Genomic DNA, 144,179 nt, shown 5'->3' with positions numbered 1-144,179 from the left:
GACTCAGGCACTAAAAAACGGCTCTGGTTGCAATGGAGCAAAGCCCCAGATAGGCAGAGCATCACCCCGTAGTGGGCATGCCGGGTGGATCCTGGTCGGGCGCATATAGGAGTCTGTCTCAGCCTCCCCCTCATCTCACCTAATAATTCAAAAGATTATAAAAATAAAAAATTCTGAACACTGCCTGCATTTTTTTTAGACCAATTTAAGTGAATAGGTGACTCTAATAACAGATTAAATATGCAGGTGAATGTCTATGTATGTTGTTCCATGGTTTGTTTTATCCAATATTTTCTTTTCTTCCCTGATCACACACAAGACCCAAAATATAGACTATTTCCCCTGAAAAGCATTCCCACCATAGCACTGATTATCAAACTTCTTTGATCTCTTACAATATTTTATATATTACCTAGCACTTATTCATGTATTATTTCAAACGCTTTGCTAATAGCTTCATGTTTGCCAGTCTGAATGCATCTGGGTTAGGATTCAATGTTTTCTATTTTACCTGAGTCAGAAATATGGGGCCTTAGGTCTACAAAAATCCTAAGGTCATCATGTGACCATATCTCATTTTATAAGTGTTGAGACAATAGAGATTCAGAGAAGACTATAAACAAGATGAGAACGCAGAAATATAGACTTCCAATCCCCTCCTCTTATCCCTGCAGGAGTTCTGCTCTCAGTTCTCCTTAGTACCCAGTGAACTCCTAGGGTCCCTGAAAGCTATGGAAGAACCTTGTGCAGATGAAGCTAATATCAAGTGCCTTTAAGCTACAATTATTGCGACTGACTTCAAATATTGCCAAGTTTTGTGCTCAGCTATGAATGCTTCATAATTTGAATCAATAATTCTGTGAAGAAAAAGAAATCAGATGTCACTCATCATTTATATTTCCATTTTCCTTCTTTGTTTTCTTAAATGCTATTCAAGATATTCCAGTGATCTCATAAATGTACACATATGTATATACATTATATTACAAGCATAGACCTATGTGTGGATTATTTTAACATGGAAATTTGAGGGAAACATGGCTTGAATTAAATTGTTGTTTTAACAGTGGGATGAATCCCTCAGAATTTTCTCACCAGGTAGCCCAGGGGGAAAGAGAAGAAATGCTACAAATTCCTAAGCAAATCTGCTCTTACCTCTCTGGCTTTCTTGCAAAGGCCTTCAGGGAGCTTGGGTTCATCTTTTCTATACAAATAAATCTCTACAGCAAGTGGTCAAGAATTAATGGATTTTTACGAATACAGTAGGATGTGTATCTTCTGAAAGGAACTGAAACAATTGATCTTTGCAAGGAGCTTTTGCCATTGCTCACAAAGGCCCCTCCTGCCTCACAAAAACATGTTAGTGGTGTTTGCATTAAATTAGAACGCAGTAGCCAGTTAAGGATAAAATAGTAACAGCCACCACTACCACCACAAAACCTGCTGAGGACTGGGTATCTGAATAGTAATGTAGTTGAAAGCACAGGGCAATATACTAGCTAGAGTGAATGAATTTCTATTGGTGTTCAGCCAAACTGAAAATTACATCCTCACTATTCAATCTCAAGTCTAGTCGAATGCAAAGCTGGTTAAATGGTCCTTCGTTTAGGAAAGTTAAGTGACTAGGCAGGGGTTGAGGGGAATCCAGATATCAAAGCATTTTTGAAGTACCTACCATATAGATTTTCTAATCAAAATGATTGATGACTCTAGGCATGCTGGCAGTTTTACGCATCCTTGAAATAAAGCTGCTATCCGTGGTTTTCACTTTCTAACCTCTGCTGTGGCTGCTAAGCCATGTGGGCATAACAGATGCATCAGGTAGCTTAGTCTGCCTCAACAGTTTTTTGTTTATTTGTTTTGTCATCTTCTTCTTTTCCAAGTGAGAGAAGGAGAGATAGACAGACTCCTCCTGCATTCGTCCCAACTGGGGCCATGCTCACAACCAAGCTATTTTTAGCACCTGAGACGTGGCTCCATGGAGCCATCCTCAGCACTAGGAGCCAATGAGCTGGAACCAATAGAGTCATGGAAGTGGTAGGAAAAGATAGATAGAGAAAGAGAGAGAGAAGGGGGAGGGATAGAGAAGCACATGATATCTTCTCCTGTGTGAACTGACTGGGAATCGAAATGGAAACATCTACACGCCAGGCCGACGCTCTATCACTGAGCCAACTGGCCAGGGTGTCTTCCTCAATATTAATGAAAATTCCTAAACACTATTTAAGAACTAGGTATAAGTATTTCTTTTCAAATTGAAAGAAACACAGAGTGGACTATTAGGAAGTAAAACAGGGTCACACAACCCATCTGTATAAATGTGCCTTCAATTATAGCTTTCAAATGCTGCTATATCTCTAGGATCAACGGCAGAACTGTAACAAGGCAGGTGACTTATTTTTCATTATTTGTTTCAGTCAAACTGAAAGTTGCAATGATCTTAGAAATTGGAGCAGCCTCTGGATCGAATATGATCAGTTGGAAGGGATTCTGAATAAGAATAATACTCCATATAACTCCTACATCCCAGAAAATAAGAAGCTTTTGAAATGGTTTAGCTTATTAAGTCTGGGTATTTTGAAGTCTAGTGTATTTGGCCAATTAAAGTAATTAAAGAGAGAGAATCACCAGAATTCTAAGATGCTTCCTATTAATGGCCTAAATAGAATTTTACTATAATTGCTTGTTTGGGTTTTTTTACATTAACTGAATCACAACACCTTCAGGAATGAGTATTGTCCGGTTAATCATCACAACCCGGGTGTGCAGACAATCCCTAGGACATAATAAATACTGGAATTGAATTAGCTCTTCAATATCATCAGGTCATTTACAAACAACACTGACAAAGCACCATTTCCACAGGGTAACAGGTAGCCCAGGGTGTTTTATGGATTACCATTTAAACGTTTACTATACAAAATAAAATGACTAAGTCATTTTGAACACAGTAGGTATTCAATACTACTATATTTTAAAATAAATAAATATTGTTAACTAATATTGGAAAAACATACAACTGACTGGGGTATTAGCAATCTTGAAGCTCACTCAAAATGCCTGTGGATTATTTTGTGAGTTACCTGTAACTGGAAACCTGTCACCATTATTTTTTTTTTTTGCAAAGATTGTCACTAAGATATATAAAAATGGAATACTTATATGGTCACTGCTAGAAAGCACAGTATTTCTCTATATGCTCAATTTGTTTTGCATTCCCTTGAATCCCTTGTCATATTCTATTTCTAAACCTTATATTGAATTACACATTCTCACAACATTCAATTACTAGCCAAAGAGAAAAATCAGGAGGAACAGTTACATAGTAAAAATAAATAAATAAGCAGATTAGATTAATATAATTGCATTAAAATGGACTTCATCAGCTTTTTCCTATCACTGGGAACTAAGATAAAAACAACAACAACAGCAGCAAAATAAATAAATAAAACAACCCACACTATCTGGCGTCTCAACCACTTCCTTTAAGGACTTCCATCCAAATTGACCAAATTAATTCTGGGGGCTTTGGGAATCATATTGGTTTATTCTTATTTTGGTAATATTAGTTTATGCTTACTGTAGCATTTATAGGTTACTTATATACCTCCAATATTTATTTCATGTCTATTGAATAATGAATATCTTGCTATAGTATGTTAGAGCAAGAAAATAAACTCTACCACTATCTTTACTACCTGTCAAATTGACCACGACCATTTAGAAAGGGTGAGAAAAATACAGTATCTTATACAAAGATATTTTAATACGACAGATGACGTATTAAGACACCCAGTGCTTGTATTACCATCGGGATTTAAGTTTTGTTTAGGAAGACTTCAAAAACGCTTGTCTATATACTTTTTAAAATGTGCATATTAGTCTCCTATCAACACAGAAATCCTGAATTTGACCTCTGCCCCAGGAACACAAACAAGCAAGAGTGCCAATAACAAAAACAATTCATTGGTGTGACTCCCCTATAAATATCAGGCATAAGATACAACTCTGGGGATGAATATTGGACTTTATGTCTCTAGAGTAATGTATTCATTTGGCAGGGTAAGTGAACACAGAAAATAAGTTCATAAAAAATGGGGGGAGCAGCTCTCCTATGTGTGCGCCTCACATCTTTCCGGCAAGATGATCCAGGCATCTTATTATGATGTTGGCAGGGGTCAGAGAGGAAACAAAACTTCACAAGTACTTTTAAAGTTTCTGCGAATCAACCAGCTTCTGGGAGTCAGAAACCAGATAGGACCTCTGTCATTTAAAAGGAATCCTTTGTATCAGCTCCAGTTTATACTGTCTGAAGCTAACAGAGGAAGAGCAGTTCTTCTGTCACTCACTGTCAACTGTTAGTTCTAATAATAAATGAAACATAATAAAAAAATATAGTCTCTGTTTGCATGAATCCTGATAATGTCCCATTGACTAAAAAGAGGCCCAAGACAATGACCAGATTAATTCTGGAACGATACCATCTAAATACCTGGCTACAGTCAGACATAACCACAAAAGGTAAAAAAAAGAAATCACCTTTCTCCTCAACCAAAAAAGTCCTTAAAGGGAAAGTACTGTGAAAGGAGATCTAACCCATATATTACGATAAACCCTACTTGACATCTGCCCATTTACCCTTATTTTATTTATAAAGCAAAAGTTTTAAGGGTGTAATAATAATATCAGTTGCCACTAATTTCCTAATATAACTTTGAGGCAAAAGTGTCCTGTATTTTATATATTCCCATGAGCCACAGCAAGGAGAACTATGCCACCTGGAAATGTTACACAAAACCAATTGCCTTAGAGAACTCACAGACATCACACAGATGGAACTGGTACAATATAAAAGAAGTGATTCCCAGTATTTCAAAATACAAAGCTAGCACTTATAAATTTAATTTCAATATAGCTCAGAAAGGCAGGGACTCTGGCTCTGGGCTATTTGTCAGTCTCACCACCTTCTGGCAGGCAGTATTTGAAACTTTCACCACAAAATTTTCTTGCACCTTCCTTACTTATTACTAACCCATCTGTACATTGATTCCATTTCCACTGGGCTTAAAATTCTAAGGTTTTTGATCATAAATTAAATTTCCATTTTCTGTATCCTGTGTCCTTATTATCCTGGTATTCATCAGTCAAAGCTTCCTTTAAGAAGTTTTCCCGCTAGACCAGATAGTGGCTCAGTGGATAGAGCGTTGGACTGGGATGCAGAGGACCCAGGTTCAAGACCCCGAGGTCATCAGCCTGAATGCGGGCTCATCTGGTTTGAGCAAAGCTCACCAGCTTGGACCCAAGGTCGCTGGCTCGAGCAAGGGGTTACTTGGTCTGCTGTAGCCCCACGGTCAAGGCACATAGGAGAAAGCAATCAGTGAACAACTAAGGTGTCGCAACGAAAAACTGATGATTGATGCTTCTCATCTCTCTCTGTTCCTGTCTGTCTGTCCCTATCTATCCCTCTCTCTGACTCTCTCTCTCTGTCTCTGTAAAAAAAAAAAAAAAACTTTTTCCCAGCCCTGGTCTGTTGGCTCAGATAGAACGTCGGCCTGGCGAGCAGATATCTCAGGTTTAATCCAAAGTCAGGGCACACAGGAGAGGTGACTATCTGCTTCTCTCCCCCTCCCCTTCCTCTTCCTGTTAAAGCCAGTGGCTCAACTGATTGGTAAAGCATTGCCCCAGGCACTGAGGATATTCAATTGGTTTCAGAGTGTCAGCCTCAGGTACTGAAAATAGCTCCATTGTTTCAAGCATTGGCCCAAGATGGGGGTTGTATGTTGGATTCCAGTTGGGGCACATGCAGGAGTCTGTTTCTCTATCTCCCCCTCCTCTCACTTAAAAAAAGAAAAGTTTTACCCATGTTAGGCTCATGCCCTTTGGAATCAATCAGGACTCATGGGAATTAGGCAACTGATTCCATAAGGCAAGGGGCATGGGCTGCAATGGGAGTCACAGCAGTGAACAGGATACTCATGGTGTGTATCCTAACCAGAGTCTATAATTTAGTGAGAACACAAGATTTAAATAGAACTGAACAAAGCTATCAAAACCTAAGAGAAACTCTTTTGTCATCACTTTTCTTCCAAGGTCTTACTCACTAAAAACAAAAGATTGCAAAAGGAAGTGAATGAGTGGTCAAAATTTATGAGACCTAAAAACATGGCTGAAATATCTAGCACATATGTGTCAACTATCTAATATCTGAGATCTTCTTCAATGAAAGGTACTGTGTTTGGTACAGTAGTAAAATAAGGTTCCCATATCTCTTTGTAAGGAACTTACATAATTCATAAGAAATAAATATGTAATCTACTGATAGTTCAGACTGACAGAGTCTAAAAACTTCAGAGTTCCCACATGAGGAAGATGGTAAAATAATGCTATTCATCACCAGGAAAATGGAGGTCATCAGTGCACATGCTGGTTTTGAAGAAAGGTTTCCTCCGACAAGGAAAAAAAGACCATCAGGTGGTGCTCAGTGGGAAAATAATTTACAGATGCCTCTAGTTGAATAACAATCTCTTTAAATCTCAAGAATCTGCCTTCAAGAGAAGAAAAAACTTACAGGGGCTGCAGAGAGAAATCATGAACAGAAAATAGAACTTTCGCATCTCTGACAGGTAGTTTGGTGAAATAAGTAGGTATGGTCTTTGTTCACCTCAAAATCACTGAAAAGTTTCTTAATGACAGAGAGAAAGTACTTTATGTTTACAACCTACTGCTCTGACAAGCATCCAAATCACAAATGCCCACAATAAATGCATGCTTTATAATATCTACCTGCATTTGACACCGTCTACATGGAGAAACACATTTCCACTGTTTAAATGACTCTGCCACAAACCTAGGGACTGCATTTCAGTTTCTGGAATGGGCCAAGTTCTCTACTGCCACTAGGTCTTTACATAGGCTGTTAATCTCGTCCTAAAAATCTTGAGGCATTGGTCCCATACCTTGAAATCCCAATGTCCAGTTTTATCTTTACCCTAGAAATCTCCTCTTAGATTTCACTTCCTTAAAGGGACAGTTCTCTTCTATTCTGTCTAAAACATGTTTACCTATGGCCTTCCCTCACTATGACATTATCCTGTAGTAAGTTCTCTAATTCCTCTCAAACTGCAATGAAATGTTTTCTTTATTTGGTTGCTCAACATCAGACTCTCCTACTAGATGGCAAGTTCTGTGGGAGTAGGGACCATGTCTATTGTCGCATACTCAGATCGTTGCAGTGTTGCACCCCAAATAGGTATTCAAAAACAGCTTTGGAAAAATGAATGTAAGCTTGAAACCAATATTAATGAATAAATAACATTTTTATTTCTATTTTGGTTTAATCTTAAATGAAAACAGATGAGTCTGCTTATCACTGCTGGGTTTCCATAATGTCTGATTAATTTATCTTCCAAATATTATGAAGCTGCCAGTTAACTATACATTAAGATGACCTAATGGCTCTTCTTCAGAACACTAAACCGATACCAACACCTGTCCTGTGGATGACCAAGTTGCATGACGTGTGCCGAACTGACACTAACCTTCTCCCTCCAAAGAACTGGTTTAGAGGAATGATCATTATTCCTCTAATGAAGAACATCATGTTAAATTATTTTCAAGATTCCTTCAGAAAAATCGTATTTGAAATCATCACTAAAGCAAGTTATTAATGGACAAAGGTATTCCCTATATTTGATCAACAGTGTTTCTTGTTCTTCAGCATTTGCTTATCTACTGGTAGCAATTTAGGCTTACCAGGATTTTTACTTTTAAATTTATTTATTTATTTATTTATTTATTTATTTATTTATTTATTTATTTGAGAGAGACAGAGGAAAGGAAAGAGAGAAAGAAATATCAATCTGTTCCTGTATGTGCCCTGACCTGGGATCGAACCCACAACCTTTGTTTATCAGGATGATTTTCCAACCAAAAGAGCTATCTGGCCAGGGCTGGAGTATTGACTCTTTCAAGCTATTCTACCAATTCAGTGAGTCATAACTAGTGAACATAAATATTCAGCTCTGAATTTATGGCACACTTCGCTAACACTATTTGTTGGAACAAATTAATTTCAAAGTTTATAGGTAATCAAACACAGGTGAACTAAACTCATCTGTTTTACAAGGATCAAATTGATAATTATGTCAGGTCACACTGAAGGGTATTCTTTCAAGTGCAGCATTTTCTAGGTATTGTTTTTATCAATGTTTTCTCAAACTTGAACGTACTCAAGACACTAGGCTTCTGCCTGAAGCGGCACAGTGGATACAGCATTGGACTGGGATGCGGAGGACTTGGGTTTGAAACCCCAAGATCACAAGCTTGAGCGCAGGCTTATCTGGTTTGAGCATGGGCTCATCGGCTTGAGCATAAAATCATAGACACAATCCCCATGGTCACTGGCTTGAGCAAAGGGTCACTCGGTCTGCTGTAGTCCCTGGTCAAGGCATATATGAGAAAGCAATTAATGAACTAAGGTGCTGCAAAGAAGAATTGATGCTTCTCATCTCTCTCCCTTTCTGACTGTCCCTATCTGTCCTCTCTCTGCCTCTCTGTCTCTGTCAACAAAAACAACAAAAAAGACACTAGGCTTCTAACAAAAGATCAAGTATGTATGTACCCTCTTCAACTAAGAAAGATCTTTCATATTGAAGAGAAAAATTTATCTTTAAGAAAACTTCCCTCACAAAAGACTCTGTAAATGGTTGGGTACATTGATAGTAGATAACTCCCACACTTTGAATCTGAAAATTCTTAAGCCTTAGTCTACACATAATCCTAGAATATTAGTGCTACAAGTATTAAACTATTGCAATCAATCAGAAGCCTTGTGAAAAGTAAATTCTTTAAAGATTTTTTTAAGCAACACGTAGGCTTGGGAATATGACCAAACCAATAAAGAAACCGGAAAAGAAATTTCTGATTCTGTGCATGTAATATTTATTTCCATAGCAAACTTCTGTTACTCAATATGACACATTTTCCTTTACTGCAGGGGTCCCCAAACTATGGCCCACAGGCCGCATGCAGCCCCCTGAGGCCATTTATCTGGCCCCCGCTGCACTTCTGGAAGGGGCACCTCTTTCATTGGTGGTCAATGAGAGGAGCATAGTTCCCACTGAAATACTGGTCAGTTTCTTGATTTAAATTTACTTGTTCTTTATTTTAAATACTGTATTTGTTCCCATTTTGTTTTTGTTTTTTACTTTAAAATAAGATATATGCAGTGTGCATAGGCATTTTTTCATAGTTTTTTTTTAGTTTGGCCCTACAACGGTCTGAGGGACAGTGAACTGGCCCCCTGTGTAAAAAGTTTGGGGACCTCTGCTTTACTACAATCATATTTTGGTGCCACAAAGGTACAGTTAGTCTTCTTCGCTCTTGTGTAACTATTTTTAGCTACTTAAAATCTAGTAATTTGATTTTTCTTCCATGTACATTTATTTACAAGTCAGACACACGTGGTATGTAGTAAAGTCATAACTCTTTCTCTTCTTGGACATTCCCTGCAAGCTTACATTTTAATAATATAATTAATCTCAAATAGGATGAAATTCAAAATCTCAGTTCTTTTTCAGTATTGAACAACAAATTGTCCCATCATCTCAGACCTTTCTTGCTTCATTTGACTGAACAAATACAATGTGCTATAGTAGGAACATCTACTTGTGAAAGAAAAGATTAATTCATCTTTTTAGGAACTCTCTGATATCAACTTCATAATCCCTATGTTGGGAAAACAAGTGTGTTACAAGTGTGTTAAGCTTGCTCACTTGTATTTTGCCCGATTGGTACATGAGCACGGGGCAGCGCCATGTGTGTATAGTCTATGGAAGGCTGCAGGTGCTTGCCCTCAGGGTGGCACATTGTAGATTGAGGATTGCCTGTCACCATTGGGGAAGTCACTTTTTGCTACTGTTTGCCAGAGAAGAGGTCCCCACCCCTGATCTGTTTGGCTCCTGAGTACTGAGAGAGAGAGAGAGAAGCAGTTTTCCCTGACTGCTTGTTTGTCCGCAGTTGCAAGACTCTAATAAACGATATAGCCCACTGTAATGCTGGTGGCCGAGGCCAAGCAGGTTCCCATTGAATTCGAGCAGACTGAAGAATAACTGTAGAGCCGGAATGTGTCGGGCCATACCTGTTTATTGGAGGCTTGCAAAGACAGGTGAGCAGATAAACAACAAACGGGAAAGAGCTGATACACAAAGGAAAATCTGCTATTCACAGTAAGGGCAAGGGAACAAGGAACACCACACCTCAAGGTGGCAGGAGAGCTATCTGGGAGAACTGCCGCTCAGGGGAAGCACCCATAGCCTTATATATGCGCTATGCTATGCGCACGTGCCTCTGCCAAGTGCTCACATGCTAATTGAGAAAAGTCACTGCAGCTGGTAAACCCTCTAGCAAGCCTAACAGAGTTGTCCCACACCCACCATCCTCCAGCTCCACAGTTCCTTTACAGTATGCCCGAATCCAATGAGAACCTGCCTGGCCATGGAACCACGTGCTTGTCTGCCCTTGTGAGACTTTATTAAAGAGAATGGCTCAACCATTTCTGGTTCTGCAGTTTCTCTGTCTGCTTGTCACCACCCAGAGAAAGTAGGAAATAGTCCTCTCTAGGCTGATGGTGCTATCACGGCACCTTAAATATCCACACATTTATAAAGCAAAACCACAGAGCATCGTCAACTTTCCTTTGCTGAGACCTACCAATTCTTTCAAAATATTTTAAGCAACCATTAAAAGGCTCTTTCATGTTCCACATCCCAGCTTGTGAATAAAAATGGCTAGTTCCTAGTAATAGTAATATCTGCTTCTTAAATTATTTTGGATTTCTTCATCTAAGAATTAAGAGACTCACAAAATACCTGATGTCTACTTTCAAATATAAATATTTTTCATTTGACCAAAAATGAATAAAGTCTCTGCTCTGTCTCATCTAACACAATTTCATTACTGTAACATTTGGCTTCAAGGGAATTTCAAAGAAACATTCCCGTTTAGTACCTGGGCCATCAGGTAGTTTTCAACCAGTGTTGTAGCAAATGGAATACTTTCCTGAAAATAATGCAGAAAAAATAAGCAACTTATAATGAAAGTAGGAAGACAAAATGTAGAAACATGTGTGGTCTGTGAGCCAGTCTCACCCTTTGCTGATGGCTAAACAGAAGGGTCAGAAGGTATGCTGTTTAGCATGTTTAAAATGGAATCCACCTGACTGAGTAAGGCACCATCAGATTTTTGGTTGATTAATAACAAAATTTTATCAGCTATCATCACACTTATTTAAAATTTCAAAATAAATTGTTACCATGCTGTAATGCTGGTGGCCAAGGCCAGGTAGGTCCACAGTGGATTCAAGCAGACAGTAGAGAACTGCAGAACCAGAAATGGTTGAGCCATTCTCTTTAATAAAGTCTCACAAGGGCAGACAAGCACACAGGCAGGGGAAACTGCCTACCAGGCAAACAAACAACAAAATGGCCCCTCACAGTGGCGGACAGGCAACCTGCCATCCACAATCCCCCTGAGCAAAAGCACCCTTAGCCTTACATAGACCACCCACAAGTGGAGCTGCCACGTGCTCACATATTAATTAGGCAAAGGGCTTGCAGCTGGTAAACCAGCAAGCAAGCCTAACACAGCTGCCCCACACATGCACAATTAATTTTTTTAATGAAACCATTTGATTCAAACCTATGATCTCACAGTTCTCCACATGATTCTGAACAGGATATAGCAGCTATAATCAATTAATCAGTCAATTTATTTAGGAGCAACTCTAAGCTCAGCATTTTCCTTTCATCTTCTTGTTCCCCTCATATTCTACCTAAATTATTATTAGTGTTTAATCTCTAAACTGAAGGCCGTGCTGGAACTAACAAGGTAAATTTGAGCAGCCCCATTTCTCATTAAAATGTGAAATGGAGATGCCTGAACATGCGTTTCACTGTAAAGCTGTGTTTCATTTAAAATTTATAAGGGTAAGAAATTAATTTACTCAATCTTGATTTTTCAAGTGGATCATGATAAAAGTATATTAAAACTAAAGTCAATGTAATTAATCAAAAGAATGGCATTAAAAAGGATAGGAACATTTAAATGTGCTACTGTATATCAGTGACAAAAGAGGTAAAACTGGAAGAAACTAAAATAAGGAAAATGTAAATTGCATATAAAAATAAAATAAGTAATGTTCTTGTATACAATGTTTAGAAGAACTTCCAGACATATTCCTAGACATGTGTGTGAATATCTATAAGGAAAGCTTGATTCTTTTTAGGAGACAAACTCTTCCAATAAGCCTTGAAATTTTAGGATCTCATCTAATGCAAATAAGCTTTATTACAGTTAAGATTTTCTGATAAAATTTTAGGTCAATTTTATATTAATTTCCACCAAGTTTCCATTTATGGCTTATTCCATCCCTGTTCCTACTGATGTATGACTTTTTACCTGTAGTTTGGTTCGCATAAATATACAACAGTTACCATTAACTTCAGATGTATATTTCTTCTATGGAACATGATCCCTATTATTCTGTTAGGATTCAATTTCTTTTCAGTTTGTTCTGACATGTACTCATAACTCCTTCTATTGTTAATGGAATTGTAGGAGAAGGAGAGAAACTGTGTTTCTTTCAGGAGGGGTAATGAAAGGAGACAGCATTAGGACTAAATATGAACAGAGCTGGTTGGGCAAAGGAAGAACCAAACTAGGTAGAAAACATACACATATCTAGAAACAGACTGTTATCTTTGAGCTCAAAAAAGGATTTAACATCTACACTACAGGTGTGTAGGGTAACATATGGCCTTTACGATGTTCATATTAGGAGTAGAACAGTTCAGCCATGGCCAGTTCCCCCAGTGGTAGAGCATCGGCCCCATGTATGGATGTCCCAGTTTGATATCCAGTTTGGACACGCAGGAGAAGCGCCCATCTTCTTCTCCACCCCTCCCCCTCCTGTCTCTCTTTCCCTCCTGCAGACATAGCTGGATTGATTTGAGCCCATTGGCCCAGAGCACTGAGGATGATGACTCCAAAGAGCCTCTACCTGAGGTGCTAAAAATAGCTCGGTTGCTAGCATGGTTGCAGACTGACAGAACATCAGCACAAGAGGGCTTGCCCAATGGATTCTGATAGGGGCACGTGCAGAAGTCTGTCTATTTCCCCTCATCTCACTTGGAAAAGAAGAAAAAAGGGGAAAAAAGGGGACTAGAACAGTCCTTTTTCATGATTTAAAAAATAATAACCAAGGTATTGGGGGTTCAGTTAATCTTCAATCGGAACTGAGAAGTAGTGAAAACAGAATACCACCACCTTGATAATGTATGGACACTTCCAGAGGTAAAGAACCTTGTTTACAATCTTTGTAGGACCTCAAGAGGGATTATGACCACCAAAGTATACAATGGTTTGAGAATCTGATTTTGTTTTAGGCTGATGAGGGGAATGGCACAGAGGCAGACAGCCAAAATTCCTACACATCACTTGTCCTGAGATGGAGAGGTTCAGAGAAAGATGGAAACATTGCTCGAGCCATTAAGTGAGGCCAAAAAGAGTAATAGCCATTTCAGAATATGCCAGCCTCTACCTTTTATGACATTCATAGTGCAGTAGTTACTAGTACTTGAAATTTTTTTCAAGGGGAACATTCCTATGCTTAACAAATACCTTGAATTTGAATTAACCTGTATTTTCAGTGCTTGGAAGTAATTTACATTACCATTTCAGGTCAATAATTAATTTTTTTTCCAGATCTTTTTTTTTGTCTTTTGCCCATTTTTTCCTTTATTATTAATTTTAATGGGGTGACATTGATAAATTAGGGTACATAGATTCAGAGAAAACATCTCCAGGTTATTTTGACATTTGTTTATGTTGTATACCCATCACCCAAAGTCAAATTGCATTCTGTCACCTTCTATCTGGGTTACTTTGTGCCCCTCCCCTTCCCTACCCCCGCCCTCTTCTCCCTTCCCAACCACCACACTCTTGTCCATGTCCCTGAGTCTTTTTTATGTCCCACCTATGTATGGAATCACATAGTTCTTAGTTTTTCCTAATTTATCTTTTAATATTAATATATTTTCCTTGGCTCTTAGAGGTTGAATGTTTATTACAGATCTCAAAACAGTAGGAAGCAGTATAATTTTAAAGAAATTTTTTTCATTTCCATACTGATTCTAGGCCGAATAATGGATACCCACAGAGAAATAGTCCTAATTGCTGGACTTGGTAAATGTTGTGTTAAAAGAAAAAATGAGTCTTAGCAGATGTGATTAAGTATCCTGAGATAAAGAGATTATTTCGAATTATCCATGGGGGCCATCAATCCAATGATAGCTGAGGTGGGCAGCAGGAGATCCCATATGTACAGAAGACAAGGTGGTGGAATGCTGGAGGCAGACGTTGGAGTGATGGAGTCACAAGGCATGCGTGTCAAGGAATGCCAACAGCCACCGGAAGCCAGAAAGGACAAGAAAGTAATTCTCCTCAACAGAGACCTCTTGGGTGATGCAGACCTGCTCACACCTGGATTTCAGCCCCGTGATACCAATTTCAGATTTCCAGCCTCCAGAACTGGGAGAGAATAAATTTCTATTCTTAGAGGCCACAAAGTCTGTAGTAGTTTTAACTACCTCACCACCAAAGATGCCCCCATGCTCCCATCTTGATTTCCAAGATCTATCATGCTGTTATGTTACATAATAATGGGGAACTAAGGCTGCACATAAAATTAGGCTAACCTTAAATTAAGGAGATTAGCCTTGATTAGTTGTATGAAATTGATGTAAACACAGGGGTACTTAAATGAAGAAAACGGAGACAGAGGAATCAGGACCAGATATACAGTCTCAATAAAAAGCCTTGAGCCCTGGCCGGTTGGCTCAGCGGTAGAGCGTCGGCCTAGCGTGCGGAGGACCCGGGTTCGATTCCCGGCCAGGGCACACGGGAGAAGCGCCCATTTGCTTCTCCACCCCTCCGCCGCACTTTCCTCTCTGTCTCTCTCTTCCCCTCCCGCAGCCAAGGCTCCATTGGAGCAAAGATGGCCCGGGCGCTGGGGATGGCTCTGTGGCCTCTGCCCCAGGCGCTAGAGTGGCTCTGGTCGCAATATGGCGACGCCCAGGATGGGCAGAGCATCGCCCCCTGGTGGGCAGAGCGTCGCCCCCTGGTGGGCGTGCCGGGTGGATCCCGGTCGGGCGCATGCGGGAGTCTGTCTGACTGTCTCTCCCCGTTTCCAGCTTCAGAAAAATGAAAAAAAAAAAAAAAAAAAAAAAAGCCTTGAGCAGCCACTGTAGACTCTGAAGATGGAAGCAGGGATGGAGAGATGAGGAAGCATGTGACCTCAGACAATGCAATACTTAAGAAAATGAATTATCTTCTAAACCAGCAGAAATTATTGCAGCGCCACTGTCAACATCCTGACTTTAGTTCAGTGAGACTTGTTTTACTTTCAGAACTGTAAAATCATAAACTGGGTTGTGTAAATTTTTTTTGGTTATTGATTTTAGAGAGGAGAAAGAAAGAGAAAAAGAGAAAGAGAGAAAGACAGGGAGGGAGGAATGTGAAGCATCACCTTGTAGTTGCTTCCTGTATGTGCCTTGACTGGACAAGCTGGGGTATCAAACCAATGACCTTAGCATTCCAGGTCGATGCTTTATCCACTGGGCCACCACAGGGCAGGTGAACTGTGCTGTTTGAAGTCCCTAAGACTGTGTTAATTTCTTATAGCAGCAATATATTTTCCCATAAGAAAAAAACTATGTTGAAAAGTAACCTGAAGACATGTGCATTTACATTGATATGTCTTCATTCAAAGTTTGCAACACATAAATACATACAAACTATTAATATTTTGACTATGATACCCCGTATCCACACCTGATAGCCTATACTTTCTCTTTTAAATCTAGTAATGGTGTGTGAGTGTGTGTATATATATATATACACTATTCAATAAGTATAACTTTCATGATCATGAAATTCTAAGAATGTCACTAGTTCAGAGGATATTAATTCAAAATCAAACATAAACACTATTAGTTATATAAACTGATTTAACCTAATAGGTGTGATGGCTAATTCTGTGTCAAACTTGATTGGATCACAAGGTGCTAAAACACTTGGCGATACATTTCTCTGTGTATCTGTGAGGGTATTTCCAGATGAAGCTAGCATCTGGAATGGTGAACTCAATAAAGCAGTGTGCCCTCCCCAATGTGGGTGGGCATGAACCAATCTGTTGAGAGCCCGAGTATCTCAAAAAGGCAAAGGAAGAAAGAAGTCAGCCTCAGTCAACCCTGTCTTATTGCTTGAGATGAGACATTGATCTTTCTCCTGACCTTGGTACTCTGGGGTTTCAGAAATAATGGATAAGCTGGACTTCATTAAAATTAAAAACCTCTGCACTGTGAAAGACAATAAAAAGAGAAATAGAAGACAAGCCACAGACTAGGGAAAAAATCTTGAAAAACACATCTGATAAAGCATTGTTCAAAAGGCACAAAAAACTCTTAAAACTCAATAGTAAGAACACAACAACTCCAGTAAAAACATTGCTACCCCAGCAGGTGGTACAGTGGATAGAGCCTCATCCTGGACCAGTGAAGTCCCTGGCTCCATCACCTGGGCACCAGCTGCAGTCTGGGCGTGAATCATAGGAGAAACAAGCAATGGCACAATTAAGTAGAAAAATGAGATGATACTTTTCTCTCTGTTTCTCTCAAAAATAACAGCCAAAGACCTTAACAGACACCACATCAAATAAGATATACAGATGTCAGTTAAGTATATGAAAAGAAGTCATAACATGAATCCTCAGGGAAATGCAACATAAAACAAGGAAAGACCACCAAACCCCTATATAAAAATGGCCAAAATCCAGAACACTGAAAACACCAAATGCCAGCACAGATGTAGCATTAGGAACTCTCATCATTGCTGCTCAGAATGCAAAATGGTACGACCACTTGTAAAAATAGTTGGGCAGATTCTTACAAAACTAAACATAATCTTAATCATATGATCAAGCAATAGAACACTAGATATTTAGCTGATAATCTGCACATAGGTGTTTATAACAGCTACATTACTACTTGCCAAAACTGGGGAAACAAGCAAAATGTCCTCAGGAGGCGAAGGAACAAATAAACTTTAGTACACTTAGACAATGACAGATTATTCAGCCCTATTAAGAAATGACCTATCAACTCATAAAACCACAAGCAGGAATCTTAAGAACATGCTACTCAGGGAAACAAGCCAACCTGAAAGGGCTACATACTATATGATTCTAACTATATTACACTTGAAAAGGGCATAACTCGGGGCACAATTACAATCTCAGCAGTAGCCAGAGGGGGTTACAGATGAAAAGTTAGACCACACAGAGGACTTTCATGGCAATAAAAATAATCTGTATGATTTCATAATAATAGATACATATCATTTTACACTTAACCAACATCTTAGCATGTACAACAAGAGTGAGACTGAAGATAAACTATGGATTTCGGGTGATTATGATGTGTCAATGTAAGTTCATTGTTAATAAAAAAATGTACCATTCTGGTCACTTATGTCACTAATAGGGGAGACTGTGTATGTGCAGGAGCAGAGGGTACATGGAAAACCCCTGTACCTTCCTGTCAATTTTTTTATAAACCTAAAGACACTCTAAAAAAATAAGATGTTTAAGAGAAAAAATGAGGAAATAGGCCCTAACCAGTTGGCACAGTGGATAGAGCATTGGCCCAGCCTGCAAACATCCCTGGGTCAATCCTCAGTCAGGGAACACAAGAAAAGCGACCATGTGCTTCTCTTACTCTTCTCTCCCTTCTTTCTTTCTTCTCCTCTCACAGCCAGTGACTCAATTGGTCTGAGCTTTAGCCCCAGGCCGTGAAAATAGCTTGGTTGATTCAGCATTGGCCGAAATCAGGGGTGTTGTGTGTATCCCAGTCAGAGCACATGGTAGAGTCTATCTCCCCTCCTCACAATCAAAGTAAAAAAAAAAAGATCAAATAAAAGTACAAGTTTTATTTATATAATTGGTTTTCAGAAATTAAAAGGAAAGACTATCTACTTGTGCCATGATTTAAAATTTGACATTTCTAGAGAATTAAGGTTGACCATTCAATTGAAATACACATTTAAACTTATACAGCCAACAAAAATATTAGCCATTACTCAAGGAACCACAATATAGATATAAATTTCATTATCAATATTCTGTCTCATAAGATCTTTAGTTTTCTTCTGGGAAACGGGGCCAGGCAATACAAAAACTTCACCCACAGATATTTGAATACTGCCATTACAATTGCCAGTTGTCTAACATTTCACAGTAATCCAACATGTAAAAAGCCAATACATAAAGTAAAACCCATAATAACCAAAAATTATTTTTTTCTGAAATTGTAACCATAGACACGGAGCTCGAGGAAGTCTTCATCATTGAGCAAAATGGCTGCAGGAGAAAGTTCTCACATGCATTGTGCCAAAAGCTAGAAACATGAATGAAAAGTGCCCAAGTGCGCCAGAAGCTAAAAATATAAATGCATAGGGCCCCAAGCACACAGAAAGCTAGCTAGGTAATGGGATAGGGAAAATAAAGGCCCTCCCCTCCTTACCCTTATAAGAACCAGGGTATTGAACAGGAAAACAAGGTCTTTGAGATGGAAGTCCACCCTTTTCCCAGGCCACAACAAGTGAATGCTAACCCTTTCCTTTTGCACCAACACCTAACTCATGACTTTGACTTTTCCTGTGACGGGCAGACAAACATGAGTTTATGTTTTTCAGATACAAAACTGCTTAGCCTTTCTTAATTGCAGCACCTTGCTTCAATATTTAAATAATGTGATCTTTTTCCAGCTAGCTTTACTGACAGAACTTGCCTAAAACTTATTCACTTATCTAAAATCCTTTTAAACTAATATAAGATACGTGGTTACTGGGGTAGTTTGACATCTGTTCCCTATAAATACAGAAAACGAATACTATCATTTCCTTTCATTGTGTTTTTTCTATATAATCATATAATTGAATATACCTTCAGATTTCCTGATTGTGATTTCTATTGTTATTCTTAGGTGACAGGACTCTACCCTATATTTCTCCTGTAGCTCTCTTCAAGTTTGCATTATGGATTTCTGTCATAATTCTATTCATGTCATCAAGTCACTGCATAACTTGCCTGCATTTTTGGAAGCCTTCTCAGGGAAGGCATACATTCATCATAGTCAACTACACTCTAATTTCTCAAGACATTGCCAAACATTTCATCAATCTGGGACATATTAAATACAACAGAACCAATCCTGTTTTACAAGAAGTTTATTTTTCTAGGTAAAGAGCCACCATGTAAGGTCAACTTTTCTGCTACTCAATTAGTAAGAATCAGAACATGCCTTTGAAATTTGTATTAAACTACTCAGTACTCTGATGACTTACTGGATGACATCACATCACAATAGATTGGAGTTTTCAATTCAGCAATTTGCTTAAATAGCACTGTCAAAAACTAGCAAGTTTGTATGAATGGTTTTACGTGGACTCTCAGGATGTCAACTGATGCAACCTATACCTGAAATGTCCTTTTTAGAAAGGATCACCAAGCACTACAATACACCTTTCATTTCTGGTCCTTTTTTCCATGGGCTATATAAATATGGCACTAAAGTCAAATAAAATTTTAATATTTGAGAGGTGTGAAAATGAATAAAAGAAAACCTCATTCTAAATGGAGTTAGAAAGCCATAAATGGTGGACTCTCATGCACATGCCATTCCTGGAAGCCTACTTGACACACCCCAGCAGGAATATTACTTTACATTGCCTCAGCAACAGGAAAGAAGATTTTTCTCCTGGCCTAGCAATATCTCAACCAATGAGGTGGCACAACTCAGGCCAATGAGAAGCTGCCACAATCCAGGCTTCTGTTTTCACTCCTCCAAGGAACATTCATTCAAAATCACCAGGCCAAACTGCCTCCCTAACTTTAGAAAAGAACACTTCTTTTTGTTCTCCAGAATTGCATATGGTTCACCATAGTTTGCATGTTCCAGATTGTACTTCCTCTGCTTACCCAATTACTTTCCTGTTATAAAGGTTGACAGTAGCCACATTCAGTTTCAAGTGTCATGAGCCAGAAAGGCACAGAAAATAAATTTGGCTAACAAACCATAATCCTAATAACAGTTCACACAGACCAAGGAATCCCACGATTTCATCATTTTAATATGATCAGCTCATTTAACACTAAAATGTATCTATCTGCAGGCTGAATGATAACATCTATGAAGCAGCGCCCAGCACCATTATAAAGTTTAAGAATATTTCATTGAAATACAAGATGAAATTATGGCTGTTAGAACTGACTCCTTAAGGAGCCAATGACATCTAATGGTTTACAAGCAGTACAATAGGGTAAGTTGACTCAAAAGAACATGACAAACTTTGATAGGTAAATTCCAAAGGATTGCAGTATAGGTAGGTACCCACGTATTTCAAAAGGTAGATTATTTGCCCTGGGCAGTTGGCTCATTCCTAGAGCATTGACCCGGCAAGTGGATGTCCCACATTTGATACCCAGGCAGGATACACAGGAGAAGTGACCATCTGCTTCTATACCTCTCCTCCACCCTTTCTCTCTCTTTCTCTCTCTCTCTTTCCACCTTCCAAAATCCATGGCTTCATTCCTTTCAGTGAATTGGCCCTGGGCCCTGAGGATGGCTCCCTGGAGCATTGGCTTCAGGCACTAAAAATAGCTCAGTTGCAAGCATGGCCCTAGTTGGGTACAGCATCAGCCTCAGATGGAGTTGCTGGGTGGATCCCGTTTGGTGTGCATGTGGGATTTTGTCTCTCTATGTCCCCTCCTCTCACTTGAAAAGAAAAGAAAAGAAAAAGGCTGATTTTCCAGAGGGAATACATTTATTTGGTAAGAGTATATATATAGTGATTGACACACCTAACGTTTGAATTCAAAATACTGGTCTAAAGAGGATGCATGATCTCTATACCTCTCAAATTCAAGAATAGTTCTTCATGAGACTGGCTTTTATGTGCCATTTGTTCAATCAGTAAACAAGGTTAATCTCTGAGGCCCCACCCATCCAAACCTAGCTCTGACGGGGGAAAAATGAAGCAAAAATACATTTGAAATTATTTCAACCATCTAATACAAACTGATTTATAGGAGGAGATCATATCTAACTCAAACATCAATGAAGTGATCAAATCAGTACTTTGGAGTTTAGGCATCTGGGCCCTTGGTACTTTCTACTTACTATCAATTTTGCAGCCTCTGTTGACAAGAATAGTCACCTAGACGGAGAATTAACTATTCAGCACTCCTTTTTCCATATACTATAAACTTTCCACTTTCCCCTGCACAAATCACATTAGCCTTTACTAAATGGGCATTTTTTAAAGCATAATTGAAATAATGGTTTAAAAATAGACACTGACATAGTTTAATCAATGGCACACTTACTGAAACCATGTAATAATATGGTTAGTAGAAAACATGACTTTTCCTCATCAATATTGTAAGTGTCTGGGCTCAGAACTCTTATGATAGACTTTCTATGGCTATTATAAAGATTGGGGTTTCTCTATATCATTGACAATCCGGGGGTGGGAGTAGAAAATACAATCTAGATAAATTACTTAGGTGCTAAAAATTACTGACTTCATGCAGAATTTATATAAGGAAATGCAAAGGTAGCAATTATAGGTAATTGGAGTATTAAGGACCAAAACAAGTAAAACTTGAATCTATTTCTTCAATGTAAGAGAGAAACAGCTGAAACGGTGTGAGAAGGAGGCTCAGACTCAGTAATCCCTGGCTACCTAGTTTACAACTAGAGCCAGTTTATAACACACAGAAAGACAAGAGCACATGAAACTATTTTGAGAAAAGAAGAAACCAAACACAAATAGTTGGGAATAATGAAACTGTTTAAAAACAAACAAACCATCATATAAAAAGCGGTAATCATCAACTTAAAAACATAAAAGGAAAATTAAGGTCATTGAGATTTTATGATACACTCACCCTATTTATGTAAATGGAATGGAGTAAGAACAAAAAACAAGAATCTAGAGCAGCGGTTCTCAACCTGTGGGTTGCGACCCTGGCGGGGGTCGAACGACCAAAACACAGGGGTCGCGACCCACAGGTTGAGAACCGCTGATCTAGAGCCTGGGTTAACAAACTCTAGAAACATATTCAGGATCATTACGGAAACAGGGATAATGATAAGAAATCAGAACATAAATGTTCAGTAGGTCAAGGCTTTCCTAGAGATAGGGGTAAAAAAGAGAAAGATTCACTTAAGAGGCTTATAACAGAAAGGGGGAAGGAATTTGCAAATACAACAGAAATTCTCACGAAAAAATATGAATATTTAAATGGCAAGGAAAAACTAAGCTGACTAATCTGCCTATTATAAATTGCCTACATCAAACTATAGATTAGCATTCTTAAATATTAAACACCCAAATCATAACTTTCAAAGTATTTAGATACAAACATTATTTATACATTGAAAACAAAAAAGTAATCTGAAATGACCCACCTGACCTGTGGTGGCACAGTGGATAAAGCATCGCCAATTTGAAACCCAGGGCTTGGCAGGTCATGGTGCATACAGGAAGAAGCTATTGCAAGTAGATGCTTCCTGCTTCTCCTCCCTCCTTCTCACTCTCCAGCTCTTTACTCCCTCCCCCCCTTTCCAAAAATCAATAAAGAATTTTTTTTAAATGACCTAAACCTTTTTTAAATAATAAAGAAGGAGGGGGGTGAGATTTTTTTACTAATGAACTTAAATGAAAAGTAACAATTTTAAGATACCAATGCAACCAACATAGAACTAAGCCAGAGATTTTCAACCTTTTTGATCTCATGGCACACATAAACTAAATACTAACTCTGCAGTATATGAAAAAATATATTTTTTGACAAAAAATTAGTATAATTTTGATTCATTCACACCAGACAGCTATTGTGTTGATTGTTGCCATTTTTTAATTTGACAATCTAAGAGAAAAAATGCAGTTCCCCTGACCAAAAAGGAATGACATGTTTTGAAAATTCTTGCAGCACACCAGTGTGCGATAGCAAAATGGCTGAAAATCTACTGAAGACTAATCCCAAATGTGGAAACATTTCATGGCAACTTATTTTACTATGATAGTTGCTTATCAAAATTATTACATTAGCAGTAAGTTTTCTTTAAAAAAAATCTTAGACAAGGAACAAGACAGACTTTATTGAGACTAAAATACTAGCCAAAAAGACTGGTCTTGGGCCATGGAGCCTACCTCGCCAGCAGCAAGGCTAGGTAGAAAAGACAGCATATCGACTATCCCAGCATTTTGCAATCAATTTTAAACATCAGCTAAGAGAAACAGGGAAGAGATGTCTGAAAGAAATTGACATTAGCTATAGGCTAAGGTGAAGTGGGACCTGCTATAGGAGAAGGTGAAGTGGGAACTGCTCTGAGATAGGCACAGAGTGAGCATAAAGAAATAGCTTTGTCCAGGAGTCCAGAAATCCCATGTGTAAACAACAAACAAAGGCTCCTGGAGGTACATGGCACCTGGGTAAAATCATCTACTGACTCAGCCACCTGGAAATTAATCTGAAGTTCGAACAGGCAGTGGAAGGAATGTGAGCAGTCCTTTTTTATCTGGCCAATGGCCATGAAGTTACTAACAGTACTGTCTCTCACTCTCCAGCTGCTGTAATTTAAATAACGACTCAGAAGTTTTTCCCTATCAGAAGCACCATCTGAATAACACCATCCATTAACAGTTTGTGATATGGCATTGTAGACTACAGTCTAGAAATGACTATAGTAATTTTTAAATTGCAAACAAAAGCTAAAGAATGAATATAATCCAATACTCAAAAAAAAAAAAAAACAAACTACATCAAAACACTTCTATAGAACATTCAGAAAGAAAAATAAGATATGAATAACTTTTTATACTGCCAGGGTTACTAGTTTGCCAGTTTATATAATTTGTTGCTATAGCAGGAATTTGAAAAGCTTAAGGAAACAGGGAGGGAACTTGGCTGATATTGAAGGCAATCAATAAATACTTGTTGAAGAACCATAGATCTCATGACATTGTACTCTCAGGCTAAAAGGGAATCTCTAGTCACCTGTAGTCATTGTCTTAATAAAAACTGTGCTGTCTTCATATGAAGATTAAAAAAATACTGCCTTAAGATCAAGGATGGCCTGACCAAGCAGTGGTGCAGTGGATAAAGCATCGGATTGGGACGCAGAGGACCCAGGTTCAAAACCTCAAGGTCGCCCACTTGAGTGTGGGCTCATCTGTCATCTGGTTTGAGCAAGGCTCACCAACTTGAGCCCAAGGTCGCTGGCTTGAGCAAGGGGTCACTCACTCTGCTATACTCTGCTGTAGCACCCCCCCAAGGCAAATATGAGAAAACAATCAATGAGAAACTAAGGTGCCGCAACAAAGAACTGATGTTTCTCATCTCTCTTTCAGTCTGTCTGTCCCTATCTGTGTCTCTCTCTGTCAAAAAAAAAATCAATTCAGGAATATTTTTTAAAGTGAGCAGAGAACACAGGTAGAAAAGCAAAATGAACTTTCTCAGCATCGTGTTTTAGAAAACATTAGGACCACATCCCTTTCCTCTGTTTCCACAGGAGTCACTGAAGATTTCTGGGTATAGATGAAAAGTGTTAGGCAAAGAAGATTTTGATCCAAGAGTAACACACACATGGCTATTTTCTGTGGGGTTATACTTATTCTTATGCTGACCTAACTGAGTATTCATTTGAATTATTTCAGGAAATGGCATTAATATTCTAATTATACTTTTAGCTATTGTAATCATGTAGAAACATTTTTTAATATGACTGTTTATTCTTTCATTCCTTCTGATCCATACTGGCCTCTTCTAACACCAGGATTCACCTACCTCTCTCCTTCCTTGCACACCTACACCCTTAATCATTAAGCTCTTGGTACACTTAGTTTATGGTCATCATCATAATTAGGAACAAAGCCTCGGGACTGCTGACAAGGGAAACAGAGTTTTAGTCAAAGTAAAGTTATCATCTAGGCTCCAGTATGTTTCAGCTCCAGACCCAGAAAAGCACAAGGACCCCACTGACCATACCCTTGCAAAGCCAGACAGGACAATGCCACCGCGGACATCAGGACCAGATGCAATGATCAACTACCCCCAACCCTGTGTCGGACCAATTATCAGAGATTGCGACTCTAAATACGTTATAGTCACCTTGAGTAATTATTTTTTTCTCCCACAAACACATCCCCCAGAAGCCATTAGGGGGCTAGGTCTCAGATCATTAGTACAGGTGTTAATCCAGGGCTTGGGGCCATTTCCTTAAATAAATTTTTACTTCCCTCTCTGAAAACTCCTGTTCTTGTTCCACAGGGCATGATGCACTCAAACAATACAATTTTATTCCTATGTTTGAAAAAAAAAACTGACTTTTAATCAAAAATAACAGCAAGGAGGCCCTGGCCAGTTGGCTCAGTGGTACAGCACCGACCTACATATGGATAAATCTGGTTTGATTCCCTATAAGGGCACACAGGAGAAGTTACCTTTGGCTTATCCACTCTTCTGTCTCCTCTCTCTCTCTCTCTCTCTCTCTCTCTCTGCCTCCTGCAGCCACAGCTAGGTTTCAGAAGTGAGGATGGCTCCTTGGCCTCTGCCTTAGGTGCTTAAAAAGCAAAATTGCTCAGTTGTTCAGCAATGAAGCAACAACCCAGATGGGCAGAGCATTGCCTCCTAGTGGGCATACCAGGTGGAACCCTGTCAGGCAAATGCAGGAGCCTGTCTCTCTGCCTCCCCTATTCTCACTAAAATAAATAATAATAATAATAATAATAATAATAATAAAGAAATCACAGCAAGGAAAAAAATAAGGTTCATATCTTTGCTATAATAAAAATTTTCACTTCTTCACTAGTCGAGAGAATACATACTTCTGTTTATGCTAGAGAACAATTATGGACTTATTACTATGCACCTTTAACAAAGCTTCCTATCAGATAACCAAAGTCTATCATTGAAATTCCAACAATATTTTGATATTTAAATATCATAGGGCACAAGCCACTTGTCTTGGGGGAAATCCAATGCTTCTAGAGCAGTATTTTACAACCACTGGTCCACGGACCTGTCCACCAGAGAATTCATGCAAGTAGGAAAAAGAATATTTATATCATCAGGGTGGTTAACTCCTTCCCAGTCATGAGATTTCTAGTGAACCGGTCCATGGACTAGTAGTTAAAAAACACTATTCTAAGGCCCTAGACAGTTGGCTCAATAGTAGAATGTCGGCCCAGCATGTGGAAGTTCTGGGTTTGAAACCCAGCCAGGGCACACAGGAGAAGCTCCCATCTGCTTCTACACCCTTCCCTCCTTCCCCCTCTCCTTCCTCTCTATCTCTCTCTTCCCCTCCCGCAGCCAAGGCTCCACTGGAGCAAAGTTGGCCCAGGCACTAACGATGGCTCCTTGGCCTCTGCCTTAGGTGCTTAAAAAGCAAAATTGTTTAGTTGTTCAGCAATGGAGCAACGCCCCCCCCCCCCCCCGTAGATGGGCAGAGCATCGCCCCCTGGTGGGCATGCCAGGTGGATCCCAGTCAGGTGCATGTAGGAGTCAGTCTGACTGCCTCCTGGCTTCTAACTTTGGAAAAATACAAAAAAAAAAAAAAAAAAAAAAAAAAAAAAAAAAAAAAAAAAAAAAAAACCAAAAAAACCCCACACACAATAAAACCAAGACACTAATATAGATGAAGCCAAGTATTTTTGTATCATCATTTCCTGTAACATATACAACTAAGCTGAAATAGGTCTGCTCTATTTCTTGACTGCCTAAATTTAAAGTAATTTGTGTTCAACTGTGATTCACGCCTTGCTAGAAACTAATCACTATACTGGTTAGCTTCAAACAAAAATTTAGAACAAAGACATTTAGGATAAATAACTGAAATGAAAGGACAAAGATTTCCACTATACCATATTATTTTAATTTGACCCTTTCTGACTGATTTTCAAGTGTAATAACTTGCAAATTAAGTTATCAGGAGTCTAGACTGTTGTGAATGAAATGATTAAGCCTTCAGAAGTTACAAAGAAAGCTCTGTTCTTAGGCTTCAGACTTTACTGCTTATGTCCAGGATAAAAATGCTTTTTTGCAGCCTTATCCAAAGAACAGCACTAATAAACATTGTCAGCCCTACCATTTTGTAGTTATTGAACAAGAGGTTAACATCCCTGCCTCAGAACTAATTACCTGGTTAAAGAGCTTGAGCAGGGAATTATTTCTTTACCTTTGCAGTGTCTTCTCAGTAAAACTGATTACTTCCTTTTTTTTTTTTTTTTTTTTTTTTTTTTTTGTATTTTTCCTGAAGCTGGAAACGGGGAGAGACAGTCAGACAGACTCCCGCATGCGCCCGACCGGGATCCACCCGGCACGCCCACCAGGGGGCGGCGCTCTGCCCACCAGGGGGCGATGCTTTGCCCCGCTCTGCCCACCAGGGGGCGATGCTTTGCCCCTCCGGGGCGTCGCTCTGTCGCGACCAGAGCCACTCTAGCGCCTGGAGCAGAGGCCAAGGAGCCATCCCCAGCGCCCAGGCCATCTTTGCTCCAATGGAGCCTCGGCTGCGGGAGGGGAAGAGAGAGACAGAGAGGAAGGAGGGGGGGAGTGGAGAAGCAACTGGGCGCTTCTCCTGTGTGCCCTGGCCGGGAATCGAACCCGGGTCCCCCGCACGCCAGGCCGACGCTCTACCGCTGAGCCAACCGGCCAGGGCCAAGCCCGCACTTCTTTACTGAACCTTTTTCTAATTGCAGGAGTTACTGAACAGGGAATTTATCATGTGTATGCTTCCTCTTGCAGGACTGCTCAACCATTCCTGTCAAAGTTCACATATAAAGAAAAGTGGAGCTGAAGAAAGGGAGATGGGATAGGAAAAATACCACTGGGAAGCATAATCAATTAAATGCATAGTTTTATATGCTTTACCTAATTCAATATTTACAAGAAACCTGCAAGTACAATTATTACTCACATACATTTTTCAGCTGATTTTGACGTTGTACAGCCGTGAAGTACTAATACCCCGGCCAAATCGAGCTCTGTTCCATTCAGCTTAATCATCACTTTTTTCAGAAACTCTTTCTTAACACCATCATGTCTGCTACTCTCCTGGTATTACAGAAATTCTCCTTGCTGTTAAAATACTTTGTGCATTTTCCTGTGTTTCCAAGTTGTTTCTTAATTGCCAGTTTCTACAGGGGTGGGCAAAAGTAGGTTTACAGTTGTCTGTATGCAGATTAATACAAAAATAAATAAACATTAATACAAGAATAAACTTCCACAAACACACAACTGTAAGCCTACTTTTGCCCACCCCTGTACATGTTGCTCCCACAAGACACTTTGAATTATGGGAAAGCAAGGCTGGCTTATGCTTATACCCCAGTGGGTCTAGAACATTGTCAGACACACAGCAGGTTCTCAAGTAATGTTTCTTAAATAATGACCAAATGACGCCAAAGTCTATAATATTTCAAACTATCTTCCAGTATCTCAATCTTTCAACCCCACCCAATCAGGAGCCATCTCTTCCATTTTTGATCTTATCAAAGAACTTGTGGTCTCCGACAGCCCTTACTGCTTCTGGTCTACTAGCATAGGCATTCCACATTCCTCATGTTTTCTCTATCTTACTATAAGCTCTTTCAGGGTGTATTATTCATATTCCCCTAACAGCCAACCTTAATAGCTCAATAATGACATCCTTGCTGTTCGATGTTTATTGAACACCTTTGCTGTCCTACCTACTTCCTTATTGACGGGGACCAAAAGTTGTGACCCCCAAAATGCCTTTTGGGATAGTGATTTTGAGCTGGTTCCTGTTTCTGGTATTTAGCCAAAGAAAACAAAAACAGTAACTTGAAACGATACATGCTCCCCAATGTTCACTGCAGCATTACTAGCAATAGTAAAGATATGGAAACAACCTAGATGTCCATCAATAGATGAATGGATAAAGAAGACGCGATACACATAGACAATGAGCTATTATTTATCAATATAAAAAGAATGAAATCATGCTATTTAAGACAACATGGATGGATGAAAAGACCTAGAGGGCATTATGTTCAGTGAAATAAATAAAAAAAGTACCATAAACTTTCACTTACATATACAACCTAAAAAACAAAAAACAAATGAATAAACAAAAGAAAAAATCAAATCTACATATATATTTTATATGTGTGTGTGTGTGTGTGTGTGTGTGTGTATAGAAAGAGCGATACACAGACAAATCTGACGGCTGCCAAAGGGCAGAAGGTGAGAGATAGGATTTTATTTTTATTTTTTTATTTTATTTTTTGTATTTTTCTGAAGTGAGTAAGAAGCAGGGAGGCAGAGAGACAGACTCCTGCTTGCGCCTGGCCAGGACCCACCCAGCTGGCCCACTAGGGGGCGATGCTCGGTTACAACCAGAGGCATTCTAGCTTCTGAGGCAGGGCCATGGAGCCATCCTCAGAGCCCTGACCAACTTTGCTACAATGGAGCCTTGGCTGTGAGAGAGGAAGAGAGAGATAGAGACAAAGGAGAGGGGGAGGGGTGGAGAAGCAGATGGGCACTTCTCCTGTGTGTCCTGACTGGGAATAGAACCCAAGACATACACATGCTGGGCAGATACTCTACCACTGAGCCAACCAGACAGGGCCGGATTTTAATTTTTTTTTAAATAACAAATTGAAACAATGCTGTAAAAATTGAAGAAAAGCTCACAATATTCCATTGCTACCCTTGTAATTAAAAAAATAAGCTGGTTATGTTTAGGAAAGGAAAGAATAAAATAACACTCCCCCTTTAACTGCAGAAAGGAATTCAAATAGAGAAAGTTGCTTCAGGAAGGGAATACTAGCATATTCTCCTGAGCACATATGAATGAAGCATGACAGAAGGGGAGAAACCTAGCTAAGCCATTTTATTGGTCTCCTATGTGTCCTATTGTTTCTTCCTGACCCAGCAATAACTTTTTCACCATAGGTTTGTTCTTCCTCCTCTATGAGTGAATTGCCTATTTTCCCTTTGAAATCCAAGGCCCTGCCTCCTCCTCCTATTTCCAGAAACACATGTTAAGTCTCAACTGCCCAGCGAGTCCTCAGGTCTCATATCCTTATGGAACCCCTGCGTACATGCCCATATTAAATTTTCTCATTTTGTCCTTTTAATCTGTCTCCTATTAGCCTGATGATCCATCCAGCTACAAGAACTTAAAAAACAAAAGGTGGAAAGAAACGAATTCTTCCGCCCAAACATTAGGTACAACGTAGGGGTAACTCAAAGTGTAATAATGCGTGGTTCTTCCTCTCAAAGAGACCATAGTTAACTCACGGTGATGGGCAAATTACTACGACTGAGGCATGAGCTAAGTGGTCCGGAAGCATACAGGAATGAATGTGTCTTCTTTTAAAGAAGAGGTAATATTTAAATAAAGGCTTGTCTGTGGCAGTGCAACAGGTGTTACAACTTAGAAATCCTCCTGTAACAATGAGCTTATAAAACACTTGAAAATGGACAAGAATTTACTGTTTACAACACCTCTACTCACAGCAAAATTGCAAGAGGCATTTCTCACAATTATTAATCAAAACTTGGGGGAGCACAAGATCTGCACACCTGCCAGTGCTCAGGTTTGGGTTCAAGTCTCATTCCAAGTACTAATTCTGTTTGACCTTGACATAAATTAGATCATCTGAGTTTCACTGTTATAATTGGTGTGAAATGAAGACAGTGAAGCTTGAAAATTAATACCCTCAGAAGGACTATGTCAAGTAAAATAAAACTTTTAATTTTCTAATTCTTAATTGACCGAACAGATAAGAGCTTATTAAAAATAATAGCAACAGTGTAATTCATTATGTATGTGGTTGTCTATATTTGATATGCACTAACAATCACTAGAAGGAAGTCCTACAGAACACCCTGTTAACCACCAAAGAAACTGCTGAGCCAAGGGCCGGTCAGCCTAGGAAAAATGAATGACAAAAACAGCAGAAATAATAATGACACACAAAGATGAAGAGTCACAAGATGTATACTTTCCAACTGTGTATATACATTGTAGTTTTTTGGTCCATAAAGTCAGCTACCACCCTGCCTTCTCTCAAAAACTAGACAAAAGGTCAAAAGGCAGTTCGATTTTTAATTTTTTGAGGAATCTCCATACTGTTTTCCACAGTGGCTGCACCAGTCTGCATTCCCACCAGCAGTGCAGGAGGGTTCCCTTTTCTCCACATCCTCGCCAGCACTTATTCTGTGTTGTTTTGTTGATGAGCGCAGTTCTGACTGGTGTGAGGTGATATCTTATTGTGGTTTTAATTTGCATTTCTCAGGTATCCCACTTTTAGGAATATACCCTAAGAACACCATAACACTGTTCCAAAAGGAGAAATGCACCCCCATGTTTATGGCAGCATTGTTCACAATAGCGAAGATCTGGAAACAGCCCAAGTGTCCGTCAGAGGACGAGTAGATTAAAAAGCTTTGGTATATTTTTACTATGGAATACTACTCAGTCATAAGAAATGATGACATCGGATCATTTACAATAACATGGATGGACCTTGATAACATTATACGGAGTGAAATAAGTAAATCAGAAAAAACTAAGAACTATATGATTCCATATATAGATGGGACATAAAAATGAGACTCAGAGACATGGACAAGAATGTGACGGTAATGGGGAGAGGAGTGGGGTGGGGAGGGGGAGAGGAAAGAGAGAGATGGGGTGGGGGGGGGAGGGGAGGAGCACAAAGAAAACCAGACAGAAGGTGACAGAAGACAATTTGACTTTGAGAGAGGGGTAGGCAACATAATCAAATATCAAAATAATCTGGAGATGTTTTCTCTGAACATATGTATCCTGATTTATCAATGTCACTGCATTAAAATTAATAAAAATAAGATTTAAAAAACTAGACAAAAGGAACCACTAGGACTGAAGCAATTGATTGGAAGCTTAAAATCAATAGCTTAACTAATCAAGGACACATCACCCATAAGTAGGCATGCTTTTTTCTCTGGAAAACTTCAGTTTTAAAAAAATTTATATTTATCGTATTAATTTTAGATAAAGAAAAGGAGAGATCAGGAGAAAGACAGAAACATCTGTTTCTGTATGTATCCTGACCAGGGATCGAACCAACATGCTCTGTGCTTTGGGACAATGATACAACTAACTGAGCTTTCCCAGCCAGGGCAAAAACCACTTGTCTATAAGGCATAGGGAAGATCTGGCTTTTTACCATTACTTTTCCTATACTCCTGGGTGCAACCATTCATAATACAATGGCCAAACTTTCTCCACTTGCAAAACACCATGTCAGCTCTCACTGACTCCCATCACTCACAGGTCTGTGGAGACAATTTTCAATAACAACTACCCATGATGTTGGAAATGTGCATAAAACCACTGAAATTGGGCATATGTTTACGGACTAACAGGTCCTCAATAAATATTAGTAACTGTAGTCATTTTAGAAGCAGGGGACATTCCTTTTTGGGGTAATTTTTTTTTATTTTCAATAATGGAAACTGGTTTTCCCACTTATTGTCCTGCTAATGTTCTAGCCTTGTATCAAAGATAGTAGTATTGCTTTTGCCTATAAACTCTCCAAGCTGGAAGATCTCTGCAGCATGCTAATGACCAATCCATATATTGTTTCACTCAGTCAGTAAATTACTTATTATTCACAGATTTATTCAGCATCCACTAACACACACATGAAAATGTTAAATGCTGAGGATGATACACGGATGTAAATGTCAGCCTCTCTACTTATAATTATCTCAGACAGCTCTAACATGATAAACAGATAACTTAGTGTAATTCAAAGGAGTGTGTAGCAAGTTATCTATGTGTGATATTAGGTCAATTTGAGTTATGAATAGTTGCCAAACAGGGAGAGAGTGACAGTAATGAGCTGTTCATGGAAGGCTTCTTGGAGGAGTTTGCATTTAACATAGACCTTAAAAAGTTTGAGTAGGTTTGAATATATGAGGCAGTAGGCACTAATTTTCAGAAGTTTTCCAGGTTGAATGAATGATATAAACTTTGCAAGGTTAAGAACAAGATTTTTGGAATCAGAAGGAACTGGGCTGGAAACCTGGTTCTACAAGTAATTAGCTGTGTGGCACTGAACAAATATTTAACCTTTCTGAACCTCTTCACTTTCATGTATTAAATGGGGATAAGAAGGGCATATACCTTACATGTACTTGTAGAGATTAAATACATTATTGTAAGAAAAACATTCTTCACATGCATGGTGCATGATAAGTACTTAATAAATAGTAGGTGCTATTATATTGTGAACAAATATGTAGCTATGAAATTCTATAAGCATGCCTGAAATGGGGTAAATGAATCATTTCTGTCTAAATTGAAGGCTCCCATCTAATTATAGAAGAAAAATATATAAAGCTAGTGAAAGCTAGTTATGTGAGTTTTGAATGTCAGGATAAGAAATCTGGATTGTGCCTGACCAGGAGGTGGCACAGTGGATAGAGCATCGTACTGAGACACAAAGGACCCAGGTTCAAAACCCCAAGGTCGCCGGATTGAGCACAGGCTCACCAGCTTGAAAGTGGGGTCACTGGCTTGGGCCCAAAGGTCGTTGGCTTTAACCCAAGGTCACTGGTTCGATCAAGGGGTCATTAAGTCAGCTGTAGCCCCCGGGTCAAGGCACATATGAGAAAGCAGTCAATGAACAACTAAGGAGCTGCAAAGAACAATTGATACTTCTCATCTCTCTCCCTCCCTGTCTCTCTGTCCCTGTCTGTCCCTCTCTCTGTCTCTGTCAAAAAAAAAATTTTAAAAAAAGAAATCTGGATGTATTAAGAAAAAATGTTTTTCCAAAATGTAAAATCACCAGGGCTTCTGTTTAAGATGGTGTCATATGTAAATACAGTACCAATGTCCTTCCACAACCAAATGAAAATAACAAACTGCAGAACAACCACTCAGAACCAACTGATTTCGAGATGAACAGAAGTCTTACAGCTACGGATACACACAAGAGGTCTGGCTGTTATGACAACAGACAGAGCATACTCCCAGAGTGCCGAGGTCACAGGAATAATTGCACAGTTGCTGGCTGGATTGTGAAGGTGCCAACTCGATCCCAAGGGTGACAGATTGAGCCCCAAAGTTGCAGGTTTAAGCCCCAATCAGGGCACATATGAGAAGCAATAAATGGCACAACTAAGTGGAACAATGAGTTGATGCCCCCCCTCTCTTCCCCATTCTTGTTTCCTCTGTCTCTCTCTCTTTCCCACCTTTTCTTGTCTCTCCCTACTTCCAAATAAATAATAAGTAAGTAAATAAATAAATAAATAACAGAAGGCACTTTAAGACTGGTCTTTTATGTGTTGAAAATAAACAGGGAAAAATTATCAGGAAAAAACAAAATGTTTCATCACCCATTAAATTCTACTTATTTGTGTTTAAGCCTCAGTGATAAAAAAGAGACACTCTGAATAAGGGGAAAGTGACATAAGAGACTTCCAATATTCAGAAATATTGCATATTACAGTGCAGTCCCACATGTTATTCTGATTACCTTATTCGAGTTATGTAAAATTAATCAATAGACACATTTTAGATTCTTTGCTGTGATACTCTACAAAATGTAAACTGCCCATTTTTATCTGCTTTGTGCTAAAATAAGAAATTTCTAGATCTGATTAATATTATACTGTAAACTGATGATCATTCTTTTTTAAGCGTTTAAACTATCAACACAACACTCATCTGTTTCTTCAGGCACCATTAAATTAAACCCTTAACAGTACTATAAAGTGTTAGTAGCACATATAATTATAAGTCTTTGTTATCACTGGGAAACTATCTTAAAAAGGCCAATACCCAAATGATGGCTTCACTACCTCATCTAATCAAGATAAGAAAATGATACAGGGATGTACAACCAAATATGTCACTTTCTCCACAGCTGAGACTGGAGGGAGAGGGTGCTACAGCGCCATTCAATACTCTGTATGCCAAAGAGACACGTGGTGGAGTGAAATCCAAGAGAACAAGGAATATGCTTTCAGATTTAAGCTGTTAAATTCTGATCAGTAAAGTATCAAGTTCAAATTTTCATTATCTTTATTTTTTTTTTATTTTGGAGAGAGTTAGAGAGAGGGACAGATAAGGACAGACAGAGAGGAAGGGAGAAAGATGAGAAACATCAATTCTTCGTTGCAGCACCTTAGTTGTTCATTGATTGCTTTCTCATATGTGCCTTGACTGTGGGGCTACAGCAGAGCAAGTGACCCCTTGCTCAAGCCAGCGACCTTGGGCTTCAAGCCAATGACCTTTGGGCTCAAGACAGCGACCGTGGGGTCATGTCTATGATCCCACGTTTGAACCAGCAACCCCATGCTCAAGTTGGAGAGCCTGGGCTCAAGCTGCTTACTGCGAGTTTAAAACTTGGGTCCTCCGTGTCTCCTTCCAACATATCATCCACTGTGCCATTGCTAGGTCAGGCACAAGTTTATCTTTTTAAAATCCCAGTACTTTCTGATCAATATTCATAAGGAGAAAAAAACTTTTTCAGAATTGTGTGATTTTATTTTTAAATTCCTTTGCTGACCAACTTAAAGCTTAGCTTATTTCTGATTCCACAACATGAGAGTATTTTGCTTATAAGACAATTGTAAATAGCTCTAATGTAAGTCATTTTACATAGTAATATATTAGGTTTGATAACTAGTATGCGTAGGTTCATCAGCAGTACTGATGTTTGGCAGTTATGTCAAATTTTAGACATCTCTGATTAGATTCACATTCATATATTCACTATATAAACTCTGAGCATGTGAAATGAATGGTTATAAAAATAAATGTGGTGATCAATGTGTAGAGGTTATTACTTGTATGTTTTCTATTTATATTCAATTAACCTGCATCTCACATAATATAATATGGCTGTCAAGATTTGAAAGAGAAGAATCATGTCTTTCAGTTTATTGTTCTGATATCAAGATATTGTCTAAACTCAGAGGTGGATTTAATGCTGGGCACACTGGGCATGCACCCTGGGCCCTGACTTCTGAAGGGCCCTGAAAACCCCACCTTTACACAGTTTTCTAATGACACCAAGTTTGGTTTCATATGTGCAATTTTAACATTAATAGTACATAATATTTTTTATTTATTTAAGAATATGGTTAACATGTATATTTTCCCTGTCTCTCTCTTTTAAGGGGCTCAATATTTTCTTTGAGCCACGGGCTTTAAATGACCTTAATCTGCCTCTGTCTAAACTGTTTTAATAATAAAAGAATTCAATATTGAATGATTTTTTATTGAATTAAAAATCTTCCAATTCTTTGAACTCTTGCCTTTTTACTGTAGTGACACTCATCTAAATATTTACTAGCATTAATTTACTGTCAATAACTAAAAGGTCAGATAATATACAATACGAATTATGACTGCTATCAGAAAAAAAATCAGTCAGCTGCTTTTCAAAATGAATTTAATGAAGACGAGCATGGATGAGAGTCATGTCAGATTGATTAGGAAGTAACTATATGGGGACCAGAAGTCACTTACCAAGTAAACGGAAATATAGTTTTAAAACCACCACCAACACCATGAAAGCTACACAACAACAGTAGAGGGAAGAAATAAAAAGAGGCATGCACAAGTACACATGTACATACAGAGAAGCATATACAAACACTTTCTATTCTTTCCTTCTGTTACAACAAGCAATGAGGTTAAGTATTTCTTCATGGCTTTAGAAAGAGCAGCAGACAATGAGGGTTAACTAGACAAGGTAGAATAATGAGTGCATTGGGAAAGACTGGACGTGATATCCACATCTGACTTCCAAGATGCAGGACATGTGAAGGAAGGTAGTGGAGGAAAGGATTCAAGGAAATATACTTCAACCACTGAAACAGACGTCTAGTGATGAGCACAAGGGTTATAAATAAACAATCAGGACTAAGAATCCAAGCTTTTCCATTCATTGGCTCAATTTCCATGCGTTATGTAAAGGCTCAATTTCTTCATCAGTACAATATTGGTATCTATTTTATACACTATCTAATCCACAGGAACTGATAAATAAGTAGAAGTTGAAAAAACTGAACAAATTGAAGGACATGCACAAATGAATTTGGCCTCCAGAAGAGATGTCTTAGGAACTGAGTAAAGTACCAATGACTTGTGGTAAGGATGCTAACAAGTATTACTGACTGTTGGAAGGAAAAATTCATGACCATTTCTCCATAATCTAATTACATGGGAAACTTATGGAAAGTGAGAAGAAAAACAACGTTTGAAGCTGATTTTTTTGGAATACTGTTTTAAACCTGCTATTAAGAAACAAGATACAGAAGGAACCTTTGATCCCCCCCCCCTTTCCTGCCAGAGAGATTCAGTCTAAGAAACCTGCATCAATAAGGGACTACAGGATGTTGCTTTTGCTTATTTTGAATAAATACGATAAATGGAGGGCTACAAGCAGGTACCTGTAGCCAGATAAGCCTCTGTCCCATTGATAACACTGGGGAATAAAATTTTTGTTGCATCCAAAAAAACACTTGTTCTTAACCTAATTCGAGTGTGCTAATCTCAAATGTAACATTAGTTTTTCTCTGTAAGCTACAGGGGTTTTTTTGTAATTCAAAATTTTAGGTTTTCATCTTAATGTAAAATTTTCAACATTTAGTTTAACATAATGAAGTAGAGTGTCTTCTTGGGCATCATCTATGTGAAAATATAATAATTTATATAATGCAGTAAATACACTAATACACTAAAAGATATGATTGCATCAGAATTTGTCTACAATTTTGAAATAGAACATATTAAAACACTTAATCATAAAATTTGCACAAAACTTATTTAAATTCTATTCAGGCAAAAAATTGCGTTTGTAGCTCTTGCGTTTGTGTACTTGTTGAGTACAATCTCATTTGATGCTCCAGCAGTAGTTTGCTCATTACTAACAGCTCCAAGATTTTTGGGAAACTTATCAAGTGACTGTTCAGGAAGTGAATCTTAACGCTCATGTTAACATCCAATGTCATGGAAAACCAACAGCATCCTTTGAACCAGAAGTTCATAGTTTTCTGCTTTTTTGTTGCCAAAGAAGTTCTTTGCAACTGCCACGCTGCTTTCTCCTCCTTATTCATCTTCCTGGCTAATTCTTTATCACGTATGAGGGTTCAGATTTGAGGTTCATTGAATACATCTGCTTGCTTTTTTTTTTTTTTTTTTTTTCTTTTGTATTTTTCTGAAGCTGGAAACGGGGAGAGACAGTCAGACAGACTCCCGCATGCCCCGACTGGGATCCACCTGGCACGCCCACCAGGGGGCGACACTCTGCCCATCAGGGGGCGATGCTCTGCCCCTCCGGGGCGTCGCTCTGTTGCAACCAGAGCCACTCCAGCGCCTGGGGCAGAGGCCAAGGAGCCATCCCCAGTGCCCGGGCCATCTTTGCTCCAATGGAGCCTCGCTGTGGGAGAGGAAGAGAGAGACAGAGAGGAAGGAGAGGGGGAGGGGTGGAGAAGCAGATGGGCGCTTCTCCTGTGTGCCCTGGCCGGGAATTGAACCCGGGATTTCTGCATGCCAGGCTGATGAATACACCTGCTTTTATCTTCCCTTCCCCCAACACCACTCAGCCACTTTAGTAAAGGCCTATTCTAGCAGTTTCTTATAACCTGTACATCACGTCCAACTATTAAGAAAAAAATCACAAAACAAAAGGGGGGACTTTTTTTTTTTTGAGAAGAGCAGGTACAGGGAGACATGAGAGGAATGTTGAAACTATCAGACCAGAAATTTGACACTCAACTATATATAATATTCTAAGGACTATAATAAATAAACAGCAGGCAAGAATACAAGAGCAATGTCAGCAGAGATGAAAATCCTAAAAAAAAGAACCAAAAAGAAATGCTAGAGACAAAAAAGCTGTAACAAAAATGAAGACTACATTTTATGGGCTTATTAGATAGAAACAGCTGAAGAAAGGAGTCTCGGAGCTACAAAATGTATCAATAGAATCCTAGCAAAGTGGAAAAGGGAGAACAAAGACTGAACACGACAGCACACCCAGGGACTTTGGGACAACTACAAAAGATGCCAGTGTTCATGATGGGAATACTACAAAAAGAAGAAGAAAAAAAAAGGAAAAAATATTTGAAACAATAGAGACTAAGAATTTCTGCCAGATTATTGTCAGAACAAACCTCAAATTCTAAAACTTCAGTCAGAGAATAACAAGAACAATAAAAGTGATAGATAGATAGATAGATAGATAGATAGATAGATAGATAGATAGATGATAGATAGATCTAGATATACTGTTTTCTTGTCATCTTTGCCAAGTGAGAGGAGGGTAGAAAGACACACACCCACATATACCCCAACTAAGATCCAAAATGTAACCCCCATCTGAGGTCTATGCTCCGCCCATCAGGGGCCTTGTTTGCAACTATAGGAAAACCACTAAAACAGGGGTGGGAGGGTGGGGGTAGGGGAGAATAAATAATATGATAAGAAAAAAGTGAAAACAATTATACGAAATGCTTTAATATCACAAAAGGCAAAAAAAAAAAAGACTAGAAGATAAAATTAGGAACAAAGAATAAGGGCAACATGTAGAAAAGAATAACAAATATGATATATTAATCCTATAATCACTTTGCATATCAGTGTTCTAAATCCACAAATAAAATGGCAACGGTTAACTGTAAAGAGAGGTCTTAAAAAGAGCAAGAGAAAAAGCATTAAGTTACCAAAAGAGAAAAACTAACAAAAAAGGACAGCAGTTGGGGCGTCCAGAAGGCAGGCACAGGAGGAATAAATGGTGATGATGAAGACTTGACTTGGGGAGGAGAGTGATGAACACTTATATAAGGATTACAGAGATGTGTTACAGAAGTGGGCACCTGAAACTTATATCAGTACGTCAGCCAGTGTCCCCCCAAATAAATTCAATTAATAAATTATATAGGTAAAACAAAAAATATAAGTGACCGGAATATAAATCATGTCAAACAAATACAAAATGAAAAATTCTTTGAAGAAACTCAATCTAAAAAATAAAGACATAAATTAAAAGAAAACGGGTAGAGAAAAATTTGCCATGCTCCTGCACTGCTGGTGGGAATGCAGACTGGTGCAGCCACTGTGGAAACAGTATGGAGATTCCTCAAAAAATTAAAAATCGAACTGCCTTTTGACCCAGCTATCCCACTGTTAGGAATATACCCCAAGAACACCATAGCACTGTATGAAAAGAAGAAATGCACCCCCATGTTTATGCCAGCATTGTTCACAATAGCGAAGATCTGGAAACAGCCCAAGTGTCCGTCAGAGGACGAGTGGATTAAAAAGCTTTGGTACATATATACTATGGAATACTACTCAGCCATAAGAAATGATGACATAGGATCTTTTACAACAACATGGATGGGCCTTGATAACATTATACGGAGTGAAATAAGTAAATCAGAAAAAACTAAGAACTATATGATTCCATACATAGGTGGGACATAAAAATGAGACTCAGAGACATGGACAAGAGTGTGGGGGTTATGGGATGGGGGGGGAGGAGAGGGAGGGGGATGGGGAAGGAGAGGGGCACAAAGAAAACCAGTTAGAAGGTGACAGAAGACAATTGGACTTTGGGTGATGGGAATGCAGCATAAGCAAATGGCAAAATAACCTAGAGCTGTTTTCTCTGAACATATGTACCCTGATTTATCAATGTCACCACATTAAAATTAATCAAAAAAAAAAAAAAAAGCAAAAGTGGCTAGATTCATTTCGGACAAAGCAGGTATCAAAGAAAGAATGTTACCAGGTATAGCAAATAGCATTACATAATGATAAAGGAGTCGATTTTCCAATGAAACATAACAATTTCTAATGAGAATGTGCCTAGCAACAGAGCATCAAACTATAGGAGGCAAAAATGGATAGAATGACAAGGAGAAACAGAGGATACCACTCTCTTGTTGTAGACTTGAAACCCCTCTGTCAGAAATAGACAGACTGGGCCCAACCAGGCAGTGGTGCAGTAAATAGAGCTTCAGACTGGGATGCAGAGGATCCAGGTTGGGAACCACGAGGTAATTGGCCGCAGGCTCACCAGCTTGAGTGCGGGGTCACTGGCTTGAGCTTGGGATCACAGGCATCACCTCATGGACGCTGGCTTGAAGCCCAAGGTCGCTGAACTGAGCAAGAGAGCTCACTAGCTCTGCTGTAGCTTTGCAGTCAAGGTACAAAGGAGAAAGCAATCAATGAACAACTAAGGAGACTAAGGAGCTGCAACAAAGAATTGATGCTTCTCATCTTTCTCCCTTCCTGTCTGTCCTTATCTGTCCCTCTTTCTGTCCCTCTCTCTGTCTCTATCATCCCCCCCCCCAAAAAAAAAGACAGATTGAACAGTCAGAACAGGGTGGGGCAAAGGAGGTGTACAGTTGTGCTTATACAAAGCAAAATATTTATTCTTGTATTACTATTTATTAATTACTGTATTATTTCTCATAAGAACAGATTAACCTAGTTATGCCCCACCCTGTCCACAGTGGAAGTGAAAAACTTCATCAACCAACTAGATATAATTGATATTCACAGACTACGTAGAGAAACTTTCAGTTCTTAATAGTTAAGGGGAGGAAATGAATGTACAATGGCAATTTATATGAAGGGAAACTGAGGATTAACAGACCCATGGGAACGCTTAAAGTAATAAATACTTTTAACTTTGACAATCTGGACATCCTATTGATTAAAATTCAAAACTTTCAGAAAAGGTTCTGCATGCCACATCTGCTTTGCCCAGACTACTCTGGCTCCCGGTCGGCCTTGGCTATCTCTCCCTCCCACTCTGCAGAAGCACCCTGTGTAGACTGCCCGAGTCCAGCCTTGCCTGCCATGTCACACATTCTGCCCGATCCCCAGAGCACAGTTTCTAAGACATAACATTGACAGCATCACCAATTTCCACTATCATCACCCTAAGCCTAAATGCTTTAATTTACTCCATTGTGAGCTTCAGGGTCAATTTCATAACCCAGTATGTTATATAATACCTGAATGAACTAAAAATGATTTCACCTCCAAAGTAAACCAGAATATTCTTTACTTTATATTTCATTATGTTGTGTTTTGGATTTTTGTTTGTTTGTTTGTTTTGAAAAACGGAAACCATATATTACTTTCATCAAGATATAGCAATACACAGTTTTAAAGCTAATAGTCCCACATGACTTATGATAAATTTGGCCTACCCTGCACCTTATTTCGACTTCAGCAGGATTGATGGGATCCAGAGACACTGCAGTATAGGGGAAAGATTGCTATCAGTAGGATACTAAGAATTCTCTTCCTCGTCTGTTTTTTAAACATGAAAACCAGCCGAAGAAAGGAGATAATAAAAATCAGAGCAGAAATAAATGAATTAGAGAACAGAAAAACTATAGAAAAAATTACTAGAACAAGGAGCTGGTTCTTTGAAAAGATCAACAAAATTGACAAACCCTTGGTAAGACTTACCAAGGAAAAAAGAGAAAGAACTCATATAAACAAAATCCAAAATGAAAGAGGAGAAATCACCACGGACACCGTAGATATACAAAGAATTATTGTAGAATACTATGAAAAACTTTATGCTACTAAATTCAACAACCTAGAAGAAATGGATAAATTCCTAGAAAAATACAACCTTCCTAGACTGAGTCAAGAAGAAGCAGAAAGCCTAAACAGACCTATCAGTAGAGAAGAAATAGAAAAAACCATTAAAAACCTCCCCAAAAATAAAAGTCCAGGCCCTAACGGCTATACCAGCGAATTTTATCAAACATTCAAAGAAGACTTGGTTCCTATTCTACTCAAAGTCTTCCAAAAAATTGAAGAAGAAGCAATACTTCCAAACACATTTTACGAAGCCAACATAACCCTCATACCAAAACCAGGCAAGGATAGCACAAAAAAAGAAAACTACAGACCAATATCTCTAATGAATACAGATGCTAAAATACTAAACAAAATACTAGCAAATCGAATATAACAACATATTAAAAAAATAATACATCATGATCAAGTGGGATTCATCCCAGAATCTCAAGGATGGTTCAACATACGTAAAACGGTTAATGTAATACACCATATCAACAAAACAAAGAACAAAAACCACATGATCTTATCAATAGACGCAGAAAAGGCTTTCGATAAAATACAACACAATTTTATGTTTAAGACTCAACAAAATGGGTATAGAAGGAAAATATCTCAACATGATAAAGGCCATATATGATAAACCATCAGCTAACATCATATTAAATGGCACTAAACTGAAGGCTTTCCCCCTTAAATCAGGAACAAGACAGGGTTGTCCACTCTCTCCACTCTTATTTAATGTGGTACTAGAGGTTCTAGCCAGAGCAATCAGACAAGACAAAGAAATAAAAGGCATCCATATCAGAAAAGAAGAAGTAAAGGTATCACTTTTTGCAGATGATATGATACTATACATCGAAAACCCCAAAGAATCCACAAAAAGACTACTAGAAACAATAAACCAATACAGTAAGGTCGCAGGATACAAAATTAACATACAGAAGTCAATAGCCTTTCTATATGCCAACAATGAAACAACTGAGAAGGAACTCAAAAGAATAATCCCCTTCACGATTGCAACAAAAAAAATAAAATACTTAGGAATAAACATAACAAAGAATGTAAAGGACTTATATAATGAAAACTATAAACCATTGTTAAGGGAAATCGAAAAAGATATAATGAGATGGAAGAATATACCTTGTTCTTGGCTAGGAAGAATAAATATAATCAAGATGGCTATATTACCCAAAGCAATATACAAATTTAATGCAATTCCCATCAAACTTCCAATGACATTTTTTAAAGAAATGGAGCAAAAAATCATCAGATTTATATGGAACTATAAAAAACCCCGAATAGCCAAAGCAATCCTAAAGAAAAAGAATGAAGCTGGGGGCATTTCAATACCTGACTTCAAACTCTATTATAGGGCCACGACAATCAAAACAGCATGGTATTGGCAGAAAAATAGACACTCAGACCAATGGAACAGAATAGAAAGTCCAGAAATAAAACCACATATATATAGTCAAATAATTTTTGATAAAGGGGCCAACAACACACAATGGAGAAAAGAAAGCCTCTTCAATAAATGGTGCTGGGAAAACTGGAAAGCCACATGCAAAAGAATGAAACTGGACTACAGTCTCTCCCCCTGTACAAAAATTAACTCAAAATGGATCAAAGATCTAAACATAAGACCTGAAACAATTAAGTACATAGAAGAAGACATAGGTACTCAACTCAGGGACCTGGGTTTTAAAGAGCATTTTATGAATTTGACTCCAATGGCAAGAGAAGTGAAGGCAAAAATTAATGAATGGGACTACATCAGACTAAGAAGTTTTTGCTCAGCAAGAGAAACTGATAACAAAATAAACAGAAAGCCAACTAAATGGGAAATGATTTTTTCAAACGACAGCTCAGATAAGGGCCTAATATCCAAAATATACAAAGAACTCATAAAACTCAACAACAAACAAACAAACAATCCAATAAAAAAATGGGAAGAGGATATGAATAGACACTTCTCCCAGGAAGAAATACAAATGGCCAACAGATATATGAGAAGATGCTCATGTTCTTTAGCTATTAGAGAAATGCAAATCAAAACGGCAATGAGATACCACCTCACACCTGTTCGATTAGCTGTTATTAGCAAGTCAGGTAACAGCAAATGTTGGAGAGGCTGTGGAGAAAAAGGAACCCTCATACACTTGGTGGGAATGTAAAGTAGTACAACCATTATGGAAGAAAGTATGGTGGTTCCTCAAAAAACTGAAAATAGAACTACCTTATGACCCAGCAATCCCTCTACTGGGTATATATCCCAAAAACTCAGAAACATTGATACGTAAAGACACATGCAGCCCCATGTTTATTGCAGCATTGTTCACAGTGGCCAGGACATGGAAACAACCAAAAAGCCCATCAATAGACGACTGGATAAAGAAGATGTGGCACATATACACTATGGAATACTACTCAGCCATAAGAAATGATGACATCGGAACATTTACAGCAAAATGGTGGGATCTTGATAACATGATACGAAGCGAAATAAGTAAATCAGAAAAAAACAGGAACTGTATTATTCCATACGTAGGTGGGACATAATAGTGAAACTAAGAGACATTTATAAGAGTGTGGTGGTTACAGGGGGGAGCGGGGAATGGGAGAGGGATAGGGGGTGGGGAGGGGCACAAAGAAAACAAGATAGAAGGTGACAGAGGACAATCTGACTTTGGGTGGTGGGTATGCAACATAATTGAACGACAAGATAACCTGGACTTGTTATCTTTGAATATATGTATCCTGATTTATTGATGTCACCCCATTAAAAAAATAAAATTATATATAAAAAAAAAAAAAACAAAAAAAAAAACAAAAAAAAAACATGAAAAACCTTGTTTGGGAAGGGAAGGGCCTGAATTTTGGCTTGAACTCTGAGTTTGAAGTATCTTCCACAAGTAGAGATGATCAGTGCTCATTTGAAAAGTATAGACCTAGAGCTCAGGAGAAAGATCTGGCTGAAGAGAACCACAAAACTGAAAACAGGGAGAGAGTCAGTTAGCCTCAGCCAGATACGCAGATGACGAAGTCTAAAGGTACATAAATCTGAGGCCCTGGCTGGATCTCTAATTGGTAGAGCATCAGACAGGCATGTGGAAGTCCCGGTTCAATTTCCCATCAGAGCACAGAGCAAAACTGACAGCTTGCTATTTCCCTTCCCCCTTCTTCCCTCCCCCTCACCCCCAGCCATGGCTCAACTGTTTCAAATGCATCAGCCCAGGACATTGAGGATGGCTCCATGGAGCATCTGCCTCAGGCACAAAAAATAGCTCAGTTGTGAGCATGGCCCCAGATGGGCAGAGCATCAACCCCAAATGGGGATTGCTGGTGGATCCTGGTTGGGGTTCATGTGAGAGTGAGAGTCTGTCTCTCTATCTCCCCTCTTCTCACTTGGAAAACACGGAGGGAAATGAGAAAAGGAAAGAAATCCAGAGAGACTGAATAGTATGTCACAGTGGATTACTCCAACCGAATTCTATGGTCACATCTATTAGGCCCTCATATACAATATTATTGAAATGAATGACTCCATCCATTAATTTCCTGAAAATTACTCAGTAAATCATGGGCCACTACATTGTGCCACCATCAAGAAAACAACCTATTGATTCTCTCAGCACACACAATATTACTACAAGTCTTGGGATATAGATTCAACATATTCCTCACTTACAACTTTTACTTAAGCGAATTTCAGTGTGGCTTGGAAATCACCCATCTGAAAGAGTGCCTCCTCCAATATAATCAAGCATTCAATTCAGTGCCCTCCAAGGCCACGGCAGAGGCTCCCTGTAAATGGAAAGCAACCTCCTGTCCTGTCTCAGGATTTGTTCCTTAGCTTCTGATGCTTAAAAGCATCTCCTCAGCCTTGCACTGGGAAGCAATCATGGGCTGTGGACTCAGCTCTCCTTAAAATACAGGATCTCATAGACCCCGACCCTGTGGCCCTCCATTATGCCTTCGGTCATGGAAGCAGCAACCTACAAGGTTTGTGGGGCTACCTAGGCCACTTTGGTACAGGATAAAGCCAATCCAGGGCCCTCTGGAATATCCCAATGGCAGCAAAGGTGGCCTACCCTGTTCTCAATGCCTTGAGAAGGTGCTGAAAAATTTACCTCACCTTCCAGGCTCCTTCCCTAACTCAGGTAAAATGAGTAAACAGTGATATGGCATGACCATCATTCTACAGGATGGAACTCAGTGGAGAATTGCTAGTTTTTGTTTAATTAATTGATTTTTTTAAGGCAGAAAAGGAGGACAGGGGAAGGGGACTACTCATTCATTTGCTGTTCTGCACACATTAGTTCCTTGCCCTATGTACCCTGACCTGGGATGGAACCCCCAACCTTAGTGTTTTGAGATGACTGTCTAACCGACTGAGATATTGCCCCACAACCATGGGTTTTCACCCTTTTTTTCATGACCACCTTACATTTTGGTCCTCTCTCTCCTACTCAAGTGCTTACTTAACTTTCTAGGGACATATTTATCTTACACCTCAAACTTTTATTTATCACCCAAGTTTAAATTGATGAAAACATCATCAATACATGAATTGAAGCAGAAGGCCCAAAATAAAGGACCAATATTGTTGGTCTGTCTTGACAGCTGGGTAAAATAGGAAGGTTCTCCAGTGCCCTCTCTACAAGTTTCCCTCCCACTAGGTTCACAAAATACTGTTCTTATTGAACGCACCAGGCACAGTACCTATGCACCTCTTATTTTACTTCTCTGCCAGTGTGCAGAATTATTTAAAAAGACGTTGTTATTTTCTTTATAATTAATATTCATTTAAAATTACCTTCTAATTTATACTTCATTGGTCTTTTTTTAACCTATTTTTTTAATCAGATCATTTTTATTACATCTAAAAAAATTATCTATGTATTTCTTTATGTGAGAGTCATTTGACAATGACTGATCTCAATTTTTTGTTTGTCTGAAACTGTTATTTTTTCTGGTATTTTAAGGATATATTTCCTGAATATAGGATAGTACCTTGGCCATTATTTACTTTAATACTGTAATAATGTCCTTTTACAGTATTCTGGCTTCCATTATTTCTTTTCAGTAACTTCCAGGGCTTGTCATTTAAAGATAATTCTTTCCTGTGTTTTTTCTTTCTCTTTTCTATTTAGCAATTTCACTCTGGTACATGTGTAAGTGTGGTCTGCTTTCTAATTCATTTTCTTGAGAACTGTAGAGCTTATTAAATTTGTTTATTGTTTTATTAATTTTGGAAAATTCTTAGCCAGTACTTCTTTAAATACTACTTCTGATTTGTCCTGGCTTTCACTCCCAGAATTTCACTTTCAAGTGTATTTTTTGCCATTTCTCATGCATCTGTGATGCTAATTTCTAAGTTTCATCTTTTTTGCCTGCAAATTTGTTATGATTCTGTCTTCTACTTCATTAATTCTATATGTGGATAAATCTAATCTGTTATTCAATCTACCTATTTATTTAGTTTACCTATTGCATTATTCAGATATGTAATTACAATTTTTTTATAATTCCTTTTTCTCTAACTGAGGAAAGCCTCCATTATCTTGTCATCTATATTCATTCATAAACAAATGAACTACCATTATTTGAAAACTCTAAAAAATGGGGACATTTATGAATCTCTCTCTCTTTTTTTATTCATTTCATCCTGTTCCTTGGCATACCTAGTAATTTTTGGTCCAATGTGAGCAAATGTAAATGAAAACATATAGAAGCTCTTGATGATCCTGTTTAATTTTTCCAGCAAAACTTCGTATTATATATCGGTAGTCAAATAAAGAAGGGGTAAATCATGTGGATCAAATTAGGAACTGGGCTGACTTGAAATCGGGTAGCATGTTTTATAAAGCTTAGACTAACTGTTTTATTTTCCTTACTAGAGAATAGTCCTCTAGTCACCTCAAGAGAAATTCAGGAGTTTTTACTAGGGCACTTCATTTTTGGCAAGTCCTAAACTACTTTGGTCACATTTATTCTCTAAAAACACCAAATAGTTCATTTTGCTTCTCAGAAGTTTCTTAGCCTTTGAATTTACATAGTGTAAGAATTTAGGCCTTGGCCAAATAAATAAATAATAAAGGCCCTGGCTGGTTGGCTCAGTGGTAGAGCGTCGGCCTGGCGTGCAGAAGTCCCGGGTTCGATTCCCAGCCAGGGCACACAGGAGAAGCGCCCATCTGCTTCTCCACCCCTCCCCCTCTCCTTCCTCTCTGTCTCTCTCTTCCCCTCCCGAAGCCAAGGCTCCATTGGAGCAAAGATGGCCCGGGCGCTGGGGATGGCTCCTTGGCCTCTGCCCCAGGCACTACAGTGGCTCTGGTCGCGACAGAGCGACACCCTGGAGGGGCAGAGCATCGCCCCCTGGTGGGCAGAGCCGGGTGGATCCCGGTCGGGCACATGCGGGAGTCTGTCTGACTGTCTCTCCCTGTTTCCAGCTTCAGGAAAAATAAAAAAATAAAAAAAATAATAATAATACTAATAATAAAGCGTCACCCTGGCACACTAAGGTAGAAGGTTCAGCTCTCAGTCGGGGCACAAGGGAGAGGCAATTAATAAGGACAAAACTACAAGTAACAACTAAGTGGAATAAAGAGTTGATGTTTTGGCCCTGGCTGGTTTGCTCAGTGGTAGAGCGTTGACCTGGCGTGCGGGAGTCCCGGGTTCGATTCCCAGCCAGGGCACACAGGAGAAGCGCCCATCTGCTTCTCCACCTCTCCCCCTCTCCCTCCTCTCTGTCTCTCTCTTCCACTCCCGCAGCCAAGGCTCCATTGGAGCAAAGATGGCCCGGGCGCTGGGGATGGCTCCTTGGCCTCTGCCTCAGGCGCTAGAGTGGCTCTGGTCGCGACAGAACGATGCCCTGGAGGGGCAGAAGATCGCCCCCTGGTGGGTGTGCCTGGTGGATCCCGGTCGGGTGCATGCGTGAGTCTGTCTGACTGCCTCCCTGTTTCCAGCTTCAGAAAAATACAAAAAAAAAAGGGGGGGCTAATGTTTCTCTCCACACTCTCTCACTCTCTCTCTCTCCCTTTCTCACTCCCTTCACCCCTACCCTCATAAGTAGGAAAAATTTAAGAAGAAAGAAAAAAGAATTCAACAAATACCTCAAAGGGAAACCTTAGAATATCAGACACAATTTTCTGTTGTTACCCTTCTATTAGGATTCTGAGACCCTCAAAAGTTCTGGCTTAATTAGGCAACCCAGGATTGTTGTCTTTCCAGCCCAGTGTGACTACCTGAAACGTTGTTCCTCCTTTTTGCTAAGCACCTCTGTTCAGATTCTCAGCCTTCTCTAAATAACAACATTTACAAAGGGCCCTGTGGAAAAAGTGTCTCCCACAATGTCTGTTTACCTCCCCAATGACCCTTTTCTCCCTCAAGTAACTCTAACAGCTCTGATGCTTTGAAACAGATGATTTAGTATTATCTCCAGTTTCCTTTGTGTGTGTGTGGCAGAGACAAAGATAGAAAAAGGGACAGAAAGGGACAGACAGAAAGGAAGGGAAAGATGAGAAGAATCAATTCGAAAGGTGCCATCGTTGTGGCACCTTAGTTGCTTATTGATTGCTTTTTCCTATGTGCCTTGACTGGGGGGGCTTCAGCAGACTGAGTGACCCCTTGCTCAAGCCAGTGACCTTCAGTTCAAGCTGGTGGGCTTTGCTCAAACCAGATGAGCCCACGCTCAAGCTGGCGCCCTTGGGGTTTTGAAACTGGGTCCTGCACCTCCCAGTCTCATTCTCTATCCAATGCGCCACGACCTAGTCAGGCTTATTTTTGCTTTCTAAAAATATGGTTACTAGAAAATGTTAAACTAAATATATGGTTTGTATTTATGGCTCACATTTTCATTTACAAAGAAGCTCAAGCCATTACCTTCCTCCTTTCCCTTATTTTCCACATGCACTTGATTTCCATCCTTAAACAGTTTATTGTCTTCCAAAAGCACATGTTAAATTCCTGCTTCAATACCTTTGCAGCTATGACATACTTACTCTATATAAGCACAGTCCATTGGCAGAGGCTAACCCACTGCACTCCACCTCATACCACTGTTTTAGATGCCCTATCTCTAAAACCACATCATCCTTACAAACCTTAAAAAGGCCCAGCCCGAGGTGGTGCAGCAAATAGAGTATCAAACTAGGACACTGAGGGTCCTGGTTCAAAATCTTGAGGTCTCTGGGTAGAGGGCAGGCTTCTAGGCTTAAGTGGGGCCGTGCTAACTTGAAGGCGCATGGATAATGAACATAATTCTAAGGTTGTAGGCTTAAAGCCCATGTTTTCTGACCGGGTTTGAGCCCTCCCCATCACGCCATGTATGAGGAGTAATCAATGAATAACTAAAGTGAGGCAACTACGAATTGATATTTCTCATTTGTCAAGGCACCCACGAGAAGCCACCATCTGTTTCTCCTCCCCTCTTTATCCCCCTTCTCTCCTTGTAGACAGGAGTTTGGTTGGTCTGACTGATGGTCTTGGACACTGAGGACTGCTCCACTGATTCAAACTTCAGCCCCAGACAGGGGTTGCTTGGTAGATCCTAGTCTGAGTCCAGATGCATACTGGAGTCTATCTCCTCTCCTCTCATTAAAAAAAGAAAAAGAAAAGGCTATGTAGATGTCACTACACTGTATTATATTTTTCTTTCTTTTTTTCTTTTTCTTTCTTTTTTTTTTTTTTTTTTGGTGAGAGAGACAGAGACAGACAGAGGGACAGATAGAGACAGACAGGAAGGGGGAGAGATGAGACGCATCAATTCTTCCTTCATTGCAGCTCATTGGTTGTTCATTGATTGCTTTCTCATATGTGCCTTGACTAGAGGGGTGGAGGCTACAGTAGACAGAGTGACCCCTTGCTCAAACCAGCAACTTTAGTGTCAAACTGGTGAGCCTTGCTCAAACCAGACGAGCAAGCCGGTGACCTTGGTGTTTGGAACCTGGGTCTTCTACGTCCCAGTCCGACGCTCTATCCACTGTACCACCAACTGGTCAGGATGTATTCTATTTCTTGAGTTAGTTCTGCCTCTGTTAAGATGGGAATTGATTTTTTTTAATTAAGTGGGAGGAAGGGAGGCAGAGGCAGAATCCTGCTAGGCCCCAACTGGGACCCACTTGGCAAGCCCCCTACCAGGCAATGTTCTACCCTTCTGGGGCACTGCTCCCTTGCTCAGTAATTGAGTTATTTTTTTTTCAACTGAGCTATTCATAAGAACTGAGGCAAAGGCCACGGAGCCATCCTCAGTGCTGGCAGCCAATTCGTTCCAATCCAGTCATGGCTGCAAGAAGGGGAGAAAGAGAGAGTGAGAAAGGGAAAGAGAAAGAAGTGAAAGGGGGAGAGGAACAGAAACAGACAGTCACTTCTCCTGTGTGCCCTGACAGGAATGGAAGCCAGGAAATCCATTGGCCAGCCACACTCTCATGCTCAGCCAACCTGCCAGGGCTGAAACTTACTATTTCTGAGTCACTGCATTGAACACAGTTTCTGGTTTAAAATAACTTAATTTGTGTTGAATGAGCATAAGAAGGATCTGGTTGTTTAGCAAATGTAAAAGGAAACTTTAAGATATTTTTTTTCTCTGAATCTGAATGACAGCTTTAACCCAAACAAACAACCCAATTCACCCCCCTTCCTTGGTCAGTAAAAAGGTCCATAATGGATCAAAAATCTTCCCACTCACCTCGCAAAAAACAAACAAACAAAGAAAACCCAAAATCCAGCAAACAAATCACTTATCACAAACACAAGACACTAGTTGCAGGTAAAACTAAACTTTAATGCCTAAACAGGCAGTGGCACAGTGGATAGAGCTTCACATTAGGATGTGGAAGACCCAGGTTCAAAACCCCAAGGTCGGCGGCTTGAGCACAGGCTCATCCACCTTGAGCACGGGGTCTCTGGCTTGAGCATGGTATCATAGACATGACCCCATGGTCACTGGCTTGAGGCCAAAGGTTGCCATCTTGAAGCCCAAGGTCGCTGGCATGAGCCCAAGGTCTGTGGCTTAAGCAAGGGGTCACTCAGTCTACTGTAGCCCTGGAGTCAAGGCACATATGAGAAAGAAACCGATGAACAACTAAGATGAAACAATGAAGAATTGATGCTTCTTATCTCTCTGTCTTCCTATCTGTCTGTCCTATCTATTCCTCTCTCTGATTCTCTCAGCCTGTCAAAAGAACAAAACAAAACAAAAAAACACACTAAACTTTAATAAAACAAAAAATAAAATCCTGAACTCCTTGTGTTATCTGGTCACCATTCCAGTATCAAATGGTTCTCAGAAAATAATTACCACTTGTACAAACAACTGAGAAAAGCTTTGGAAGTAATCATGTGTTTTCAAAACACTCAATTCATTTTTATCACTTAGATAACTTTTACCTTAAAGATGGAGTGGTTCTGCAATGGTGGCTTCATCCTCTGAAAGGTTGGTAATGTCCGGGATAACCACTGCCAGTCTGGTACATAGCAGAGCCAGTTCCAACGGATGGAGTCCCATTATTATATGTAGCGAAATACTCTCCTCCAGCCTCAGGAACGTTTGGGTACATGCTGCCAGCTCCAGTAACATTTGGGTATATGCCGCTGGTCCCTGGAACATTTGAATATATTCCACTGGCCCCAGGAATATTCGGATAGCCTGCGCTGGCTCCAGGAACATATGGGTACATGCCGCCAGCCCCAGGGACGTTTGGGTACACTCCGCCGGACCCAGGAATATTCGGATAGCCTGTGCTGGCTCCAGGAACACATGGGTACACGCCGCCAGCCCCAGGGACGTTTGGGTACACTCCGCCGGACCCAGGAATATTCGGATAGCCTGTGCTGGCTCCAGGAACACATGGGTACACGCCGCCAGCCCCAGGGACGTTTGGGTACACTCCGCCGGACCCAGGAATATTCGGATAGCCTGTGCTGGCTCCAGGAACATATGGGTACACGCCGCCAGCCCCAGGGACGTTTGGGTACACTCCGCCGGATCCAGGAATATTCGGATAGCCTGTGCTGGCTCCAGGAACACATGGGTACACGCCGCCAGCCCCAGGGATGTTTGGGTATACTCCGCCGGCCCCAGGAATATTCGGATAGCCTGTGCTGGCTCCAGGAACACATGGGTACACGCCGCCAGCCCCAGGGACATTTGGGTACACTCCGCCGGCCCCAGGAATATTCGGATAGCCTGTGCTGGCTCCAGGAACATATGGGTAAATGTCACCGGCCCCAGGAACGTTTGGGTACACTCTGCCGGACCCAGGAATATTCGGATAGCCTGTGCTGGCTCCAGGAACATTTGGGTACATGATGCTGGCCCCAGGGATACTTGGGTACATGCCGCCAGACCCAGGCACATTTGAGTACACTGTGCTGGCCCCTGGAACATTTGCGTATATGCCGCTGGCCACAGGAACATTTGGATAGATACTGTTGGCCCCAAGGACACTTGGGTATACTCCGCTGGCCCCAGGATCATTTCTGTATGTGCTGCCGGGCCTTGAAACATTTGCATATACGCCGCCAGCCCAAGGAATATTCAGATAGCCTCTGCAGGCCCCAGGAAGATTTGGGTACATGCTGCTGGTTCCAGTAAGATTTGGGTACACTCCACCAGCTCCAGTAACATTTGGGTAAGAGGCAATGGCCCCTGGAACATTTGGATAGGCTACGGAGGTCCCAGGATCATTTGAGTACACTCCGTTGGCCCCAGGGACATTTTGGTGGATTTCCGTTGCCCCACTATCATTTCTGTTATCTCCCGTGGCCCCAGAAACATGTTGGTCGACTCCGTTAGCATTTGGGTTTGTGGAGGAGTCTTCTCCAGAACAGTCATTGGCCAGCTTGGAAGTTGGGCCATTTCTTTCTCCATGACTTGGGTCGATTCGAACAGAATGCTCAACAGCAATTTTAACCTCACAGCGTCTGGGGCCGAGGAAGTGGAACCTGTTTTCTAACACCTTCTTCACTGCGCCTTCCTCAGTATAGGTGATAAAACAGAAAGTCCGTCTTTCTTTTGTTTTCAGATCAACTGGCAAGTCCACATTCTCAATCTGTCCAAATGTCCCAAAGTACTCTCTGATCTTCTCCTCAGATATCTCAGGGCTTATCCCGCCCACAAAAACCTTTTTTGTGGAACATTGCAACTGCGCGGGTAGTGCTCTTTTTACCTCAAATTTATTCCCTTCCACTTTGTGCTCTTTGACTTGGAGCACCTTGTCCACCGAGGCACTGTCTTTGAAAAGCACAAACCCAAACCCTCGGGATTCTCCGGTCTCTGTGTAGGTTTTAATAGTGAAATCAGCAATCTCGCCATATTGGGATAAATATTCATAAACAGCTTTCTTACTTGTATTGCGGGAGAATCCCGAGATGAATATCTTACTGGGCATCCGCTCAGTCTTGCAGAGGTCGATTCTGAGGCCCTCAGGGAGATTAACGCCTAAACCGTTCGTGGCGTCCATCTTCCCGAGCCTGATGGCGGACGGCTCTGCAGTGGCGCACGCGCTCAAACTTAACTGATAAAAAAGGGCGGCACAGGAACTGGCGCTGACTGTGATGACGTAGGACCATGCGCATGAGTGATATGAACTTTTAATAATGAGTGGTCTCGGGAGATCCTGCTCTTAACAAAGCCGTGATCTGTACAAAGAGGTGGGACTGCCGCCAGGCTTTCTTATCTTTCGGTCCCTTAAGGCACTAGTCTCCCCGCCCCCCACAAAAGAACTCTTTCGTTCGTTAAGATGGACCTTGCGAATTTAGAGGACCCTTGGCTTATGTGGGTGCAGAGATAGGAAAAGAGTTGGTGTTGGGGGGTGGAGGGCGGGGTTAGAACAGGAAGTAAATTAAAGCTAAAACACCTTCCCTCCCGAAGGGGTCGAAATCAACAGTTTAAATAACCACCATTTTGAAATATTATTTACATACTATTCGGTTCACTCTGCTGAAATGTTTCATGTATTTGGAGAGTTGTATCATTGCCACAATCTAGTTACCACCATTTAATTTTAGAATCCATTTTTCCCCTCAAAATACTTTTTTACCTCATTAATCATTAATAAGTCATTTTCCCTTCAACGCCCCAAAACATACAATCAATAGCCTTTGTGTGTGTGTTTTTGAAGTGAGAAGCAGCGAGGAGGAGAGACAGACTTCTGCATATGCGCAGTATAGGGCGATGCTTCACCCGTCTGGGGGTGTAGTTCCGTTGCAGCTGGAGCCATTCTAGTGCCTGAGGCGGATACCATGGAGTCATCCTCAGTGTCCGGGCCAGCTTTGCTGCAATGGAGCCTTGGCTGCAGGAGAGGAAGGAGAGGGGGAAGGGTGGAGAAGCAGATGGGTACTTCTCTGTGTGCCCTGGCAGAGAATAGAACCCAGGACTTTCCACATGCCTGGCCGCCGCTCTACCACTGCGCCCACCAGACAGGGCCTTCTTAGTCTTTGTAAATGTTCACCTGAGCAACAGCATATTCTAAGCACCCACAGTAATGTTTTATTGCGTCTGTAGATGGAATACATTGCAAGTGAGGACTCCAAACAGGAATCAATATGGCCTGACCAGGTGGTGGCGCAGTGGATAAAGCGTCGGATTGGGATGTGGAGGACCCAGGTTTGAGACCCCGAGGTCGCCAGCTTGAGCGTGGGCTCATCTGGTTTGAACAAAAGCTCACCAGCAGCTTGGATCCAAGGTCGCTGGCACCAGCAAAGGGTTACTCAGTCTGCTGAAGGCCCGCGGTCAAGGCACATATGAGAAAGCAATCAATGAACAACTAAGGTGTCGCAATGTGCAACGAAAAACTAATGATTGATGCTTCTCATATCTCCGTTCCTGTCTGTCTGTCCCTGTCTATCCCTCTCTCTGTCTTTGTAAAAAAAAAAAAAAAAAAAAAAAAAAAAAAAGCAATATGGAAATATCTTAAATAACAGTTTTATTTATTTTTTGTTCAGTATTTACTGCTTTTTCAGTAATATTTTAAAACTCTTATAATCCAATTTTATGTACATCTTATATTCTTCCTATTTAAGTATTAAATGCATGAAATAATAAACTACCTTTCAGTTTACCATTCTGTGTACTTAAAATGGTCATTAAGGCAGAGAACCGGTTGTTAAATTATTTAAATCCCACCACTGCATTCGTGTCTCTCTTCTTTCACTTATCCCAGTTTTTTCTGGGTTCTTCCATGTTGTGGTGTGCTTCAGTATGTCATTTATTTTTTACAGATGAATAGATACTATCCACTGCATCGATTTAGCATATTTTGTATATCCATTTGTTTTAAAGAACATTTGAAAACATTGTTTTGTAGTATTCCACATCTGGGTCACATTTAAATAAGTATAAGGCAGTTATATGCATTTCTGAATTCTGGCTCCTTTAGTCAGTGCAGCTGGGATTCATGTCAACTGTCCAGACTATTGAGATGTTATTTAATATTAGCTTAACTGTTCTTGCATCTGAGGATGATAAAAAGGTCAGAGTTTCTATATTTGATTTGGCTACTTCAAAAGGAGTACCCCTTATCCCCTGGTTGTTCAAGGGTCAACCGTGTTAGCTTCCGGGGGCAGTGATTTTCTATTCCTCCACTGCAACTCCCCACAGGCTCTGTGTATTTTTGCCGCCGAATAATATTCTATTGCATAAATTTGTGTAGTTACTAATTTCTTTAAAACAAAAACAGTCCTACTGTCGATAATAATGCCTGCTTATTCTCTCTGCAAGCATATATACACTTCTTCATTTGGAAATACATGACATGAACTGTATTTTAAAATAATCCTCAATGAAATTAAACCTAGGGAAAAAGAATCATTTCACAACAAAGGTAAATGTAAAAGCTTTAAAGAAAAAACCCTGGCTCATTTTTTTTTTTTTTTTTTTTTTTTGCTTTAGTGGGAGAGAAAAAGGGTCAGACAGTCAGCAGACAGAAAACGAGAGCAATTAGAAGCGTCATCTCGTTGCAGCAGTTTAGTTGTTCATTGATTGCTTCTCATCTTTGCCTTGACAAGGGGCCGGGGCCCTAGCCTAGCCAGTGACCCCTTGCAGAATCCATTGTATCCAACGACCTTAGGCTTAAGCCAATGGCCTTGGGGTCATGTCCATGATCTCACACTCAAGCTAGAGGCCCTGTGTTTCAAACCTGGGTCCTAAGCATCTCAGGTTGATGCTTTATCCACTGTGCCTTGAAAGTGACTCATACTTTTTTTCTTTCTGACAGAGACAGAGAGAGAGACAGATAGGGACACACAGAGAGGAAGGTAGAATGATGAGAAGCATCAGTTCTGGATTGCAGCACCTTAGTTGTTCATTGACTGCTTTCTCATATGTGCCTTGACAGGGGTTGTTACAGCAGAGCGAATGACTCTTTGTTTAAGCAAGTAACCTTGGGCTCAAGCCAGCATCCCTGGGCTTCTAACTAGTGACATTGGGCTCAAGCCAGCAACCATGGGGTTATGTCTGTGATCCCATGCTCAAGCCAGTGACTCTGCGATGGAGAGCTTGCACTCAAGCCAGCAAACTCAGGGTTTTGAACCTGGGTCTTCCACTCCCAGTCCAAAGTTATATTCACTGTGCCACTGCCTGGTCAGGCTATCTCCAGTTTCCTTTTTTTTTTTTTTTTTCTATATAAATCAGAACATTGGCTTGCTACAAATTACTCCACTGTATTTGGGGTCAAAATAAACCCCCTGCCTACTATATTATTGGTCTCAGTTAATGGCATTCCTATCAAGTCCTGATTACATGCAGGAAACTGGACTTATATCTGGAGTTTTATATTTGCTTCCGATCCTAAACTCAGCTATTCACAAAATCTTTTGGATACTACATGACCAATATCTTTAATCTAGTATTTTCTTTCAATTTTTATATTTTACTTATTTGGGACTATTATCTTTCTTAAACCAGTCATTCATTCTCCATATTTAAAATATTTCTTTATTCTAAAAATAATAATACTAACCTTTGCATCCTTGATTTAAAACTTTGTGGTTCCTCCTTTTTCCACAGATTGAAATAAATCACTTAAAAAAAAAACCTTTACAGAGAGGCAGAGAGAAAGAGAAGGAGAAGGAGAAACAGAACATCAATCTCTTCCTATATATGTCTGGTATGGGGATCGAACCAGGGACCTCTGGCTTTGGGACAATGCTTCGGGACCAGCTGAGCTATCTGGCTGGGACTTCTTAAATTTATTAATGAATTTTTAGATAGAGAAAAGGACAGAGAAGGGAGGTGGAGGAACGAATTCATTTGTTGTTCCACTCAGTTGTGCTCTTATGGGCTGCTTCCTATATGTACCCTGAGTAGGATCGAACCTGATGTTCTTAACCTACTGGGCAAAACGGCCAGGCCAAAGTGAAACTCTATAATTTATCATGGAATGTCACTATCTGTTTTCAAACAATCTAGTCAATAATCTGCTCCACCCCCATATGCAGGTTATACACTTGCTATGTAATTTCTTCCTAGCTGTATGCCTTTGACTAAATATTCCCTATGATGGTTACTAAAAGAAGCTCTTCTTTTCTGTCACCATTTGACCTTCAAGTCTCAATTCAAAGTGTTTTCTTAGTATGAAATCTTACCTACTTACCATAAAGTTAACAGCTCTATCTGTGGGAGTCATATACTTCTTTCTTCATACTATCATAAGAGTAATTTTTATTTGCCTATTTTCATACCTGTCTTTGTCAGTAGGAAATAACTTACTCTGGGGTAGACATGCAGTCTTATTCCTATTCCTGTTCCCAGTACCTTGCATGATACCTGGCATATAAATGAAGTTCAATAAATTTATATTGACCGAATGATGAAACTAAAATACTAAGAGCTGAAAAAATAACAATGCCTAATTTTGACAAGAATAAAACTGATGTTGGAATTTATTTCTGTTGGTTAATTTAATTGGTACAACCTTTGTAGCAAGAGCCATCATTTTGTTAAAACTGGCTTGGTAATTCTGCTCCAAGGACTTTGTTCTCAAGAAATTATTCCACCTGTGCTTTATCAACTCCATGATCTTTCTGTGGTGTCTCACCCTACTCTTGCCCTGCACCCTACCCTCTCCTACAGAAGCCTTTGGCATCCCGGATGCAGCTCAGTCAGATGGCAGTGAGCCAGGGCTATGCCGGGTGAGAACACGGGCACCTGCCCACAAAGCTACGTGACCTACTGAGAAGGATTATAGGCATTGCTGAGAGTCTGCAACACTGAGCTTCTCCATATTCCCTACCAAGAAGAACCTGATCAAGAATTTTGCCTCGAGCATTTTAAGAAAAATGGTATGGAGATCCTTCCTTGGAAACTCACTATATTTACAAACCAGCCAAATGGAATTCCTAATGTAATGCTTCACAGAAAACCCAAAAAGGAAAACCACATGCATTGAAGAACTCTGAATGGCCTCCTGATAAATCCCCGACAGGCATGCTATGCACCTCTGAGGCGGACCGCGAGATCTACAACCCGAACACAGAGCTTTCTGATAACTCTCAGTGTATTGAATATACTGGAAGATAGCACATTCTCCTGAACAGAAGGGGCACACAGGACACATGCTATAAGAATGTACTGCATAGGAAGCATATTTTTGTTTAATTGAATAACTTTGATATAGAATATTGTGAAAGATTAAGGTACACACACTATGTTGCTTTAATAGAATTATATACTATAATAGGATGGCTGATGCAGTGATATTCACATTATATATATATAAATATAGTACAATATTATTGTCTCTATTTACTATACTGGGCATTAGATTTCTATGGCTTATATTCTGCTCTGTACAAATTTGTACCCTTTAATACCCCATTAGTGTTATATCCCTCCTCAGTCAACCCCTAATAGCTACCATTTTACTGTTTCTTATAGGTTTAACTTTTTTTAGGTTCAACATATAAGTGAAATTATATCTATATATAGTACACTTTTTTCTCTATCTGACGAATCTCACTTAACATATTGTGCTCAGGGATCTATCCATGTTGTTATATAAATCAAATGATATCCTCATTTCTCATAGCTAAATGTTATACCCTTACTACATGTACTACAGTTTTTTGAAATATTTTAAATACATTTACTGATTTTTAGAGAGGGGGATAGAGAAACATCTGACTTATTGTTCCACTTATTTATGCATTCACTGGTTGATTCTTGTATGTGCCCTGACCGGGGATGGAATCCGCAACTTGGTATCTTGGGACTGTGCTCTAAGCTACCTAGCCAGGGATTATCAATTTATCCTTTATGATTATTTGGGTCATTTCCATATCTTGGTTATTGTAAATAATGTGGCAATAAACATGGGTTGTCCTAGCAAATTTTAAGTGACATATCGTCTATAATGTTGGCTAAAGGCAAAGAAAAATCAGCTCTATAAATGACTGATTGGTTATGGCAACTGCTACTTTGAGACTCCGTGATTAAAAATGAAACTTTATACAAAATTATTTGAGGCAAAGTAAGGCTAGATAGACAGTCTGCCATGGCCTAACCTGATGCCATCGAATCTGCCTTATTTTAAAATCTTTATAAAATTAATCAGGAGGTACTTACAAGCAAATAAGGAAATGCAAAGAAGAAAGAGAGAGTACTTAAAAATTTGAGCCCACTGTATCCAAAGCAAGAGCACCGGCAGCTGAGTTCATGATATAAATGGAAAAGGATTACCTACTAGGTTGCATGAATGAAGACGATGTGGATGACCACAGCACATTTTCTTAAGGAGCACACACTGGTATATGAATGTGAACACAAACTACAAGAAGAAGAGGCCCTGGCCAGTTAGCTCAGTGGTAGAGCACTAGCCTGATGTGTAGAAGTCCTGGGTTCAATTCCAACCAGGGCAGACAGGGGCAACATCCATCTGCTTCTACACCCTTCCCCTTCCCCTCTATCTCTTTCTTCTCCAGCAGCCAAAACTCCATTGGAGCAAAGTTGGCCCGTGTGCTGAGGATGGCTCCATGGCCTCTACCTAAGTCGCTAGAATGACTTCGGTTGTAAGAGAGCAATACCCCTAATGGACAGAGCATCGCCCCCTAGTGGACTTGCTGGGTGGATCCCACTCAGATGCATGCAGGAGTCTGTCTCTCTGCCTCTCTGCTTCTCACTTCAGAAAAATATAAAAAAAATGGGGGGGGGGAGGAAAAAAGAAAGGTCTTGGAGGCAGAGATAAGAAGTGATGAAACAGAATCAAACTCACTTGTAAAAGAACAGAAAGGAAGTCAATATGCATAGCATTAGCTCTGCTGATAAATGCTGCCAAAGAATTAAATGGGCTGACCATAAGCTGCCATAGATGTCTGTCTGTACTAGGCATTATGTTTATACTTTAACTGCTTTAACAAACCAAATATACATTTTACCTACTTCATATAGAAGGCATCTGCATAAGATAGTATAATCTACAACTTAAGGGACTTCCAAAAGAGAGGTAAAGGGAACAGTGCAGATAAAAGAATAACATGACATACATTTTATAAAATTAAAATTGAAGTTGTATTGTCTAATATTTTGGCAATTAGATGGCTTGTAGTTTTTCAATGTATTTAAACATAATTTCTTATGAAACAAAACCTAAAATGACTATTGTTATTCTTTAAAAAGAGAAAAAAATTCTTTTTTTTTTTTTTGTATTTTTCTGAAGCTGGAAACAGGGAGAGACAGTCAGACAGACTCCCGCATGCGCCCGACGGGGATCCACCCAGCACGCCCACCAGGGACAACGCTCTGCCCACCAGGGGGTGATGCTCTGCCCCTCCGGGCGTCACTCTGCCCCGACCAGAGCCACTCTAGTGCCTGGGGCAGAGGCCAAGGAGCCATCCCCAGTGCCCGGGCCATCTTTGCTCCAATGGAGCCTTGGCTGCGAGAGGGGAAGAGAGAGACAGAGAGGAAGGAGGGGGGGGGGTTGGAGAAGCAAATGGGCGCTTATCCTATGTGCCCTGGCCGGGAATCGAACCCAGGTCCCCTGCACCCTAGGCCGACGCTCTACCGCTGAGCCAACTGGCCAGGGCCAGAAAAAATTCTTAAAAGCAAAAATCAAGAAGTAGCAAAATGCTCTCTAGTGGTTAATTATATCAATAAAAGTTATGGACTATTGGTACTATAAAAATAATAAGTATGGGCCCTGGCCAGTTGGCTCAGCGGTAGAGCGTCAGTCTGGTGTGCAGGGGACCCGGGTTCGATTCCCGGCCAGGGCACACAGGAGAAGCGCCCATTTGCTTCTCCATCCCCCCTCCTTCCTCTCTGTCTCTCTCTTCCTCTCCCGCAGCCAAGGCTCCATTGGAGCAAAGATGGCCCGGGCACTGGGGATGGCTCCTTGGCCTCTGCCCCAGGCGCTAGAGTGGCTCTGGTCGCAGCAGAGCGACGCCCTGGAGGGGCAGAGCATCGCCCCCTGGTGGGCAGAGTGTAGCCTCTGGTGGGTGTGCCGGGTGGATCCCTGTCGGGCGCATGCGGGAGTCTGTCTGACTGTCTCTCCCCGTTTCTGGCTTCAGAAAAATACTAAATAAATAAATAAATAAATAAATAAGTATGCATTAAATTTACAATAATTTTTAAAAATTAGAAACATTGAACCATATTCATTATATAATATCAGTGAAGAGAATGAGCAATACTATAATTAATATATTAATATAACTGATATTTATAGAAAACCTGTCACTTTAAAATGTACAATAATGAAAAGTATCACTTTATATTAGTGCTATATATGTATTTAAAACACTTGACATTTAAGGTACTGTCATTTCAATAAAAATTTGATCATTAACAAATTTGAAAGTTAATCAAAATCATCATTAAATCCACTTTCTAAATAATGAGTTTATATTATGTAATAACCAGATATTACAGAATAGGTCTGCCCTAATAATCCTCACTAAAAATGGTCATCCATGGAGTTTTACTAATGAAATATGCTCTGTTAATAGAAAGATCATTATAATAAAATAATTATTTTATCAAATATACTACGTAATACATCTAAAAATTGTAAAAACAAACAAAGTAACATAGTTTCCCTAGTGAAATTCTGGAATTTCACATTTCTTAATGGGATTTTCTGTCTGGGAAATGCAATTAGAGAAAACACAGAGTTCTCTCAAATGATGCAAAGATTGCTGGGAAAGGGGGGATGTTCATATAAAAATAGTCTTAACTTTACTTATCTGTGAATTGACAAGCAGGTAAAATGCAAAAGTAACAATAAAGGACTCTATTTTCTATCACAAAGAAAATAAAAATACATCTAGCTAGGCAGTAAAAATAAAAGGAATTCAGTATGATACACAAAATACTCTGCAGTTACATAGAAGACAACAATATTTAATTCATTTGATGAGACATGAAAGTTTCAACTCAAATAAAAAAAATTTTAAGCACGGCCAAGAAAGAAGGGTAGGCAGGGACAAACAAATGGTAAGGGAGAGAGATGAGAAGCATCAACTCATAGTTGTAGCACCTTAGTTCATTGTTGTTCATTGATTGCTTTCTCATATGTTCCTTGACCAGGGTACTCCAGCTGAGTAAGTAACCCCTTGCTCAAGCCAGTGAGCATGTGGTCATGTCTATGATCCCACGCTCAAGCCAGATGAGGCCACGTTCAAGTTGGTGACTCTGTGGCTTTGAACCTGGGTCCTCAGTGCCCCAGGCTGACACTATCCAATCGCCACAGCCTAGTCAGGCTCAAATCAAATTTGAGCTCCAATTTTATATGTAACCTGTGCTTAAGGGTTTCCATCTGAAATATCCATATCTCTTACTACAGCAGCAGCTGTTTGTTGTTCTTGTCCTATACTTTATATTGATTGAGTGATATGTCCAACAGAACAGAACAATGTGGTCTGACTTCACAATACAGAGAGTTAGCCAAACATTTAAGAATGGTAAACAGTCAATCAATATCTTTAATTCTGGTGAGGTTCATTAATTTGTATTTTTGAAAAATAAGAAGGCAATTGTACATTGCTTCATCATACAGAATGCTCTATCACTAGCATCCAAATGGAGTTACACTACTAGTGATTGCCTTCTTTGCTTAGGGCAAACTGACAGATGTGTGTTTTCCTAGATCCTCTGACAAGATACCTAATTCTCTTTCCATGGCTTCTTATTTCCAAAGTAAACATTAACAACAGATGTCTCACCTGATTCTCACCTACATCTAGTATTTTCCCTTCTTGATCATAGCCAACACAGTCGATAATCTTCAGGATGAGAAAACTTGTTTTCTTGGTATATTTCTCTGAACAAAAAAATTATGTATTTATATTTAATCTTGATTACCTACTCTTTTCCAAACTACCTTCATTTTGCTTTTAATAAAATTAACACATACATACTACTATATCAAAACATTTCAGTTAATCCAAAACTAAATATAAAATGTTAAAATATAAGCTTGACCAGTGGTGATGCAGTGGATAGTGTTGAACTGGGATACTGAGGAACCAGGTTTGAAAACCTGAGGTCTCCAGCTTGAGCATGGGCTCACCAGATTGAGCCTGAGGTCATCAAAATGGCCTATGATCCCTGGTATTAGCCCAAAGGTTGCTGTCTTGAAGCCCAAGGACTATGGCTTGAGCAAGGTGTCACTGGCTCAGCTGAAGTTCTCCCTCCCACATGAGAGGAAAAAGTATTGAACAACTAAAGTGCTGCAACTAAGAGCTGATGCTTCTCATCTCTCTCCCTTCCTGTCTGTCTGTGTCTCGTTCTCTAATAGACACACACACACACACACACACACATTAAAATCTAGAGCATAGTATATTATATTGGCATTTTGTGCCTAGCACAATGCTTAGGTCACAGTGCATAAAAAATGTGGGTGAAATTAATAAGTGGCCCAAAATATAAACATCATCCTTATTACCTTGCCTTCAATTGATTTCTCATGATAAAGCATTTTATTTACACATGTTTATGATACGTGTAGTACTTTAGTCCACATTATATTAATTTTTTTTTTATTTTCATATTCTCTGCCAGTAGGGGAGCTAGGTCTAAGAAAAGAGGATCGTGCTCAGATTTAGACAGATCTAAGTTGAAATTCAGAGTATACCACTTAACTACCAGTTTGATGTTGGTTTGGCTGTTGCAACTCTCTGAGCCTCAATTTGTATCGTGTCAAATAGGCACAGTTATATTTAGCTTATCAAATTTTAAGCATTGCCCTGGCCGGTTGGCTCAGCGGTAGAGCGTCAGTCTGGCGTGCAGGGGACCTGGGTTCGATTCCCGGCCAGGGCACATAGGAGAAGTGCCCATTTGCTTCTCCACCCCCCCCCTCCTTCCTCTCTGTCTCTCTCGTCCCCTCCCGCAGCCAAGGTTCCATTGGAGCAAAGATGGCCTGGGCGCTGGGGATGGCTCCTTGGCCTCTGCCCCAGGCGGCAGAGCGACGCCCCGGAGGGGCAGAGCATCGCCCCCTGGTGGGCAGAGCATCACCCCTGGTGGGCGTGCTGGGTGGATCCCCGGTCGGGCGCATGCGGGAGTCTGTCTGACTGTCTCTCCCCGTTTCCAGCTTCAGAAAAATACAAAAAAAAAAAAAAAATTTTTTTTAAGCATTAAATGAGATGAGCATGTAAGCTGGTCAATAATGTTTCTTATTCCTTCACCCACCACAAAGCAAAATGTGAGCTTTTTGCCCAGTATATTACTATTAAACAATTGATCTTTACCTCCTCTCACCTCAGGTGATAATTTAAGCCTAGCATCCATGGGGGGGGGGCAAAAGTAGCTTTAGAGTTGTGAGTACTTGAAACACAGTTCATTCTTGTATTATTATTTAGTAATTATATTATTTTTAATAAAACTGTAAACTTACTTTTGACTCACCCTGTATTTAATAAATGCTTAGTGAAGGAAAGAATTCACTACAGGATATCTGTCTTTCTGCCTCCTTCATTTCTGGAAAATTTCTCAAAAGTCAAGAATGACTTCACAATATTTTTTTGCATTAGCTAAGTATTTGAGTTATTACTTCATTCTAGTTACTAAACTAAATATTAGATACTTTATATATATCATGGTCTGTATAGCAACTCCTTAAGATATTCACTAAGTATTTTCTTCATTTTACAAATATCCATTAATTTTATTACCTGAAATTGAAATAGAGAAAAACATATTTCATCACAATGCTTAAGGATATGTGACATTTGCTCTAAGAAGGGTCCCATCACCATGTATTACCATGAAAGAATGGTAGAAATGATATCCAAATGCACCCACTGCCCGAGCCTGCCCCCCATAAAGTACAGAGAGAAATAAGACACCTTCCTCTCAGTTCCTTTTTTCTGGATTTCATACTTATGCCCCCAAACCTCCCACCCTAAACTGAATAAAAGGAAAGAACTTCACAAATAACTATATTTACAAATTTATAAAATGTTTCATAAAATTCTATATATCAAAATGGTGTCCCCTTTTCCTTTCTAGTTTTAAAAATATATTTCATCTATGAAAGCAAACAAACAAAACACATTAGTATTATTAAACATTTTGGATCCTTGCTCCACAGAGCTTTAGCAAACTGGGCGGTTGACAAGTACAGGCAAACCGAAGGCTGTCCTCCATCTAAACACCTGATGCAGCTTGCACTGATCACAATCATAATAATTTTGTTTGTTATGTCTTGCTTAGCATTTTTTTCTTTCATTTATTGATTGATTTTAGAGAGAGAGAGAAAACATCAATCTGTTCTTGCATTTGCCCTGACCGGGAATCGAACTGGAAACCTTTGCATATCAGGAAGATGTTGTAAACAATGGAGGTATATGGCGATGACCTTAGCATGCTTAATGTCAAGTTTGATGGAGATGGAAGGGACATTGAAGTGATGATTGATTATTAGCTTTTTGAAATTTTCTTATTTTCTATTTCCAAGTTGTCTAAATGGAATTAAACTTAACTTTATCTCTAAGTCAGTTTAGTAGTGTTACAAGGTGAATTAAGATAGTGTGAAGTCTTTTAACCTAACCCTTAAAATTTTTCCCACTTGAATGTGTCAGCCTATTCAAATGACAGAACTTTAATACAGTAATAAAAATAATAATAGTGATCTGTTACTGTGAACACTCTATGTATGTGTCAGGCACTGTGCTAACTTAGGTACTTTACATAGATTAGCTCATTAAATGTCTTCATCAAAACCCAATGGGGTAGGTACTGTTATGATCCCCAATTTTACAGATAAGTGAGGAAAATAAAACATATTACAGTTCAGCAACAAGCTCGGAGTCACAACTAGCAATGGGCAGAGGTGAACTGGAAGTTTTAGGCAGTCTTTCCTCAGGGATAGTATAGTAGTGGTCCCATTGTAGTCCAGAAAAGAATTCATGTTATTTGAGGAATGAAGTGAGGAAAGTGCCAGAAAACTGATCATACTATAGTACTGAAATGCTATTTCGTTCTAATCTCAGCTATACTAGACTGTGAGGTGTTCAAGGGTAAAGAGAGTTTCTTGACACATAAAGACTGGTTGAATTAATGCCACCGAGGCAGCCAAACAATAAGCAAATGTCATGATGAAAATGCCATTGTAACAGGGAAATCAGACGAAAATGCCATTGTAACAGGAAAATCAGTCAAGAAACCACTGGAATTGGCCTAGCTTTGTTCATGAAGACACCTTCATTGCAAGGAAACAAAAAAATTATCTTAAAGCACACTTCACAACATGATTTTGCCATTTTATAAAAAAGCTTACAGATGTGTCAATGATCTGGAGTTGATTTCTTATGGCATATTTTCATGAAATTGAAAGTGAAAACTCAACTGTGAAAGCTTTTCATTTTGAGGACAAACCCGATGGAACCTGTGGTGTAGGAGCCCTCTGGCTCACAGCAACAAGCAAGTGCATTCATCCCTGCATTCACTCAGAAAGCATGTGTTCAGTGCCCATTATATGCAAGACACTATAGTGAGTGCAAAGGATATCACTTGAATAAAAAAGACACAATTCTTTCCAAATGGTACTTATATCTACAAGGAGAAAGCAAAGAACATACCAGCAGATATATGATCTGTCATATTTTGGTAAATATTAATAGAAACTTTAAATATGCCAAATATGATAGATGGTGATTTAGTGTATATATCATTATAGAGAGGTGAGAGATCACATTTATTTGCATTAGGACCTGAAAGCACCTAATGAAAGTGCCAGAAAACCGATCATACTGTAGTACTGAAATGCTATTTCGTTCTAATCTCAGCTATACTAGACTGTGAGGTGTTCAAGGGTAACAAATCACTACAGTAGGAAGACTTTATAGCCTGTTCAAGGAGCAGAAAGCAGACCAGGGTGGCTCCATCAAATGTATGAGAGTGTGTGTGTGCGTGCATGCACATGTATGTTTGTGTGGGGAGAGCAAGGACAAATAAGGGGTGACCAAGTTGAGTCCAGAGAGGGAGGAAGGTTATACTACTTGTAAATTACAAGAAGAATTTATGATTTATTTCTAACAACAGAGGAGATCTATTGCTGATTTTTATTTAGGAAAGTAGTATTGTCATGTTAGAATATAAGAGAACTTAAGTTTATGGATAGATTCCATTTTGATATAAAATCCCATGACTTCGTGAAGTAAATGCAAGCTGGTTGCACATTCTGAGTCAAAAAGGTTTTCCAGTGCTCTAGAAACAGATTTATAGTACTGTCTGGCTGTGGAAACTTCAGAAATATCAGTGAATATGCTTTATCAGTATGCACAGAGTATGGTAGGGTTTAAACTGCCAAGACCTACCATGAACCTTCATCCAAGCCTTCAGGTAAGTGTTCTTTTACAATGTAGTGAACTATATTGAGTTTGCTTACCTTAATGACATGATCATTTTTCTATATATATGCAGCTTCCCTAAATCTCCAGAAAAATCAGATCTACTGATTCCCAGTTGAAGCTAAAGCAAAATTATATAGACCACGGCTCATGTTACAGATTTTAAAAAACAAACAAACAAAAAACAGGCAAATGTGTTTTTACTTAAAATTCTAGTTATAAGAACAAGTAAGGAAAATGTCATAAGTTTCCAAAATTAGTTTTATATAAAACACTACTTATTTAGAGACCTCTCTAAAATTACTCTTGACCCTCTTGCATGGCCATTCGTGTTCACATCACTGTACTTTGCTATCCTCATTTCACTTATCACACAAAGGGTTACTAGTGTAGTGTTTGTCCCTCAACCTTGTAATATAAAACTTAATGCTGGGATCTTACCTGCTTACCAATATTTTTCCAGGTTTTACCATACTATCTAGTTCTTGGTGGGGGCTCATTAATAGTCAAGGGATGTTGATCATTCTATCTACAAATATTAAGCCCTCATCATTGCATAGAACAAAGTTGTACAAATGCTCAAAGAAGAATCAAACGCGGACCCCATACTCCCAGCACTTACCCTTTAAAATGGCATCATCTTTGAAGCATAAATGTAAACTACCTAAGAACATATTCAGTATCTAATCCAAGAGATCACCCTATAACTGAAAAGGGAAGGAAGAATTATAGCTATAATCCTAACAGGCCCCTACCTAACTACTGAAAAGAATGTTTTTATCTGACACTCTCCTTACCTAGAAGTAGAGAGCTCTCCAAATCCTCAACACATCAAGTTATAGGGACAAGATCAAAATGAATGTAAGGAAAAATAAATTAGAAAGTTATATATATCTTATCATTAGCATACTATCAAAATATGCATTTTTAATAATTCCTATTGCAGGTTTTTCTGTCAAGGGTTTGAAGAAAGAAGAGGTCAATTTTTAGATAATTCAGATGAAAGCAGGTAAGGAGTCTAAATTATTACACTAGCTCATTCGTGCTTTAGAGGGGCTTAGTAGCATTGATTTAGGGTTTACATATTCTAGTGATTGCCTGAATTGAGGAAGGACATAGATTATTGTTGAAATTGACTCCCAAGTTCATTTCCTAGGTACTAATGCTAAAAACAACCACTAAATCAAAAATCTATTGATAACAAATTTCTGTCAATTTTATCTATTTTCACAAAGTACCTTCAGCAATAAGCCTTTCTTGATGTTCTGATGGCAAACAAAACACAACACTGTTTACTTTTTTTAATGTAGAATTCATTTTTTTTTTATCTAGATAGGTACTATTTGGCTTCTTTTCTCCCCTGTCTGTACTCCACAAGCTATTCCACAATCTACCAGAGAATCAATTAAGATGGTTCATCAGTATTTCAGGCAACATCCTCTATCTCCACAAAGACTGACCATTATCATTACAATATACACATCTGTGTCAGACCACGGAGAATTATGCCTCAGTGCACTCAGAGCCATAAAGAGAAAACTCACTGAATGCTTCAGTGTTCAACCTTCCTACAAAGAAGGCTGAAATCCTCTGTGCCTCAAAGGCAATTATATAATAAGTTCTCAAATTAGTCAAAAACAGATCTGGTTTAAAATACCTCTTTTTAAACAAGGCACATCATCTTCCCAGCAGTCTTAGATTCCATTTCCCAGGGTAGAAAAGCACAGTTTCAGCCCTGTGATCAGGCAGCCAGCCTGCATGGGCCTTGCTAAAGCTCCATGCCAAAACGTGCTAAAGCTCTGGCACCGGGAGGTGACAGGCTTAGGGGGACTGGGACTCCGTGCAGCTGTCCTGGTGCTGCAGGAATTTCTGCATTTTCTGTGGCAAGATTAGGCTGCCTGTGTGACCGCGCACCAGCTTCTTTAAAAACCTTTATTTCTTTTGATGTGAATTTCATCCGTGGGAATTCATACTTTGGAGAATGGTCTCATCTGGAAAAGAAAGGACTTCCAAATGCTTATATTCTAATGTTTTTATGGTAACAGGAGCAACTCAAGTATTCCTCATGCCGACATATGATCATGTACTAGGCTACATTTTTTTTTTAATTTTTCCATTGATTTGAGAGAGAAACAGAGAAAGAGAAGAAAAGTTGGGAAGGGAGATGAAGACGAGGATGGAGAAAAGGAAAGGGCAAGCATCAACTCCTCATTTAACTTAGCTGTTCCCTTTAATTGAGCACTCACTGGTTGTTTCTCATATGTGCCCTGACCAGGGATTGAACCTGAGACCTCGGTCAGATGATGCTCTATTCTATGACTCACAAGCCAATGGTCCAAGGTTACTTTTTAAAACACTGTTTGCATATTTACGTCCAAGTCCTTCTAACACTCAATTTTCTTTATTAGCAAACTGTTCAGCATGCATATTATGCATTTGGACCTTATGAATTCTTTTTGTGCCTGTTCTTGCTTGAACAGCTTCTTGAAAATTAAGCATTAGAAGCAGTCAAAAAGCAATCTACAGTCTGAGCAGGTGGTGGCGCAGTGGACAGAGCATTGACCTGGGGCCCTGAGGACCCAGTTTTGAAACCCTGAGGTCTCAGACTTGAGTAAGGGGTCACTGGCTTGGCTAGAGCAACCCCCCCATCAACGCACATATGAGAAAGCAATCAACGAACAACTAAGGTGCAGCAATGAAGAACTGCTGCTTCTCATCTCTTTCTCCTGCTATCTGTCCCTTTCTCTGTGTCTCTGTCTCAAAAAAATAAATAAATAAAAATCAAACTACAAATCTACTTTTGTAAGGGTAAAGCACTTCACTTCCTACATGTTTTGTTTATCATTAGTGGTCGATAACTGTCTGTTTTTCCAAATTTTAAGTTCTCTATTTGCTTATTACCTGTGTTTTAAATTGACAAATCGTGTTACTGTACCGTCCTCATCTTTATAATTAACCTGTCAAAAACCTAACAAATATCTCCCACCATCTCTGTGGGAGTTTTAGTCATTTGGATGATAATTTCCATTCCCCCCAAAAAAAACCACTGCTGGTGAGTTTCAAGAAATAAAGGTGAAAGTTCTCTTCCTGTAAGTCAAGTGACATTATAGACAAGGACGAGTATATGTCCACACCATCTGTATGCACATACATAGCCAGCATGTCATGGATCATAAGAAAAGTTAAAAGTCAATACATTTTAAAATAATCAGAGGGGCCGTAAATATTCACGGTGTGGGCTTTCCCCAAAAGGCTGGCAGCCTGCTATAGATTACTGGGCAGACACAGTGGAGCCGCACTTACAGATGGCTCTCCTGAGAGCAATAGAGACACTCTGTAAAGTAGGAGGAGATGACATTAATACAAAATGCAAAGACATTTCTGCATTTTGCATCAGTGAATTCCGAGATCATCTTTACTCATCATGTAAATATTTGGGATGAGTCATTTTCTTCTGTCTTCACCTCACAAAACTTTACCTGGATTTTAGAGGTCAATACAAACAGTATGAAAGTTGTAATGCCTACCTACTTTTAATTAAGTTTCATTCCAGTAAAATGTAAAGTGCTTCTATTGCACTTCAAATTCAAATCACCAATAGATAAGGTGGATTTAAAACTGTAAACCTAGACGCAAATAGACAGAGAGACCATAAAGGATTGAAACAAGACTATACTGGGCTCTGCATTTGCATCTTATAAATGACCAACCTTATGGCCAGAAAGTAAGCAATGCTGAGCTTCACAGGACAGCAAAATACCACATTCTTGAAAATATATATATATATTTTCCTATGTTTAAAATTGAACTCAAATATTTGATTTTTTTTCTCTTTGACTTTAGGGTATTTCAGTGAGAAAGAGTTGCTCTTCCTCTCTCTGACTCCAGATTAGATTAACTCTCAAATATAAACAGCAGTCTCCGTGCAATCTCTTATGTTCCAATTTCAATACTGTTTTTATTTTTCTTTTATCATGGCATGAATTTAGAACGAGATAAAAAAATCATTTCAATAACCAGAACGCAAGTGTTATATGAACATTTCTTTCTTTGGCCTTACTAGCATTCTGCATCCAAGGGTGCCATCTTTCCTAAGGTAGTCTTGGGATTAAAATTTAAATTAAAATTTCTTATTTATGAATCCCTGGTGGACATAAAATACCTAGTGTAAGAACATGCTGACAGAAGTATCCCCACATCGAGTGTTCTTTGCAAATGTCCCCTATGAAGTTATAAGGAAAAACCACCACCCTCTATCTCTGTCTTGTCTTCTGGAACTACAGAGAAAGGAATTACCTTCTTTCTGAACACACTGTCCTCACCTTAATCACTTTACTTTTCAGTCTCAGAGGCTACCAATTTCGGTATTTTCTAATTATGCTATAGGAGGTAAGGTGTACAATGTGTTTAAAAATTTAAGGCCGTGGTATGGGTCAGAAAAATATAGATGTGATATATGATCTCTGTTCATTAGAAACTGTCATTAATAACTCATCTTAGATGGTGTCCTTGACGGAGGTAGAAAGCGTGGTGTCTTCCCTTTCCAGCTCAGTGCTGGGTTGTGAACAAGCTCCATTCCCCACATAATAGAGGGCAAATCGATATAATGACAGATTTCTCTTAAGAACAGTATGTATACATTTTCAGACCAAATTGTTTGCATTAAATATGAGGACATAAGTAACGCTGTCATGTGCATACATGTTAAACGCTGGATACCTAGATATATGATAGCAAAAACTATTTCTTCCACTAAATTCTTGTTATTGTTAACGATCTTGGAGACAATAAAATATAGGAATTTCAGGTCAACCTTTTATATAGATTGATTCTGAACATTATTTTAAAAACATTTTGGAGTAAATTAGTTTTCACTATAACATGACCAATACAGCCATACTTTAGTACTGAAATATCCTACAAGCATACTCTTAGACACATGTATGTTTTCTGTCTCTGTCTGTATTTCTCCCTCCATTTCTCTTTTAGTGCCTACTCCAGAATATTTGCTTGTTTATAAAATATCAATTTAGGATTTAAGTGACAGAAACGGGGGTAATAAAGAATGTTTTGGTGACCATATCCCCTAACAACAGGAAAAGACCTCTAGAGATCATCAGATCTATTTACAATTAGTAAAATGAAACAAGTTATGTTTTGAAAAGACCTTGACTTCCACTCCACAATGAATGTTCTGTTATAAAGGCAAGATTGTCAGCCTCTCCTTATTTTTCGTCAAAGATGGCACCGAATTTGATGTGTTCATAAATGAGTTTTTGCAAGCAAATTTTTTTTCAGTGTTTCTGTTATTTTACTGAATAATAATGAGAAGTTCCTGATTCAGGAATCTTGTATTCAATCTGTCTACAATGAGGACTTTGAATCGCCTTTCTAGTTTTAGTGAAAGAGTGTTCTCTGTGGCGAGGCCAACGGCAATTCTGCTGACAGACAGCGTGACCTTGGATAGTTATTCTAACTTTCCTAAGCCTCACTTTGAACATGCATAAAAATGGCCGACCTCATAAGGTTTCTGCATGAAGAATAAGCGAAATCATAACTCAGTGCACCTAATTGAGTATCTGGTGTATAGTGGGAGCTCAAGAGAAGTGTCAGGTTTTCCAACAGTACCTTCACAACCCATCTTTCCTTTAGTGGGAAAGTTTTACAAGGAGATGTCTGCACTGACATCTCCAGGCCTCCTAGTAATTTATATTACATAGTTAGTTATAAAAGATTGTTTACAGATGAAGAACTAGGATTCTGTCAAAAAAAAAAAAATCACGGCTTTCGCTGAGGTTTCTAACCCTCAGCACTAGTGACATTTTGGGCTGATAGTTCTTTGTTGTGTAAGTTGTCAGGGAGTAATCTGGTTTCTCCATCCACTAGATGCTGGTAGCATCGCCAACTTACCCTCCAGTTGTGACAACCACAGTTGTTTCCAGATGTTGCAAGTGTCCCTTGCAGGGCAAAAACCCCTTTGATTTAAGCCATTGGCTTAAGCTAATGTACGGGGAAAGACTCAAGCCTCATAAGTGCTACTGATTAACCAAACGGACTTGTGGGTCCAGACCCTGACTTCTTAAATTTGAGAAGAAATCATGTGCCTGTGTATGCATGGGATTTGATGACTCTAAAATAATCAGGAAACAGTATAGTTAAGAAATGAAGTGAGTTGTTTTTAACTAGAAAGTTATCTCCTACTTATATATTTTTTAAAAAGTGGAAATTTCAAACCACACAATTTTGTTCTGTTCTGCTAGCCACCCTCTTAATCTAGACAGATATTTTACAAATCAAGGATTTCATGAAAACTGATAGACATACTACCGCCATTTGAAAAAGCCTTCAACGTGTATGACATATAGAAGAGTGGCATTTTAATTCACCCAAATGAGAACCTCAAAGGAGCAAATCGGGAGAGGCGCTACTATAGTGAAATTAACCAACTTTATTTCCATTATAGTAATTATGTATCTTTAATAAATATTGAGTTTTCATAAGGGATAGATAAAATTGAACAATTCAGAGGGGTGAGAAGAACCGATAATGCCAACCGAATGAAATAAAATGAAAAGATTAGTCATAATCACATTAAATCTTCTTATAATTAGACTCGAAGTGACAGTGTAACTCAGTACTCCCAGTATGGCCTCCATCTTTTTATTAAAAAAATTAAAGAAATAGAATGGGCAAGAAAGAGGAAAATAGCAAAGGGGTTCTTTGAAGATTATGAATTCTAGGCCCTGACAATTCAAACGACTGAGTGAAGGGTAGGGTAGCTGTCAGAGAAATCCCATCCAAAAAGTGGGAGCATCTCACAGCTGAGTATCATTGTGTATGCGGGACCAGCTTAGTCCATACAATCAAATGAAACATGCTCTTTCCCTTGTGAAACATGCAGCAGCTGCCACTAAGCTTCAGATATGACACTTCCCTAAGCAGCTTTTGGATATGTACTTAAGACTCTGAGTTAGCGGGTGGCTCCTGATGACAGCTGAGCAATTCTCTACTTAAACAGGCTCAAAGCCCACTTAGAAAGGAGGAAACATTTTCTCATTTTGCCTGGGTGAGAGTATTACTCTGTGCATACACATAAACACTGATAAAAGTGTTTGTGAATGTCTCATCAATAGTCTATATGTAACATTCATCTTCCTCCATCTCCAGCAGCCTCGGAGGATACTGCCATACAAGTCTGTCTTTCTTAAATGTTGGCTTTGTGTGAAAAATAACACACTCTTCTTCTTCTCTCTTAACTATACTTTATATCCACCATGGGTGTCCTTTCCTCCTTCCATGCAAACATGGGAATAATACTTAAGGTTCTGTTCTTAAAGTTTTCTACTTTTTATGTATCATACTTTTTAAAAGCCATTTACCGTATTTCCCAATGTATAAGATGCACCCTTTTTGAAAAATTTGGAGTCTAAAAACTGGGTGTGTCTTATACAGTGGTTGTCAAGTCATTCAAGAAGTGTGGCATTTCAAATGCCATAGATGGGACTGAGGACAAGGCAATATATGAAGACAGTGATTCATCACCAGACAGATGAGGACAAGCTAATGGATGGGAGTTTTGACAGTGATGAGGAGCTGTATAAATTTTATGATGAATAAAACTTCAGTTCAATAACTTCATGTAATACTTTATTTTTTTTTTTTTTCAAATTTCGGGCCCCCAAATTAAAGTGCGTCTTATACATGGGGAAATACAGTATTTATTCCATGTCTTGAACTTTTTTCACTTTTTTTTTTTTTTTGTATTTTTCTGAAGTTGGAAACAGGGAGGCAGTCAGACAGACTCCTACATGTGCCCTACGGGGATCCACCCGGCATGCCCACCAGGGGGCGATGCTCTGTTGCAACCAGAGCCATTCTAGCGCCTGAGGCAGAGGCCACAGAGCCCTCCTCAGTGCCCGGGCCAACTTTGCTCCAATAGAGCCTTGGCTGCGGGAGGGGAAGAAAGAGAGAGGAAGGAGAGGGGAAGGGGTGGAGAAGCAGATGGGCGCTTCTCCTGTGTGCCCTGGCCAGGAATCGAACCCAGAACTCCTGCATGCCAGGCCAACACTCTACCACTGAGCCAACCAGCCAGGGCCTACTTTTTTCACTTTTATTTCAATACTCTCCAAGACCTTTTGTTCAAACCTAACAACATTCTAGATCTCTAGCCCCATATTTTATGTTGCCTACTGTGTAAGTCTAACAAGATGTATTTTTTGTAGCAAGTCATGGTGGATATATCTTCCACTCCAAATCAAAGTTTCTCCTTTGATCTTCCTTATTTCCTCCTACAATAACAAGATTTTTTAAACATAGGATTAATCATATTACTTATTTCTGGTTCAAAATCTTGCAATAACTCTTAGAATTATCAGCTAGAGGGCTAAACGCCTTGGTTTGTCTTTTACATCTATCCTGGGTCTGGCAGTGAGGGATAGTGTAGAGAAAATATACTATACAGTAATATAAAACTAATGGTTTAAGAATCAAACAGAATGAGGTTCAAAGTTATGTTCCGCAGAACTATATCAAGGTACTATTGGCCAAGTCAATGAATGTTTTGGGATCTCATATTATTTATATAAAATGAGTGGTTTTACATTAAAAGGTTTCTAAGGATACTTCCACATTTTAAATCTGTGTCACTATAGTTCTACTTTCAAAGATTATCTAGCAAGAACCTCATAATACATAGACTACACTTCCACCATTCTAAACATTTACTATTTCTTCAATGTATGCATTTGCACCACTAGCCCTCCACCATGACTATACACTTTATCACAAGTTTCTCTCTTTTCCTTCCCCCTGAATACTTCATCCACTCTCAAGGCCTTGCTCAAATGCCACCTTCCCACTGACAATGTCTGATCTCACCAATCAGAACATACGTTGTTCTTTACAAGTCCAGCACTATTTCATTCATCTCTTTAGGTCATTCAACATGCATTTCTTTTGTATTTTCCCTTTATCTTCTGACTAGACATTAGTGCCTGAAAAATAAAGCATCATCCTTTAAAACATAATATTTTCACATAGAACTCATCTTGTACGATTGCTCACAAAAATTAGGGGATGTTTTAGCGCTTCATATTCATTTTTGAAATATCCCCTAATTTTTGTGAGCAGTATATTTCCCATCAATAGAGGAAATGATATGCCAATCACAGATAAAAATCCTAATAATGCTACAGTACTTGCAGTGGGAGAGTTCCCACCTAACAAGGCAGCCTAGTCTATTGGATAGACAAGAAGGTTTTGTGATGGAAGAGTTTTTCCAGCTAGGAAGAGAAAACAGTCACTATAATGTCTAGGCAGTCTTTCTTTTCTGATTGGAAGCCTGTATATCCCATGATTTCTTTTATTTTTGGTTATTGTTCCCATCCTGAGAATGCTGCTGCTTCACCAAAAGTAAGAATCACAGGTCAGTGGCACCACTCCACAGCTGCTCAGCTTTGATGCCACTTGTCCCTTGTGTCACATAAGACTCACTGCAACATCTGGACATGAATTCTAGCTCCTTACCTCCTTACAATGGTTTTTATCAAGCATTGTTTGAAGATTTTTCTTTCATTCATTATAAGGTGCTTTCATCCTGACAAATATTCCAGACACCAGGAACTCATTCTTCAAGCTGCTTAATCCATTCACCTATTCAACAAATTTGGAGTGCCAATCGCGTATCATGTACTGTGTTGGGCTTTGGGGACAAGATGGTAAACTAAATTAGATATGGACTCTGTCAGAATAAAGATCATAGCATAATGATCAAGAGACTTTCTTAAAAAGTTAATATTTAAGCAAAAAAATGCAAGAAAGCTAAGGGCATGAAGGAGAAGAGCATCAGGTAGAATTTACTAGAAGGGCTTGCCCTAGTCAAGGAGGTCAGGGAAGCTTCTTTATAAAAGTGACACAAGCTGAAACATGAAGAATGAATATCGCTTAACTAAGCAAAGCACAGGGGAAGGACAAAATTTTAAACAGAAAAAAAAAAAAAGAATATACAAGGCCATGGAGCCAGAATGCACAAGGACATTTTGAGAAACTGATAAAAACCAAAATACAACAACAAATTGAATATCTGGAAAACAGGAAGTATGCCTGGAATTGAGGTTGGAGAAGAAAGCAAGAGCCAAATACTAAAACCATGTTAAATATTTGAGTTCTACCACTGTAATGTAAGAAAGCATTGAATTTAGGAGCGAGGGGGCTGTGTGGTCATGATAGGATAAGCATGATTTTTATTGAGGTATAATTTACAAACAGTGAAATGATTGTATCCTAAGGGTTCTGATGAATACATAGCAAGTCACAGAACATTTCTATCATGCCAGAAAATTCTTTTGTGTTCCTTCCCAGTCAATTCTTAAGTCCTAAAGAAACCACTGATCTGATTTCTAGCACTCCAAGTTACCTTTGCTTTCTCTGGCACTTCATAAGTAAAGTCATACTATACTTCATCTTCCAATGAGCATATTTCACTCAGCATAACCTAGTTATGTTATGTCTCATCTATGTTGTTGTATATATTTACTGTTGATGAGACTATTAAGAATGAATGAGGCCTGCCCAGGAGGTGGTACAGTGGATAGAAAAATGGCCTGGGACACTGAGGACCCAGGTTCGATACCCTGAGGTCACTAGCTTGAGTGCGAGATCAAAGACATGACCACAATATCACTAGATTCAGCAAAGGGTCACTGGCTCTGCTGGAGGCCCCCAGTCAAGGCACATATGAGAAGCAATCAATAAACAACTAAGCTGCCACAACTACAAGTTGATGCTTCTCATCTCTCTCCCTTCCTCTCTGTCCCTTTCTTTCTCTCTCTCACCTCTCTCTAGAAAAATGAATGAGGAAGAAATAATTATATAGATATCATTTTAGAAGGTTATAATTTTCAGTGTTAAGGAGCTGTTATAATAGTAGGGATGGATTGTTTAATTACAGAGAAGTCAAATAACTGGGATTTGGTAATGCATTGGATTTCAAGGTAAAGGAAAAGAAGAATCAAAGGTAACTCCATCTTTTTGGTGTATCCAAGTAGAGGCATGGTAATAATATCCTAGAGAAAAACTAAGGAAACGTGAAGAGGAACAGATAATGGACATGGTAGGGAGACTACCTATACCATTTCAGTCATGTTGAGTTTGAAGAAGTGCCTTTAGGCCATCCAAGTGGTAATGCCAAGTACATTACTCAATACATCCTGTGCGTCTCACAGAAGATGGCAAGATTACCACCTGGATGAATTCTTTTACCTCCTTTTCTAGCAGGGAGACGAGTAAAATGTCTCCCACAGTGACTAGACTTTGCATGGCAGCAATGAAACTATTAAATATCTAGAACAGGGGTCCCCAAACTACGGCCTGCGGGCCACATGCGGCCCCCTGAGGCCAATTACCTGGCCCCCACCGCACTTCTGGAAGGGGCATCTCTTTCATTGGTGGTCAGTGAGAGAAGCATAGTTCCCATTGAAATACTGGTCAGTTTGTTGATTTAAATTTACTTGTTCTTTATTTTAAATGTTATATTTGTTCCCGTTTTGTTTTTTTACTTTAAAATAAGATATGTGCAGTGTACATAGGGATTTTTTTTAAATAAATTTTTATTTTAATGGGGTGACATCAATAAATCAGGGTACATACATTCAAAGAAAACATTTCCAGGTTATCTTGTCATTTAGTTCTGTTGCATACCCATCACCCGAAGAGAGATCGTCTTCCGCCACCCTCCATCAAGTTCTCTCTGTACCCCTCCCCCTCCCCCTCTCCCTCCTTCCCTCCCTCCCCCCCCCCCCGTAACCACCACACTCCCGTCCATGCCTCTTAGTCTCGCTTCTATGTCCCACCAATGTATGGAATCCTGCAGTTCCTGTTTTTTCTCTGATTCGCCCATTTCACCCCACACAATGCTACCAAGACTCCCCCATTCCACTGCAAGTGATCCGATGCCATCATTTCTCCTAGCTGAATAGTATACCATGGTGTATATGTGCCCCATCTTCTTCATCCAGTCCTCTATTTTTTTTTACAGTGATTAAAAGCCTTTAAGCAAACTCTTGGCCAATACAGCAAGAATCCCTAAAAGAGTAGTGTCCTTAACATGTTCACCAAGTTCAAGTTGGCCCCATCACCATGCCAAATCCCTGAAAAATGCAACCCAACCACAGTTCAGTCTGTTAGGAGCTGTCACAGGGAGCAGGAGTCCAGGAAAGTTCCCCACAGGAAAAGTCCGCATGGCACTGGAATTGTTGTCACCATTCTATACTTTGCAGCTCATGTCCAAGTCCCAATGACCGCTGCTTCTAGCTGGTAATGATTCAGGTAGACTGGAAAAAGCCATCTGCAGCATGCGTGGATATGGAGCTTCTGTTCTCCTCTGTCTGGAGAGTTGAGACCAGGTTGCTTTTCCCTGGAGCTCTGTGACTGTGGCCTGGTAAAGAGAACCTTGGGATACACTAAGCTGGGTGGCAAAGGTAAATTCATAATACAAGTTGGCAAAAGGAGGAAAGAAAGCTCTAAATTAGGAGTAGATCCCAGCCTGAAATATGAGTGGGGCATTGAGGTAGGAAGGATAAAGGAAACACTATATATTAAGCAAAGCAGCAGAAAATAGGACTATCAACACCCACAACAGAGATCTTTGAGGGAAGAATAAAAAACCTGACTATTCAGGCAAAACATAGTTAAGTGGCCCTTGTGCATAGGGATTTGTTCATAGTTTTTGTTTTTTTTTATAGTCCAGCCCTCCAATGGTCTGAGGGACAGTGAACTGGCCCCCTGTGTAAATAGTTTGGGGACCCCTGATCTAGAAGATCTGTGAATAGACCTTAGACCCTCAATTCCTGGCTTCTATAGGCTCTTGAGAACATGGATTTATGTGAGACTAATTGACTCCTTCTCCTTCCTATTACCGTTTCCCAACCCAATAAATGTACTGCTTGACTATAGAAAAGATAGTAATTCACTGTTTTTGCACAGATAGGCAGGAGGCTAACAACTTTCTTCAAGAAAAACAAATACATAGATGCCAGAATCTACTTTTGGCTTCCCTTCCCTATAACTATACACTTCTAAGAGACTACCTTTCTCATAAAGTATTCAGTATATGTTATATGCTCACATCCAGCATTGCCTCTCTTCAATAAGAAACTCTCAGATAAAAGGAACTATGACTTACTGAGTTGTACTGTATTGTGTCTTATACAGAATCACATATATGAAAGTACTGAATAAATGTGTCAAATCATGAGTTTAGGCACCGATGGATAAGAGATATGGAAAAGCAAGAAAGGCAATTGTTTTAATGTATAAATTTCTTTTCTCTTTTTTCTTTTTTTTACAGACACAGAGAGAGAGTCAGAGTGAGGTATAGATAGGGACAGACAGACAGGAATGGAGAGAGATGAGAAGCATCAATCATTAGTTGTTTTTTTTGTGTGACACCTTAGTTGTTCATTGATTGCTTTCTCATATGTGCCTTGACCATGGGGCTACAGCAGACCGAGTAACCCCTTGCTCAAGCCAGTGACCTTGGGTCCATGCTGGTGAGCTTTTGCTCAAACCAGATGAGCCCGTGCTCAAGCTGGCAACCTTGCAGTCTTGAACCTGAGTCCTCTGCATCCCAGTCTGACACTCTATCTACTGCGCCACCACCTTGTCAGGCTAATATATAAATTTCAATCGTACCATGATGTAAAGTATTTCACAAGAACCAATAAAAATAAGACGTTTTTCTAGAAAGCACCAAAAGAATTCTTAATTCATGCTATAAAAATAACAGGACATTACATGATTCGTGAATGCAAAATGCCTGAGGAAAGAGCAAGGGAAAAGGCACTGCAATAAAAATAGCAACTATTTCTATATTTAAATACACTGCTTTCCCCAAATCTCTTTTCCTCCAAAAACTCTCATTAAGATGAATTGGCTCATTTGTTTCAAAGGAAATGTAAAGTGAATTAAGTTTCAAAAGTGGACTGAAATGGAACTCACACTAATGCCAGATTGTGAAAATATAAATATACATGTGAACTGAGTTCCTATTCCTTTAAAATTTAGGAAATCAATCTGGTTCACATATTCTACCTAACACCAGTGGTTCAGAAGCATCTAGTCCAGTATTTCTCAAAGTGTTACAGTGATCACATTTAATAGCTAATTCTGAGACATATTCAACTAAAAGAGGGATCAATGGATATATAACTTTAGGAAAGTACATACAATATCATAATCTTCCTGCTACACAGAATACAACAGCATATCAAAGCTTCCAAAATCCTAAGAAGTGTCTCAGTAATAAAAGCCAAAACTCCTTACTATAGCTTAATATGCTCTCCATCAACTAGACCTTCATCTTCTCTTGGACTTCATTCCCACTGCTCTCCCAGTCACTATCTCACTCTGGCCACACTGGCCTTCATAGTGGTCCTCTGATCTTCAAGCATAGTCCTACATCAGAGTTTTTGAATTTGTTCTTTTTCCTAGTTTAAAAACTCCACCCCCACAGACATCATAGCACAATTAGCTCCCTCATTTCATTCAAGTTTCTACACAAACAATAGCTACCCTGAGAGGTTGTCCAATATCTCCTATCTCCAATAAATCCCACCCCTATCATTCTTCATCATGCATACTGCTTTAATATACTTTAGAGCAGTTTGAGCCATCTCATATTAATGTTAGACATTTGTTGTTCATCTATGTCAATCCCTAAAGTCTGAGAGTCGTAATGACAAGGCCTGTTCTGTCTTCTTTTTGTTTTAAGGGAATGAGAGAAAGACCAACCAGGAAGTGAGGGTGGTGATTAGCATCAACGCTCAGTTGAAGCACTGTAGTTGTTCATTAATTGCTTAACATTTGTGCCTTGGCCAGGGAGCTCCGGCGGAGCCAGTGTTTCCTTGCTCAAGCCAGCGACCTTAGGCTTCAAACCTGGGTCCTCAGCATCCCAGGGCAATGGTCTATCTACTGTACCACCACCAGTCAGACTTGTTCTGGTATCTTGAATGCTGATTAAACAGGACCTGGAGCAGAAATGCTCACAGAATGAATGAATTACCCAATGAATAAATAATCCTGTTTACATTTGCTTAATGAAGCATTCCTACAATTGTTCAATTTTGGTATTCTTTCTTCATGTACCACATACTAGCACCTTAACTAACTAATATTCTACAGAATGCCTTTTGGAAAATTTCATCCAGGCTGGTATAATCTAAGAAGAAGAATATTGCTAGAGGCTTAAAAAGAATAAAATAGTCTGGCTAGTAAAATAACATCTGGTTAGTGGAATATCTAAAACAACTGGAGACCTGGTGAATCTCCCATGCATGTGTTGTAACTGAGGAAAAAAATTATTATTCAATATTCCAATTAATATGCTTAAATGTATCTAAAACATTATTTTAATTATTTGCAAAGATTCTTTGAACTTATCAGACTGATCAAATTATAAATTGTTATATGCATATGCTTATAAAAAAAGTAATAAAAAAAGGAGGCAGGTTACATTAGGCCAACATATTTTAATTGTATTAACACAATAAAGAATGTTATGATTAAGTTAGCAAATGAAAGAATTAAGCCAGCTGGCTCAGTGAATTAGTTTACTTAGTTAAAAATGAGGGTGAAACAAGATGACTCAGTTTTTCCTTATGATGTGAAACTTTGTCTCTGACATAAAAATATTATCCCATTTTTTTCTCCCCCATTGTATTGAAATCATTTTGAAATTGACACCTAGCAGAGTTTAATTAACTCTTAGAATAAAGGGAATGAGGAATGTGTGTTCTCAAGGAAGGACTGCAGTCCAGCCAGATCTACTCTGGTTGTCATTTATGTCTGTGCATCTGAAGTAAACTCAAACAATTAGAATAAAGTTAATGAGGTCTTTACTTGCCAGGAGGTAGAATGGTACTTTTTATTTTATTATAAAGACAAAGCAAATGTCAGCAAAGGTTCCCTACCAATTCCAGACCAAAACAAATTTCCTTCCAGCTGCCTGATGTTTTGCAGAGCAGGGAAGGTGGCAGGCCAGGAGGGTATGGTAAGGGAGAATACAAGGAAGATCACTATTCTAATATTTAGCAAGCTCTTTGTCAGACTATTGGAAAAAAGAAGAAAAAAAAACCCCAAAACAAAACAAAACAAGAAAACAATAGGCTTGATTTTCCACCCCACAAATACAGCAGAGCAGTTCCAGCATTGCAGAAAAAGGTGAGACAAGACAAGACAAAGCTGAGATGAAGGGTTTCAACAGTCTGTTGGTACAGAAGGAAGGAAAGATGGTGCAAAGAAAGACAGGAGTGATGTCTTTTTACACTTTAATGCTAGAGTAGGCACAACTACAGAATGCACTCTGGATATTCTGTTTTTACAAGGGAGGAAAGGAAATGTGACTAAGCCCCTTTTCCCAAAGCTTCCATTATGTAATGAGGACAATGCATTTATGTTATTATCAGTGATCTCAGGCTTCAGAATATCAAAAAACAACAATAAAAACAAAGTAAAAAGAAAATTAAAAATGCTAAGTAACAGGCTACTTTTCAAACAGAAAAGAATATTGAAGATTTGTATGTATTAATATGTGAACTTTAAATGATTTTTCTTAATATATGTTATGTAGGAAGAATACATTATCATTGATTTAGTCATATTCAGTTACCAATAATCTTGCAACCAGTTATGTGCATGTGGAGACAAACGGATGGTGTCAGTGACAGTCTACATTATTTGACTAAAGAAAGGTAACTGGTCGCTGTGGAGACTGAATTCCTAAATTTGAAATTTAAGTTTCTCTTTTAACATAAAGTTCCCAAATGCTAATACACCTGCCAGGATTCTGGTTTAGTTCTGATTTTACTTCCCTGCGGCAAAATTACCAAAAAAAAACACAGTTTTATAAAGTCAGTTTAACCACCCACTGTCCCTTTCTCAAAAGGATTTTCATTAATCTTTTCTACTTAGATGTTCACATGTCTCATCATATATGAAACGATAATAGTAGATGATAGCATGTATTTTAAACACGATACTTTCTTGGAAAAATCAAAAGTTGGCAACTTAATTTGGTCCTCAAAATTTTATGAATGTTTTATTTGAATTCCAAAATTTTAAAGCTACTGGACATTTGAATGTCCCTTTTCTAAGAGATTTAAAATCCATTGAGTATTTCTTTTAGTGTCATTGAGGAACTCTGCCTAGCATTGCTGAATCAATAAATCTCAGGAAAATAACACATATCTCTGACTAGAGGCACATCTTTACATAGGCAGGTTTTCATTATTTATCAGTGAGTCCAATTCTCTTCATATGCTAATAAATGCCTGGAAAATAACAATAGACTTTGGAACTTCCATTTTTACTAGTATGATGATCTAAGTATAGTGACTATTTAAAAAAAAAAAAAGGATTCCTGGCCATTAGGCTCAGTGATAGAGCATTGGCACAGTATGTGGATGTCCGGGATTCGAATGCCAGTCAGAGCATACAGGAGAAGTGACCATCTGCTTCTATACACTTTCTCATCCTCCTTCTCTTTCTCTCTTCATGTACTGAAGCCATGGCTCAATTGGTTTGAGCTAGTTGGCCCTGGGTGGGCACTGAGGGTGGCTTCATGGCCAACACCTCAGGCACTTAAAAAAAAGGAAAGAAAAAACAGCAGAGCAATGGCCCCAAATGGGCAGAGCATCACCCCATAGCAGGCTTGCCAGGTGAATCCGCATGCAAGAGTCTGTCTCTCTTCTTCCCCACCCCTCCTTTCACTTAAAAAAAAAAAGAACAAGAAAGGAACAGAGAACAAAGTACCATGACTGGCAACCAACAGAAACACACAAGACTACTTACTATCCCATCAAGACTTCAGGCATTAGAACTGTAAGACTCATAATATTAAATAATTGTATTTAATGTCTCAAAAAATAAATGTGAGGTTTGAAAATTTAGTAATGGAAAGCATATTTAAAAATAGACTTTCCAGGCATTTAGTTTATAATTTAATACTTTTTAAAATTTCCATTTTGGGTAAAATCATTAAAAGTAGCTATTAACACTGAAGGATAGATCTAATGGAATCATTAGAATACTTCAAGAATAAACACGGAGATCTAAAATACTCAAAAAGCATTTAAGAGAAATGGAGTATGGAGTGAAAACTTTTACCACATATATAATTGGAGTTCTGAAAATAGAGAAGGGAGACAAAGGGGCAGAGGTAATATTTGAAGAATTAATGGCCAAAAATTTTCGAAAACTTAAAAGAGAAAATGTCTAGAAATTCAACAAGCACAAAAAACGTCAGAGCATACATAAAGCCTAACCAGTTGTGGCGCAGTGGATAAAGTGTTGACCTGGAATGCTGAGGTCGCCAGTTCAAAACCCAAGGCTTGCCTGGTCAAATAATAAATGGAAGTTGATGCTTCCTGCTCCTCCCCCTTCTCTTTCTTTCTCTCTAAAATGAATAGAGTCTTTTAAAAAAGTATACATAAAAAGAAACCCACATTTACAAATATCATAGTGAAAGTGAAAAATTTTACAGAGAAAAAAACATTAAAATCCATATGAAAGACAAGACAAATCATATACAAAAAGGCAAGTTGTACTAATGGCTGACTGTTCAAACTAACAGTGGAGACCAAAAGACGGTGGGTTCATATCTTCTTTGTACACAGAAAAAAAGAGATGTCACCAAGAAATCTATACTCAGAAGAAATATATTTAACAAGGAGGGTGAAATAAAGACAATTTAAGGTTAACCAAAACATATTGAGTTTTATCCTAAAACAAAAGCCAAAGAAAATACTTTAAGGAGATGAAGAATTATCCCAGATGAAAGGGCTGATATGCAACTAGGAAAGAATACCAAATATAGTGGCAACTCCTGACTCTATAAAAGTCATATCTCATAGAGTTATAATATAGAAATAAGTTTAACATGTGGTGGCATAGTGGATAAATCATTGGGCTGGAATGCTGAGGTCGCCATTTCAAAAACTTACGCATACCCAGTCAAGGCATATACAGGAAGCAACTACTACAAGTTGATGCTTCCCACTTCTCCCTCCCTCTAAAAATCAATTTTAAGATAGAAAAAAAAAACCAAATAGGAATACAGTGGGATGTGAATAAAGATTGTTCTTAATGTACTTGAAGATTCTCTAACTGATTAGAGGAATTTAAAGACATTGATATAATAATCGTACATAAATTGACTACTTATGTTAAATTTCCTGTGGTTTTCATTTGAGAAATAAGTGCAGCATTCTAAAATAGAACAAAAAAATGAGGGGGAAAACATACCAAAGCATTCAAAGAGGAAGGAGAGAAAAACAGAAAGTATGAGTTGGGGCAAATAGAAGGCATAAGGTAAGAAGGCAGAGAAAAGTTCAAATAAACTAGTATTCATATTAAATATAAGTTGAATAAATACTTCTACTTAAAGATCATCAGACATTTTTTATTCCATGTATTTATATGATGTTTATGAGATATACGAATAAAACATGGGGGGTCGGGGAGTGCAAGAAAAATTATAACAAAAAGCTTAATATTGGACCTGGCCAGTTAGCTCAATGGTAGAGCATTGGCTTAGCTTGTGGAAGTCCCGGGTTTAATTACCAGTCAGGGCACACAGGAGAAAGGGCCTTCTGCTTCTCCACCCCTCCCTTTTCTCTTTCTCTCCCTCTCCTGTAGTCATGACTCAAATGAGCAAGTTGGTCCTGGGCACTGAGGATGGCTCCATGGCCTTGCCTCAGGCGCTAAAATTGGTTGCAGAGCAACAAAGAAACAGTCCCAGATGAGGGTTGCTGGGTGGATCCTTGGGATGCATGCAGGAATCTGTAACTCTACTTCCCTGCCTCTTACTTGATTAAAAAAAAACAAAACAACTTAATACTGTTTCCAATAAAACTAGCTTACCTATATTGGTATCAATGAAATATACTTTATAATAAAGTGATAAAGAGGGAAACTACATAATGACAGAAGGTCATTTCATAAAGAAAACATAACAATTTTGAATATGTATGTGCCAATAATATAGCCTCAAATTATATAAAGCAAAAACTGACAAATTTACAATAGAAATCTTAAAACCCATATTTATAGTTGGAGATTGTATAACACAGTAAGGGTAGAAAAAATTTGAACAATCCAATTAGCAAATATGATTTCATGGGTATTAAAACACTGCAGATTACCAATTATCTGAAGTACACTTAGAAGAAAAATTTACAGGCCCTGGCTGGTTAGCTCAGCCAAAGTTACAGGATTTTGCCCAGGGGTTCAGGACACATATGGGAAACAACCAGGGAATGCACAACTAAGTAAAACAACAAATGAATGCTTCACTCTCTCTCTTTGTCACTCTAGAAATCAATCATAAAAGTTAGTAAATAAATAAATAAAAAGGCCCTGGCTGGTTAGCTCACTGGATAGAGCATTGGCCCAGTGTGTGTACATCACGGGATAGATTTCAAATCAGGGCACACAGAAGAATCAACCATCTGCTTCTCTACCCCTTCTTTCCTACCACAGCCAGTGGTTTCATGGGTTCCAGCATCAGTTTTAGGCACTGAAGGTAGTTCAGTTGCTTCTAGCATTGACCCCAGACAGGGCTGCCAGGTGGATACCGATCAGGGCGCATGCAGAAGTCTGTCTCACATTCTCCTCTACTTTCATTTTTTTTTAAATCACATGCTAAGTAAAAATCTAAGTCTCAATAAACAACATACATTAGCATTATACAGAGCAAATATACTGCCAAGAATATAGTTGAACTATAAAGTAGTGACAAGTAAACCCATGTTTACTAAAAAAGGAAGAGCTATACTTCTACCTGACCAGGCAGTGGCACAGTGGATAGAGTATCGGGATGGGACTCAGAGGACCCAGGATCGAAAACTCAAGGTCGCAGGCTTGAGTGTGGGCTCATCCAGCATGAGTGCAGGTTCACCAGCTTGAGCCAAGGGGTTGCTGGCTTGAGCATATGATCATAGATATGACCCCATGGTCTCTGGCTTGAAGCCCAAAGGTCACTGGCTTGAGCAAGGGGTCATTTGCTCTACTATAGCCCCCCGCCCACGGTCAAGGCACATATGAGAAAACAATCAATGAACAACTAGGGAGCTGCAACAAAGAATTGATGCTTCTCATCTCTCTCCCTTCCTGTCCCTCTCTCTGTCACACACACACACACACACACACACACACACACACACACACACGAATAAGAAGAACCATAATTCTAAGTAAGTCCTAGTTCACTGAAAAATCATTTAAAATTTAAAAATGTATTCAGTTAAACAACAATGAAATATCACATATAAAAATTTTAGGGACACAATATTAAATCACATTAAATTTAACTTCAAATTCTGAGATCCCACTCAGTTTGATATGAAGAGTAAAAGGGATCTTCAGGTTATGGCACAGTTCTGTTCCTATGACACTGACGTAGCCTGAATTTTGGTGTAGGTCAAAACACAACTTAGGTTAAGTCATTTACTTATCCTAACACAGTTGTAAAATTATAATCTGGAACATAAAAACACAACTAAGCCACAGAAAAATTAAAATGACATAAATATACTGTACTGTACACTGTATTACATATTCTTCCACCATGTTCAACCAAACTAGTTCACCGACATAGTCTGTAAGTACACTAATAGCATAAAGCAAAACATTCATGTGTCAATTTTTTTAAGCTTTTATGGAAGTGACTGTCATAAACACGAAATATGTTAAGACTATTGTAACCCAAGTGCTCCCTGTATTTACCCATATTGTTTCCTCCTCTGGAATTGCAGGTGAACTGCAATTACTTTGGCTAGTCAATGGAGAAGGGTGAAAACATTGTCATGTCCATTGCCAGACCTATTTTTTAATAGTTCTAAAACCTTTTCCTTCCATCTGATTAATTTCTACTTAAGAGCGGCCATGTAAAAAAATCCAAATAATCTAGTTCAACTTTACATTGAGAAAGTCTGAGCAGAGGCAGTGTAGAGAGATGGGGATGGGGGGTGGTTAGTGACTGAAGCAATATTTACAAGGAAATCGATAAAGGCTAAAAATTAATGGGTTGTGTTTCTACTGCAAGATATGAGGAAAAGAATAGAAAAATAAACCTAAATCAAACAAAATAAATATAAGGGCAGAAATGAATAAGGAAGAAACATAGAGCAAAATGTTTCTTTGAAGAGAATAAGAAAAATTACCAAAAAGATGAATAAAGATCAATAAAAATCTAAAATAGCAAAAGACAAAGAAAAGAATAACATCACAAATAAATATTATTTGTAATGAAAAAAACAGAAACAGGATATGGGAAATAATTTTATCTACATAAACACAAAAGTTGAGATAAAAGGATTTAATAGAAGTATCTCAGGAATAAAGATAATAACCAAATACTGAAAAATGGAATCAGTAGATTAAAACAATGGATTTCAACCTTTTCACAATTGAGGAATGGTGAATTACAGGAGAATTATTTCAGGGACTACTAAGGCAGAAATCACCCTGAGCAAAAGAGAATTATAGTCTATAGCAGGCGTAGTCAACCTTTTTATACCTACTGCCCACTTTTGTATCTCTGTTAGGAGTAAAATTTTCTAACCATCCACTGGTTCCACAGTAATGGTGATTTATGATTTATATAGTAGGGAAGTAATTTTACTGTATAAAATTTATAAAGCAGAGTTACAACAAGTTAAAGCATAAATTATAATTATTTACCAAGTACTTTGTCAGATTTTTGCTAAATTTGGCAGAATAAGTCTTTATAAAACAACTTATTATAGTTAAATCTATCTTTTTATTTATACTTTGGTTGCTCCACTACCGCCCACCATGAAAGTTGGAATGCCCACTAGTGGACAGTAGGGACCAGGTTGACTACCACTGGTCTATAAAATCTTTTTTTTTTTTAATAAATTTTTATTAATGATAATGGGATGACATTAATAAATCAGGGTACATATATTCAAAGAAAACATGTCTAGGTTATTTTGTCATTAAATTATGTTGCATACCCCTCACCCAGAGTCAGATTGTCCTCTGCCTCCCTCTATCTAGTTCTCTGTGCCCCTCCCCCTCCCCCTAACTCTCTCCCTCCCTCCCTCCCATGTCCTCCCTCCCCCCACCCCTGGTAACCACCATACTCTTGTCTATGTCTCTTAGTCTCGTTTTTATATTCCACCAATGTATGGAATCATGTAGTTCTTGTTTTTTTCTGATTTACTTATTTCACTCCGTATAATGTCTATACAATCTTCATTCAACATTAGAGTAGTTCACTCTTTTGTGAACTGGAGTGAAATTAAAGGCAGACCAGTCAGTGGACTGCCGACTTGAAAAACAGTGGTTCAGAGGGTGCAAAGCCTCAAGTCAGATGACAAAATATTACTGCAGTAGTCCAGGGGAGAGACAGCAAATACCAACACTAGGGCGGCCACAGGGAGGATGTTTCAGGTAGAGTCAACATACACTAGGAATGGAACAGATAAGGGGGGTGATGAAGAAGAAGATAGCAAGTCATATCATTAATCAAAACGGACTATGGGAGGAAGTTAGGAAAAGAAGTAATGAGATACGTTTGGAATTGGCTGAGCTTGAGACAGTTCTGGGAAATCTAGTTTGAGACATACCACAAACAACGAATTTGAGTCTAGAACTGAAGAATAAAATCACAGCTCAGGAATGATTAGACATAGAGGACCAAGGGTAGGCCCTCAGTGATGTTCACATTACAGATTGAAATACTGGGAGCCTAAGAAACAGACTGAGGAGAGATTTCTACTGAAAATCAAAACCAAGAAATCCAGGCCTCATTAGGACAAAGGACTTTTCTACTGATGGATCTCTGTGTATCACACTATAGGTAGAGAGGGGGAAATCTGGAATATGAAGCATCTATTGTGTTCCTAATATAATACAGGCATCGTGTGTCCTTTGTCTCCAGGAATGTATGAGTGAGATCAGGATTCCAGGCTGAGCAAGAACATGGCTGTCATGCTCTGAGGCTTGGGCTCAGCCCTTGCAACCCTCCAACATAGCATGTGAGGGGAATACAGTGGTCCCTAGCCATATCTCTCGATCTCACTGAATTGCGGATTTTTTTGGTATATTGTGGGATTTTGCAGTCTATAACTATTTTATATGTTTATTATTTTAATTATTTTTGTGATAAAATAAGCATTTTCTAGCTCAAAAATTGAAAACAATATAAAAATATGAAATAAAATATAGTAGTATTCACTGATAAGTACCCATATAGAATTTTATATGTTGTTCAAATTACATATGTTTAAGAGTGCAGAAAGTGTTTAAGAGCATAGGAAGTGTTTATAATAGTGTGGGAAAGGTTCATAACAGTGTGGGAAAGGTTCATAAAAGTGTGGGGAGGGTTTATAAAGCCTTAAAATATATATAAATAATAAAATAAATATAACGTCACTACTTTGCAAATTTTCGCCTATCGCAAGGGATTCTGGAACCTAACCCTTGCAATAGACAAAGGACCACTGTAAACTATATTTGCTTAGGACAATATATAAAGAAAGGTGAGTCATCTGGAAAGAAAGGAAACAGCCAAGGTGATACAACATCTCGGCCAATGAAACTCCAAACTCCCATCTTTTCAAAAGCTATACCCTCTAAAGAATGGCGGCAAAGATCTTTCTTTCTTTCCATTTTGTTGGAACCTCAGGTTGGCAGCTGAAGTTGCAGGTTGTCTCTGGTGTGCACATCTCCGCTACCGCGGCCGTCTGGGTCTCCACGTCCCCCAAACAGCATCCATGAGTGCACAGCTGCTTCCAGGCATTTCACAGATAGCAACCCTCTTGTTGGCTCTCCTGCCCTGATGAGAGCAACATGTCTTCGTCCATCTCACGGGTACACTGAGTAGCGGTGGCTAGGCTCAGAAATGCCTTCAGTCAAGATGACACCTTTACCTCCGTGCGCTGGAGAGACAAGGGAGACTCGGTGATCATAGATCAAGATCTCCTCCAGAGGGAGGTGCTTCGCCTGAAGGGCGCTCAGACAGGGTTATCCTGGCTGACCACTTTCACCAGCTGGCTCAGCCTCTACAGCTTCAAAAAATACACCCAAGTGACACTTCGGGTTATTTGTCAGAGAACAACAGGATCCTGGTAAAGTAGAAAGTCCCCCGTTTCCCACCTTCTCTGTCACTCGACTGTATTTTTTAGTGGAACAAGAGAATGATATACTGAAAGGGTTCCATTTCAGGGGGAACTCTATTTCACACAGGGCAGTATTTATGGAAAGATGGGTAGTATAGATTTCATATGAAACTAGAATACCTGTAGGGATGGCTACAGACTGAGAAGTCAGGTAATGTCAAATAGATGCATTTTCTGTCAGAATGACTAACATGATAAATTTTTTTCCAAATGTATTGTAATCCCAAATTCTGTAAAGACCAGCTGTGGCTCATGGAGAACATGATGAGACAAGACAACCAGATGACTTCTGTAAGCACAGCATCTCCAGAGAGAGGGGAGCCAGCAGCCTCATGAATTCACCACGTGGACACCACTGAAGCTGCCAATCGCAAGGCACAGGAGAGCGCCCCTGATGCTCAGGGACCCAGTGCCATGGTGTGATTCCAGATCATGGGTCTGGGGTCCCCCAGCCATGCCACGGGAGTCCATGGCCCAGTTGACCCAGGTGGCCCAAGGGTGGAGAGCACATCTGGGAATGGCGTTCTTGTTCCCATCCACACTGCTGAGACCAACAGCACAGCGGAGGGGCCCAGCAGCGCCCCTGATTACTCAGGTGGTGTCTCACTGATGTTTTACTCTACATCTATCAACCCATCATTATTGCTGCCATTCCGGTCATGATCCCACCCGAGGGCCCTGTCGAGCACTCTGATGAGGAGGAGTAGGAGGGCTCCCCACAGTTCAACTCTGCTCTCTGAGCAGTACAGGGACAATGTGTGTCCCTAAGATCACTTATAATAGAAAAATATCACCACTACGTAAACACAAATTCATTTTGGCTTGAATAAAGAAAAGCAAAACTGTGATAGTAAATAAAGAATTCAATGAGAACAAAAAGAGAGAGAGAATGCCTGTTTTTTCTCCAAAATATTTTCTCTACCAGCTAGCCATGCTGCAAGAAGTTCTTGATGGTAGCATTGCTCTGTTGGAATAAAGCATCATCATGAAAATAAAGGACACGTATATATCAAATAATGAGTGACACATTAGTACTGATTCAACTAGATCAGTGATTTTCATCTATGGTTGCACAGACTCAATGATTATAGATTAATATTCATACAATATCAGAGTGGTTAACTCTTTCGTTACCAGCACTAAAATTTTGGCAAATTGGCAGCAGTCCGTGGACCAGTGGTTGAAATCTACCTATTTAAAATATTCTCCCAGTAAAAACTTCAGGACCACATGACAGTAATAGTGATATCCATCAAGCAATCTAAGAATCAATAAAGTCAATTTTGCACAAACTATTCCAGAGTGTAGAAGAAGAAGGAATGATCCCAGGCTCATTTCCCTGATACTAGCACAACGAATGTAGTAGAGCCTTACAAAGAAAAGGGAGTTTATAACCAATGTCTCATGGAATTGATACAAAATAATGGGCCAATTATTAGTAAGTCAAAGCCATTGCATAAAACACTAGACACAATGAGACCAACCTGGCTTATCCTGTAATATAAATTTGAATAGACTTGATAAACAATAGAATTGTCTTAATCTGAGACCTCCCTCTACTCCATCCTAGATCCAGGCATAAAGATCCCAAGCAGAGCAGATTAAATGTTTTTAATGGGCTTGAATTGCCCCAGATAGCATTAACTCCCCATTTCCAGTCTCTGAACTTCCTCCCAGGGCTAACTGCACCATGGTACCAAGGAAGTTCCCAGAGCTGAGGGAAAGCCTTAAGATAGTGGTTCTCAAAGTATACGCCCTGGCACTTTGGTGCAACCTAGAAAATTTTCAGGTGCACCCTATGGTATTCCAGAGAAATATGTGCCTGTTGGGGACCAAAAAACCAACAGGATTTTGCAGTTCATATTTTTGGGGGACAGAGGTGTGGGGAATTGGCTGTAAGATGACAGTCTGCCCAACCCCTCACCTCACTTGCCTGATTAGGTTGCAAAAGGCTGTTAAGCTGTGGTGCTGGATTATTTACACTACCCCCCATGTTCCCCAGAAAGACTGGAGGCAAGTTTTTTCTATCTTTGTTTGGTGTCAAGTTAAGATGATATGTATGGTGGGGGTTTTCTGCACTCAACACAATTAAGAGTAAAAAGAGAGGAATTCTTCAATGTATTGATGAGGAAATGAGAGTTTGCCTTTCAAATATATGCCCAAACATTAAAGAAATCACTAGGACACATCAGGCTTATCTTTCTCATAAACACAAGAATAAAAAAACTTAACACATTCCTGCTGGGACCTGCCAAATATACTAAATCTTACTAAGAATGTATCTCTCTCTCTCTCTCTCTCTCTCTCTATATATATATATATATATATATATATATATATATATATAGATAGATAGATAGATAGATAGATATAGATATATATAGATCGATAGATAGATAGATAATATTTTTGTCATTTTTTATTTTTAACCCCTCTTTTTTACAAATTCTAAAAAGTATAACAAAAAATATAACATAAAAATGTTTTTAGTGTCAGAATAAATTTAATTTTGTCATATGTATCTCATTTAATTACCATAAAAGCATACTTGGATTTTATATTTTTTTCTTTAATATTTTACTTAATTATTATAACATATTTCTCAGAAATTTGTATATAGTGCACCTACAATGATTTGCAAGATTTTAAATGTGCCCTGACTTCAAAAAGTTTGAGCACTGCCTTAAGACAACAGCTGAGTTGAGTTCTGTCAGAGTATACCAGACCATAGCTGATTGCCCTGCATATAAAAGTGTGGCCAACTGGTATCCAATATGACAATTCACCACTTTAATAATTTAAAGGAAGAAAAAAAAACTCAAATACTGCAGAAACAGACTATTTGATAATATTAAATACCCATGTAAGATAAAATTCAGCAAAATAAAACAGACGGAAACATCTTAAATACCTGATAAAGGTCATTTTTTTATTGGGGGGGAGGGCAGACAGGGACAGATAGACAAGAAGGGAGAGATGAGAAACATCAACTCATAGTTGTGTCACTTTAGTTGTTCATTGATTGCTTCTTGTATTTGCCTTGATCAGGGGGCTCCAGCCGAAACCAATGACCCCTTGTTCAAGCCAGTGAACTTAGGCTCAAGCCAGTTGTCATGGGGTCATGTCTATGATGCTACACACTCATGCTGGCCACCCTATGCTCAAGCTGGTGAACTCGAGGTTAAGAACCTGTTTCCTAGCCATGGCCAGCTGGCTAAGTGGTAGAGCATCAGCCGAGCATGTAAATGTCCTGGGTTCAATTCCCTGTCAGGGCACACAGGAGAAGTACTTTTCTGTTTTTCCACCCCTCCCCTTCTCACTTTCCTCTCCCACTTTTTCTCTCTCTCTGATGACTTCCTCCTGCAGCCATGGCTCAACTGGAGAAGGTTGACCGTCCGTGTTGAAGATGGGTCCATGGCCTCTGCCTTCAGTGCTAAGAGCTCCATTGCTGAGCAAAGGAGTAATGTCCCAGATGGGCAGAGCATCGCCCCCTAGTGGGCTAGTCAGGTGGATCCTGGTCGGGGAGCATGCATGAGTTTGTCTACCTCTACTCCTCTCACTAAATAAAAATTAAAAAAGAAAAATTTTGGCCCTGGCTGGTTTGCTCAGCAGTAGAGCATTGGCCTGGTGTGCGGGGGGACCCGGGTTCGATTCCCGGCCAGGGCACATAGGAGAGGCGCCCATTTGCTTCTCCACCCCCCCTCCTTCCTCTCTGTCTCTCTCTTCCCCTCCCGCAGCCAAGACTCCATTGGAGCAAAGATGGCCTGGGCGCTGGGGATGGCTCCTTGGCCTCTGCTCCAGGCGCTGGAGTGGCTCTGGTCACGGCAGAGCGACGCCCCATAGGGGCAGAGCATCACCCCCTGGTGGGTAGAGCGTTGCCCCTGGTGGGCGTGCCGGGTGGATCCCGGTCGGGCGCATGCGGGAGTCTGTCTGACTGTCTCTCCCCGTTTCCAGCTTCAGAAAAATACAAAAAAAAAAATTTAATGACCTGGGTCCTGAGGGCCCCAAGTCAGTGTTCTATCCATTGTGCCTCCACTTGGTCAGCCTTATGAAAGCCATTTAAAAGAATTCCTTCTACAAACATGGAATTCAATGATAAAATATTAAAATTATTCCCTTTGATATCAGGAACCAGAAATGAAAACTGCTATAAAAAATTCTACCCAACATTTGACAGGAAGTCCTTGTCAGTACAAGAGGCAAGCAAAAAAGAGTTATGGAAAAAAATAATTAGAAATAAAGAAATAAAATTATCATTATTTACAAGAGATAAGGTTGAATTTATAGAAACCCAATGCAATCTACAGATGAAAATTTACAATAAGGCAGTTTAGCAAGATTACTGAATTTGAAATCAAACACACAAATAAATTACACTTTTATATCCCAGTAACAATTTGTTAGATAAGATTAAATACCTTAAACAACAGTGTGAGGGAACATCAAACACTTAAGATTAAAACCAAATAAATTGTAAAAAATTATATGCAGAAATAATAAAAATTCAAAAACAGTTTAAATATTTAAATATATCGAGAGACAAACTATAGGTATGGATTTGAACAGGCAATATAATAGTAATGTCAATCTACTTCAGATGAAAAGAAAGATTTAATGAAATCCCAAACCATGTCCTAAAAGGGATGTGTTTAAGTTAGCAATGTGATTAGCAAATTTATATGGAAGAACAAAAGACCAAGAATCGTCATAACAACCCATAATTAGAAAAATCAGTTATGAAGACTAGTCAAAAACATATATACATAACACAGATATAGAGACAACAGGGTAGCAATAGGCAGAGGGAAGCAGGTGGAGATAGGGAGAGTGAAGCAAAGGCATAAAAAAGGGGGCAGAAAAAGACTTGGCATGGAGCAAGGAGTGGGCGGGATGCAGTGTATAGCAGGTGTTATATTGAGTGGGATGCTTGAAACCATGTCAAAACAATAAATTAAATATTAAAATTAAAAAGAATTTTTATAAAGCTATAATAATTTAGAAAATTTAGTATGCACAGAGGGATATACTAATCAATTAATGAAGTAAAATTAATGTGGCCACCAAGAAAAGCATTCAAACTGGCATCGTCCATCAGTGGGGAAAGCACGCACATCTCAATCAATGACACACCTTGTTAGGTAGGTACTGAATCCCTACCTAACACCATAAGCAAAACAAAAATACAGAGATCTAAAAAGTTAAATGTAAGAAAATATATGAACTTCTAGGAGATAAATATTCATTCAGCAAAATACAAATAAATTAGCATTATCTAATAAAGTTGTAGTGGCTCATACCCTCTGACCCAGGTACTGAACAGCTAGGCACATACATAATATTGGATAAACTCTTACTGATTTGTACTAGGAGATAGCAAAAAGAATGTTCCTAACACCATAGTTTGTAATAGTTTCTTTTTCAAAATGGAAGTAACTCAAATGCCATAGCAGAATTAATAAATGCACTGTCAAGTAGTCACATACTGGAACTTTCTATGCAGCAGCAAATAAAGAACCAAAACATCATGAAATAACATGAGTGAGTCTGAACAACATACTATTTATCTTAAAAATAATTCACCAATAATTGCCAACAGTGTTATTTCTTGTATATAAAGATTAAACTACAAAATTGAAAAGGTCATATTTTAGGGATGCAAGCATATATGGTGAAAGTATAAAGAAAATGAATAGAATAATAAACACAAAATTCAGGGTAGAGACCATCTCAAGGAGAGGAGAAAGGGATGAGCACGCAGGACTTGGAAGGTAATGATAATGTTGTTTCTCTTAAACTAGTTGGGAACGAATGCTCATCATAATTTATTATATTTTACGTACGATTTATAAATATTCTTTTGCATATACTCAATGTTTAACAAGAAACTTTTAGAGTAATAGGATATCTCATCTCTTAATGGATGTGGTAAGTAGTACAAAATCGAACCTCAACTTAGAGCAGAAATAATTTCTGGGGGCAGTTTGCCATTATATATTGGTGTAGTGCAGTGATATCCTTTCTGTTTCATTTGAAGCAGTGTCTATCAAAAACATACTTGGAGAGCAGCCAAATGCCAACACTGAGAAAAGCAGTACAATCTTGGCACAAAATTAGAAACCCATTGAATTTGACATTCCCACATAGTTAAAACACCATGTGTTGTTTTTACACTAAAAAGGAAATGATAGGCAGCCAACAGTAAGACCACAGAAGCATTGAACTCTACTGACTAGAATTTTGTAGTTTATAGAATCTTATCCTGCATATGAGAGTAATACTTCCATAGAAGAAATCAGGAACAGAAACATACTGTAAATCAGATATAACTTATAATCAGTGCTAAATACTCTTGAATACTTCTGTACTAAAGTTACTATATAGAAAAAAGTATGTCAGAAGTTCCCCTTTGTCATTAATGTAGGAATGATCTCAAAGATCACATGAGAGTTTTAAACAGACTAGACATGCACAGGGTTATTAGATGTTTGCATATATATATACCATTAAAATTCATCATCAATCATATAGCTTTTTCTAGAAAAAATGCACAAATAAAGTTAAAATTTATGAATTTTGCTATCATTCTCAATATTTCCAGAAATTATTTTCAGTATTCTGATATATAGCTATCTCGATTTTTGTGTTGTTTTTATCTCATCTGTAACAGGCTATATGCAAATACTAACAACTCCTAACAAAAATCAAGGACACCTAGAAATTACTTTGCTTTTTAGAAATTAGAACTCTACTTTTACTGAATTTAAGGGGGTAAAAAATCAAACATGTAAGGATTTCCAGAAAACCACTAATTCCTCGGTTATTAAAATATTTTTAAAAAATATTAGTGCCATAATGACCTGAAAGAAAACAGAGCTGTACATAATATATATATATTTTTGTATTTTTCTGAAGTTGGAAACGGGGAGGCAGTCAGACAGACTCCTGCATGCGCCCGACCGGGATCCACCCGGCATGCCTACCAGGGGGCGATGCTCTGCCCATCTGGGGCGTTGCTCTGTTGCAACCAGGGCCATTCTAGCACCTGAGGCAGAGGCCATGGAGCCCTCCTCAGTGCCTGGACTAACTTTGCTCCAATGAAGCCTTGGCTGCGGGAAGGGAAGAGAGAGACAGAGAGGAAGGAGAGGGGGAGAGGTGGAGAAGCAGATGGGTGCATCTGTGTGCCCTGGCCTGGAATCGAACCTAGGACTCCTGCATGCCAGGCCAACGCTCTACCACTAAGCCAACCAGCCAGGCCAATATTTTAAGCATCATTAATAAAAGTTCCCACCAATATAGTTTACCCTTAAAGCCTTCCCTTTTACCCAAGAGAATTTAAGTTGAGATCATAGAGGTATACTGTTTTCACATGGTGTATCTTGGCGATCAGGGCCGATAATGGCATAAATTTCAATGTCAGGCTTTATGGTTACAAGAATCAGAAATTTAGAGAATTGTCCTGGTTCTATTCAGGGAGCACTAAAATGAATGCTCATGCTCTCATGCATACACAGACAGGCCCACTCACTCTACTTCAACTGCGCATGTCTTAAAACTCCCTTGAAAACTTCCATGAAAAACACAAGGAGAAAAATATTCCATTAATTGCAACTACTGCATCGTTAAGAAAAGCAGCAGAACAGGGCAGTGCTATGCTGACTATTGTGAATACAAATATTGATCAACTTACGACCTATGCAACTTACGGCCATTCGGCTTTATGATCACAATCGCTAGCCACGACTGCTCCGCATCTAGCAGCGCAAGCGTTGCCCAGCTGGGCGTACAACAGTGCGGACCAGCTTCTGGCAGCACTACCATCTCCGCATGCACCATTTCAACTATTATCCCAGACTTGGTACAGCAATTTGTGTTTTGTGTCTTGGATATTTTTCATCAAACCCCTCCCAAGATGTCTACCAAGAGGAAATTGTCTTTGAAAATATTAAACCAGTTGTACTGGTAATGCAGTGTTTTACTTAAACCTGACGAATGTAAAAATAAGAAACAAAATGGTGTAGAGATGATACAAATGGCATAAAATGAACAAAGAAAATTATGATATATATATAACAATAATGAAAGAAAATTATGATAAGATATGACTTAAAGATTTTTATAACATCATTTCACAGTACTGTGCATATAGCCCACTCAACTTATGACCAAATCGTGCTATGACCAGTCTGTCAGAACCAATCGTGGTCGTAAGTTGAGCACTAGCTGTACACTGTGTGTGGAAAGTGAGAGACGCAGATCACTTCCCTCCAAAAATGAAGCAGAAAAAAACCTAGAATAAGGTTTCTCTCTACTAGTTCTACAAAGAATTCAGAAATACAGAATTTATATAAGTGTAAAAAGGGGCTACATATTAGCAAAACTGTCTTCAGTTTTGGTATCATGTGAGAGGAATAAAAAAAAGGTATGTATAAAAGAGTATGTTTAAGTACGTGTGGCATTTCCTAGATCTGTCTAGGTATAATGCAATGAATGCAGGAAAGGGAAAACAACAACAAATTTGCACCTATGAAACAACTTATTTCAATGTTCATGGCCTTTCAGCCTAATCAAATCAACTCATTTTATTTTTGTTTATTCTATCTCATGGCACAAAATAAATTTCTTTTTATATGAGGGTTTTACTCTTTACATGAGTTCTTTGCATAGCCTTTTGAAAAACCTGACTTTTTAAGAGACAACATGGATAGTATATACATTTCATGGTAATGAATTTCAAGCACATTCTTGCAATTATTATAATGGTTCGGGACCAAGCAATGCACTGCGATGTCAAGGAGTTGCTCCAATTTGTTTGATGAGAAATTCCTAAACCATAACCACTTCTTCTGGCTACTGAAATTGTATCAACAGTGCATCATCAATGAGCAATTATCAATAAATGTAAATATATATATCTGCAATATATTAAGGGGATGATATTCCACAAAGGGAATGTAAAATTATAAACATAATTTGTTTCTCCTTGTAGGAATATATATTTCCTAAAAAAAATTTTAAATCTTCCCCCCAAAAACAACTGAATTCTAAAGAGATCTTTAACAATTAATAGACATTTAGCTCTTGAAACACAAAAGTAGTTTTTTCATTCTTCTGGGAAACATCTTGTCCCAGAGAAGCCCTCCAAAAAGAATATGTAGAAACTAGAATAGAGACATCATCAGGCTCTGAAAAATCTCCCCCCCCCAATCTCTTTCCATGTTTAAGAATACTTGCAAATATCCCAATTTGTTTTTTAACTCTATTTCATTAAAAATAAGTCAATTTAGTCAGTTATTTATAGCCAGAGTAAAATTAAATGTATTTTAATTTCATAAATTTCACTCTAAATCTAACTTAAAATTAGTTTGGCTTATGCTTTCTAAAAACTAGAGTGGGTCGAAATAATGTTAAGACATGATTGGTATGAATATAATCTTCATTCATTTTTTCTGTTTTAAGTCACTTTTTTCACTCAACATATCTGTTTTATGTTCTAGCTTCTTGTTCCAAGTTATGATTTGAGAAGGCTCGACTGAAATCTTCCCCAAAGCCAAGATGACCTTGCTCCAGAACACTATATAACCTTACTACTAATGCTCAGTCACTCAGAACCACTCCATCTGGGTTTCTGTCGATCCCAAGAACCAGGTGATCCAAGCAAATGTTTTCCTTATCATGCCTATTGTATCACTAACTGAAATATGCTACTGCCATAATTAACATTTCCAACTTCTAAATAGAGCCACCAACCACCAACAACTTATTCAATGCACAGGCCAGTATGAATTGTTTGGTCATATAAGTGGGGGTAGGGTTTACAGCATTACTGCCAACTAGAATCAGTTTTACTCCTTAAAGACTCAGTGTGGACCAAACATTAGCTTATAAATGGAACAAGAATCTAGGATACTCAGGTAAGTATCAAGAGCCAAACACGGAAAGTGGTGGGCATCCTAGGACATCAACTAAAAGCAAAAAGTGCTCAGATTAAAAATGATTCCTGGGTGCTTATGGCTCAGTGGATAGTGCATTGGCCCTATGTATGGATGTCCCGGGTTCAATGCCCAGTCAGGGCACACAGCAGAAGTTACTATCTACTTCTCTCCTCCTCCTTCTACCCCTCCTCTCCCTCTTTTGCTCCCACAGCCAGTGGCTTGATTGGTTCAAGCATAGTCCCGGGACTTGAGGGTAGGTAGCTGAGTTGGTCAAACAACCTCAGCCTCAGGCACTATAAATAGTACCCGAGAGTCATCCCAAGATGTGGTTGACAGGTGAATCCCCATCAGGGCACCAGTGGGAGTCTGCCTCACTATCACCCTACTCTCACCTTAAAAAATAAATAAATAAAAGGTTCCTGACAATAGGAAGAATACTACACAATTGTTTTATCACTGCTGATGGGATCCAACTTGCTTGAAGAGTTGAACATTTATGAGGAGGTCCCTTAAGGATTTTTCGGATGTTCTTTTATAGCCAAAGACTAATTCTATAATGATAGTAACACTAGGGGAAAAGGAAATGGAAAACACAAACAATGTAAGAAGCAAGATCTATATTTTGCTCAGACCTGTGCCTAAATAAATGAGGCCACCTGGTTAACTGCCTTCCTATAATCCACAAAAGCTCCCTGCTGGAATGTAACTGAGAGGAAGACGGCTGTCTTTCTGGTGCCTAGGTTAGCATCTGACAAGTAATCGATACTCAATTATGATTTAAGTTAAGAAATGTGGAATAGATTTTAGCTTAAATCAAAAGGTTTCTGTAGTCATCGCTCACTGTTAGGATCTACCATATGATCTAACATTGGAACCTAATTGGGATTTCTACTTATCGACCATTAAAATACACATGCCCTTTGAGCCAACCATTCCATTTTTAGGAACCTATCTACACATATACTTGCATGTACCCACAAAGACAAACATTAATAATATTCACTGCCAATCTGTCTATAGTCCAGATAAACTAAAAACTATGGGTTTTTTTCAACAGGTAATGGTAACATAAATCATAGTAAGGCTATAGGTTGGAATATGATGCAGCTGCTAAAAAGAATAGAAAGCTGTATTTATATCCAAATGAGGAATCTCCATACTGTTTTCCACAGTGGCTGCACCAGTCTGCATTCCCACCAGTAGTGCAGTAGGGTTCCCTTTTCTCCACATCCTCGCCAGCACTTATTCTGTGTTGTTTTGTTGATGAGCGCCATTCTGGCTGGTGTGAGGTGATATCTCATTGTGGTTTTAATTTGCATTTCTCTAATGATTAGTGATGTTGAGCATTTTTTCATATGCCTATTGGCCATCTGTATGTCCTCTTTGGAGAAGTGTCTATTCATCTCTTTTGCCCATTTTTGGATTGGATTGTTTGTCTTCCTGGTGTTGAGATTTACAAATTCTTTATAAATTTTGGTTTTTAACCCCTTATCAGACGTATTGTCAAATATGTTCTCCCATTGTGTAGTTTGTCTTTTTATTCTGTTCTTTTTGTCTTTAGCTGTGCAAAAGCTTTTTAGTTTGATACAGTCCCATTTGTTTATCCTGTCTTTTATTTCACTTCCCCGTGGAGATAAATCCACAAATATATTGCTCTGAGAGATGTCAGAGAGCTTACTGCCTATGTTTTCTTCTAAGATGCTTATGGTTTCATGGCCTACATTTAAGTCTTTTATCCATTTTGAGTTTATAATCAAGATACATTTTTAATTAAAAAAGGAAAATGCACAACACAATTGTAGAATGTGCTCCCATTGTTGTTAAAATATAAAGATACAAACATATTCATTGAATGTCTCTGGAAGAATAGCCAGGAAATTGGTGAAAATAGATATTCTCCGGGGTACAGGGAACAGAAAACATTGCAATTAGGTATCAGAGAATTATTTGGTACCATATAACTTGTTGACTAGTATAATGTTTGCCATGTGTGTTAATTATCCCAAAGATAATTTTAAAGCAAAAGAATATAGTGTCATTCTCACTATTCAAATCTGTACACTGGAAGGGAAAAATAAGTTGGCTAAATTCTTTCAGCACACAGGCTGGTATTCTTTGGGAATACCTCTGACAACTCTGAGGTTATTTGAGGTGTGCAGGGTTCCCATAATGGGGCCTACGATTGCATGTGCTTACTTTTTCCTTAGAAATTTTCCAAGAGTCAGTTCTTCTGTAATTATTTACTAACCGGTATTAGAGTTAATCTGATCTTAAGCTACATTATAAAAAAAGAATTAGTTGTTATTCTCCAAAACTATGTCTCTGCTCCTCTCTTTTTTTTACAACCTAACCGAGGACCTAGACCCATACATGTATCTTGACTTCTCAAACAGCTCTCACAGAACACCTACCCAGATTCAGCGTTATGAACCAAGTGCTTATTCTCCACTACTGAAAGATTTCTTTCACTTTGTTGTGTTCTCTAAGTACTTTTATAACTTTGAACCTAGAAAAACTGAAAATCTTGGTGTATTCAAGTCTATTTAAAAAAACATTAAAAAATCATATTTTACATTTCATTTGTTAGTTGAGTATTTCAAAAAGGAGGGTCAAGTTCATTGAGGAAGCTGATTTGGAGTCAAGAAGCTGTTGTGACTTTTTTTTTAGGGGGGTGGGGAGAGAGGGACAGACAGGAAGGGAGAGAAATGAGAAGCATAAATTCTTCATTGCACCTTAGTTGTTCATTGATTGCTTTCTCACATGTGCCATGAAGGGGGTTGGGTGGCACACCTCCAGCAGAGCAAGTGACCCCTTGCTTAAGCCAGCGACCTTTGGACACAAGCCAAAGACCATGGGGGCATGTCTATGATCCCATGCTCAAGCTGGCAATCTCAGGACTTACAACCTGGGTTCTCTGTGTCCCAGACCATTGCTCTATTCATTGCACCACCAATTGGTCTGTTTTGTTGTTGTTTTTAAGAAAGAGAGAAAGAGAGATTGTGTGTGTGTTGTAGACTTCTGACCATGCGCTGGACCTATCTTAGTGAAGCATATTGCAAATGGATATGGCTCAGCATATCTCTATACAAAGATAGAGAGATTCAAGCCAAAATTCAAGAAGGGTTAGTGAGATAAAAGCAGGGGAAAATTTGGTTTCTGTTGGTGTACTATTTTGTCCCTTTTAAACCTGAGAGGAGTGAACCAGGCAAAATAAGACTAAATATGGGCTCATTAGATACCTTTTTCACAGATCCTTCTCTGGATGGGGCTTGATCATGCTGATAAAAGAACAAACTCTTGATTTTTCATTAAGCAGTGATGTTTCCAAAGAGCAAAGTATGTTTGAGAAAAAGACACTGCTTTAGTAGACGATACATTCAGAACCAGTAAAGGAGACTTTTAAGAAGGCTTTGAGGTAGGTTCCTGAGAAAGGAAAATAAATACACACAGGGGAAAAGATATCAAAAGAATTTAAGAAAGAAAACATAACTCATAACTCAAACTTGTTTCCCTTCCATGACAGTCTCTTTAAGTAGAATACTATATTTAATTAAATATATGTTGAGTTGAAGAGAATTATATACTTAATCTTTAGAATTTCCATGACTTGGTACAATTTCATAAGATAAAAAAGTTATTACCTTTGATATATCATACAGCATATTATGTCTCTGCATGAAGTATGTCAAATATAACAGTATGTTACAACTACATTAAGATAATGAATGGAATGAGCTTGTAGTATTTTCAGTCAAGGTAGAAGAGAGAAAATGACATATATTAAGTTTCCTGTTATGTAAGAACATTATTATCTCTAACATATTAAATTGAACAAATTTTATTTAAGTAGAAGATGAAAATTTCATTTGAAGTATATTTTATTGGTTTTAATATTACAGGTATTTTGTAAAATTTAAAATGTTAATTTTGGAAAGTAAGTTTAATTCACAAAGCAATTTAAATACTTATTAGTATTTGCTTCTAATGACAAATAAAAAATCTTTCAAAGGTAGTGTCCTTTATTTATTTTTTTACAGAGAGAGAGAGTCAGAGAGAGGGATAGACAGGGACAGACAGACAGGAACAGAGAGATGAGAAGCATCAATCATTAGTTTTCGTTGCGCGTTGTGACACCTTAGTTGTTCATTGATTGCTTTCTCATATGTGCCTTGACCACGGGCCTTCAGCAGACCTAGTAACCTCTTGCTCGAGCCAGCAGCCTTGGTCTCAAGCTGGTGAGCTCGAACCTGGTCCTCTGTATCCCAGTCTGACGCTCTATCTACTGTGCCACCGTCTGGTCAGGTGGTAGTGTCCTTCTTCAATGCATTTCTATCCTCTCTGGTACCTAATAATGTCTTACACACATGATATTAGTTATTTTATAGTGAAGCTCCATTTCTTTCCTATAGCTGTGAAGAAGTTCCTTGCCATAGGCTGAGTGCTTATATCCCTCTTAAAGTCGTATGTTGAAGCTCTAACCCCAAAAGTGATGGTATTTGGAGGTCGATCATTGGGAAGTAATTAGGATTAGATGAGCTCACGGAGATAGGGGTCTCATGATCAGACCAGTGAGACCAGTGCCCTTATAAAAAACGCAGAGAGGCCCTGGCCAGGTAGGTCAGTTGGTTGGAGTGTCGTCCAGATGCACCAGGGTTGCGGGTCCAATGATAGATCAGGGCACATGCAAGGGACTACCATTGAACGCATTAAATCATTTTAAAAAGCGACAGAGAGCCTGAGCTGTGGTGGCGCAGTGGGATAAAGGGTCGACCTGGAATGCTGAGGTTGCTGGTTCGAAACCTTGGGCTTGCCTGGTCAAGGCACATATGGAAGTTCCTGCTCCTCCTCTTTCTCTCTCTCTCTCTCCCCCCCTCTCCCTTCCTCCCTCTAAAAATCAATCAATAAAAATAAATAAATAAATAAAGCGACAGAGAGAGAATTCTCTTTCCCTCTATGTCACACATGCATAGAAAAGGTGATATGAGTGCATAATAAGACAGTAGCCTTGGCCCTGGCCAGTTGGCTCAGCAGTAGAGCATTGGCCTGGCGTGCGGGGCACCTGGGTTTGATTCCCGGCCAGGGCACATAGGAGAAGCGCCCATTTGCTTCTCCACCCCCCCTCCTTCCTCTCTGTCTCTCTCTTCCCCTCCCGCAGCCGGGGCTCCATTGGAGCAGGGATGGCCTGGGCACTGGGGATGGCTCCTTGGCCTCTGCCCCAGGCGCTAGAGTGGCTCTGGTCACGGCAGAGCGACGCCCTGGAGGGGCAGAGCATCGCCCCCTGGTGGGTGTGCCGGGTGGATCCCGGTAGGGCGCATGCGGGAGTCTGTCTGACTGTCTCTCCCCGTTTCCAGCTTCAGAAAAGTACAAAAAAAAAAAAAAAAAAAAAAAAAAAAAAAAAAAGACAGTCGCCTTCTGCAAGCCAGTAGAAGAGACCTTAACAATGAAACTCACCTTGCTGGCACTTTAAACTTACTGTATTTCATTGTGTATAAGATGCACCCTTTTTCAAAAAAATTGGGGTCTAAAAACTGGGTGTGTCTCATAAAGTGGTCGTAGATTTTTTTTTTTTACTTCCATTTCCCACTTTTTCGCGCAGATGAGGAGTGTTGTATGAATTTTATGATGACTAAAACTTGAGTTCAATAATTTTTTTTTCAAATTTTGGGCCCCAAAATTAAGGTGTATCTTAGACATGGAAAAATACGATAAACTCCAACTACAGAAATGCAAGAAATAAATTTCTGTTAAGATACCAGATCTATGGTATTTTTCATGCTAGCCCAAGCTGACTATGATTCTATCAAAAAGAAACATGATGCAATTTATGGCAATTAAAGCTAAAATGACAATAGAGATCTTTAGAGACCTAGAGAAATAAAAAGTTCTTAGATACCTGACATAGACTAGACACTATTGTTTGAAAGTAAAATTTCCTGCTAAGGCACAACAGGAAACATGCTGGATTACAGAGTATTGATTGAAAAGAAAGAAAAATAAAAATAGGAAATATTCTGCCCCTTTTCAAACTTTGAAAGGATAGCATCAAAACTATGAAACTTGTGTGGAAAGTTCCAGAAGACATCTCCCAGCGACCCCCAGGGACAGAATCAATGCCAAAGAGTGCTTTGGGTGGCCATGGCATTTGGTTAAGAGCTTTTTGGCCCAAAACAGTCTTGATGCTCTTTTACTTAGGAAAGGGTAATTCTATGTCTATTTGAATAAGCATCAATTTTCTCTGCCTAGAAGGTCTAAAGTTTAATTTAAATATCTTTTTACCAAGGTTGCCAATAAGCCAAAAGTTGTACTATTCCCTCTTTCAGGTTGAGAGAAACTATCTTCAATAACTCTCCATCAAAAAGCAGGTTAAACCTCTCATTGAACAAAAGCTGAAAAGCTCTTCTGAAGATATTTCAGTATACATAGAAACTTTGTATAGTGACAAACATTTGAGAAAAATTTTGTGAGAAGGAAATTCAGGTTAGTGCTGCAGTAACGTTTGAGGATTGTGAGTGGGACACTCATTTTAATTTTAAAAAATTACTTGTTCTCGGTCCTGGCTGTTTGGCTCAGTGATAGCGTATACACGCCTGCTTTGTGTCAGAGCACACAGGAGAAGTGACCATCTGCTTTGCCACCCCCTGCCCACTAGGTCTCACTCTCCTCCCCTCCTGCAGTCATGGCTCAATTGGTAAGAGCACATATGCTCCTAGAGCTGAGAATGGCTCCAAGGAGCCTCTGCCTATGGTACTAAAAATAGCTCAGTTGAAAATATGGCCCCAGATAGGCAGAGAATCGGCCCCAGATAGGGGTTGCCAGGTGGATCCCAGTAATGGTGCATGTGGGAGTCTATATCTCTATTTCCCTTCCTCTCACTTGGAAAACATGGGAATAAATTACTTGTTCTTGAAAGGATCAAAGTTTTGCCACTCAGGATGTTGATTTTGGCTGGTTGTTGGGAAAATGGTGACTCAGACAGATGCTTTGTTTCACCCGCCCCCCTTTCCTAAGAGATTCAAATGAGGGGCTGCTTCAGGGAGGGGAATCTTGGGGTGTTCATCTTAGCCAAATCTGAATGGAGTTAGTTAGGGAGGTGGCTTGCACGGGCATTTTTTACTACATTATCCTTTTGTCATTGTTTCTGGATTGTCTACCAAAAATTTTCCTGCCATGTTTGTTTCATTTTCCCCAACTACCTGCAAATTGCCAAATTACTTTAAAATATCAGAGATGTGCCCTAGTCCTTTTCTCTTATGTCCAGAAATTTATATACACACACAAAACCAATTTAACTTCAGTCTTTAGAATTTTCATACTTATGTGAATTTTCCATGTGTATTATTAAAGTTTGATTTTTCTCCTCTTAGTCTATTTCTCTTAATTTGATTGTTAGCCCAGCTAGAACTTAGAAGATACGAGGAAAAATATTATTTTTTTAGTCTCCACATTCTCCTACTAGGTGCTCAACTTTTGCAACTTTATGATTCTTTTAGATTTCAGATCTTGCAGGTTCTGGACATCAGTCAACACTACACTGACTTGTAGATGCAACAGGACACTGGGTCAATTCTTTTTGGATAACTGTCCATATGTACATGGAGACTTTCTTTTTTAAATGTATGCCTGCTATAATCACCTTGCTTTCTTGTAATTCCTCTCTTCCTTCTAAAAAACAAAGAAAGATGCCTTTCGGTATGAAGAATTCTAATCCATATCATTGGTATTTTGTTGTACAGTAAGAAAGGCTAGGTAGACAAAGAACAAGGCAGACTCAAAATGATTTTTTTTAAATTAAAATCAGTCTCCAACTCACAATCCTTAAATACTGCAATGCTCAATTATTCCTTCTTTCAAAATTCTTCCTAAGTATTCGCTCTGATTAACTGTCACTGTATAAAAGAAGTTGCCATGTGTGCAGTGGTAACCATGGTATTCTTTCGATTACCTGCATAATGCATGTATAGTTTTTCCTGTGCAAAGCATAATTAGAATGTAGCATAATTCAGTTTCTTCCAAAACACAATTATACAAAATGCATACAGTCATCTCATAGATGCTGGAACAAAGAGAAAAAGAAGGGAAAAAATAAAAGGATTAGGTTATTATTTGTAGATTTCATGCCCAGCAAAAAATCAGTCTCAAATAGTTTGAAATCACCTCTTTCTGACTTACAGGATCCTAGCCATCCAAATTTGTTTTCTTTTTGACCAAAAGGTGGCACTGTTCCACTGATTTTGAGATTGAAATATAGTCCAAGGTGCTATATTCAATCTGTGAAGTGCAGCACTGGGACCAGCAAGGCATGCACCATTAACCATTCTGCTTCACAGGCCCAGATATCAAGTGGATCACACCACCAGCTACTCTGACATAACTCATTAAGAAATTGTTGTAAATAAGAATGTTGTTGAAAAGCCGAATGGCAGGTGAAAGCAGCTCCCCCACTCTGGAAGGAAACTAGGTCCTTGTGGCCCAACCTATGTTGGGCAGAAATAAATTAGCATTTGCATCACAAGAGATGGCTGCATTCCACCCAGCACAGAGGCAACTACAGCGAAGATTTCTCCTGCACGAATTCACTTTCTTAAACAAACCTAGTCCAAGCAAGGTGATTTATTCTCATAAGAAATGACTGAAACGTTTACCTATTCCCCTGATCAGTCAGTCACAAGCACCTCAGAAACAGCTATGGGAACGAGTTTCAACAGACCTTAGAGGTTCCCAATTAAGAGCAGGGCAGGTGTCTAACTTTCTGAAACAAACTAGCCCAATGAAAAAACAAAGCTGAATGAATTTAAAAAAAAACCCAAAAATCAAAACTGGCTGGAGGCTATAACCAGGGCCTCATCAGTATTCAACAGCAGTTTTTATGGCTTAAATCAAACCGGAAAAAGATCCTGAGACAAATGCAAAAGAGATCAGTGAAAACTTCCCATCACCTACACAGTCAGCCACAGGGAAAAGCACTATGAGCTGTTTAGATACCTCTTTTGGGGGGGACCTACAGAATGGCTCTGAATGAAGTAAGATGTAGCTCCCTAAACATTATGCCTCATCAAGTACAAACAGCCTACTAAATAGAAAGCATTACATTTGAAGAGCTCATGTGTGTGAGATTTTCTCCGGAGGCTAGATCTATCTCACTTTTTTTTTTCAGAGACATAGAGAGAGTCAGAGAGAGGGATAGATAGGGACAGACAGACAGGAACACAGAGAGATGAGAAGCATCAATCATCACTTTTCGTTGCGATACCTTAGCTGTTCATTGATTGCTTTCTCATATGTGCCTTGATCATGGGCCTTCAGCAGACCGAGTAACCCCTTGCTTGAGCCAGTGACCTTGGGTCCAAGCTGGTGAGCTTTGCTCAAACCAGATGAGCCCGCACTCAAGCTGGTGACCTCAGGGTCTCGAACCTGGGTCCTCCGCATCCCAGTCCGACGCTCTATCCACTGCGCCACCACCTGGCCAGGCCCATCTCACATTTTTAAACCCGGAATAATGAAGGACAGCACCAGAACTGTTTATACCATAAAGGCACAAGTCATTTGTGTTTTCCTGTCAATAACTATGTTCTGAGGTCAAACCACAATGGCATAAATACATAGGTCATGTTTGGCAAAATTTAAAAAAAAAAAATCCAAGTCTAGATCATTTGTTTCAGTAGCATTCTTAAATTCTCTTTTGACTCAAGCAGTCAAAACTTGCCTTTTTGATGCAATGGTTTAGCATGGCTGAAATGGCTCAAGTTGTCAGAAATGAAAGGGAAGCAGGTCAAATTCAAATCATGGAGTTCTCTAATTAATTACAGAACCCCATAGCACAGCAGTGCCCATCCCTCTTTGTGGTCCACTTAATGCACTTATTGGCCAGGGCACTTCTGCAGTGAATAAAAAGGAACATGCTTTCTCAAGTCACATGTCAGGGTGGTTACAAGTACATTTAGGGAAGTGGTGAAAAAAAATCTCGCTATTATGAAAATGAGATGTTGGCATTAGTGTTTGCTGTGTGATATTTTGTTAAATATCCACAGGAGCTGAGAACTGTTTTTTTGTTTAAATTATCAAAGGAAAAGCAGCATTTTAGATGCTAGTGGAAGAAAACAAAGGTGGAGGAAAAAGATACTAGTGGAGGGAGGGTGGTAGTAAGAGGTGACAAGGACTGTGTCATGTTCACACCTATCGTTACCTCATCATAATGTCTCTCCTCTTTCCCTTTAAACTTGCAGGTTGGTTGTTTAAATGCCATTTTGAACAAGTTTGGTGTTAGTAGAGGCTGTGTAAGCTTGGTTGTTACATCTTCCTAGTGCTCAGGGTGTAGGTAGTGGAACAGTTTTGAGAAGACAAAGAAAAAGGGTCAGCAATGCCAATTAAACAGTAATACAAGGTCCTGTCCAGTTGGCTCAACAGTAGAGCACCAGCCTGGCAAATGAATGTTGTGGGTTTGATTCCTGGCCAGAGCACATAAGAGAAGCGCCCATCTAGCTTCTCCACCCCTTCCCCTCTCCTTTCTCTCTATCTCTCTCTTCCCCTTCTGCAGCCAAGGTTCCATTGGAGCAAAGTTGGCCCAGATGCTGAGGATGGCTCCATGGCCTCTGAGGATGCCTCAGGCACCAGAACAGCTCCTGTTGCAATGGAACAACACCCCAGATGGGTAGAACATCGCCCCCTGGTGGACATGCAGGGTGGATCCCGGTCAGGCGCATGCGGGAGTAAGTCTTTCTGCCTCCTCCCTTCTTGCTTCAGAAAAAAAACAAACAAACAAAAAAAAAAACACAAAAAAGATAAAGATAAAAAAAAAAAACAGTGAGACAAGAGAACTGGACAGGTCACAGTTACAGAGTTCTCCTCTCCCTGCTCGAACCAGGAGGCAAACAATGCAAGAGAACCTTTCCTACATTGGTGGTAGCCATGTGAATCAAAATTTCCCTGAAATAAGAATTCTGACCTAAAAACAATTGTCTGAAATCATCATAATCATACCCCTTACAGTCAATTAACTATAGCTTTTTAAGGATTTGCAATAACACATGAAATTACCAGCAAAGTCAACATAAAAGAACCGTAACTAGCACCTGTTTGAGATGGCAGGCAAAGCTCTCAACAGTTTCACATTCGCTCCTGTCATTCTCCAGTCTGGAAGGCACTGCCTTCCGGGCCCTTTCACCATTCTTTGCTGCTTCAGAAGATCTGACTTTCTGCAACTTCTAACTTAATCCCCAATCTCTATGTGATATTTTTACATGCTTCATTAATCCACAATTTGATCATTTAACCCCCTCCCCCACAAATAGCACATCTACCTCCAGTTGGAGAGGAAAATTCTTCTAATACCTTTCACAGTTCTGGCTGGTCTAATAATCAAATTAACAAGAATCAGATTGGCAGTAGAAAAACAAATAGAAGTTTGATAACATGTATACATCCTAGATTTAAGGGACAAGTAGTGACTAGCCAAAATGGCAGAGGCCATCAACTCAGATGCCACCTTCAGCTGAAGACATTGGAAGTCAGTCACAGGGTTAGCAGTTGTGTGTTAGCACAACTAACAAGAGTAAGGTCGTTAAGCAGATTTAAATCCTGGCCTTTTCTCTTGACAATGAGGGCCTACAAAGACATCTAGGGAAACACCCACACAAATCAAGACTGCCCTAAAAAACATAAATATCCCTCACAAAGGGTAACTTCTACTAAGATTCCAGAATATCTCCTCATGTGCTGTTTCTTAAAATTAACCAGCTGAACATGATCAATAACCCAAAACGGGCATATTTTGGGGGGATGGCAAACTCTGATCCCACTCACTCTATATTTCCAGTAAGTGGTAATAGTACTTACTTCACACACAGCACTTTTTTTTTTTTTAGCATATTTACAGTTGCTACTAATATTAACTCAATTTTTGCTCTCCAGGATTTTAACTACTATCTAAGATAAACATGGTGACATTGTCACCCTTTCTAAAAACAAAATGAGCCTGACCAAGTAGTGGTGCAGTGGGTAGAGCGTCAGACTGGGATGGGTGGACCCAGGTTTGAAACCCTGAGGTTTCCAGTTTGAGCACGGGCTCAACCAGCTTGTATGGGGTCACTGGCTTTAGCGTCATAGATGTGACCCCATGGTCACTAGCTTGAACTCAAAGGTCGCTGGCTTGAGCAAGGGGTCACTCAGTCTGCTGTAGCCCCCCAGTCAAGGCACATATGAAAAAGCAGTGAATGAACAATGAAAGAGCCACAAGGAAGAATTGATGCTTCTCATTTCTCTCCCTTCCTGTCTGTCTGTCCTTATCTGTCCATCTCTTTGACTCTCTCTCTGTCTCTTTAAAAAAAAATGCATGCCCTCATGTAGGTGAAAGCCAGCAGTCACCCAGTGTTTCTCGGTCTCTCCCAGGTAGCTAGGTGGTATACAACTTGTTAAACCTGATTTTTTCTCCTCATGCTCTACCTGTGTTAATTTCATTATTAGTCTAGACAAGAGAATTTGAAAGGTACAAGATGTTTCTTCTTCCTGACAAAGGAATAAACTATTATTAATTAATAACCTAATAATATGTTAGTTATCAACAGATACTGGAAAAAGGTATGTTTTTGACACGTAAATGGAAGATAAGGTGTACCAATGCAGGTAGTTCCTACAGGGTACACAGCTAAAAGCCCAGCTGCAGCCTGACCTGTGGTGGCGCAGTGGATAAAATGTCGACCTGGAAATGCTGAGGTCGCTGGTTTGAAACCCTGGGCTTGCCTGGTCAAGGCACATATGGGAGTTGATGCTTCCAGCTCCTCCCCACTTCTCTCTCTCTGTCTCTCCTCTCTAAAAATGAATAAATAAATAAAAAAAATAAAAAAAAAGCCCAGCTGCAGAATCAGGATCACTGTATCAAGCCTCTGTGGTCTGGACAAGCATATCTATCATCTTTCAACAAAACCCAAGTATATGCAGACTTTTTTAAAGAGAACTTTAAATGGCACACCAAGGAGACTGGTGATATAAAATGTGTTGTCACAATTTATTAGCTGAAATTACTGTTCCAATCCTTTTAAGACAAAGGTAAATAAAGAGGAAAATCCACACATGCTTTCACTGTGGAGCACTTGCTATTAGCTAACCTGGGTGGTCTTTCAGAGAATGTCAGCAGTGATTACCAGGCTATAGAATTTCTGATAAGGTATACACCCTTAAGGTACATTTAATTTAAAGTTATTCAAGTCATAAGCTATAAAGATAACTGTCCCAATACTTAACATTTATAGAAGATTAAGTCTGATCCACTTTAAGGCAATTTAATAATTTTCAGTTCAAACAATCTCTTGAGTCTAATAAAAATAAATGGTGTCACCATGTTGTGTTACCTTTCGATTTACTTTAAGCAAAAACTCTTTGCCTTTCCTTAATATAAAGTTCATTTCTTTTCCCACTCATTAGAACTAGAATTTCAGAATTGCAACCATAGCAATAGGGAATAGTTGTGGGCCATTTGGAAAAATAGATAAAGGGGATCCTCAGGTTATGACAGTCTAGACATACAACAGTTTGAATTTACAATGGTTACTTTCATAAAAACTTTAAAAACTAGAGAAGTGACTGTTTCTGTGTATGCCTTTAGTGTGGTACTTATGGACAATCTTGGCTAACTAGTTTGGTTGTGTGCAGCAGCACAATACACAGAACAGTATATTTATGTCCTTTTCCTTTTTCGGTAGCTTAGTTGTGTGATTATGTTCCAGATTATGATTTTACAACTGTGTTAGGATAGGTTACAGTGACTTGGGCTACCGTGTGTTTTGACTTATACCAAAATTCGGATTATATCTCTGTCATAGGAATGGAACTGTGTCGTAACCCGAGGACCCCTGTTCTTCTATTTCTCCTTTGAATTAGAACTTATTTGCTGCATTATTTATGACAGGGGTTGGGAAACTTTTTGGCTGAGAGAGCCATGAACACCACATATTTTAAAATGTAATTTGTGAGAGCCATACAACAACCCGTGTACATTACACATTATCCAATAAAAATTTAGTGTTGTCCCAGAGGACAGCTATGATTAGCTCCAGCCACCCATAACCATGAACATGAGCGGTAGGAAATGAATGGATTATAATACATGAGAATATTTTATATTTTTAACATTATTATTTTTTTATTAAAGATTTGTCTGCAAGCCAGATGCAGCCATCAAAAGAGCCACATCTGGTTCACGAGCCATAGGTTCCCGACCCCTGGTTTATGACATAGTATTAAAAAGTTTCACAGTATGGGGCAAACAAATTCTCATATAGGTCAGGTGGCTTCATTTCACACTCTGGTTATGGAAGGAACCCTAATTAATTGGCTGATTTGTAAATGTGCACCACAGGTCTCAAGATGCTGGAAATAAAAATTATTTTGCATACAGCCCCATCCTGCTTCTGACTAAACAACTCAAAGCTCGGTACCTAGGCTGTTGATCACTATTATCTCTGAAGATTAAAGACATCATATTTCCTATTAAAGTACTTAATTTCCAAGATTATTTAAACCATGTGCATAGCACGCATTGCTTTGATGTTTATGTCTGTCCTAACTTTTCTTATTGAATTCCTTTATGATGATGTGCACTTTGTTACTGAATCAGGAAGGATTTTTTAAAACAGAATTTAATTGAAAGTGAAGTTTTTGAATCGGTGATACTAACAACATAGGATTACACAATGAAAAGAAAACAAATGTGCAGACATAAATCTGCTGTAGAGAATAACACATACACTGAGGTTTTGCATTGTTGAAAAACAATTATAATAAGTTTGATTATTCTTCTAAGCCACATTTCCTTGGCTCTGTGAAAGAATGGGAGATGTGCAACTTGGTCCTCACTTTAATGGAGAGAGAAACAGCTAAGTTATGGAGCAGATGAAACCAGGGATCCCTATAACCTTGGTTAAATTTAGCTTGAAATAAATCCTAGCTCCAGGAATCCGCTCTCTGGAGGCAGAAAACAGCACCCCAGACTTGAATAATGGTCACAAACTCTGCATCTTGTGCAGGCTGAACCCGAAGGTTGAATGATCCCCTGGCTACTTTCCCATGAGATTAGACAGAGGGACCCAAGAAAAATCCTCAGAGCTGTCTTCAAAACTGAAGAAATGATTTATTACCCTTATCTCATCTAAGACCAATCAACTCCCAGCAAGACACCAACCTCTAACCCACAGTGTCTTGTGATTTTTTCCAGTATAATCTGTCACCTCTATACACCAGGAAGTTGGGTCTTTGAGCATTTGTTCCCTCTTACCCAAATTGGCCAATTCCATAGTAAATGACTTTTCTTTCAATACTGTAAACTCATGTGCTGTGTATTTCTTCAGGCCAGTGCACACAGCCAGGCCATTTCAAACACTGAGGTCCTGGTAAAAAAGACAGTGATAATAAAAATAATGCTATAATGTCCTAAATTAAATAACAGCAGGCAGGAGGTTGGACCGAGAGAAAAGGAGAATTAAGTCAGGTAACATCCATAGGCAGAAACTAACAAAAGACTGTTCACTGCTGAAAGTGGACAAAAACTTGGAATCAACCTACAGACTGCTCTATCAGTTCTTTTCTAAAATCAAAAGGCAACTGTCTTAGCTCGGCAGCTCGGTTGGCTAGCATCGTGCCATTTATAAAGGTTCAATTCCTGGTCAGGGCACATACCAGGGTACATACAGGAACAGATTGATGTTTCTGTCTCTTTCTTTCCTTTCCTCTCTCTAAAAATCAATCAATAAATATTTTTTAATTTAAAAAACTAAAAGCAATAAGTGACCACCAAGGTCCACCCATATGGTTACACAGTTAGAATTCCAGAGGTATGAAATACTTCTTCCCTATGTACTATTCATTGACCCCAAAACGTTCTCTGCCTCACCTTTTCCCTTCCTGCTTATTTAGAGCCAACGTAACTCTTTCAAAACGTCTTCAAACTTTCTTCCCTGAACTCACTGTCTAAAAAGCACTGACAACCCCAGGACAGTGGACAAGTCTTGTCTTCTCCATAGACCCTGACGCTGCTGGGTTAGATGGCAGATCCCAGGACTAAGTCCTTTCCTGGCTCACATATGGTTCAATAAATACTCATTCAGGAAAAAAATGTTTAGTCTATAAGGTTGTTGTTTAATAATAGCATAAAGTATTTCTGATACCTTAACTGTAAGAGTATATAGACCGGACTCTGACATATGTGTAGACAGTAGATGCGATAGATAATAGCATCAGCCTTCAAGAGCTCTTTATAACGAACAGATTCTGTTGAGGTTTTTCTACAGCTTTGAATACTTTTACTACTCTATCCTTGTGCTGAGAGAAAATGATGGACAATTTGTTTCCATGAAGACCCTGACCATATGGCCTGTTGATGTGCATCAGCAAACAATAAACAAATTGCAAGCTCTCAGCCTATAGTGCTCGCCTGAAACACCCACAGCCTTTCAGCACAGCTTGTGGTTGAAGGCAGGTATTATGGACTCTGAGCCCCATTTTGATGTTTATAGCTCTGAAAGCATTAATTCCATTTTAAATTTGCAAAGTTCACTTTACAGATGTTGACAGTCTGTATATCTTTGTTTGTATCCCTATTCTGTGTGCTGATCAGAGGCAGAGGGCAGAAATCACGCCTCTCTTAAAGTGACTATGTTGAGAGCTTGCTCATTCACTTTAACAATGCCAAGGATGTTGATGACATGCATTATATGCATATAATTAAAAAATCTCTCTCCAGTTCTTAGTACTATAAAAAGCTTGATTAGGCAATTCACCCTTTTCATTATGCCAACTAATAAGACATCACTTGAAAGAATAGGGAAAGCCAAGTAGAAAGGCATGAATATTAACATGGAAAAACCTCTCCAAATGGGAGATGCCTGAAGGACCAAAACTGAATAGGAAATATGCCAAAATGTTTTAACTGCTCAGAGCAGTAGCAAAAGCATTTACCCAATGCAGTTAGATTTACCCAGGCTCTAATGAACAGTGGAGCGTTACATAAAACAAAGATTTCCTATGGTGTCAAAAAAGGGAGATGCCTATGTTCTTTACCTTACTGTGGGGAGTTTTTCAATGCCCACTCTAGTTTTTAAGTTTGCAATCTTCTTGTAACCCATTTTGTGATGTTGCAAGTCTAGATAAGCTTTACTGTTAATGGTAAGCAGTGAAAATCATTGCTTAACCATACATAAATGTGTGCACTGGGAGTGCATACCATTTCTGGTGATTTCTCAAACATACATCTCCTACACTGAGCAAAGAATGGGTGTACCTTTGCGGGCGGTTGTCTTGTCTTATTTACATTGCAACTTATATGCTAAAAATAAGTGTGAATTATACTTTTTTTTCTTCTTTTACAAGTGAGAGGATGGGAGATAGAGAGACAGACTCCTACATGCGTCCCAACTGGGATCCATCTAGCAACCCCCATCATGGGCCTATGCTCTTCTCATCTGTGGCCATGCTCACAATCGAGCTATTTTAAATGCTAAAACTGAGGCTCCAGGGAGATATTGTCATCTCAGCTGATGCGCTCTAACCAATTGAACCATGGTTGCAGGACAGGAAGAGAGAGAGAGAGAGAGAGAGAGAGAGAGAGAGAGAGAGAGAGAGAGAGAAAGAAGGAGAGATAGAGAAGCAGATGGTCACTTCTCTTGTGTGCCCTGACAGGAAATTGAGCCTAGGACATCCACACGCTGAGCCGACTCTATCATTGAGCAAACTGGCCAGGGCAAAGTAAGTCTGATTTATATATTTTGTAAACTATCTGGAGTTTTAGCATGAATTATTTAAATAATAATTTTTATTACTTCAGAGTAATAATATCTTTGATAATTTTTTTCTGGTTATTTCATTCTAAAAGCAGTGAGATTTCCTCATTGCTTCAGAAATACTAGCGGGGAGTCTCTGAAGCTCACAAATATAGATTCCTGCAGTAGATATACTTTCCATTGAGTCTTACAGTGCTACTAGAAAAAGAGAAAAAGGTCCTGAGTGAGGAGATAGTAACAAAAGATTAGCCTCTCCCACTGAATAATTTTGCTGCATTTCAATTCTGCAACACACAGCAAAAAAAAAAAAAAAAAAAAAAAAAAAAAAAAAAAAATCAGAATGATGGCACATCAGCTCATAAAATTGACTGAATTTAAAGTCAGTGACCTTGAAAGTCAAACTGCTCTCCCAGGTGACATCAAAGAGTGGACAACGACTCTTTAGTGGGAGCAGTCCAGAAAAGCCCGGTTCATTGGGTGGCAGAGTGAATCGTTAAATACAAGAATTTCATGAATCCCTGCTGTTCTTCAAGTCAATTCAGACCAGTTTTATTATTTATGGTGGAAAATATATTTTTATACAGCAAAGATCAAAATGCAATCAGCACAACAGTCAACATAATCTATATCAAAAAATGAGGCAAATTCATTTGGATTCCTCCCAATGCCATAAAATAGTGTGCCTGAAAATGAACAAACCCACCTTCCTATCTCCTTGAGAATCTCTGGAGCATTTATGTGATTTGGAGGTATTTTATTTTGTCTCTATTCATATTAAATGCAGAAGGTAGCTTATCAGGATGTTTATTTCCATAACATAGGAAAACACCCTGCATCCAAGCTATGTTGATCCTGAATGCATTTCTAGTTTAATAAATACAGTAACTTAATTTAGATCTGATTTCTAATGATAGCACAAGTCCATAATTTGGCAATAATCTGTTTTTCCCATCATCTATACAAAGGCTTTGCAAATGAATCGAACATAAATTACTTCCCTCTTTGTTTCACAGAATATTCTTTGTATATGTATGTACTAAAAGCTTGAGAAGATTTCTCTTTCTCTGTTAAAAGGCAAAGCTACATTTCATGTATTAATCTTTCTCCAGGTAGCAAAGGGCAAGGTTGTACAAAGGTACACGAATCAAACACGGCACCTTGGCCGATCCCTGTGTTGATGATTTCATTTTTCTTTTTCAGAGTCCAGTTGGACAATTCTTGGAAAGTACTTTCATTATCCTACTGTCCCTTCTAGATCTGCATTTATCACACTGTCATTAAAGCCTGGATTCTGAATCCTCAATATGACCTTGTCTCTGGGTGTCATGCATAATGCAGAGGGGTTCAGAACAGGCCTCTCCAAAAGGGGCCACTTTGGCATGTGAATTATTTTGAGCAGAAAGACATCAAGACCCTGTGGGCCCATGGGAAAATTTTCCCTTTCCCTTAAAGAATATAAATTGAGGGCCGTGTCTAGAATAACAATTAGGAAGGGTACCAACGTTTTTCTACCCTAAAAAAAATGCTTTTGGAGCTCTAGATTTTAAGCTGGTTATTATAAAACTCTTAGAAGGCTCAGAAAGAACCTCCTGTCTCCCCCTTCTTGGCTAAAGGAATTTGGATAAAAAAAAAAAACCTGCTTCAGGAAGGTAACCTTAGCATATACACCTTAGTAAAGATGGTAAGTTAGCACATATATGACAGACAGGAAGAAATCTAGCAAAGTCTGTTTCCCATGCTGTCCCATTGTTGAACGGTTGACCAGGAAGAATTTATTTCCCAAATGTTCTCTCATTCTCAGACTTTGGAATTACCTACTTCCTCTTTGAAATTCCAAATACCTATCCCTTTCTTTTGTCCAGGATGCTATCTCAGCTGCCCAATACATTTCAGGAACATTTTTCTGGACTTCAGAATCTACATTCATATAATAAACATGGGACACCTTCCCGCTAATCAGTCTGTAAACTTTAGTACCTCAGAATTTAACATATACCTCATTTTACCTATCTCAATATCTAATTGTCTCGAGTATGTGGGGTTCCATACATATGTATGTAATTAAACTTATTTTGTTTATCTATCTTATGTTTATTTAATTATTACAGCAGCTGGAAGAACCTAGAAGGGTAGAGAAAAAAATCACTTCTTCCCTCTCCCACCCCCCACCCCTGAAAAATCAACCTATATGTAAATTGAGATGTTGAAGAGGCCAAAGTTTTGCTGCTCTGGCATTGATTTTAAGCTGTTTATGAAGAAACAAGATTCAGGGGGAACCTGTGAAGACCTTTCCCCATTTCTTGCCCAAAGAGATTCAGACTGAGAAACTCACTTTAAGAAGGAAATCGTAGGATGCCTTACTTTAGCCCATTCTGAATTAAAAGTGGTAAACAAGAGGGCTTCAGGGAGGGACCTGTTAGCTGGACACCCTTGTGCCCCACTGTTTCTGAGTGGCCTAGGAACGATTTTCCTCCCAGGTATGTTTCCTTTTTCTCAACTACCTGTAAACTGCCCATTCTCACCTCTGAAATGTAATATCTCATTCTTCTCTCCCATTCTCTTTTGTCCACAAATGAAATATGCCTTTGGAATTTTCATGCCAATGTGACCTGTATTAAACAATTTATTTTCTCCTGTTAGGCTGTATGTTAATTTAATTATCAACCCATCCAGAAGAACCAGAGGGTGGGAGAAAAAGTATTAATATCTTTTTAGCCGCTACATGGTCAAAGATAAAACATACTCCTCTTGAGTCATCTTTTGCTTTTTAAAAATCAAAATCTCAAATGAAATACTATCATGCACAATTTTACTCTACCATGCATCACATAATAAAGACATCTGGGTTATGTCTGTGTCAGTAATGACTATACAACCCACAGACAAAGGACACAATTTTAACCAAGCGCCTTCTTTACAACCACCTGTCAAGTAACAATTGCTTCCTTACTCACATTGTTTAAAATTATACTAAAGGTCACTATTGATTCAGGATGTCCTGCAAAGTCAGTCTAACAAGCACAATCTTAGCTTTTGCCACTTTAGAATGCCTTTGGCATAATCCTCTGAAATACTAAGTTAATAAATGGAGTTTGAATCCACGATGCAAAAAAAAAAAAAAAAAGATGTTGCTGCATTTGTTGATTATCCATCAAAGGAAGCACTTTCTAGTGTAATACCATCAGAGTGAATTGATCACAATATGTATCTAATGTGTACCTGCAATTTTAGGGCTTTTAAATGTTAAAATTAATTAGTGGTGACTTTTTTCCCTGTAAAAACCTTAAAATGTAAAGCTTTAAGAAAGTATTTCTGGCCCATTTTGAAGGTATTATCTTTTGGTTAAAGAGAAGCAAGGGCTTCTCCTTGCTATGTTTTGGAGTATTATCTATATCTTTTAATGATCTGAATTTTAAATTACTTGTTCAATGTAATCAGAGAACAAAAATATATCATTATTTCTCCATGTGGCTATTAAGAGCTGCATATTACTCAATTTTGTCTTCAGCCACATTACATGACATGATGCAGTGGACATCGAACAATCCAAAATGAGATGATCATTTAAAAATTACTTTCAGGCCTGACCTTTGGTGCTGCAGTGGATAAAGTGTCGACCTGGAAATGCTGAGGTCGCCGGTTTGAAACCCTGGGCTTGCCTGGTCAAGGCACATATGGGAGTTGATGCTTCCAGCTCCTCCCCTTCTCTCTCTGTCTCTCTCCTCTCTCCTCTCTCTCTCTCTCTCTCTCTCTCTCTCTCTCTGTCTCTCCCTCTCCTCTCTAAAATGAATAAATAAAAATTAAAAAATAAAAATAAAAAATAAATTTAAAAAAATGACTTTCAAATACCAGGAGTTTTTACAAAATAGAAAGCTAAAATTATGAATCACGTTACTTTTGCCACTGTCATTATCAAAGGAAAGGGAGATTTCTCACAAATGTGGACAGTCAACAGAATGAAATACTGAACAGTGCCTTAGTTCCAATGTTGTAAACATCACATCCTTACAATGAATGCATGGTGGGCCCCTAGCACCAAAACTAGCAATCAAAGGAAAAGAGAATATAATGGTATGAAATGGGATGTGCTTACCTCTGTGATCATTATGTTTCATAAGCAAAATGTACAATTTCAAAATAGCCCTTGCCTGTGAGGCATTAGTAAGCTATTGTTTCTCCAATTTAGAAACAGGAACCTACCTGAAGTACCAGAAGACCACTGACAAAATCTTGTAAAACCATGAATATTGTTAGAAACAGCTGATGCTGCTTACTGTGAGACAAAATATCTTGCTAGCTAACAGTGGTAAGTGCTATAGTGCTTCCTGCCAGGAAGAAAAATGTTAAAGATAATAAGCCTAATCTATAAGGAGAATATTCACTTAACGATTTTCAGAAAAATTAAGGACAATTGCTTAAAAATCTAAAGCTAAGAATTGTATGTCCCCTATAAAATACTGTGATGGCTGCTTGGATATATCAGGTAGGTCAGGCTAAAATGGCCAATTCACACACTGATCTAGGTAGGAGTTGCTGTAAATGTACTTTGTACCTGATGGTTAAATCAACAGTCAGTTGATTTTAAGTACAGGAGATTACACCCTTGATAATGTGGGTGGGACTCATCTAATCCTTTGAAAGGCTGTAAAACACTGCTTTAGAAATATTTTAAACTAGAGAACCAGTGAAAATAGGAGAATTATTTCAAAGACTGCTGAGGCAGAAATCACCCAAAATATAAGTGAATTTGAGATCATTGGGTATACGTTATTCATTAAGCATCAGAGTGGTTAATTCTTTTGCAAACTGGTCCATGGACCAGCAATTGAAAAACACTGCCTTCTGAGTAAATAGTGAGGTTTCCCAACAAGAAATTCTGATTCAAGACTTCGGCATCAACGCCTGCTTAAATATCCAGCCTGTTCACCTGCCCTATAAACTTCAGACATACCAACCCCCACAATTATGTGAGCCAATTACTTAAATTTCTGTCTGTCTCTCCACATGTACACACGAACATGCTCTCTCTCTCTCTCTCTCTCTCTCTCTCTCTCTCTCTTTCTTTATTGGTTCAGTTTCTGTCTCTGGAGAACCCTGACTGATACAGATGTATGTATATGAGCACATGTGCACATGGAGTCTTTTAAGTATTGTCACAAATGGAAAAGACAGCTATTCTTATTTTTGAATTCTCTGCTAATTGAACTGACACACTATAACTACAAATTGTGTCTTGTATTTCATACCATGGGTCAGTATACAGAGGTGGGATCATATATAGAGATGACCCTGAATTTAAAGAAAGTTGGATTTATTTTAAATCTAAAAATAATGATTTCATAGTTATTTACAGAGTCACGCTAATAGACCAAACTAAGGAACAGTTTTGTGAGTGATCCCATCAGAACCCTCATGCTACTGGAGCCTGGATGGAATTGAGGGATGAATGAGTGGAATCACAGCTTCTCAGATTCTATAGAAATAATACCCTGGAAAAATTAATTGAAAAGACAACCGCTACCTGACTTGTGGTGGAGCATTGGATAAAGCGTTGACCTAGAATACTGAGATCGTTGGTTCAAAACCCTTGGTTTGCCTGATCAAGGCACATAAGAGAGCTAATGCTTCCTTCACACCTCCTTTCCAGTCTCTCTCTCTCTATCTCTCCTTTCTAAAAAATGAATAAAAAAAAGAAATCTAACCAAATTCAACAACAACAAAAAGCAAAAGGAAGTCATCCAAGTTCTTGTGAAAACTAACTGGTCCTTCAAACCAGGTTATATTAATGAGACTTTTCTGGTAAAAAAAGAAAATCCATGATGTCATTAAGATTGTCTTAATGGCTTTTTTTTAAATGACATAGACAGAGAGAGGGACAGATAGGCACAGACAGACAGGAAAGGAGAGAGATGAGAAGCATCAATTCTTCATTGCAGCATCTTAGTTGTTCATTGATTGCTTTCTCATACGTACTTTGAGCAAGGGACTACAGCAGACCCAATGACCCCTTGCTCAAGCCAGCAAACATGGAGTTATGTCTATGATTCCATGTTCAAGTCAGCAACCCCTTGCTCAAGCTGGGGACCTTGGAGTTTTTAATCTGGGTCTTCTGCAACCCAGTCCTATGCTCTATCCACTGCACAACCACCTGGTCATGCATAATGGGTTTTTTTGTTTTGTTTTGTTTTTAATAAAAATGGTTATTTTTTTAAGGAGATTAGCACTTTTTTGGACCAACACTAGAGTCACTGTGATCACTTGTACCCTTAAGAGACTAAGTGTAAACCCAGTTTCTCTATTTCCCCTATTTAAACATCTGATGTGCATTCTATGACAAAAGTTTATTACTAAAATTCTTACATCCTTTAACTTTTATCAAAGTATACACATACTTTCTGTAATTTAGATTTGAAAATTTCTCTACCATTGATCTTAGGCTTCTCCTATGTTACAAAGGCAAATACATGAATGATACCTGAAATTACAACTGACCCTGACTAGTGGCATAATGGATAAAGAGTTGAACTGGAACACTGAGGTGCCCAGTTTGATATCCCACGATTGCTGGCTTGAGCAAGGGGCCATTGGTTCTGCTTGAGTCCCCTGTCAAACCACATAAGAGACACAATCAATGAATAACTAAAGTGAAGCAACTACAAGTTGATGTTCCTCATTCTCTCTCTTCTCTCCCTTCCTGTCTGTCTGTCTCTCTCTTTCTCTCTCTTAAAACACAAACAACAAAGAAAACTATGACTGGTATACATACATCATCACTTCTTTTAGAGAAAGTTCTTAAGAATTGAGGTCAGCTCTTTCAGACACAATGCCAGTCTTTCCAAGGGAGAAACAAACAAACCTTAGGCAAGTAGGACTATAAAAGAGAACAATTTCTATTTTTCCTTTATAGATAATTTTCTTCCAGGATTCAGAAAAAGGCATACTACATGTGAAGTAATGAATATTCAATAGGGCAGTCCGCTGGTACAGTGTTCTAAGGAGGACTGACCCGAAAACAAAAACACAAAACAAAAGCTCGTATGCAACCAGCTAGGATAGAGCTGCTTTGAAAAATGTCTTTCAAATTCAACTATAAAGTATTTCCTTTCTTAAGTATTTTCCCAGGCAGAATATACCCCTTCATTTTCCTTTGGGAAATGTTTAATCAGTCCCCTTTTATACTTTTTTTTCCATGAAAAGAAGCCTGTGATAATATGCCTTGCAAATCTAAAGAGTAAAAGGAATAAGGGCAAATAGACTGAGAGGCAGTATTACAGTATTAAAGAAATATGTCTAGTCAGTCTTAACCAAGGACCTTTCTTTTTCATTTTTCTAAAAATCTAAAGAAAAAAGCTTATGTATTTTTAAAAATTCATAATCAGTAAAATATTGATTATCTAGAACCCTTACTAGGTTTTGAACTCTTCTTTTTACTAACATGCATTTCAAATTAATATACTAAATGCAGATACTACTTAAAAGATAGTAAATATAATTTTACTGTTCCTGATAATTAAGGCTCACCTGAATGAATTCAAAGTATATATCACAGAATGCATCTTTCCCTCCAACCTGCCTTCTATGCTTTGTGGGCTCTGTCTCCTCCATGATGTTAAGAAAATGTACAGGCCCTGGCCGGTTGGCTCAGTGGTAGAGCATCAGCCCAGTGTATGGATGTCCCAGGTTTGATTCCCAGTCAGGGCACACAGGAGAAGTGACCATCTGCTTCTCTACCCTTTTCTATCCCCCCCCTTTCTTTCATTCTCTCTCACTCTCTCCTGCAGCCATGGCTCAATTGGTTTGAGCACATCACCCCAGGTGCTGAGGATGGCTCCTAGGAGTGCCTGCCTTAGGCATTAAAAATAGCTTGGTTGAAAGCATGGGCAAAGCATTGGCCCCAGACTTGGGTTGCCAGGGTGATAGCGTTCAGGGCACATGTGGGAGTCTGTCTATCTCCTCTCTTCTCACTTGTAAAAAGAAGAAAGAAAGAAAATTCACAATGATTTCCCTCAAAGATCTTGCCTACAATAGTATCACTTCCTGCCTTTATATTATTTTAAAAGAAGGCAAAAGACTCTAAACAAGTATTAAATAAAATTGTTTATTTAACAATAAATAAGTATTAAAGCATCTGTACCATAATGCTAACCCAGGCAGCAGCCATAAACTCCCTGTAATAGACATGGTTCACCTGTTTTTCCCACTCTGAACACTATCATTGTGATGGAAATCATCAGAGTTTGTCTCTATGCACTTTTGCTAACAGGTGACAAAAAGCCCAACTCAAATCCAATTTAAAAAAAGAAAAAGAAAGAAATTTATTGTTTCTAATTACTGAAAACTTGGAGGTGGGTTAATGTCAGTCAAAGCTTGATCAATAGGATAAAATGACAACACCTATAATGCACTTCTCTTCATATACTTGCTGTATATGCCATAATATTTTTTACACACGAATTCTGTATTAAAACTTACGTATTTCACCAATCCAGATTCTTGCCTTAAAGTAACAAAATTCCTGCTTCAATTGCAAAGCTCCTATCCTTCTCCAAACTATCAAAGGGAAAAACAATGTCCTTGTAGAAATTGTGCCAACTCTGATTTACCTGAATTACCTTCCCTTTAACCAATCATTAATGCCTGGAGTACTACAAATGCTGACGGATTTAAGCCAATCAGAATTATGAATGAAGTAATCATCCAGAAATGATTTGGCTTATTATAATGGACAATGGTATTTTTTAAGTGAGAAACAGGGAAACATCAAATTATCCTGATGAGGTTCTGAAACTTAATTATTAGAATGTTTATGGATGTTCTGAAGATAAACTATGAAGTAAGAAATATACAATACAAAGGTAACTAGTACTTGAATGTTAACAAGGCCTAACTTTATATTCAGTATAAGGATTCAGAAATACTAAGACTTAGATCATACCTAAAAAGCCCAAAACAAGAAAATTTCATGTCACAACATTTGATCAACATTCAACATAATTAGAATATTTAAATACATCAAATGTCAATAATTGAAAATTAATCTTAAAAACACAGAAACAAAATTTATGATATTCAGTTAAAACTATATAGAGACAAATCAACAGCCTTAATGTTTATTAGTAGTGGAAGAAAAAAAAGTATTGATTTCAGTAATTCATTAAAAAACAAGACAGAAGGAATATTTTTGCTTTCAAACAACATTAAATATCAAGAACTGAATTTATACACATACATACTTAGAGCATCTGTAAAAAAATATTTACAAAATGTATGAAACAATTGTTGTTAAGACACTGTATATGAGGTGGTGGCAAGATGGCAACAGAATAGGCGGACGTTCCAACTTCCACTTCCCAGAACCAAAGTGGATTACAACTTAATTTTAAGAACAACCATCTGGAAAACCAAATTTGGGCTAAACCAAGAGGAATCTATAACCAAAGATCACTGAAGAAGACACACTGAGACTGGTAGGAAAAGCAGAGAGGGCTGCCCAGCTTCCGTGAGCAAATGACAGCTGGGAGGGACTCACTTGGAGAAACTTGTGTGGCAAGAAGTGAGTTTAATGGAGAGGGGAGGGTCCTGGGCCCCAGAAACAAAGCCCCAGCCTGCAGCCCCAGAGCCTAGAAGAAGCCTATGGACAGTATTTAGCTTTGAAACAAGTCAGGATACTGTTTGCCAGAAAGAGACAGATTTCTCAGACCTGGATTCTTCTTAAAGGGGCCGTGCAGAAAACCTCTTTCACAACCACTCACCCGGGCCTCCAGGGGACAGGGAGAGAGGAGAGGACCGGAGTAGCAGGAAGAGAGTGTAATCTAGGAGGCACAGGCAAAAACATTTTGAGGGACAGCTATCCTAACCCCTGGGCTGAATAACTACCCAAATCTAAAGTGAATATTTCCTCTGGAACCAGCAATACCAGCAAAGGGAACCAGGTTATCAGAAAAATGGTACCTCTCCTGCTACAGTCAGAGCAGTCGCTTAGAAGCAGAGCCCAACAGAGATACAGTATTGAGCACTGAGATCTGAGCTACAACACCACCCTCACACTGATGAGTGCTCGCTGGAGGGTGGGCAGTGGTGATGTGGGATCATGGTTCCATCCATGGGGTCGGAATCTGGGAGCTGGCTGCAACTGCGGCCCAAATATATTAATGCAGTCCTGCCCACGGGGGCAGGGTGGAAGCCAGGGGTCCAGACAAGGCTTACAGCCTGGACTTGTGAAAGCAGTCCCACTCATGGGGCCCAGGTAGAAACAGTCAATTTTTTTTTTTTTTTGCACAGATTAGGAGTTGAATGAATTTTATGATGAATAAAAATTTACTTTAATAACTTTATATAATACTTTTTTTTTTTGAAATTTCAGGCCCCAAAATTAAAGTGCATCTCATACACAGGAGCATCTTGTACTTAGAGAATATGGTACATATAATGATTCCTGAGAGATAGACATCAAACTAGCTAAGGTCTATGATTTCCCAAGCTTACTATAATGAGTTCCAGCCTTCAGCACAGGAGACAGAACACAGGCGGAGCATGACAAAACAGAGTCCAGAGTCCCGGGAGACCCAGGTAGGCAGAGTTTGCAAAACACAGCACTGGACATGACAGAGCTGAACAGAAAGAATATTCCCAAGATATGAAGCAGGTGTCCCACAAGTAATTAGTGCATGCGTCTTGGAAAACAATACAAAGCCAAGGAGAGCACCACCATAAAGGACTGGAAGTATGGTAGAAAATGCTAGCACAGGGCTGGGAATGGAAATCTTCCTTATTCCTGAAGAATGTTGGGGACTGTGATCAGCATGTTCTTCCCTTCCTACTGTGGAATAATTAGCTCCAGATTAAATGTTGCTCTTGTTCTGATTGATAAATCTTAAAAGCAAGTAACCCAAATCAGACTGTTTCTAATTACATGCAATTCAGAACAAAGCTCAATTGTATGTATAACAATGTTAAAATATCCACCATCTAAAAAGGTAAAATGTATATGGTCTGTCAACCAATCAAATATTACCGGCATAAGGAAAAAACAACAACAAAATACAACTGATAATGAAAGAAAATTGGTCCATGGAAAGCAAAATAAAACTGAAATGTGTGTTATAATTAGTAAAGACATTAAGTTATAACTGCATACCATGTTCAAAATGTTCTGTAGAAACATAAAAATATTGTTAAAGACCCAAATTAAATTTCTAGAGGTAAAACTTTAATATTTGAGATGGAAAATGCATTGTGATAATTCACAACAAATTAAATAGAAAAAAAGACTGGTAAAGTTGAAGACAGCAATAAAAACTTCAACAGAAAAAAAGAGAATTAAATACTAAATAATCATCAGGGAGTTGTGGAACAAATGAAAGCAGTTGGATATACATGCATTTGTCAAAGAGGATGTTAAAAAACATAAAGAAATCATGGACACAAATTTCCCACTTTTTTTTTTTTTTTTTGTATTTTTCTGAAGCTGGAAACGGGGAGAGACAGTCAGACAGACTCCTGCATGTGCCCAACCGGGATCCACCCGGCACGCCCACCAGGGGGCGATGCTCTGCCCACCAGGGGGCAATGCTCTGCCCCTCCGGGGCGTCGCTCTGTTGCGACCAGAGCCACTCTAGAGCCTGGGGCAGAGGCCAAGGAGCCATCCCCAGCGCCCGGGCCATCTTTGCTCCAATGGAGCCTCGGCTGCGGGAGGGGAAGAGAGAGACAGAGAGGAAGGAGAGGGGGAGGGGTGGAGAAGAAGATGGGTGCTTCCCCTGTGTGCCCTGGCCGGGAATCGAACCCGGGACTTCTGCACGCCAAGCCGACGCTCTACCACTGAGCCAACCGGCCAGTGCAAATTTCCCACTTTTGAAGAAACCTAGAATCCCATAGATGCAAAAAGCTCAATGTATCACAAGCTCAAATACCAGGGGGGATACTAGGGGGGAAAAAACCATAGCTAGGCATCATATATATATTATATGGCTCAAAACCGGTGATACAGGTTTTAAAATCAGGCAGAGAAAAAAAACTGCTTCATAGAGAAGAAAGACAAGGATGACAGTCAATTTCTTTTTATAAAAAATGCAACTGAGATGACAGTGAGCAACATCTTTAAAATATTAAAGCAGAAAAAAATCAATCTAGAATTCTGTACCCCATGGATTTATCTTGCAATAATAAAGGTTAAGAAAAGACCCTCTCACACATATAAAGACTGAAAGAATACTGCAGCTGCAGCTGCAGCAGCAGTACACTATATCAAACGTTAAAGGGAATCTTTCTGGCAAAAAGAAAATATACCATACAGCAGTCTGAATCATCACAGAAAAAACAAACAAACAAACAAACCAAACAAACAAACAAACAAACAAAAAAACCCCAAGGAAACCCCTGTGGTTTATAACCATTGGGGTACATGTTAAAAATGATTTCATCCAACACAAGAAAGAGATTACATCCTTATTATTTAAATAGTTTAAATATAATTGACTAGGCCCTGGCAGGTTGGCTCAGCGGTAGAGCGTCGGCCTGGTGTGCAGGAGTCCAGGGTTCGATTCCTGGCCAGGGCACACAGGAGAAGCGCCCATCTGCTTCTCCACCCATCCCCCTCTCCTTCCTCTCTGTCTCTCTCTTCCCCTCCTGCAGCCGAGGCTCCATTGGAGCAAAGATGGCCCGGGCGCTGGGGATGGCTCTGTGGCCTCTGCCTCAGGCGTTAGACTGGCTCTGGATGCAACAGAGCGACGCCCCAGAGGAGTAGAACATCGCTCCCTGTTGGGCGTGCCGGGTGGATCCCAGTCGGGCGCATGCGGGAGTCTGTCTGACTGCTTCCCCGTTTCCAGCTTCGGAAAAATGAAAAAAAGAAATTAAATATAATTGACTAAATAAAATTAAAAATGTAAGCAACCACTGCACAGTTTTAACTATGAAGCCAACAATGAGATAAAGGAATTATAAAAGATAATCAATTTGCCCAAAAGAAGGCAGAAAGAGATTAAACAAAGGAACTATTAAGTGCAATATGGTCAATTTAAACCTGTCTCAAATAATTACATTGAATGTAAATTGGATTAAAAAAGCAAAATCCAAGTATTTCTACCTATAAAAACACACATTTTAAATATATAAATAAGTCAAGTGGACAAAAAGTGAGGAGAAATATCATACTAACACAAACCATGGAAAGATGGAGCAATCTAGTCAATTTCAGAGGAAAAACTATTACTAAATATAAAAAAGTTCATTTTGGCCCTTCCCAGTTGGCTCAGCAGAAGAATGTTGGCTTGGCGTGGGGAAGTCCAGGTTTCAATTCCTGGCCAGGGCACACAGGAGAAGCACCCATCTGCTTCTCCACCCCTCCCCCTCTCCTTTCTCTCTATCTCTCTCTTCCCCTCTAGCAGTCAAGGCTCTGGACCCAAGTTGGCCCTGGTGCTGAGGACGGCTCCATGGCCTCCACCTCAGGTGCTAGAGTTGCTCCGACTGCAGTGGAGCAAAGCCCCAGAGGGGCCAACCATCGTCCCCTGGTGGGTATGCTGGGTGGATCCCGAACGGGCGCATGCGGGAGTCTGAAGGTCTGCCTACCCCTTGCTTCTCATTTCGGAAAAATACAAACAAAAAAAAAAAGTTTGTTTTATAATAAGGGTTTTATTCAACAGGAGGACAAAACAATTTTAAATAATTGTGCACTTAATTACAGAGCTTCAAAATACATGAAACATTGAAACGTATGTGATGTTATTAACCAATGTCACCCCAATAAATTTAATTTAAAAATACATGATGAAAAAACTGATAACACTGCAACCACAACCCAGTTTGCCATTTATTCAACTATTATGTTTTTCTCAACAAAGTTGTATAGTTCTTATCATACTATCTTTGTACTTTTCATGTGAAACTTAACCTTATGTATTTTACATTTTTTCATCTCTTGGTCTACAATAGGTTAAAATTTAGAGCTGTAGCACACTTCACTTAGTATATTTCTTCCCACATCTACTGCCTATACCCATTCTGTTGTGGAATTTCTAGACGTCTCCTCTTTTTCAATATGATTTACAAAATCCCTACTATAGGTATTTTTCCTGACAGGAATCACATCATTACTCAGACAGAAATGTATCTCTTCATATCAGAGTTCTCTGAGTTATATATTCCTTATGTGTCTCTGTTCAATCTGCATTTTTTTTCTGACCCCGCTAAATTAATACAAGAAAATTTACACAAGCTTTTAATTTTTTTTTTTTTTTTTTTGTATTTCTCTGAAGTTGGAAACGGGGAGGCAGTCAGACAGACTCCTGCATGTGCCCGACCGGGATCCACCTGGCACGCTCACCAGGGGGCAATGCTCTGCCCATCTTGGGGCATTGCTCTGCCACAATCAGAGTCATTCTAGCACCTGAGGCAGAGGCCACGGAGCCATCCTCAGCGCCCGGGCAAACACTGCTCCAATGGAGCCTCGGCTACGGGAGGGGAAGAGAGAGACAGAGAGGAAGGAGAGGGGGAGGGGTGGAGAAGCAGATGGCCGCTTCTCCTGTGTGCCCTGGCTGAGAATTGAACCCGGGACTCCCACATGCCAGGCCGACGCTCTATCACTGAGCCAACCGGCCAGGGCCCAAGCTTTTAATTTTTAAAGCATTTTCTAGCTTGGAAAGAGCTGAAAATGGCTCACTCAGTGATCCACAACAAACTCTACAGCTAAATGAGAACCTAGTGTTGTTATTTTATACTGTACTTGTTTTTGAAACATGTGACATTTCTTTATAACACTGCTTTTGATGGAATATTGTACTTTACTGGTTACTTTATGATTGTTAACTAAACCTCCTATACTTTTAGTTGCTAAAGAGTTAAGAGCTTATTTTCTGGAATTAATTTATATTTTCATCAACAATATTTATTATCACCTGACCTGTGGTTGTGCAATAGATAAAACATCAACCTGAAATGTTGAGATGACTGGTTTGAAACCATGGGTTTGCCTGGTCAAGGCACATACGGGAGTTGACTCTTCCTGGTCCTCCACGCCTTCTCACCCTCTCTTTCTCTATCTCTCAAATGAGTAAATAAAGTCTTTAAATATATGTATTCTCTCGCCTAACCAGGTGGTGGTAAAATGGATAGAGCATAATCTGGGATGCTAAGTACCCAGGTCTGAAACCCCAAGGTCACCAATTCGAGCATGGGCTCATCCAGCTTGTACAAGGGTTCACCAGTTTGGGTATAGGGTTGCCTGCTTAAGAGTGGGATCATAGACCTGACCCCAAGGTCGCTGGCTTGAGCCCAAATGTCACTAGCTTGAGCAAGGGGTCACTGGCTCAGATGGAACCTCCAGTCAAGGCACATATGAGAAAGCAATCAATGAACAACTAAGGTGCCACAATGAAAAATTGATTTTTCTCACCTCTCTCCCTTCCTGCCTCTCTCTCTCTCTCTCTCTCTCTCTCTCTCTCTCTCTCTCTCTCACACACACACACACACACACACAAATATTATCTGCTATATAGCCAGGCAGTTTTAGGGTCTGAAGATTTTTAAAAATTTTAAAAAGATAGAAGTGAGAAAGCAATGCAAAGCCTCTATTCTAGTGATTTATATATTGCAATAAAGGTGCATATGGAGACTATATATATATAATATATATTATATATTATATATATATGGTCAGTTGGTGATATATTCTTTAAAAAATATGGTCAGGGTGATAGTAAGAAAAAGTAAGCAGTAATTTTATAAATGTTGGAAAGGAGAGGTTTCTTTGATAAGGTAATATTTGAGTATAGATATGAAAACATCATCAGTTTCTTTAACTATGGAAGATGGTAGCCAATTAGTTCCTTTAACTATCTGGCACACATCAATGCGCATAGGGATGCTTTCACATTAGCTCTATTACGCTTTTACTTGCTTATATTAAAATTTTTTAAACAGAACAGCTCTTTGATGAATCTGATGAAAGTCATAGAACTTTCCTACAGGTACTGCATGTACAAAATTTACAATTTCAAGAAAATCATGAGTATGTTCCGTAATTATGAAGACCTACTTCTTTATGCCTGACCGGGCAATGGCGCCATGGATAGAATGTCAGACTACGACACAGAAGACCCAGGTTTGAAAATCCGAAAGTCACTGTATTGAGCGCAGGTTTATCCGGCTTGAGCATGGGGTCATTAGCTTGAGCCCAAAGGACGCTGGCTTAAGCAAGGGTCACTCCCTCTCATATAGTGCCATCACCTCAGTCAAGGTACATATGAGAAAGTAATCAGTGAACAACTAAGGAATCACAACAAAGAATTGATGCTTCTCATCTCTCTCCTTCCCTGCCTGTCTGTCCATATATGTACCTTCTCTGTCTCTGTCACCCAAAAAGAATAAAGAAAAAAAAACCCTACTTCTTTAAAATTTGTAGCAAAACTCCTCTTGGGTTGCCATAGTCAAATATATTCAATAAACACTGAGCACTTAGATTAAACCAGAGAGTGTGTTAGATGCAACAGGTGTGGTTTTTGACCTAGGAACTCATGAACCATGAAATTTTTTTATAGGATGTCCACTTTCTTCTACAATGCTTATGGAAATAGTAACGTGATGCAAACTAACTATTCAGAAATATTTGTTTTAAATTTTAGGATTAACTGGATTAAATTTAGAATCAGCAAATTCTATTCATGGAAGGTCTTCTCACAAAATACTAATGTAATTTTATGGAGAAATTTTTCACTAATGTGAAGGCAGAAATCATAACATAGGTATATATTCCTCACAGCTGCACCAACATTTTCTTCCATTTCCATTTCCTAATGACTATATAAATTTGTTTAGAAAATGGACGTGATGCTATTTTGTAAACTGTAAAGTTGCATGAAAGAATATGGTTATTGTTGTTGCTTAGAATAAAAAAAAAACTGGCCCTGGCCAGTTGGCTCAGTGGTAGAGCGTCGGCCTGGAATGTGGAAGTCCCGGGTTCGATTACCGGCCAGGGCACACAGGAGAGGCGCCCATCTGCTTCTCCACCCCTCCCCCTCTCCTTCCTCTCTGTCTCTCTCTTCCCCTCCCGCAGTCAAGGCTCCATTGGAGCAAAAGATGGCCCGGGCGCTGGGGATGGCTCCTTGGCCTCTGCCCCAGGCGCTAGAGTGGCTCTGGTCACAACAGAGTGATGCCCCAGATGGGCAGAGTATCGCTCCCTGGTGGGCATGCCAGGTGGATCCCAGTCGGGCGCATGCGGGAGTCTGTCTGACTGCCTCCCCATTTCCAGCTTCAGAAAAATACAAAAAAAAAAAAAAGAAAGAAAACTAATATTCCTCCAATTTGAGGGCTAATTATATTAAAAACACTGATTCTTAACCATGAAGATTGATCTAGCATTCATTTTATGAAGTTAACACTTGAGCTTCCTGCCACTAACCAGCTCATACTGAGTCTTCAAGATCACTGGAAATGAAGTTTACCATCAGCCATCAGCAATCTTCCCAATATGAACAACTGTACATGGCTATAACAATTATCTACTTTGTGTGTATGAAATATTTAATATGCACAAGGTTCCTCCATAGCAAACACTGACGGTGAACACTCATACAGTACTACAATACGTTAGATACTATTCCAAGATCTTGACCTATTTTAATTCATTTAATGACTCATAGCAATATATAGAAGTACAATTTCTTGAGAGCTGATAGTGTGCTCTGTTAAAATTTACCGCCACATTTGCTGCTTATCAATTTGGTTAAAAGAAGTGTCAGTTAAGTAAAGGTAGCTTGTACAATAATAGTTTCTTCTGGAAACAAAGAAATCTGATCTGTTTTGCTTCTAGACTATATTCGGAATGATATATTCTCATGCCAGAAATAACCTGTAGGAATATATGATGGTAGGACCAAGATTTTACACAAAGAGCAATACCTCCTTGATCAGGCAGTGGTGCAGTAGATAGAGCATTGGCCTGGGAGGCTGAGGATCCATGCTTGAAACCCTGAGGTCAACGGCTTGAGCACAGGTTCATCTGGCTTGAGTGTGGGGTTGCTGGCTTGAGCATGGGATCAGAGGCCTGACCCCACGGTCACTGGCTTGAGTAAGGGGTCACTGGTTCAGCTGGAGACCCCTGGTCAATGCACATATAGGAAAGTAATCAATAAACAACTATGGTGCTGCAAATAGAAGTTGATGCTTCTCATCTCTCTCCCTTCATATCTGTCTGTCTTTTCCTGTTTGTCCCTCATTCTTTCTCAAAAAAGAAAGAAGAAAGGAAGGAAGGAAGGAAGGAAGGAAGGAAGGAAGGAAGGAAGGAAGGAAGGAAGGAAGGAAGGAAAAGAAATAGAAATAAAATGAAAAGAAATACCCTTCTATAGCCTGATAGTTACAAAATACACAAGGTTACTCACTGGATATACCATTCTCAAAGATTGCAATCAACAGTTTGTGTCTAATGTAAGAAATATTGGTGATGTGTGCACCTGGGACTGCTGACAGTGAAGATGAATGGAAAGTTGACAGGAGAGGCAGGCTGTTTATTACTGGAAGTTTTTTCTAAAGCTGAGTTTGAGTTATCAAAAGTTATAAAGCACATGACTATGTTTATTCAATTTTTTGATGAGTGCTCAAATTAGCAGATTTTTACTAAAGTTCTAGGAACTTTCCAGAATGGAAGTATTATGAGTAACAATAGTCACTTACATTTTCTACATACTTTTTAAATAGCCAATAGAATTTTTTTCTTATTTTTATTAATTTTAATGCAGTGACATTGATAAATCAGGGTACATATGTTCCGAGAAAACATCTCCAAATTATTTTGACATTTGATTATGTTGCATACCCCTCACTCAAAGTCAAATTGTCTTCCGTCACCTGCCAATAGAATTTTTAAATGAGTAATTTTAGATTTAGAAAAAAGTTACGGCAATAGAGCAGAGTTAGCATATTTCCTGCAAACAATGTCTGCTATTATTACTACCATGTATTAGTATAGTATATTTCTACACTTAATGAAACAAGATTAATATACAATGATTAACTAAAGGGCACACTTGATTCATATTTACTTAGTTTTATTCTGTTCCAGGATCTCAGCTAGATAACCACATTACATTCAGTTGTCTCATGGGCACCTCTTGTCTGAGACAGACTCTCAAACTTTCCTAATTATGAATGATAGTGAGTGTTTCCTAGAGTACTGGTCAGATATTTTGTAGAGTATTCCTCAGTTGGAATTTGTTTAGTAGTTTTCCTATTATTAGAGATTAAGGCTATGGAATTTGGGGTAGATGATCACAGAGATGACATGCAACTCTCATCACATTGTAGCAAGAATGCGTACTACCAACATGACTTATCATCGATGATAACCTTGATCACCTGGTGAGATAGTGCTTATCAGCATTATCCAAAAGATGCCCCTTTTCTTGCCCATTTCCAAACCAATATTGATGCCCAGTCCACATGTAAGGAGTAGGGAGATATGTTCTAGTTTTTTAAGGGTAAAGCAAGTACATAAATTATTTCAGATAATTCTTTATTGATTGTCTTTTCCCCCACTTGTTTATTTGATCATTTATTTATACTAATAGAGTTGTGCATATTTACCTTTTATTTTGGGTAATAATCCAGTAACACTATATTTCTTTCTTTTTTTAAGCAAGAGGGGTAAAAGAGATAATGAAAGCGATGATGAACAGGTACAGACAGGAAGCGAGAGATGAGAAGCATCAACTCGTAGTTGCTTCACTTTAGTTGTTCACTGATTGCTTTCTCATATGTGCCTTGACCAGGGGGCTCCAGCTGATCCAATGACCCCTTGCCCAAGCCAGCAACCTTGGGCTCAAGCCAATGACAATGGGGTTTCAAACCTGGGTCTTCAGCATCCCAGGCCAACACTCTATCCACTGCGTCTCTGCCTGGTCAGGCTATACTATATTTATTTCTTCATCAAAATGTTTAGCTTTGAATACTGGTGCTCCTTCTGGTTGGCTCATTTGTTCCTTTGACATTCAACCACCGTAATAGACTTGTCTTAAATATTTCCTCACATTTTGGCATGGTGAAATGCGATGAGTTGATCTCCTCTATTTCTGCTCCAGACCTCTAACACATCATTTTTTAATGAGCCTTGCTCTTTTTGAATAGAGAACGACATGAGAAACCACAACATGTGTGGTAAATTTGCTCATTGGTACTTGTAATATTGCTTGTAGGTCCTCTTAGCTAACAGAGCAAGCAATTATGTGTATAGTAACATATGTATACTTACCATATATAAATACAAGGAAATTTATATTGTTTCTTCTTAATAACTTGGGTTTCAAATAGAACAGGGAAGATTTCATAAACCAATTTCATATGTTCTTCATTTCGTATGTATAGCTGTGTTTTTGAGAATGTCTCTCCCTGTTGCAAAATGTAACTTTTTCTTATCTCGTGCACTGAAAATTTTCTGACCGATGGGTCAATACTGTAAACCAGCCAATATCTAATAAATATGAGTAGAAGTAATCATAAGACCTTTAAGCAATATACAGCATCAGCTGCACACTGCTTTTTTATTTCCTGATAGGCCATCACTAACACTGATCCTTACAACCTATTCAAATTTCCAACATCCTTCCTTTATGCAGACAGGGTATTATTCTCCTCACAACACACATATGAAACAGCAATATATATGCATGTAGAGAGGAAGAAAAAAAGATAGGTCTAGGCAAATAGTTTTGGCTATCTACTATGTGCAAAACAGTGTGAGGGAGGCCCTGGATATTTGGCTCAGTGGTAGAGTGTTGACCCGGCATGTGGATGTCCTGGGTTCTATTCCTAGTCAGGACACACAAGAGAAGCAGCCATCTGCTTCTCCATCTCTACCCTCACCTTATCTCTCTCTCTTACCCTCCCACAGGTGTGGCTGGATTGTTTCGAGCACACTGGCCCCAGGTGCTGAGGATGGCACTGAGGAGCTTCCTAACTCAAGCACTAAAAATAGCTCAGTTGTGAGCATGGCCCCAGATGGGCAGAGCATCGGCCCCAGATGGGGGTTGCAGGGTCAACTCCAGTCAGAGCACATGTGGGAATCTGTCTATTTCCCCTCCTCTCACTTGGAAAAGAAGAAAAAAACAGTGTGGGGGATTTACAATAAATCAGTCTTTCCTTATTAACTTATGTATGATTATTAGAAAAAAACAACTAACATATAAGGCAGAATATACTAAGTGTCATAAGAAGTAAATAAAAAATTTACTGAGAATTCAAAAGAAGGGGCAGTTGAATTGGCTTGGCAAACATTAGGAATGAATGGTTCTTTAGATAAGCAAAGGCAAAAAGTAGGCAATTGGGTAGGTCAGTTTGCTTTAACGTCATCAATACTTTATTCACTCAAGCCTTGCTACCTTTGTGAATTTTAATTAGTAACTTGATCACTGCTTCACAGTTCTTCAACTAACTTAATCTTTAGAATACTCCATTCTAAAATAAACAACATTTATAATAAAACTGACTAGGGACAATATTATTATCTAAATTGAATTAGAATTAGCATTGCTCAGAAAAATAGTGGATAAAAGCCCAACATATTATAGATTGAAGGGCCCACCTTAAACTATTTCTAGTTTAAACTGAAAAGGCAAATGTGTGTAGTGAAGGAAAGACTGGCTTTCATATCAGGCACACCTGTATTTGAAATACATCTCTGTTGCTCATTAACTATGCAACCTTGAGGAAATTACTCCATATCCCTAAGATGCACTTTACTCATCGGTAAAATGATAC

The 144,179-nt window shown here is 39.0% G+C and overlaps 1 non-coding gene across 1 annotated transcript; it reads right to left on the bottom strand.

Annotated features, from left to right (window-relative positions):
- Window positions 1–62,707: 62,707 nt before the first annotated feature.
- Window positions 62,708–62,783, bottom strand: TRNAP-AGG (transfer RNA proline (anticodon AGG)). The gene has a single exon. It is a non-coding gene; the product is annotated as a tRNA-Pro (tRNA).
- Between the last annotated feature and the right edge of the window lie 81,396 nt (window positions 62,784–144,179).

Source organism: Saccopteryx leptura, chromosome X (assembly GCF_036850995.1).
Source record: "Saccopteryx leptura isolate mSacLep1 chromosome X, mSacLep1_pri_phased_curated, whole genome shotgun sequence".
Classification (NCBI taxonomy): domain Eukaryota; kingdom Metazoa; phylum Chordata; class Mammalia; order Chiroptera; family Emballonuridae; genus Saccopteryx; species Saccopteryx leptura.
This window is presented reverse-complemented; position numbering and strand designations above follow the sequence as displayed.